Below are 144,179 nucleotides of genomic sequence, written 5' to 3'. Positions count from 1 at the left end.
TTGTCAGGAGAAACGTGTGTCCACACACACAAACGCACACACACTACCCACTGAAGTTACCGTCAGGCTAATTGTTTTACTAAACAGACTTAAGGTGAGCCATTTGATCTGGTTGTTGTGGCAGTTTGTTGGATAAGGTCACTCCAAGACCTTCAGTAAGTGTTGGCTAATCTCCAAGCATAAGACCCCAGATACCCTAATATCTCAATGTGTAATTGTTATGAAAAGTAAAACATGTTGGCCGCCAAAGTGATATTTGAAATATGTTGCAATGTGGATTAGGAGTCATTTTTGGGGATTAGGATTAATTGGGAGTAATTCTACATTGTTTTCATTGATTTTCTGTGAACTTTCACTCACCAAACTGAACTTCGAGAATTGTGTGTTTGTGTGTGTGTGTGTGTGTGTGTGCGGGCATGCGCGCATGTGTGTGTGTCCCTCCTCCTAGCTCCTGTCGATCTGTCTGTCCTGCCATTTGCAGTGTGTTGCTTTGGCAGGAGGAGGAACCGAAGTACTGCTCTGGTAAACGGCTCAAATGTTCTTAGCTGCAAATCTGTCTCCCTGGGCGTAGAACCGCAAGGAAATAGATTATCCCCCAGGCTCTGCAGACTGTGCTATTCCACTGGGCACAGATCCTATAGAAATACATCTGTACCTGGAGAGAGGACAGATAGATTCTATAGAAACATAGCTGAAGAGTGGAGGGAGACACTCTTTCCAAGCCTCACTATACCCAGACCTAATAGTAGTGTTCTCTGCTATGAGTGGTGCCTTTTTGGTACAGTAGCACCTAGTGCATCTCCAGGGGTCCAATTTGTTAGCGAGTCAATTTGTTATGAAATTGTCAAGTCTTGTGAATCCTGTTTCTGGTGTATTCCTGCTATATTTACGCAGCGGCTATCGTATGACACCAGTCATGATAATTAGGAGACATTATTCAAAATTATTGCTCTACTCAGAGTTCTTGTGAGCTCAGTTTGAACGTAAACACATTCATTCAAACAGCCAGTTGCCTCTTTAGCCATACGATGATGCTGTAATTATTTGCTTTATCACATCTGACTGGCTCCAGTTTAAATTTCACACATGTGTAAATAGGGTGATCCCAGCTGGGCAGCTAGTAAGCTGTGTGTGTGTGCGTGTGTGCGTGTGTGCGTGTGTGTGTGCGTATGTGTGCATGTGTGTGTGTGTGCGTGTGTGTGTGTGTGTGTGTGTGTGTGTGCGTGTTTTAACTTGCACTGCGGGTTGAATTTTCACTTGAGTTATACACTTAGTGTAACTGACAGCATTTTTAAATGTACACATAGCTTAGCTATGGTCATTTTCAGTTTTTATAAATTCATAGAATGTTTGGGAATGCCGTATAGTAAGGAATTTGAGAAAAGTCTATAGCAATATAGAGTGGGAAAGCGGACATACGATTGGACAGTTAATAGACACTGCAGTAAATAAAACATCTATCTTGTCCAAGACCACCGCAGCGCAATAGCCAATCAGAGCTATAGAAGGCCTTAATGCAAATAAGCCATTCGCCAACACAGACCTGCAAATCATAAACTTTGAACTCGCAAAAAGCCCAAAAATACATCTGAATGAATTTCCGCAAATACAGTATGCAAATACCACCGGAGTCCTTTTACATTTGGGAACGTTACAGTCCTATTGATCAAACAACCATGAAAAGGTAGGCTCTCTCGCCCTCAGTTCTGCACATCAATAACAACAAGATCAACAACTAATTCTAGCCAGAGTGAGATGAGCTAAAAATCTAACGACGAGAAATCTCTTGGGAGGTAATATGGCTGGCATTTGATTGTAAGGAATTCTAGGTCAGGCGAGCAGAAGGACTTGAGTTGCTGTATGTTGTTATTATTGCTCCTTGAGTCATTAATCATGAAGCATACACCCCCGCCCTTCCTCTTCCCAGAGAGGTGTTCATCTCTGTCGGCACGATGCATGGAGAAGCCCGGTGGTTGAACCGATTCCGACAACTTATCCCGAGAGAGCAGTGGCGTGCCGTGGGCCTGGGGCCTGGGCCTTCAGTGAGGTCCTACACAGTCCCACCCGAATTAATCCACCTCTTATTACCATCATTATGATGCCATGGCTCTGGACACCATACATTTAGACAGAAACGCAGTATAACCAGGCGTTGCGTCGCACCCAAAGCAGTTTCACCGTGATGATAAAGACACATAACTATTCACTGAAAATAAAAGAAAGAAAACAAATCATTTGCAACATAGGCTATTTGCCATTTTATTTTGTTAATATATAGGCTATTTAATATTAACTAAATAAAATGCGAAACATACATACACATTTAATAAAAAATAAAATGCATTGTATGCCTACTCACCAAAGACTGATTATTTGAACAACTCCTTTCTTTCCTCAAGAAGACTTCAATGACTCTGTTGTACAGTCTTTCTGTGCGTTTTAGTTCCACCAATAAGTCCTTTTCTATCGACATGGAGGCTAATGCTGAAAGCAGAGTCTGTCCAGTAGCATTTCTGGAATACGCTTTGATTCGCTTTAAGGCCGAGAATGACCGCTCGACAGAAGCCGTGGACAACAGGGATAGTCACTGTCACACATGTCAATGTGTAAAGTTGCCCCATGTCCTCATTCAGATTTTTCTGCTTAAGGAAATCAAGGAGATCAGAGGGACGTTTCCCTTCAAAATCAGTCATAGCATACATTACAGTCAGTTTTGTTTTTAGCTTGGATAGGTCGAACAGTGTTCCGTGACTCTCTGTTATGCTGGAGAAGGCTGTTTGCGGGATTTTTTTTCCAGTAGGTCTGAAAGTGCTGGGGGTCCAGGAGGGAGAGAAACATTAATTTTTCGTGATCTTGAAATCTGTTTCGTATCTGGCAAACAATGTTGTCCAGAATATTGCTGTGGAGTTGTTGGTAGTATGTGCGAGGGTCTCCTTGTGCTGGGCCTCTGCGTGCGCTGGGTGATCTTGAGATGCGCGCTGTGTCATCGTAGATTTGACTGAACCCGCGCCTCTCTCGCTCAATTGTAATAATAGGCCGTTTGCAGTGCTTCTCGGAGCCTGTGAGCCATTGATAGCGCTCATAGTTGGAACTTTAAAAGTGGCGAACAAACCCCTTTCCCGCCTGTGACAGGCTTTGTAGCGTCGGCGTCGGGCGACCTCTCCTTACAATGTCGAACTTTTCTTGAAAAGTTCATCTTGAGAATGGCGTTATAATTATTTCCTCGACCAAATCGATATCTTCTCCTCCTTCCGCCATTGTGGGTTGAAAAAACAGCTTAGTAGTACGCAAATTAATTTGTTTATCAAATTCAGTTTCCTAGTTCTGAGGTTCTGCATAGACCTGCCCATAGGACCTGCCTCTCAATATTGGTAATCCAATCAAAAGACGAGCACGCACTACGCCTGCTAGCTGGCTCCTGTGTAACACTGGAGCCAGCCAGCAGGCATACAATAGTCAACTCTAAAGCTGATTGGTTGACACTAAATTTTAATTTCCATTCGCTTTAAGCTACAAGCGCCCGCACTGTTGATTCTGTAGGCCTGAGGGCAGATTTTAGACCACTGGCAACACATGATGGCTGAATATGATTGGATAAAAGATCTAACATAAAGACCAGCCCTCCAAATCTCAACCTGGGGCTGGAAGCAGTGCAACCAAGAGGTAAGCTATGAAATGAAGAGTATAACTCTTACTCTGGGGAATAATTTAATACATATTTGTGGGAAAATATATTTAAAAAAAATTATATTCTGATGATGTTTAGGCCAGCAGAGAAGGCCTTGCTGGCCCTGACGGCCCACCACTGTGAGAGAGCCATGTTTCCGTGAAACAGAGGATGTTACAATCTCTGTTGTCTCTCTGGAAGGCAACCCTTGCTTGAATTTCGTCTACCTTGTTGTCTAGAGACTGGACACTGGCAAGTAGTATACTCTGGAGCGGTGGGCAATGTGCACGTCTACGGAGCCTGACCAGGAGGCTGCTCCGTACCCCTTCTGCGGGGCCATTGTTTCGGGTTGACTTCTGGGATTAGATCCATTGTCCTGGGTGGTGGTCCAAACAGAGTATCCACTTCTGGAAAGTCTTATTCCTGGTCATAATGTTGGTAAATTGAGGTTGCTCTTATATCCAATAGTTATTCCCTGCTGTATGTAATAAGACTTAAGATTTCCTGGGGTAACAATGTAAAAAAAAAAAACATAAAAAAGCCAAATACTGCATAGTTTCCTAAGGACTCGAAGCGAGGTTGTGGCGAAATCTGCTCGGAGCCTTCACCGTGCGCTGCCACTTTAAGAGCGCATGAGCAGAAAGGAAGGAGGAAATAAAGAGAGCTTGTTCAGCTCTTTGGGGAGGAACTCTTGGGTGGCGCGACAGTTTGATTGTGTGTGCTGTGCTGCAGAAGTTTTGTTTGTTTTCAGCTTTTGTAGTTTATAAAGTATTTAACTCAATCATCGGTGTGATCGCTTTAGATCGTGGTTGTTTTTGTTTGGGACCGTGCCCGTTATGAAGCTTTAACAAACAAACCAACAAACCATCGGACAGTCAGACACCGGCAGGCCTGAAGACCACAGCTAAGATTTATCTTTTTCTCTCTCTTTCTCATCCCTCTCATTCCAGTGCTTTACCCTGCAACAGACTCTCTATTTTTTAAATGCACTTCCCATTGAAGTTCATTAGAGCTGGACTATTATTTCCCTGCCAGAAGTATTTGGATGGACATTTTAGTAGGTTACTTGCACGTTGTATATTATGTGAACTGTATTGAGGTGGGGTGTACTAATGACATGTGGCCGAGAAGACTGTGGACATTTTTAAGGCCTTTGTTGTGTCGATGAACACCCCCCACATTCATACCCTCTGCACTCATCCACTAGAAAATAATACAGATTATTGCAAATCCTATATTGATGACTGGGTTCGTTCTTGTATGAAGTTGCTGTTGAATTGCTCTGCCATTATTAGTATTAGTATTATTGTATGAGGTATTCTTGTTTGGGTTACCCCTGTGCTGTGATGTGGGTTTTATATGGTGTGTATTCTCTTTTCTCTCCACTGGCTATCTGGTAAACAGGCTACACTCTAGGCAGTCTCTTCTGCTGATGTGTGTGGGTCTGGTAGTGGTACTCTCTCTATTCTACTCTTTTCCTTTCGGCATGGTTAATACCTGCCTGGCGCCCGAACAAAATCTTTCTTTACCCCTCTCTAATAAATACCGCTACAAGGTGACTATATCTGCTGGCGCCATCTTGCTATCCCTAACCTTAGTTAGTGCATCCGTAAATTTCCTACAGTGTGTCAGAGTGCGCTCTGGGTCATTTGTAAATGCAGCGCTCTGAGAGGACACTGCACTATTGACACTGGACTCTCTGTCTGAGGAGTAGGGTTGATCTGAGCGTTCCTCACAATGGTAGTCAATCACCGAAGCTAACTGGCTAAAAATGAGAGAACACCTCACTCGCCCTAGCAGAGCTGGTCAGGCTGTTTACATGTTATCTAGAGCATTAGTGACTAACTTTGCTGCTGGCAGCAATTTAATAACTTTACTGATACCGGTAATATTCAGAGTGTGTTGCGCTTTTGTAAATTTGTCAGTTATTCTGCGCTCTGGCACACTCAGACAAGAGTGCTTTGAAATCGGAGTAGATAGCCAGAGTGAATTTATGAACGCAAAATATATGCTAACTGGAAACTGTCATTCAAGTTCAACATAACTCAATTATGCTTGCTAGGTAACCAAATAACACCTGCATATCTAGCTGTAGCCACTGAAAAATTAGATGAGGGGGAAAAGTCGGTCACTCACCCACTCCTCCAATGACATGACATCCTCCCAGCAGCTAGCTAGCTAATGTTAGGCTCTGTATTTTATTCCTTGCTAAATAAATAGCTACTCTATACTGAACAAAAATATAAATGCAATGCGCAACAAGTAATGCTGTTACTGAGTTACAGTAAATATCAGGAAATCAGTCAATTGAAATAAATTAGGCCCTAAACTATGGATTTCACATGACTGCACAGGGGCACAGGTATGGGTGGGCCTGGGAGGGCACTTGGGAGCCAGGCACACCCACTGAGAGGCCAGGCTCAGCCAATCAGACTGAGCTTTTCTCCACAAAAGGGCTTTATTACAGACAGAAATACTCTTCAGTCTATTCAGCTGTCCGGGTGGCTGGTCTCAGACAATCCCGCAGGTGAAGAAGCTGGATGTGGAGGGCTGGGTTGTGAGGCCATGTGGATGTCCTGCCAAATTCTTTAAAACAATGTTGGGGGAAGTTTATGGTAGAGAAAATTAACATTAAATTCTCTGGCAACAGTTCTGGTGGACATCCCTGCAGTCAGAATGCCAATTGCATGCTCCCTGCTGTTTAATCAACTTCTTGATATGCCACACCTGTCAGGTGGATGGATTATCTTGACGAAGGATGAATGCTCACTAACAGGGATGTAAACAAATTTGTAGCAAAAATGTGAAATAAATAATATTTTTGTGCCTATATATATAGCTGACCATATGACATTCCCCCAATCTTCTTCTGGATCATCCAAATGCTCTCTAGCAAACTTCAGACGGGCCTGGACATGTACTGGCTTAAGCAGGGAAAAATGAGCGAGAAAGATCACATCGCATAAGCAGTGTTTTGCATGCGCAACAGCTTGGAGCAGACATTTTCTCTCTCTCTCCTATTGAAGAAGGTACAGTCCCAGTTGATATATTATCGATTATATGTTGTAAAAACCACCTGAGGATTGATTATAAAAAAACGTTTGACATGTTTCTACGAACATTACGGACACTATTTGGAATTTTCGTCTCCGATGTCGTGACCGCTCGAGCCTGTGGATTTCTGAAATTAACGCATCAACCAAATGGAGGTATTTTGCATTTAAAAATAATCTTTATGGAACAAAATAAACATTTATTGTGTAACTGGGAGTCTCGTGAGTGCAAACATCCAAAGATCATCAAAGGTAAGCGATTTCATTTATTGCTTTTCTGACTTTTGTGACCTATCTACTTGGCTGCTAGCTGTTTGTAATATTTTGTCTACTGAGAGAGATGCCCTTACATAAACGCTTGGTATGCTTTCGCCGAAAAGCTTTATTGAAATCTGACACGCCAGGTGGATTAACAACAAGCTAAACTGTGTTTTGCTATATTGCACTTGTGATATCATGAAAATAAAATATTTTTAGTAATTTAATTAGAATTTGGCGCTCTGCAATTCCGCAGATGTTGATGAAAATTATCCCGCTAAAGGGATGGGTGCGCCAAGAAGTTAATGCAACCGCTGTGTCAGATTTCAAATAAGCTTTACCGAAAAAACACACCATGTAATAATCTGAGTACAGCGTTCAGACAACAAAACAAGCCTTACAGATATCAGCCATGTTGTGGAGTCAACAGAAGTCAGAAATAGCATTATAAATATTCACTTACCTTTGATGATCTTCATCAGAATGCACTCCCAGGAATCCCAGTTCCACAATAAATGTTTGATTTGTTCGATAAAGTCCATAATTTATGTCCAAATACCTTCTTTTTGTTCGCGTTTAGTTCACGAGGCGCGGGCAAGTTCAGGCGAAAGTTCAGACGAAAAGTAATATTACAGTTCGTAGAAACATGTCAAACGAAGTATAGAATCAATCTTTAGGATGTTTTTATCATAAATCTTCAATAATGTTCCAACCGGAGAATTGCTTTGTCTGTAGAAATGCAATGGAACGAAGCTAACTCACGTGAGCGCGTGATCAGCTCATGGCACTCTGGCAGAGCCCTGACTCATTCAGCTCTCATTTCCCCTCCTTCACAGTAGAAGCATCCAAAAAGGTTCTAAAGACTGTTGACATCTAGTGGAAACCTTAGGAAGTGCAATATGACCCCATAAACACTGTATCTTCCATAGGCAACGATTTGAAAAACTACAAACCTCAGATTTCCCACTTCCTGGTTGGATTTTTTTCTCAGGTTTTTGCCTGTCATATGAGTTCTGTTATACTCACAGACATCGTTCAAACTGTTTTAGAAACAGTGTTTTATATAATATGCATATAGTAGCAACTGGGCCTGAGTAGCAGGCAGTTTACTCTGGGCACCTTATTCATCCAAGCTACTCAATACTGCCCCAGCCATAAGAAGTTAAAACGCTGTCAGTTCCACTTTAAACTTCAGTGGATGATGGATGATGGATGAGTGGATGATTCCATGAAACCAAGTGATGTTTGCATGTATTGCTCAACTTAAGATGTTGTTGCGGTTGCTCTGCTTTCAAATGATCTTGAACGCTCCTCCAATCTATTCAGCCCTACTCTCCCTCTGAGATCCCTGTTCCAATACAATGAGACAATTACACTGCCGATAATCTTCTTTGCCACAGAATAGGTGGCCATCAATTACACTTGTTTATTGGCAGTAAGTCGCCCTGGAAAACAATGGTGGGGGTTGTGCCACTTTAGAATGAGTCTGAACGACGTCCCGCGAGACCCATTCTATTCTAACAGGCCCTCTTTTTTTGTCAGGAGCTAAACGAGTGATTACGGAAACGAATTCAAGGGATCTGGATGCACCGTCTCTAAGGATATGCATTGGTCATTCACACTGAGATTTTAAAAGGATAGTAAGGGATTGCATTTATATTGTGCTTCTTGCTAGGGCCTCGATTCATTCAAACCTGCATTGACACATTTCAACAGTTTCATATATACATACCTTATACCATTTTACCTTTTTTAGTTGTTGCAGAATTTTTTGGTGCACATACCCTGGACTGCTAAATTATTATGGCCCAAACACTTGTCACATAGTACTTGGAATTACGTTCCAGAAGTGGGCCTGGTTGCCATACCATCTTCCAGGCAAGGTGGATGTATCCCTCATTTAGTGGACCAGCAACTAGGGGACCACATAGCTCAATAAAGGGCCGGCCCATAAGCAAAGGCCCAACCCTTCAGTTTCGGACCAGATCTGGGTCATATGTTGCGTGGTAAGATCTGACCCACAGTCTGGGTACTAGTAGACTCCCCTCACAGGTAGATGCTTCCTGTATACAAAATAGCTCAAGAAAATCTTGACCCCCAATGAACGGATATGAAAACATTGATTTCATGCCTGTTCCATCCTGACATTTAGAGGTGGAAAACAACCAGGAAATTAGAACATTCATCAGTACTGTTTTTTTCTCTAGATTTCTCTCAGTGCACATTGTCATCTCTCTTTAGTGCATGTGTGTGTGTATCTCTCTCCCTCTCTCTCTCTAGTGTGTGTGTGTGTGTCTGTGTGTCTGTGTGTCTGTGTGTCTGTGTGTCTGTGTGTCTGTGTGTCTGTGTCTCCAGTGGACATTTTTAACTAGACCAGAAGTCCCCACAAGAATGGTAAACAAATATTGCACTTGTGATATTTACTATAATGACCTGTCAGGCAGCTTTACTATGATGACTTGTCAGGCAGCTTTACTATGATGACTTGTCAGGCAGCTTTACTATGATGACTTGTCAGGCAGCTTTACTATGATGACCCGTTAGGCAGCTTTACTATAATGACCTATCAGGCAGCTTCACTATGATGACTTGTCAGGCAGCTTTACTATGACGACCCGCGGCAAGAATCAGTCATGAAAAAAGCCATGCAAGCAGAATAGGCCATGGTGGCAGACTTTTACTGCATCCCAAATAGCACTATTCCCTATTCCCCATAGGGCTCTGGTCAAAAGTAGTGCACTATGTATGGAAAAGGGTATCATTTGGGACACAGCCTATAGCTGCGGGGGATATGAGAGATTACAGCTGTGGTCATGGACACATGGGTAGTGCCGCTATGTTAGTAATGGGAAGCAGGGTGCTTTACTGCCTCTTTGTTGCCCTGCTGTGCTGTAAAGTATTTTATGTGTGTGCTAGCAATGGTCCCATCCTCCCTCATATACAGCCTATTTTCTCTCTCTTTAAATTCCCTTGCCACATCCACATACACTCTCGGACACACAAATGTGTGTGTGTGTGTGTTTGTGTGTGTGCAGACACGAAAGCAAGACCACAGACACGCACACACACACAAAGGTGCATATGGGCACAGACGCAGGCACAACTTCTCACACGCACACATGCATGCGCACGCACGCACGCACGCACGCACACACGCACACACACACACACACACACACAGAGTATAGCCAGCTGTCCTTCGGTCTCACCCTCCATGTATCTTGTCGGTAGATGATGGATTTGAGGAGATTATGTCCGTAAGAATGCAACTTTATTCAAACGCAATAACATTCACAGTTCACATGCTGTAACAGCACTCTGGCGGACATGTTCGCCCCTTTTTTTAGGTCTATTCTCCATTTTTCTCATGTCTCAATAAATTCACTGTGTCGTGTTCGCTTGCTCTTTGAAGAGACATATTAGGCTCCATTGCCCGGGGGGTTGGCGGGTGGTCTATGTACTTTAGCCAAAGCTCTCCCCCTCTGTTTTATCTATCTCTCAATCTGAAGAGAAATTCTGCAGCACAGGGTCCTCCCCCAAACCTTTCATCTCACAAACATTGTTTTCACTCATAAATACTCATCGCCTGGTCTGAATTGACTTCAGAACAGACCCGAACTCCCTTCTTTTGAAGGCGGAGAAAGCTGAATCTCTGTTCAGTGTCAAGGAAAATCTGGCTCACCACTCACCGGTTTGAGTGAGTGAAGGAAACACACCCGCTGTTTTCGGGCTCTTTTTCTTCCGTTGCCTACATAGGAGATGAACTGTTTTATTACAGTAGCCGCCTCAGCTGTGGAAGTATCAGATGACTCCAGACTTTCAGGGGGCAGCGGTGAGCGGCTCCGGAGCTCTGAAGCTTTCCTTCCAGTGGCACTCACCCACTCACAGACACCGGTTGACCTTTCCGTCAGTCAACCAGTCCATGAGGGTGAGTGATTCACCAGGATAGTGGCACGGGGGGGGGTCAATAGCGGATAACGTTGACGTACCTGTCACCTTGGAGAAGGGGACAACTGGTCCATGAGGTCAGGAGGAAGCTGTCATAAACCCCCCGTTGGCAGTCTAGGTCATTCTGGGTGGTCCCTCCATCTATCCAGAAACTTCTTCTCCATGAACCTCCATTACCTATAAACAGGTTTGCAAAAGAGCTGCCACAGTGAGTCATACAGACGGAGACAAAGAGGACTAGGTTGAAGAGCTATAACAACAAATGCAACCCCTAATAGGTGGTACGGTTTAATGTGGATATTCACATTTGATTCCCATCAATCCAGAAGCTACTCCCGTTTAACCCCCCGTTATCTATAAACATTGTTTTAAAAATGGCTGTCACAGTGAGTCGAGAAGACAGATATAAAACAGTTATAGGCTTATAAAAACAAATCTAACTCCTCTAAGGTGGTAATATTTCATGTGGGTATTTCCCGTTTTAGCTTTATGGCGGTTCTATCCGAGCTAAGATACTGTGTATACATCCTTTACCTGTAAGGGCCATGCGATATTCACGTAGAAAGAGCTGGCCCAGGGCAAAAGTCCCACTAAGTTGTAAGATGGTCGTTTTTAAAGATAAATGTCCAACGCTAGCTCCACAAAATCAATTCTATGAATTTGTCTCCTTCGGGTGCAAAAATAGTCCCCATGCTACGCCCACATGTTTCTTGTGATTAGCGACAAAACCGATCAATGGAAAATAAGCGAAGAAGATTTAAAAATAGATTTATAAGAGGGAAGGGTCTGGTTGGAGAATGAATGAGTCTGAGAAAGAAAGCACGTATCTTTTGGGAGTCAAGAAATGTTCTATACGTGGGTGAATGTATGTATGCATGTTGGGGTTGGCAGCAGTGTAATTGCATCAGTATTTCGTACCGGGGAGATTTCATGCTGTGGAAAGCAAACAACACTAATCTTCTTGTCTCCCGGAAATGGAGCAATTCGCTATAGATTTCATTTGAGATTCTTATCGGGTGATACTGTGGGAAACTCTAATAGCACGAACATTTCACTTCCTAGATAGTGCAGACATAATTTAGGTGAAGTAATCTTGATAAAACCTTGCCCTTTAAATCTCGTTTTAGAGTAAACAAATTATTTTTAAAGGCACCTCAGCGCGAATGAAAATATTTTAGGGAACTTTTATTTTGCGGTCAGTGGGATAATGCATCACTGATAGGGTAGCAGATTACTTTGTACTAAAGGTGTTTTGTGATGTCCCAGATAGATTTTTTTACTTTGAATTACTAATAAGAGTTGGGAGAAGATAGATGAGAGGGAGAAAGAGGCAACATGGGAATAGAATAAACGGTCCTAGACCACCAATCCTCACAGAGTACCTCCATTTACGGCAATTCAAATTGCTGTGGGATGTGTTTTTCCACAGTACACTTTCATTGAGTCCCCCATACAAGTCACCAATTGTCACGAAAGCTAGGAGTGGTGGGTGTGGAGTCACGAGCAGAGAGCAAAGCTTCCACTGTAGATGTATTTATTCAGCTGGGTCTAGCCAACATACAGGCACATTGACCAATAAACAGTTTGAGTCCCCCAAAACATGGGAAAATAACGAACAGCAAAAATACGTATAAGCAAAACACAAATCTACCACTGACAGAGAGGAATAAGCCCGCACAAAAGCAGGCGGGCCCTGGAAGTTTAAATAGCCCCGAATTACCAACAAATAAGCTACAGGTGAAAACAATCAATGCAAAACCAACAGAAAAGAGAAAAGGAATCGGTGGCAGCTAGTAGACCGGTGACGACGACCGCCGAGCGCCGCCCGAACAGGGAGAGGAGCCACCTTCGGTGGAAGTCGTGACACCAACACTATTTTGTCACTACTTTGTCTTACTACTCTCTCATTGGCTTGTAGAAATGGTCAACACAACACTTTGCTCCGCTGCTCATTTATTATGTAAACATTCCCAAGGGCTTTTCATGTACAGTCATATGGCATATGGCCATATGGCCTAACATATGACATTGACTATGAACTAACCTCACCTTGACTTCTGGGTCATTGGAGATACGAGCATCTGTGAAATGAATAAATGTATATGCAATTTCCACATAATTGTCTCAGCGTGCACCTGCAACCCCCTGTCGTATACCCTTGGTCCTTTTATGATACGCCATAAGACGACTCTCGTCGGCGAGCTAAGTACGGCCGAGCTATTCTCGCATTAGAAGGACTATAGGCGTATACATGGCCGTGTACATGGCTGAGTCAACATGCGGTGCTATGTTGGTATTTCCTTGTCTTTCCTGGTCCCTCCCTTATCAATTTAAATCTCTAATCTGCAAACCAGACGCACGATACTTCTGAAGGATTAAATTACATTGACTCTCGATGTGAGGGGAAATTTTGTGTGTGTGTGTGTGTTTCACTGACTAGGAACATTCTGAGCTTTGTTTGGAACCCGTTATCCCACTTCCATCACTCTTAAAGATACTGTACACTATGCAAAAATCGCTCCGCCATTTCCTGGTTGCTAAAATTCTAATAGTTTCAATCATTTTAGTTTACGTGACAAAACAAACAAGTAGAGTGTAGAGTCATTGTACCATCTAAACCGCAGTGAAATATATTTTCCATAACCCCAACTATTGTATTTTCAGCTGTTTGAGAAACCGAAAGTCAAAGATGCAAAAACAAAACATAAGCGGGAAGCATAGAAATAGCAAACAGAACAGATCTACCACATCTTAGACTTGCTTTCTATGAGAATGACAGATCAATAACATATATATTTCTATGTTAATTTGGTCAGGTCTCTGTTCTCTGTATACATCAATGATGTCGCTCTTGCTGCTGATGATTCTCTGATCCACCTCTACGCAGACGACACCATTCTGTATACTTCTGGCCCTTCTTTGGACACTGTGTTAACTAACCTCCAGACGAGCTTCAATGCCATTCGACTCTCCTTCCGTGGCCTCTAACTGCTCTTAAATGCAAGTAAAACTAAATGCATGCTTCAACCGATCGCTGCCCGCACATGCCCGCCCATCCAGCATCACTACTCTGGACGGTTCTGACCTAGAATATGTGGACAACTACAAATACCTAGGTGTCTGGTTAGACTCTAAACTCTCCTTCCAGACTCACATTAAACATCTCCAATCCGCGGCCTCCCGGGTGGCGCAGTGGCTGCTTCCTATTTCGCAACAAAGCATCCTTCACTCATGCTGCCAAACATACCCTCGTAAAACTGACCATCCTACCGATCCTCGACTTCGACGATGTCATTTAGAAAATAGCCTCCAACACTCTACTCAACAAATTGGATGCAGTCTATCACAGTGCCATCCGTTTTGTCACTAAAGCCCCATATACTACCCACCACAGCGACCTGTATGCTCTCGTTTCATACTCGTCGCCAAACCCACTGGCTCCAAGTCATCTACAAGTCTTTGCTAGGTAAAGCCCCGCCTTATCTCAGCTCACTGGTCACCATAGCAGCACCCACCCGTAGCACTCGCTCCAGCAGGTATATCTCACTGGTCACGTCCAAAGCCAAATTCCTCCTTTGGCCGCCTTTCCTTCCAGTTCTTTGTTGCCAATGACTGGAACGAACTGCAAAAATCACTGAAGCTGGAGACACATATCTCCCTCACTAGCTTTAAGCACCAGCTATCAGAGCAGCTCACAGATCACTGCACCTGTACATAGCCCATCTGTAAATAGCCCATCCAACTACCTCATCCCCATACTGTATTTATTTATTTATCTTTCTCCTTTGCACCCCAGTATCTCTACTTGCACATTCATTTTCTGCACATCTATCACTCCAGTGTTTAATTGGTATATTGTAATTACTTCGCCACCATGGCCTATTTATTGCCTTACCTCCCTTATCTTACCTCATTTGCACACACTGTATATAGACTTGTTCTACTGTATTATTGACTGTATGTTTGTTTATTCCATGTGTCGAACTGCTTTGCTTTATCTTGGCCAGGTCGCAGTTGTAAATGAGAACATGTTCTTAACTAGCCTACCCGGTTAAATAAAGGTGAATTACAAAAATAAAAAATAAAGGTCTCCCAAAAAGTTACACGTTGCAGCTTTAAAGGAGACATCCTATCAGCAACACTACCTAACTATATCTACTGCTGATAGGACTGCACATTTCAGGTTTTTTCCCCTCAGGTAAAATATAACATTATCAGATGGATCTCTCTGGTGAAACACTATCAATCTACTGCTTATAGCTCTTTGGGAATACACTGTCATGACACGATCTACTGTTGATTTTCAGGTACTGCTGATATCTCCTCAACATGGCATACAGTACTTATATCCCTTGGCCCAAGTTATGCTACACTACTACACTACTGTAAATCTACTGCTAAGTTATATTTGTGAAAACTCTAACAATGTGCTGTTCATGTCTTGCGCTGTATATTTATAGTAGTATAGTAGGATACTCTAGCCTAAATTATGGGATGTCAGTAGTACTGCTCCGATATAGTACTTCTGATATCTCCTCCATACTAGAAATCTACTGCTGAAATCTCCTCAATGGTAGAATTGTACTGATCAATACAGTATGTACTACTGACGTATCATAATTTAGGCTATAGTATCCTACTATACCACTGTAAATGTACAGTTCATTTCTATTGTTGCTATCACTGTTGCCATCTCTGCTGTTAGAAGTGTACTGATATCCACTTTATATGATGCATCTACTGATCGTATCTTCTCTGGTTGTGGTCCTGGGCTCCTTCAATATCTCTTCATTTGCAGCAGACCAACAGTCCAGAGATGATTTGACCCTGACGCTCCTGTGATATTTACAGCTCTATTGAATTTCCCTCCTCCAGGAACGTTCCTCTTCTCTAACGCCAATGACACATCGCTAAACAAGTTCTGTCTTGGTCTTCACTCCAATCCAATATTCTGCTATTGACATTGTCTTTCTTTTTTCTCGGAAGAGAAAGGATGAGGGGTACTGGCGTCTTTCGAGGGAAAACAAGACGACGAGGAGTGGAAACATTGTTGTTGTTATTTGCGGCGGCCTGGGAGATAGAAAACTAAGCGTTGCTCTGTTAAATTGAGAGAAATTGCTTTGGCAATGTAAACATATGTTTCCCATGCCAATACAGCCCATTGAATTGAAGTGAAATACAGAGTGGTCTTCCACAGCAGGGAGTTGACTGTCACAACACCTTGACGTTGGCAGTACTAGCACAGAGCACCATGCAGGTACACACACACACACACACATTAATACAGAGCCCCATACAGAGAAGGCAGCCCTGAAAGTGCAGCACCTCAACAATTATGAAGCTTTACTACACAGAGACAAAACCCGGAGATTGCATTTATTCTCATGGAGTGAAGAGCTTGTTTAGTTCAGAGTGTTGTTGTCCTCTAAGAGCCTCTGCCTGAACACAAGCTCACATTACTCTACTGTGTGTGTGTGTGTGTGTGTGTGTGTGTGTGTGTGTCCTTAACCATGTGCATCCGCTACGTAAGTGGTGCACTACATGCAATCCAGTGAACAGAAATATCTTATAAGATCATACATCTTTAACCTTCTGTTGATGAGCAATCTACCAATCCCAATCCATCTCACTGGATAAAAACCTTCTCCAGAGCCTTTGAGATGAATCCCTCATGCATTCTACATTTGATTTACGTTTAAGTCATTTAGCAGAGCAACTTACAAGAGCAATTGAGGTTAAGTGCTTTGTTCAGATTTTTACCTAGACAGCTCAGGATTTGAACCACCAACCTTCCGGTTACTGGCCCGATGCTCTTAACCACTAGGCTACCTGCCGATTTGCTGCAGATTGATATGCCCTTGCATATAACGCCGCAGTATGAATTATGTGAGCTCTACTGTTCTACCTATCTACTTATGTCCAATCATAGTTTTATCCGTTTCAGCCAGGAATTCTCCTTGGTCAGATATATTAGATCCTTTATGAAAATATTGATTTTAGATATCACTGAGGCGCCCACATGTCAAAGTATGATTTTAGTATGCAGTGCAAACACAAATCATGTTGAGAGGGTTCCTCTCTCTTTCTAATTTTCTCCCTACATCCCTGCAACACTCATCCCTCTCTCTTTTCCCTCTCTCTGTTACCCACATTTATCTCTCTCTCTTCACTTTCTCTCTCTCTCTCTCTCTCTCTCTCTCTCTCTCTCTCTCTCTCTCTCTCTCACCTCTTCCTGTTCTTCCCCTCCCCCACTCACTCTCTCTTTAATACACTCGTACACAGGAAAGCACACAAACATTCTATATAGCCTTATCTAGCTACATGATGGTTTATGGTAATGAGTTACTAAATGAGATTTCATGTCATGCTACAGTTTCTATCAATATACATAGATTGGGCTTTGATTAGATCTTAAAATATATGGGAGTAGATGGGAGCTATAGTGTATGTAGTTGGTCCCAGGTCTTCATCTTCATCTGCCTACAGCCACACCAGCACACACTCAGTTGCACCTCTCTTTTTTCTCTCTCTCTTCGTCTCTCTTTCTCTCTCTCTTTTTCCACATCTGATAGCCCTGTGTTTCTCTTTCTATCTGCCTCCGACTTTTTATTTCTACATCTCTCTCTTTCCTCTCTCTGTGTGTCATACTCCTTGTTCACGCTTTCCCCCTCCACCCCTCTCCTCTCTCTCTCTCTCCCTTCTCTCTCTTGCTTTCTATCCCAACCCCTCAACCCCAATGTCTCTCCGAACAAGTTCCTCTCCAGATGAATCCATCTACCCCCGTGGCAGCTGAGGACCCAGCCATCCAGACAGCAGCCAGGCCAGATAAAGGACCAGTTAGAACTGCTCCACTGTGGGGAGATGAGAGCTGCCTCCCTGATACACAACAGAGTAAATACATATTAACAGTCTGAGCTGAGATTACAAGAGAGCACAGAGGAACAGAGATTCTGTACAGATTGACAGATAGCAAAACAATGTATATGTGAAGGGGGGACCTGGATATGCCTTCTATGACTATTGGACTGAGGAGGGGGAATCGTTCCAGACAGGTTTGGAGATGCCTTTAAATGTAGTTATATACAATAGGTTAAAAATGCCTCTGATATGGTTCCAGGGCTTTGGGGTTAGTTAGAGCATGTTGGTGGCAACACCAGGCTTGTGGGTTGGATTCCCCCATGGCCCACACATATTAAATACACTGTAAGTTATTTAAGTCGCTTTGGATAAAAGTGGTTGCTAAATTAACTTATAGAAATGGCTACAACTGAACATTATCTAATGGGAATATAGTGTTCTAAGTCGACAAACCCATAGCTTTAATTACAGGAGAGAAATAAAGTTTGTTGAGGTTAGAAGTGTATCATTACATAGCATGCCAAATGTTAAACCTATAATCATTGATTTTTCTATGACCCTGCCCTATGAACCATGCCAGGGAGAGATGAGATCCTTGCTTGTGTTCCTAAGTGCACACCGTAACAAACGTTTTGCAGCAGAACATTTGCACAAGTTGAGAGAGTTTTCTCCTGTGTTGTGTCTAATGAACATGGTTTTTCAGATGGCCAGGTTATATTAGTACATCTAGTTCCCGGGTGCAGTCATACACCAGTGGAGGCTGCTGAGGGGAGGACGGCTCATAATAATGGCTGGAACGGAGCGCATGGAATGGCATCATACACCTGGAAACAATGTGTTTGATGTTGTTGATACCTTTCCACCTATCCCGCTCCAGCCATTACCACATGCCCGTCCTCCCCAATTAAGATGCCACCAACCTCCTGTGTCATACACAGAGCTGAAGAGATGAATCCTTAGCCTTCATTCTCCTCACAGTTCAATGGCTTTCGCTGTTACCACGTTCTCCACAGTGACTCAGCTGTGGTGTTTTGTACACAAACCCCAGAGAGGGCTGAGCTGGGGGGCAGTTTGCTTTGCACCAGGCACATTCTCTAGGCCTTCAAAGGGGAGTCGCCCGTTCCCTGATAGAGCTGTGTTTGGACATGTCTCTTTGAGGAAGGATACTGTAGGTGAACCATATGATGGGGTGGGTGCAGTGCAAACACACTCTATCACACACATCCAAACACATCCACACTCACTCACACACAAACACACACACACACACACACACACTAACAGGTTAATTGAGATAGAAAGAGGCACAGAGAGAGAGAGAGAGTGTGATAGAGAGAGACGGGCGAGAGTAAAGAGAGAGTATAGTACATAAAGATGTCCCCACTCGATCTATCTGCGGTGGAAAGGACAGGGGCCAGCTCTCTTATCCTATCAGTAACAGGGAGAGTCTATTGACCTTTCTGAGTGAGAGACGCTACAGCGTAAAGTAAACAGTAGTTTGTTTGCAGTTTCATGGGCAAGTATGTATCGATTTCGGCCGTCAGAAGAAGGTTGCATGCTTGACAGTTCAGGTAATTCTTATTAGGCACATAGAGAAAACACAATTAACTTTCATCCATGAAGAGAGAAGGCAAATAAATGAAAGCTTAATTAGGTTGGCTTATCGCTATTATGCTGTTGTTTATATTGCATTTTACATTTTATAAATTTAACAGCACCTGCTCTTCTCCAGAGAAACTTAAATGGATACTTCGGGATTTTGCCAATGAGGCCCTTTAACTACTTCTCCAGAGTCAGATGAACTCATGGATAGCATGTTTATGTCTCTGTGTCCAGTATGAAGGAAGTTAGAGGTAATTTTGCCATCCAATGCTAACTAGCATTAGCACAAGCTAGCAGATACGCATAGACATCCAGTCATTGCGCTAATGCTAGTTAACAATTGCTCTAGTTAGCAACTTCCTTCAAACTGCACTCAGAGACAAAAATGGCATCCACGATATCATCTGACCTTGGGAAAGTAGATAAAGGGATTCATTACCAAAGTCCTGAAGTATCCAATTAAAGTCTGTGAAGTCAGCTAAGCTGAGTAAAAAAAATGATTTTATTGCAAGTAAAACCTTCAAAATAGCTGCTCTCTGCAGAAATCAGTACCAGAAAAGACAAGAGTGTTTGTTTGTTTCCATGTCATATCTGTATTCATTAGAATTTATACACGGTATTTCAATATGAACTTCTCATTAGCTTTGTTTTCGACACTTTCACTAATTGCATTGAGAGCTGGGCATATGTCATTCAAGGATCCCTCTAGAGGAAGTTGCCACCACTTATTAGATGTAATTCCTCTCCTGGGCTGAGTTTCAAAGTCATGAAAGACTCATTCTTGTCCACTTAACCTCGCCTTATGTCCTTTGTGGAATCTCGCGGCCATATTTTTCGTCGGTCAAAATGTTTAGCCGAGCAAGGGAAGTTTTTAATGGAGTTTGCGAGTGTACAAATATGTTCACTTTGGGGCCTGAAACTCCCCATAACTCAATTTGCGATGATTGTACATCTGCTAAGAAAAGTCCACCAAAACGTAAAATCTCAACATCAATACAGAGTCAACATACAAGTGTAAGTAAAAACAAATGTAAATATATTAGAAATTATGCTATTAATGCAAAAACACGTCTCGTAAAAGTAATGATGTTTTTGTTTGATTAGCTTTTGGAAATTGTAGAAATCAACATTTTACATCAGAAGTAGCTAGGCTGTTACGTGGGGGGGAGCAGGTGAACCCAAGTGCAGACTCAGATGAGGAGACAGGGATAAGGCAACCAAAGTATTTATTGAAAAGCTGGGGGGAGATTGGTAAGCAGGTCCGGAGCGGAATCCAAGGATGGAGTAGAGCGGGGACCAGGGCAAGGAAGCAGTAGAGCGGGGGTCCAGGGCAAGGAAGTAGTAGAGCGGGGGTCCAGGGCAAGGAAGCAGTAGAGCGGGGTCCAGGGCAAGGAAGCAGTAGAGCGGGGGTCCAGGGCAAGGAAGCAGTAGAGCGGGGGTCCAGGGCAAGGAAGCAGTAGAGCGGGGGTCCAGGGCAAGGAAGCAGTAGAGCGGGGGTCCAGGGCAAGGAAGCAGTAGAGCGGGGGTCCAGGGCAAGGAAGCAGTAGAGCGGGGGTCCAGGGCAAGGAAGCAGTACTGACGAGATGAGGGACTGGCAACAGGGATCAGAGTCAGAGTGGACGGAACTGTGGCGGAGAGAAAAGCAGCGTCAGGCTAGGGAAAGCAGGCACCAAAGGATAACAAGATCTATGCAGGAACAACTAGGTTAGGAATGCTGTGTTGCACGTGTAACGCAAAATCTTACGTGGCGTCATTACCTCATGTACCTACGTTATATAGGTATGCACTTCAGCTTTGACATTGGTTTTGTACATCGGCGTTAACCTAGACATCGGGCCGATACCGATGTTGGCATTTTTAGCTAATATCGTCCGATTCCGATATATTGTGCATCCCTACTATTTTGTTAGTCACCATTTCACCGGCGTTAGCCCATCCAACATCTCCCAACAGTCGAAGTGCGTTGCAGACCACAGTAGCATCAGGTTGTAAACAGGAAGTAAGGAGCCCACACACGTTAGATCTAACATATTTGTAGGTAGGTGGTTAACTCAAGCCAGCCCTGTAACTGACACGTAGTCAGAAAGAACTTACAGGTCACCAATTTCCACAAAGTTCCCACTTCAAGCCCAAATATATCATACTTTGACTAAAATTATGACTTATTTACTTAAATCGTTGTGCAACATCATCGGTAAGCTCTGGGCATCGTCTTTCAGCTAAAACAAGTGAATTTTTGCTCGTGTGGGAGTTTAACACTGATGAAGGCAATTTTTAATGGCTGCTGATTTGCAAATAGGAGCCCATAGTCGAGACGCCACATGGGAGACAGGTGTGGGATTAGAGTGTCTCTCTCTCTCCAATCTGTCAGTCCACATGTCAACCGCATAACATTAGCGTCCTGAAAGATTTCAGACAAGAGAGCGATGGACAAGGGAGATGACGGGAAGAGATGGATGGAGGGAGAGAAAGAGCAACAGACAATTAACTCATAAATATGAGATGAGTCCGTCTGTGTTTGTTGTCCCTGACGTCTCCGATGTGAACAACAGATGGAAAAATCACTGAGGTATGCTGTTATGTTGCTAGGTAAGGTAATGTTGCTAGGTAAGGTAAAGTTGCACTTAGGCTTTCTAGAAGCTGATCTAAGGTCAGTTTTTCCTTTTGCCCCTAATGGTTATGGTTAGGATTTGGGAATGGTTAGCTGATCAATGGGAAACTTCTATGCTGAAGTTTGGGTGAAGTTTCCCTTAGGTACAGATCTAGGATCAGCTTAGCCTCCCCTAATCCAAATCTTTACCATTAGTGGGGGAAATACAAAACTGGCCCAAAATCAGTGACTAGGGGCCTATTATGAAATAAATAATTAATCAAACCTGTAGTGTCCTGCTGTCTGATCACATCTGAATGATAATTAGAGTTGTGCTCACACATAATGGACACTGACCCTCACGCTGGGCTTTGATTGGCTCCCTCTGGCCCTCTGGGTTCTGCATATGAATATGTCTTGTCATATGTTTAACCATAAGAACAATTAGAGCAAGTTGGCAATTATGTATGCCTGCTTAGCAGCTTGAGTTGGAGTGGTCCTACTCTAACGGAGGTGTTCAGTGAATCTTGTCTGACATCTGAACATTTGAGTTAGTTCCTTGATATTAACCATTGAATACAATACGGCCTGAAGTCAATCAATTGCATATAAAGGAAAACCACACTGCAGCTTCATGTACATTTTTGTCGCCAAGCACAGGTGTGGTTTTGCATCAATATACAATGACAATGTCTGCAAGGGGAACAGCTTGTGTGTTGATTTGAATTGGGGCCTTATGGTTGAGCTATGTGAGGTAAAACACTTTTGTATATGAATAGATGTATTTATAATTTATCTGAAAGAATTTAAACATATTTTTTTTAGGTAGATGGGTCGATGGTGCGTGCGACAGAACAGTGTGTGTGTGTGTGTGTGTGTGTGTGACAGACAGAGAGGCAGAAAAAAAGACAAGAAAGAGCAGTATGTGTGTGTCTTCTGACTCCCATTCATTTCTCTGTGCATCTCAGTGTACTTCTCTGTCCATCTCAGTGTACTTCTCTGTGCATCTCAGTGTACTTCTCTGTGCATCTCACTGTACTGTGGTCTCCACAGTGTGCTGGCTGCTGGCTGGGAGTGAGGCCCATCTATAATTGATGAATGCCACCGTCTCTATACTGCTCCACTGATTTGTCTCTCTGTCCCCGCTGTGATTTCTAGCTGTGGGCCATATACTGGGACTTGTCCCTTCCACTGCATGCATTTTAAAGTGACTGACTCTCGCGCCGTTGACTGGCATTACTACTGTTAAGGACCACTATTGTAGAGACATCACTGAGTATCCTTATACATACTCTACTGAATGAGGGACAGACTAGGCCCCAAGGAATTTCTAACACACCGGCCCCAATTGGTCCTCAAGGCCCCCACATCGGGCCATTCTTTCCTACGAGGCCAAATAAATAATAATTCTAGCCAAATATATATAATCATTCTGTGAAAAACAACCCAATTTAGACAGGCCCAGTGGGCTGAAGATGGACCAGCTCTTCTGGCATTTGCCCTAACAGTCCGTTTTTGTTGCAGTCTGTTTATTCTTACAATGTGTACAGAAGGGTGCGCAGTTTTATGTTTTCAAAGCTGAATCATTTCCAAGGATTTGGAATCCCAACTGAATCCAAACATTATCCCTTAATCTAGGCTAACCAGTGCTTTGGAAAATACTTTGTAATGCCAATGTGCTGCTTGTCTTTAATCTAGCTGATGAAAAAAGGTGCGATCTAGAACCTTAAAGTGATCTTGGGCTGTCCTTATAGGAGTCCCCTTAAAAATAACCCTTTTTGGTTCTACCTGGAACCAAAAAGGGTTCTCCTATGGGGACAGCCGAATAACTAAGAGTGTAGTACTATCTGGACCTACAGGCATTAAGGACTAAAACACACATGATCTGTATTGTCTCTGCAATGGCCATTCAGAGCCTTTTCTCTCTGAGCCTCAAAGCTGCAGTTTGGGATTAGTGCGTTCTTTATTTATTTGAGAGGGGTTACATTTCCCCAGACCCATCTCTCAGTGATATACAAAAACAAGTGGTGGAGCTACCATTTTCCTGTGTTTCGAATTCCAGACTGTAACTTCTTGAGTGTAGGGGGCAGTAGTTTCGTTTTTGGCTAAAAAACGTACCCATTTGAAACTGCCTATTTCTCAGGCCCAGAAATTAGAATATGCATATAATTGTCAGATTAAAGTTTCCAAAACGGTCAAAATATTGTCTGTGAGTTTAACAGAACTGATATTGCAGGCGAAAACCTGAGGAAAATCCAACAAGGAAGTGCTGTTTTTCCTGAAAGCTCTCTGTTCCATTGGATGCCTTGCCTCCATTTAAAGGTATATCAACCAGATTCCTTTTCCTATGGCTTCCTCAAGATGTGAACAGTCTTTAGACATAGTTTCAGGCTTTTATTTTGAAAAAATTAGCGAGAAGAACCCATCTCGTCAGTGGATGGCTGGGTGCCAGCAGAGTTTTTCATGCGCAACAGCCATTTTCTCTCTCTCTCCTATGGAAGAAGCTACATTCAGGTTGACATATTATCGATTATATATTGTAAAAACAACCTGAGGATTGATTATAAAAAACATTTGACATTTTACTTTCTACGCACTTTACGGATACTATTTGGAATTTTCGTCTGCGCTGTCGTGACCGCTCGAGCCTGTGGATTTCTGAACATAACGCGCCAAACAAATGGAGGTATTCTGGATATAAAAATAATCTTTATGGAACAAAAGGAACATTTATTGTGTAACTGTCTCGTAAGTGCAAACATCCGAAGATCATCAAAGGTAAGCAATTTAATTTATTGCTTTTCTGACTTTCGTGACCAATCTACTTGGCTGCTAACTGCTTGTAATATTTTATCTACTGAGAGAGATGTTCTTTCATAAACGCTTGGTATGCTTTCGCCGAAAAGCTTTATTGAAATTTGACATACCAGGTGGATTAACAAGCTAAATTGTGTTTTGCTATATTGCACTTGTGATTTCTCGAAAATTTAATATTTTTAGTAATTTAATTTGAATTTGGCGCTCTGCAATTCAGCGGATGTTGATGTAAATGATCCCGCTAAGGGGATGTGTGCGTCAAGATTAAGGAACACCAAGCCTCTCCATGTCGAGCTACGAGACGGGAGTCGTCGCCTAGAGCCTCTGAGTATCTTCCCATTCCCAGGAGCGATGTGACATCATGGGCCAGATCTGAGGATTAGAACCAGGCAAGGCCCAGGGGCGTTCTCTTCCCTAAGCTTCCTAAATAACAGACGATACGCTCCTATTAGATAAGCAAATGTGTGCGGAGATACATAATACATGATCGCCCAGAGGAGTACTGTACGTTTGGCTTGTTTTTGTCAAAGAAAAGGAGGAAGGAGGAGTGAAGTGGAAGAGGAGGAGAAGAGAATATCATGTTCTGTTATGCAACATTTGCTGCAATATGTGAAAGGAAACATGTAGGCAGGTTGAGAATCAACTGGATATGTGGAACTATGTATGGTGCTTAAAGGCTCAAAGAATTCACAATCCACTGTATCTCTCTACTCTCACTTCTTAAATCCTGTGATGCAAATTGATGAACACAGAGGAGGTGTCTGTTGTTGACTGTTGAGAGTCGCTCGTCGAGGCGGCAGTGCGGAGCTTCGCTTCTGATGCAGAAAATGTGGACTTGGGAGTCTTCTAGACATTGACATGTGTTTCTGCCTGATATAGAGAGCAAAGCAAATTTTCTCAAACAAAATGATCAGTGACCGCAGAGTCGCGGATGAGTAATGTATATTTGTGAAAAGGAACCGAGCATCCCTTTAATGTGTGTCAGAACAAGATGGAGGCACTTTTTCTACAAACACGAGCGTCTATTACACGGCTTTTCTAATCCAAACATGCAAATCCATGTCCAAAATGTGCATTTTGTGTATAACCCCAACACAATTCCCATGGGATTAGGATTGAAGGGGGAAAATGACTGGTCAAATATATATAAAGGATTGGATTATTGGTTAGGCTGTCTAGTACAAATTTGCCTCTAAAATCTGAATTGCAGTATACTGCCGAAAAAAAAAAAATAGTAGCTGAAGAAAACAGAAATTGAGAGCGTCCAGGTCTCTACTAGCTTCAGAGAGTGACTGCTCCTGGTGAAGGCATCGATTTCTCTGACAGCCGAGTGGTAGGGATGATGGTGATAATGGAGTTGGTTTGCTGGAGTTGTCCTCTCCTCAGATGTTGTTCTCGTAAATCCTCAACTCCCTCTATACAGTGGGGAGAACAAGTATTTGATACACTGCTGATTTTGCAGGTTTTCCTACTTACAAAGCATGTAGAGGTCTGTAATTTTTATCATAGGTACACTTCAACTGTGAGAGACGGAATCTAAAACAAAAATCCAGAAAATCACACGGTATGATTTTTAAGTAATTAATTTGCATTCAATTGGTAAAAGACTAAGTCCATATTATGGCAAGAACAGGTCAGATAAGCAAAGAGAAACTACAGTCCACCATTACTTTAAGACATGAAGGTGAGTCAATACGGAACATTTCAAGAATTTTTTAACTTTCTTCAAACTCCCCTAATAGGAGTAAACTAATAAACAATAACACTTAGACTTCTACTTCCAGCATATACATACTATATACATTTTAAGGACACAATTTATTTTGCAATATTTATAATTTGTTTGTTTTTTGTCCTGGCCTTCCTCTATTTCTGATGTCCATCCAGTTTGATTCATGTTTGCCCTATATTTGTAACTGGGCTATTTCACATTAGTTCTGAACCTATATACATTTTACAGACCCTGTAAGCTTTACGTTTGTTATCTTGTTATTAGTCCCACCCTTCAGCTCCATTCAACCCCTCCCGTCTATCTCATAACGCCATATATTTTTTAACTGTGCTGTAATGCTTCACAAAAGTTCAGAAAATGTATATTCTCATACTTTTTACAGATTGTAAGAAACATTTTTGCTGAAATAATTATTATATTATTGATCGATTGACTATGACTTTTCAAATCACCCAGTATTGTGATGTGCAGCGTTAGCTCTAAGTAAATGTTACAAATCTTCAGCCATTCCTGGGCCTGTGACCAAAAACGAGCTACATATGGACAGTACCAAAATAAATGATCTTATGACTTATGACTCTGCCTCCTCGCAGCAAATGCTGCAGAGCTGGGAAGGTTTTATCTCCCACATACAGTTGAAGTCGGAAGTTTACATATACTTAGGTTGGAGTCATTAAAACTCGTTTTTCAACCACTCCACAAATTTCTTGTTAACAAACTATAGTTTTGGCAAGTCGGTTAGGACATCTACTTTGTGCATGACACATGTAGTTTTTCCACCAATTGTTTACAGACAGATTATTTCACTTATAATTCACTGCATCACAATTCCAGTGGGTCAGAAGTTTACATACACTAAGTTGCCTGTGCCTTTAAGCTTGAAACATTCCAGAAAATTATTTCATGGCTTTAGAAGCTTCTGATAGGCTAATTGACATCATTTGATCAATTAGAGGTGTATCTGTGGGTGGATTTCAAGGTCTACATTCAAACTTAGTGCCTCTTTGCTTGACATCATGGGAAAATCAAAAGAAATCAGCCAAGACCTCAGAAAAAAATTGTAGACCTCCACAAGTCTGATTCATCCTTTGGAGCAATTTCCAAACGCCTGAAGGTACCACGTTCATCTGGACAAACAACAGTATGCAAGTATAAACAGCATGGGACCACGCAGCCATCATACCGCCCAGGAAGGAGACGCGTTCTGTCTCCTAGAGATGAGCGTACTTTGGTGCGAAAAGTGCAACTCAATCCCAGAACAACAGCAAAGGTCCTTGTGAAGATGCTGGAGAAAACAGGTACAAAAGTATCTATATCCACAGTAAAACAAGTCCTTAATCAACATATCCTAAAAGGCCGCTTAGAAAGGAAGAAGCCACTGCTCCAAATCCACCATAAAAAAAACCAGACTATGGTTTGCAACTGCACATGGGGACAAAGATCGTAATTTTTGGAGAAATGTCCTCTGGTCTGATGAAACAAAAATATAACTGTTTGGCCATAATGACCATCGTTATGTTTGGAGGAAAATGGGGGAGGCTTGCAAGCTGAAGAATACCATCTCAACCGTGAAGCAGGGGGTGGCAGCATCATGATGTGGGGGTGCTTTGCTGCAGGAGGGACTGGTGCACTTCACAAACTAGATGGCATAATGAGGTGGGAAAATTATGTGGATATATTGAAGCATCTCAAGACATCAGTAAGGATGTTAAAGCTTGGTCGACCTTCCAAATGGACAATGACTCCAAGCATACTTCCAAAGTTGTGGCAAAATGGTTTAAGGACATCAAAGTCAAGGTATTGGAGTGGCCATCACAAAACCCTGACCTCAATCCCATAGAAAATGTGTGGGCAGAACTGAAAAAGCATGTGCGAGCAAGGAGGCCTACAAACCTGACTGAGTTCCACTGAGTTCCTCCAGCTCTGTCAGGAGGAATGGGCCAAAATCACCCAACTTTTTGTGGTAAGTTTGTGGAAGGCTACCCAAAACATTTGACCCAAGTTAAACATTTTAAAGTCAATGCTACCAAATACTAATTGAGTGTATGTAAACTTCTGAACCCCTGAGAATGTGATGAAACAAATAAAAGCTGAAATAAATCATTCTCTACTATTATTCCGACATTTCACATTCTTTAACATAAAGTGTTGATCCTAACTGACCTTAAACAGGGAATTTGTACTAGGATTAAATGTCAGGAATTGTGAAAAAATGAGTTTAAATGTATTTGGCGAAGGTGTATGTAAACTTCCGACTTCAACTGTACAGTATATAACATTCTATTGGTTGCAAGAATTTTTTATAATAATTTAAATTGAAAAATTCGAAGATTTGAATCCGGCGTCGTTTGCGTATCAATTCATAAACCATGTGCCATGGAATTGTTACATCGAAAATCTCTTCCCAACTATTTTTCAATTCATATGGCACAGCTGTCAATTTTGTTTGTCCTCATCTACCCAATATTGAAAGCAGGGTTGATAATGGTTGCAATGGTGCAGTGGGATAGAGAGGTGCTAGCAATTCCAGGGTTGTGGGTTTGATTCTGGCATGGGCCACATACTGTATATTAAATATGTGTCATATAAACTGCAAGTCACTTTGGATGCTAAAGGACAATACATCATGTTATGTAGTGAGCTAGTTCCTATCTTAGCTCCCATCACTCTCATATTTAAATACATGTACCTGCAGTAGATCCAATGAATTCCATTGACACTCTATTATAATAGCGTGGTTATATCTACCTCCCTCATCCCATTACCTTTCACACCACACCCCTCTCTTTGTCTTTCTGATTCTTTGAGTATTTATAATTAATTGGGCTTACTCACTCTCTCTCTCTCTCTCTCTCTCTCTCTCTCTCTCTCTCTCTCTCTCTCTCTCTCTCTATCCTTTTGTGTGGTTAACTCTTCCTGCCCTCACGCTTGATGGCTCACCTCCACTGACCTCGTTTCTTTCTGCAGAGCCGATGACAATGCACCTCAGAGAATGCCTCAAAAAGACTAGGCACCACGCGGCTAAAGATGAACCATTGATTTGCTAATTAGGATCTATATTGTGGTTTAGAAGGCTGGACTCATTTGGTTTGCAGGTGGATAGTCTGAAATGTTGAGGGTCTGACGGGTCCTGTCAAGTTTGCCAGAGGGGTACGTCACAAAACAAATGTTCAGAGTTTAATGAGGCTGTGCCGGCTTGTTTATGAAGCTAATGGATCCATTCCAATGTTCCATTGTGATCCACCTGGGACAACCAGACTGAACACTGCATTAACCATTGTTTCACAGCATTCAGTCTGGTTCAACCAGTATACATGTTTCTGGCTAGTAGTAGGTCCACTGAATATCAGTGATCTTCAACATACAACAACTTCTGAGTCAAAGGTATTCTAAGATCAGATTTCATTGTATGTTCAATTATTTCTCAGAGCCAACTGAACAGCAATGGCCTTAATCAAATAAAATAAAATCAAATTGTATTTGTCACATACACATGGTTAGCAGATGTTAATGCGAGTGTAGCGAAATGCTTGTGCTTCCAGTTCCGACAATGCAGTGATAACCAACAAGTAATCTAACTAACAATTCCAAAACTACTGTCTTATACACAGTGTAAGGGGATAAAGAATATGTACATAAGGATATATGAATGAGTGATGGTACAGAGCAGCATACAGTAGATGGTATCGAGTACAGTATATACATATGAGATGAGTATGTAGACAAAGTAAACAAAGTGGCATAGTTAAAGTGGCTAGTGATACATGTATTACATAAGGATGCAGTCGATGATGTAGAGTACAGTATATACGTATGCATATGCGATGAATAATGTAGGGTAAGTAACATTATATAAGGTAGCATTGTTTAAAGTGGCTAGTGATATATTTACATCATTTCCCATCAATTCCCATTATTAAAGTGGCTGGAGTTGGGTCAGTGTCAATGACAGTGTGTTGGCAGCAGCCACTCAATGTTAGTGGTGGCTGTTTAACAGTCTGATGGCCTTGAGATAGAAGCTGTTTTTCAGTCTCTCGGCCCCAGCTTTGATGCACCTGTACTGACCTCGCCTTCTGGATGATAGCGGGGTGAACAGGCAGTGGTTCGGGTGGTTGATGTCCTTGATGATCTTTATGGCCTTCCTGTAACATCGGGTGGTGTAGGTGTCCTGGAGGGCAGGTAGTTTGCCCCGGTGATGCGTTGTGCAGACCTCACTACCCTCTGGAGAGCCTTACGGTTGAGGCGGAGCAGTTGCCGTACCAGGCGGTGATACAGCCCGCCAGGATGCTCTCGATTGTGCATCTGTAGAAGTTTGTGAGTGCTTTTGGTGACAAGCCGAATTTCTTCAGCCTCCTGAGGTTGAAGAGGCGCTGCTGCGCCTTCTTCACGACGCTGTCAGTGTGAGTGGACCAATTCAGTTTGTCTGTGATGTGTATGCCGAGGAACTTAAAACTTGCTACCCTCTCCACTACTGTTGCATCGATGTGGATAGGGGGTGTTCCCTCTGCTGTTTCCTGAAGTCCACAATCATCTCCTTAGTTTTGTTGACGTTGAGTGTGAGGTTATTTTCCTGACACCACACTCCGAGGGCCCTCACCTCCTCCCTGTAGGCCGTCTCGTCGTTGTTGGTAATCAAGCCTACCACTGTTGTGTCGTCCGCAAACTTGATGATTGAGTTGGAGGCGTGCGTGGCCACGCAGTCGTGGGTGAACAGGGAGTACAGGAGAGGGCTCAGAACGCACCCTTGTGGGGCCCCCGTGTTGAGGATCAGCGGGGAGGAGATGTTGTTGCCTACCCTCACCACCTGGGGGCGGCCCGTCAGGAAGTCCAGTACCCAGTTGCACAGGGCGGGGTCGAGACCCAGGGTCTCGAGCTTGATGACGAGCTTGGAGGGTACTATGGTGTTGAATGCTGAGCTGTAGTCGATGAACAGCATTCTCACATAGGTATTCCTCTTGTCCGGGTGGGTTAGGGCAGTGTGCAGTGTGGTTGAGATTGCATCGTCTGTGGACCTATTTGGGCGTTAAGCAAATTGGAGTGGGTCTAGGGTGTCAGGTAGGGTGGAGGTGATATGGTCCTTGACTAGTCTCTCAAAGCACTTCATGATGACGGAAGTGAGTGCTACGGGGCGGTAGTCGTTTAGCTCAGTTACCTTAGCTTTCTTGGGAACAGGAACAATGGTGGCCCTCTTGAAGCATGTGGGAACAGCAGACTGGTATAGGGATTGATTGAATATGTCCGTAAACACACCGGCCAGCTGGTCTGCGCATGCTCTGAGGGCGCGGCTGGGGATGCCGTCTGGGCCTGCAGCCTTGCGAGGGTTAACACGTTTAAATGTCTTACTCACCTCGGCTGCAGTGAAGGAGAGACCGCATGTTTTCGTTGCAGGCCGTGTCAGTGGCACTGTATTATCCTCAAAGCGGGCAAAAAAGTAATTTAGTCTGCCTGGGAGCAAGACATCCTGGTCCGTGACTGGGCTGGGTTTCTTCTTGTAGTCCGTGATTGACTGTAGACCCTGCCACATGCCTCTTGTGTCTGAGCCGTTGAATTGAGATTCTACTTTGTCTCTGTACTGACGCTTAGCTTGTTTAATAGCCTTGCGGAGGGAATAGCTGCACTGTTTGTATTCGGTCATGTTGCCAGACACCTTGCCCTGATTAAAAGCAGTGGTTCGCGCTTTCAGTTTCACGCGAATGCTGCCATCAATCCACGGTTTCTGGTTAGGGAATGTTTTTATCGTTGCTATGGGAACGACATCTTCAACGCACGTTCTAATGAACTCGCACACCGAATCAGCGTATTCGTCAATATTTTTATCTGACGCAATACGAAACATGTCCCAGTCCACGTGATGGAAGCAGTCTTGGAGTGTGGAGTCAGCTTGGTCTGACCAGCGTTGGACAGACCTCAGCGTGGGAGCCTCTTGTTTAAGTTTCTGCCTGTAGGCAGGGATCAACAAAATGGAGTCGTGGTCAGCTTTTCCGAAAGGGGGGCGGGGCAGGGCCTTATATGCGTCGCGGAAGTTAGAGTAACAATGATCCAAGATTTTACCACCCCTGGTTGCGCAATCGATATGCTGATAAAATTTAGGGAGTCTTGTTTTCAGATTAGCTTTGTTAAAATCCCCAGCTACAATGAATGCAGCCTCCGGATAAATGGTTTCCAGTTTGCAAAGAGTTAAATAAAGTTCGTTCAGAGCCATCGATGTGTCTGCTTGGGGGGGGGGATATATACGGCTGTGATTATAATCGAAGAGAATTCTCTTTGAAGATAATGTGGTCTACATTTGATTGTGAGGAATTCTAAATCAGGTGAACAGAAGGATTTGTGTTCCTGTATGTTTCCTTCATCACACCATGTCTCGTTAGTCATGAGGCATACGCCCCCGCCACTCTTCTTACCAGAAAGATGTTTGTTTCTGTCGGCGCGATGCGTGGAGAAACCCGTTGGCTGCACCGCATCGGATAGCATCTTCCCAGTAAGCCATGTTTCCGTGAAGCAGAGAACGTTGCATTCTCTGATGTCCCTCTGGAATGCTACCCTTGCTCGGATTTCATCAACCTTGTTGTCAAGAGACTGGACATTGGCAAGAAGAATTCTGGGGAGTGGTGCGCGATGTGCCCTTGTCCGGAGTCTGACCAGAAGACCGCTACGTTTCCCTCTTTTTCGGAGTCGTTTTCTTGGGTCGCTGCATGCGATCCATTCCGTTGTCCTGTTTGTAAGGCAGAACACAGGATCCGCGTCGCGGAAAACATATTCTTGGTCGTACTGATGGTGAGTTGACGCTGATCTTATATTCAGTAGTTCTTCTCGACTGTATGTAATGAAACCTAAGATGACCTGGGGTACTAATGTAAGAAATAACACGTAAAAAAACAAAAAACTGCATAGTTTCCTAGGAACACGAAGCGAGGCGGCCATCTCTGTCGGCGCCGGAACACTACATCAAGCAACAACTTCTGTTCTGAGTCAAAGGGGCAGATCTAAAGGTTATGAGCTATACATTTATTTTCAGAGAGCATGTGTGGATATTTATAAGACGGACAGACATAGAAGAAGTCTGGAGGAAAAAAGTGCATTATTCCAGACACTGCCATGGCAAACACATATGTGTTTGCTTAAAGGCCCAAAGCGGTCAAAATGTGGTTTTCCTGTGTTTTATATCATATTGTACAACAGTTTATGAAATCAACACTTTAAAAGTGTGCAAAAATTAGATCAGTGTTATTTCCTGATTGTTGCTGGTTGAAAATACTATCTATTCAGGACCTTCTAATCAGCAGGTTTGCATGGGCGGCAGTTTCGGCTTTTCATGGTGACATCACCATGCGGTAAATTTGTTAATAGAACAATAACAAAGAGAGTTCCAAACCTCTTTGCCTATAACAGCTAGTTTTCCCCTTCCCACTCAGACCACTCCCAGACAGTCTTAGCAAAATGTTTGCTTGAGAATTTGTTTTTTGCAAAAAAAAACATTTTTTCCCATTTTAATGGAAATGTATTACAGTAGGGTAATAATGGAATTATTTGATATTGATATAAAAACGGCTGTATTGGGCCTTTAAAGCAAGCAAGCTGCGATCCCCATAAAAAATGACCCTATGGACAGTGTTGTGTCTGACGCAGATATAAAATAATGCATAATGTATACCCTGACTGTCAATTTTCATAGCAGTTTGTTTAAAATGTTGAGAGCGCGGTTCTGTACTATCATTTTTGGTGGGTAATTACAAGTAGAGCTCCAACCATGAGGATTTGTTACGAAAGTCTTCTTGCCTCACTCAAGGGAGAAGAGGGAATTTGTATTTGGCGCACAGCAGTCGTTCACACTAAGCTGCAGGAGGAAAAACTTTGCACTTTTATTATTCCCCATAAACGCTTATGAAATTGCCTGAAATCCCCACCAAGTACAACTAGTTTAACACTTAACACATTTGCATTGTGATGGGGGTGCAAAATGCACAGTGTGACATTGTGAGAATGTTTGGAATAGTTTGTGATTCAAAAACAAGATATCAGCCTTGGGGTAAGCATTGCTGGGACAATGGGGGCAATTTGTTATACTTTTAGCGAATATAACTCAATCACCCCTCCTACTGGTATTGAACCTTTGGGTTCAGATTCCATTGTTTTATAGGAGTCAAGGTCTATGTCCCAATGGTACCCTTTTCCCCATAAAGTGCTCTACTTTTGGTCAGAAGTAGAGCACTTTGTATGGAATAGGGTTGCATTTGGGACATAGTTGGGAAAAATGCTGTCAGAGGGGATGGCTACCGTTTTATGGGCTCCTAACCAATTTTGCTATTTTGTGTGTTTTTTCGCATTGTCTATTTTGTACGTAATGTTGATGTTACCGTCTATTATGACCGAAAGAGCTTCTGGATATCAGAACAGCGATTACTCACCTCGAACTGGACGAAAAATGTATCTTTAATGAGTCTGACGCGAAGGATATAATGCTGCTCCCAGACAAGGCCCAAATCCCTGTCATTAGCATGAAGAAAATAAGGAAATACAGGGGGCGGAGATCAGGGTAACTTGTGAGAATTGGTTGGCGAGTGAGTAACCCGCCTCTACCATCTGTTCTATTGGCCAACACTCAATCACTGGAGAATAAACTGGAAGAGCTCCGTTCAAGACTAGCATACCAATGGGACATTAAAAACAGTTATATCTTATGCTTCACAGAGTTGTGGCTGAACGACAACACGGATAATGTACAGTTGGCTCGGTTTTCCGTGCATCAGCAGGACAGAACAGCTACGTCCGGTAAGACGAGGGGTGGGGTTTTGTCTATTTGTCAATAACAGCTGGTGCATGATGTCTAATATTAAGGTAGTCTCGAGGTATTGCTCGCCTGAGATGGTGTGGTCTACCAATTATCATAAGGTTCTCTATCTACCAATGTATATTTTTCATAGCCATCTATATACCACCACAAACCAACGCTGGCACTCAGACCGCACTCAACAAGCTGTATAAGGCCATAAGCAAACAAGAAAATGCTCATCCAGAAGTGGCGCTCCTAGTGACGGGGACTTTAATGCAGGCAAACTTAAATTCATTTTACCTCATTTCTACCAGCATGTCACGTTCAACCAGAGGGAAAAAAAACTCTAGACCATCTTTACTCCACACGAGAGATGCATACAAAAGCTCTCCCTCGCCCTCCATTTGGAAATTCTGACCATAATTCTATCATCCTGATTCCTGCTTACAAGCAAAACCTAAAGCAGGATGTACCAGTGACTCACTCAATACGGAAGTGGTCAGATGACGTGAATGCTACGCTACAGGACTGTTTTGCTAGCACAGACGGGATTCATCCAATGACATTGAAGAGTTTACCAGCTCAGTCACCGGCTTCATCAATAAGTGCATCGACGACGTCATCCTCAGTGACCGTATGTACATATTCCAACCAGCCATGGATAACAGGCAACATCTGCACCGAGCTAAAGGCTAGAGCTGCCGCTTTCAAGGAGTGGGACACTAATGGATGCTTATAAGAAGACCCGCTATGCTGTCAGACAAACCATCAAACAGGCAAAGCGTCTATACAGGACGAAGATTGAATCCTACTACACCGGCTCTGACGCTTGTCGGATGTGTAGGGATTTAGTGTTACGGATTTAGTGTTGTACCTGGTAGGTTCCTTGATAATTTGTTTGAGGGCATCTAGCTTAGATTGTAGGACGGCCAGGGTGTTAAGCAGGTCCCAGTTTAGGTCACCTAACAGTACGAACACTGAAATATGGATGGAGGGCGATCAATTCACATATGGTGTCCAGGGCACAGCGGGGGGCTGAAAGGGGTCTATAACAAGGGGCAACGGTGAGAGACTTGTTTCTGGAAAGGTGGATTTTTAGAAGTAGAAGCTTGAATTGTTTGGGCACAGACCTGGATAGTATGACAGAACTTTGCAGGCTATCTCTGCTATCAGATTGCATTAGTAGAATAACAGTGCGGCAAAAGGCTAAAAGAACTGGTCGTCTAGTGCGTTCGGAACAGAAAGTAAAAGGAGCAGGTTTCTGGGTGCGGAATAATAGATTCAAGGCTTAATGTACAGACAAGGGTATGGTAGGATGTGAGTACAGTGGAGGTAAGCCAAGGCATTGAGTGACGATGAGAGAGGTTTTGTCTCTAGAGGTACCATTTAAGCCAGGTGCGGTCACCGCAAGTGTGGGGGGTGGTAAAAAGGGTTAGCTTATCTATATTGAGCAGGGCTGGAGGCTCTACAGTGAAATAACTCAAAAGTTACTAACCAAAACAACAACAGACAAGGCATATTGACATTAGGGAGAGGCATGTGTAGCCGAGTGATCATAGCATCCAGTGAGTAGCTAGGCCAGCTGAAGGCACGGCGATTGAGACAGCTATCAGGCCAGGGTTAGCAGGCTAGCAGATGGGCCTCAGGGGGACGTCGCAACGGTAGAGCCGGTTGAAACCCCCTCGGATGGTTATGTCGGCAGACCAGTCGTGATGGATCGGCGAGGCTCCGTGTTGGCAGCAAAGGGTCCAGGCCAAATGGCTAAAGAGGTATTGAAGCCCAGGAATTATCTGATGGATCTCTTCGGCTAGCCGGGAGACGGGCCTAGCTCGTGGATAGCTCCAGGCTAACTGGTGCCTGCTTCGGGACAGTTAGCTGGCTAGCTCCTGAAGGGTGTTCCGGTTCTAAAGTATAAAAAATAGCAGATCCATACCACATTGGGCGAGGCAGGTTGCAGGAGAGTATGTGGAAATAGATGGAAATTGATGGATATCCATAGATGGAAATTGAGATTAACAATATAAAAAATATATATGAAATGTATACGAAGAAAAACGATATATAGAAGGGACGGGACAAGAAAATCTAAACAGACATCCCACTGCTATGCCATCTTGGAAGTCTATCATGGTTCAAACACACCAAGAAAGTCATGAAGAGGGCACGGCAATGCCTTTTCCCCCTCAGGAGATTGAAAAGATTTGTCAGATCTTCAAAACCTTCTACAGCTGTACCATCGAGAGCATCCTTGGGGCGGCAGGGTAGCCTAGTGGTTAGAGTGTTGGACCAGTAACCAAAAGGTTGCAAGTTCAAATCCCCGAACTGACAAGGTACAAATCTGTCGTTCTGCCCCTAAACAGGCAGTTAACTGTTCCTAGGCCGTCATTGAAAATAAGAATTTGTTCTCAACTGACCTGCCTGGTCTGACAACTGCTCAGCTTCTGACCGTAAGGCACTACAGAGGTAAGTCTGGAGAGCCCAGCACATCACTGGGGCCAAGCTTCCTGCCATCCAGGACCTATGTATACAGTGTCAGAGAAATGCTCAAAATATTGTCAAAGACTCCAGAGGAAGGCCCAAAATATTGACAAAGACTCCAGTCACCCAAGTCATATACTGTTCTGTCTGCTACCGCACGGCAAGTGGTACCGGAGCGCCAAGTCTAATTCCAAAAGGCTCCATAACAGCTTCTACCCCCAAGCCATAATAGGACTGCTGAACAATTACACTGGTGCTACTCGCTGTTTATTATCTATGCATAGTCACTTTACCCCTTCCTACATGTACACATTACACCCTGGCCTGAACAAATAATTAAAGAAAACCCAAAATACTAAGACCAAGGCGTGACACCTTTTGAATTTTTAACTCTATTTTCCTAAAACTGCATTGTTGGTTAGGGGCTTGTAAGTAGGCATTTCACAGTATGGTCTACACCTGTGGCATTCGGTGCATTTTACAAATAAAATTTGAAAGTATTTTTTAAATTTTTAGCAAGGAGACACAAATCACAGGGAAGAAGTACATTGCTGAAGGCATAGTAAGAGCTATCTTGTCATTGACATGGCCGTCGAAAGAAGTGGACCAAAGTGCAGCGTGGTGAGCGTACATTCTCCCTTTCATTTAAAAATGTCGCCAACAAAACAACAAACGAAGAACCAACCGTGAAGCTTACAGGGCTATAGTGCCACTAACAAAAGTCACTACCCTCTCTGAAAGGAGGGAAAAAGGGCTACCTAAGTATGATTCCCAATCAGAGACAACGATAGACAGCTGTCCCTGATTGAGAACCATACCCGGCCAAAACAAAGAAATACCAAAACATAGAAAATAGATTTAAGTTGTAGTACCTACACGGACCATGACTGTCACGCCCTGACCTTAGAGAGCTTTTTATGTCTCTATTTTGGTTTGGTCAGGGTGTGATTTGGGTGGGCATTCTATGCCCATAAGTTAAAGTGGGGTTTGAGCACCCTAACCACAACTCTTCTCGAGTCCTTGTTTGAATCCCTGTGATATGTCTGTCAATAGCCAACTGTCAATCATCCTTTTCACGAAAGAATGTAGATGGACCCCAATGGAGATAACAAACATTACCCCCACAAGCTGATCTTCACTCCTCCATTTAATAGTCATGGTTGGGATTGAATAATCTCTCACACACACAGAGAGAGAGAGAGAGAGAGAGAGAGAGAGAGAGAGAGAGAGAGAGAGAGAGAGAGAGAGAGAGAGAGAGAGAGAGAGAGAGAGAGAGAGAGAGAGAGAGAGAGAGAGAGAGAGAGAGAGAGAGAGAGAGAGAGAGAGAGAGAGAGAGAGAGATGCAATCAGAGCAACAAGATTTGTGGCTGTTGCCATGTGAAAAGGGCAACCAGTGGAGCACAAACAGCATTGTAAATACCACCAATATTATCTTCCCCTTACTATTCATACTACAACTATTTTCACATTGCTAAAACACTGTACATAGCTGATAATACAGGGCGAACACTTGAAATATTTACTGTTAAATTATAATATACGGACATAGGACAGGGATCAGCATGCACCGGATGACTGGTTCGCATCACACTCAAACGTGCACTTGGGGGTGTGTTAGTTTGTGGCCGACCTGCACACAGCATGGGGTTAACTTCTGGTATGTGGCTGTGACTGCACTGTGGAATAGTAGTCTGTGTTTGTGTTTTCCACTTTCATGCATGTTGACCCTATATATAAAGGGTATATAACATATTTTCCATATATTGCATTTTACAGTCATTTCATGAGTTCATGGAGACATTTGCAGCCTAATGTAACCATATAACATAAATGATAGCCTACACAACCTTAGTTTATGTTCAACAGGGAAAGTCATTGTTATGGTCCTGTAGCAAAGCAATTGAGCATTACCAACGAGTGAATCCTTTTGGCTATTTTATTCTTTCAGACTCCTAGTCGCTTTGCTTTCTAGTTGAACTTGTATGGGAATCAGCAAGGAAAGCAACGAAGGCGTATGAGCCTCGTTACGTCACTGCTTCCTAAAACCGAGGCATCCCGGTAGAAACAGTAGGCTACACTGCTGTTAAACCGAGGTTGCAGCCGAAGTGCACGCAGATGAACGATTGTGGACTCCAAAGTGCCATACACGCTTGATGAAAATGTTGCTTTTACGGATTTCGGAGGAGTTGAAAATGTAAATAATGTGGAATAACCGGTGTCGGATTGATTCCTGTGTGTCACTTTATCGTTTTCTGCGACATGCTCGCAAACAAAATTTGTCAACATTTTCTGGGATTTATTTGAACAGAACTTTGGAGAGGTAGCGTCATCCAGCTCGTCTGGTAAGTAATCTAGGAAATAGCATTGCTTTACACTGATAGAGTAACGATAATGCATTGCATAAAACAATTGAAAATAGCAAGAGTCTTTCATAATGATCATCATCAACATTATTGACATGATAAACTTCCGAGGAGGCTTTAATAGTACATTTTACTGGTAGCCTATGCTTCACAATCTCCAAGATTCCACTCTCACTACACACACACACACACACACACATACACACACACACATATACACACACACACACACACACACACACACACACACACACACACACACACACACACACACACACACACACACTATAAAGTTATGGGTGAGCAGCAGCATGTGCCGTCCAGAGCGCAGTGCTTTGGAGAGAAAATAGCCTGAACAATAGTGAGAGAGCGCCATCAATCGCATATCGGTCACACTCCCATGCGCACAATTTCGAGAATAAGATATTATTGCACATTTATTACTACGAATATTCCAACGTGAATATAATTTTTGAATACCATGCGTGTAAATGTGCACTGCCTCTTGTTGCACACGTCGAAATTAAATTTGAGGTTGTAATTAGGAAAACACTTTTTCCCCCACATAGGCTCATAATAATACGTTGTAGGATATTTGAACCTCACTACTGTATAGGCCATTGTTTAGATTAATAGGGATACCATTCACACAAACGGTATTTAGAAAAAAATCTAACCTACACCCAAAAAACTATTTCAATTTGCTTGGATTACCTCAAACAATATTGGCACCGTGCGTAAATGTGCCAAAACATTGTAAGCCTACATTGGGGGAATAATTTGTAATGTTCACTTTATGGATGCATGTAATATGCAATCATATAGGATAATAGTGCATAGGTATTGGCATGATTTTTCCCTATGAAATCATATTTTAAATGATTTGCCTATTAATATATCCAGCCTGCATCACATCCGGCAGTGATTGGGAGTCCCATAGGGTGGCGCACAATTGGCCCAGCGTCGTCCGGGTTTGACAGGGGTAGGCCGTCACTGTAAATAATAAATTGTACTTAAACTGACTTGCCTAGTTAAATAAAGGTTACATAAAAATACATAATAATAGTAATTATAGCATAGGAAGGAATAAATCATTGAAATTAGATTAGGAAATAGAGCCGATCAAAATTAACCGTTATCTCGGTTCTTAAAGCGGTGGAGCGAGCTGGTTGTTTTATCTTCATGCCAGCAAAGTAGATCCGGGCGTGCGCAACGCGGAGAGATACTGGGTGAATTCAGTGTTGAAGAAAGGGAGCAACGAGAAGAAGTGGAAAGAGTCGCGGAGAGGGAAGTCCACGTAGTTACCATGCAGACATTCGTACCTTACAAACTACATGAAAAACCGCCAAATCCACGCCGTTAATGAGGCAATAGGTATGTAATGTGATGTGTTTGTTGTAGCGCTTTCCCTGTGAATGAGCAAGTTGTTTTTGTGATTTGTGAATCGGAGTTAATAAAAGTTGAGATAGTCCGACCGGACTAGTTCTCTGTCAGTGGCGCTCGAGCAGTGGACAGAAATCACAGAGCCCTTTCCTTCCTCCAGTGAAGTTTAACGTTTTAAAGTGTTTGGGAAAGGTATTAAATCGGCTACTATCGAAATGAGAGGCTTTGGAAGTTGGTCACTGTTTTACGCTTTTTGTTTATGTATGGGAATTGTTTTACACATTGTGTTGTATTGGCGGTTCGGGCATTGTTGCCATTTCTTTAAACAATCTATACATCTGGCTCCCGCACGGCTGCGGTGTCTACGTGAAATGAATTGGAATGGGGACCGCTGGTGGATGTGTTGGACAATTAAACAACAGACAGCAAGCAATGATTTTCACGAAGCTGTTTAGTTTTTGTCTTTTGCCATCATCCAAGAATATGAATTCAGTAAAAAAAAGTTCATTATTCTATATAACATGGGAAAACATGTAAATATTTTTTATTTTATTTTTGCCATTCTTTGATTTGCCAGGAATAGCCTAGTTCAGCAGTCGAAAAATCCTGGATGTGTATACAGACTTAATTTTAAAAAACGAACATTGTACATGTATTTATTTTACTTACGATTGCTTACTAACCTGATATTACCGTGCCATAAAGCCCTACACTCAAGACATGAATAGTTATCCTAATCCTCAGGGGGGGAAAAATATATCCTCAAGGCATACTTTTTGTTGTTGTTGAAAGTTCTCATGCATGCATTATGCTACTAGCCCCATAGAATGTATAGATGTAGTCTATTGCCCACATACATTCAGCATGATCTAAGGCAGCTGGACAGCAGTGTCCGTCATTAGGCTGGGATGTGCTTTTCCGGATGGCAACCCTCTAAAAGCCCAAAGAGCAGCGCTGTGTTTATTATAGCACAGCCTACTAGACAGAAAGTAGAACAGCTCAGGAACTAAGGCCCCAGAGTCAGTGTAGAAGCAGCTTTTCGGGCTAGAATTCAGTTGTTTTGATCATACACTATTTCCAGGCATAATAATGTACTTGTAATATGAGCACAAACCTGTATGCCTGAATGTCACTTCCTTTCGTGTTAGACCGTCTATTTTGAGTCAGTTTGCATATCTGGTTATGCGGGGACAGTGCCACTTTTCCACCATTTCCAACCCTTTCTTCATGTAATGTATCTGCTTGAGCTATTTTTTTTTATAATGACATGTAGATCAAAGCATTTCAAAGATTTGCAATTAAAGGCTGGTAGAAGGAATAGTGAAATCTGCTTATCATAGCTTTGAAGTCCGTTTTCGCTTGACCTGTAAAGGAATAAGTGAGACTTGAATGCCTTACAGCTATTTGGTCATTACCAATGACCCCCGTCATCATTTCTACATAGAGGGTTGAATTAAATTAGTATATGTTCTGAAGTGAAGAGACTGGTCTCTGAATTGTGCTTTGAAACAGTAAAACATATTGACGTAGTGTGTCTTTTCTGTTAAACCTGTTGCTGAAATATTAAGAGGAATGCCGGCTAAGATAAATAAGTTATTTGGCCTATATCTTTTCTCCCTCTTCCCCTCTAACATAACACCCGTTCATCAGCCTGACCATCATTTGTCATGCCATTTAAAGGAGTCCATTGAGGCTCACAGGAAAGAGAGGGATAAGGTTAGAGACCTTTGTCGAGCAGATATTAACGGCAGCCGTTCACCGTGCCACTGTAAAACCACAGTTCTCTTAGGAAGGTTCAACATTAAGCCCTTTTGCTTGTTAGCATAAATACATATTTTATTGTGCTCTTAAATTAAAGCACTGATCCAGCCCTATTGAGATTTTCTGAAAAATGAATTAAATGTTTAATTTTATGTTTATTTATTTTTAGCTTGATTCTAACCTTCTGTTTTGTGTGTCTCCAGGTGGTTTGGTAGAGAACACGGTACGAAAATGGGGAAATACTTGACTTCACTGCTCGTGCTGCTCCTGCAGCTCCTCTGCGGCTGCACAGGGAACCAAAGGACGGAGAAGGCATCGGTCCCGCAGTTCACTCACTCTGTTTACAATGCCACCATATACGAGAACTCTGCTGCTAAGACCTACTTAGAGAGTCATGCCAAGATGGGCATCTACATCACAGACCCCACCTGGGAGATACGGTACAAAATAGTGTCAGGAGACAATGAGAACCTTTTCAAAGCAGAGGACTACATCCTGGGAGACTTTAGTTTCCTGAGGATAAGGACCAAAGGAGGCAGCACTGCCATTCTGAACCGGGAGGTCAAAGACCACTACTTGCTCACTGTCAAAGCCGTGGAGAGGGGCACCAACGTGGAGGCTCGCACCCGAGTCAAGGTCCAGGTCCAGGACACCAACGATCTGAGGCCTCTGTTCTCTCCCACCTCCTACAGCGTCTCGCTGCTCGAGAACACGGCCCTACGGACCAGTGTGGCCAAGGTCACAGCCACGGACGCCGACATTGGGACGAACGGGGAGTACTACTACAGCTTCCGGGAGTGGACAGATATGTTCGCCGTCCACCCCACAAGCGGGGTGGTGACGCTGACGGGCAAGCTGGATCACGCTGAGACCAAGCTGTATGACCTGGAGATCCTGGCCGTGGACCGAGGCATGAAGCTCTACGGCAGCAGCGGCTTCAGTAGCATGGCCAAGCTGACGGTGAGGGTGGAGCAGGCCAACGAGCACGCGCCTGTCATCACCGCCGTCACCCTGGCGCCCTCGGGCACTGACCGCGACCCTACCTATGCCATAGTGACCGTTGAGGACAACGACCAGGGACCAAATGGGGAGATTGCGTCGTTGAGCGTGGTGGCGGGCGACCCCCTCCAGCAGTTTAAGGCCCTGAGAACTAGTCCCGGGAGCAAGGAGTACAAAATCAAAGCGGTCAAGGATGTAGACTGGGACACCCAGACTTTCGGATACAACCTCACGTTACAGGCCAAGGACAAAGGAAGTCCCCCACAGTTTTCTTCAGCGAAAGTGGTACATGTAACATCCCCACAGTTTAAAGTGGGCCCCCCTAAATTCGAACGTGCTGTTTATAGGGTCAATCTCAGTGAGTTTGCCCCTCTCCATACACCTGTTGCCATGGTAACTGCCTTGCCAAAGTATCCACAGTTGAAGTATGCTTTCAGATATAAGGCAGAGAAGAATCGTTTTGCTATTAATCCAGACACTGGCTTAATCACCACAACTGGCCCCATCTATGCGGATTATGCCACACAATTTGAACTACAAGTTATTACCATTGACAAAAAGGCAGCGACTAAGGTTATCATTGACATTATAGATGTTAACAATAATGCCCCTGAGTTCCAACGGACCTCGTACAAGGCCACTGTGGATGAGAATGTACCCGTAGGGACCAATGTGTTAGCAGTGAAAGCCACTGATCTGGACAGTGGCGAGAACGGATATGTGACGTACAGCATTGCCAACGTGAGCCCGCAGCCGTTTGTCATCGACTACTTCTCTGGTGTCATCAGCACCTCAGAGGAGCTGGATTATGAGCTGATGCCAAGGATTTACAATCTCAAAATTAGGGCTTCAGACTGGGGTACCCCTTTCCGACGGGAGGTGGAGGCATCAGTTACTGTCACACTGAATAACCTGAATGACAATAAGCCTCTATTCGAAAACGTCGACTGTGAAGTCACGGTGCCTAGAGACCATGGCGTGGGAGAGCAGATAACGACGGTGTCTGCTATTGACGCAGACGAATTGCAGCTAGTGCGGTACGACATAAAAGCTGGGAATGATCTTGATCTCTTTGAGTTGAACTCCAACTCGGGTGTGCTTTCTTTGAAACGAACACTGAGCGAGGGGGAGGCAGCTAAAGTGTCCTTCCATAGCTTACACATAAGAGCCAGTGATGGAGAGCATGAGACTGAACCGATGACTATGAACATCACTGTCATCACAGCTCGCAAGCCTGTCCAACTGAAGTGCGTCGACACTGGGGTTGCTACCATGTTGGCAGAAAAGCTGCTTCATGGCACTAAGATCCAAGCCCCAACTGAGCCCGACGATAACTTCATGGACATCCATTCGGTTAACCGCTACTCCCCTCAGTTTGCAGAGTCCTTCCCCAGTGTCATTGAGGTCAAAGAGGACCTTCCGATTGGGGCTAGGGTAGTCCATCTAAGCGCCTCAGACACAGACAGTGGTTTTAACGGAAAACTGGTGTACGTTATTTCAGGAGGAGATACAGAGAGTCGTTTCATTGTAGATATGAACACCGGTTGGCTTTTGGTTCACACTCCACTGGACAGGGAAACGACGGACCACTACACACTGAACGTCACAGTCTACGATCTAGGAATACCCCAGAAGTCCTCCTCCCGTCTTTTAGACGTTAAGATCTTGGATGCTAACGATAACAGTCCGCAGTTCTTGCAAGACTCATATTCGTTGGAAATAAGTGAAAACACACCAGTGGGGACTGAAATCGTCCAGGTGGATTCCACCGATAAGGACCAGGGAGATAACGGAGTAATCAGGTATTCAATTGTGGCCAACACTGACCAGTTTGCCATTGACGAGCTGACTGGAGTAGTGACTGTGAAAAAGCCGCTGGATCGCGAGGTGCACCCGGTTTACATTCTGAAGATTGCTGCACGTGACCAGGCCGTTAATGAACCTCAACTCGTGTCTACAGTGTTGCTAAAGGTCATTCTCGAGGACGTCAATGACAATCCTCCCAAATTCATCCCGTCAAATTACGGCGTGAAGGTGAGGGAGGACCTCCCGATCGGCACTGTGATTATGTGGCTGGAGGCTCACGACCCGGATGTCGGGCTGTTCAGTCAGGTACGGTACAGCCTCATCGATAACGGGGATGGCAACTTCGATGTGGACAAAGTCAGCGGCGCGGTACGCATCCTGCAGAATCTGGATTACGAGAAAAAGCAGGTGTACAACCTCACGGTGAAAGCCAAGGACAAAGGGAAGCCCATTTCCTTATCGTCAACATGCTTTATTGAGGTGGATGTAGTGGACGTAAATGAGAATCTGTATCGCCCGTGGTTCCCCTCGTTTGTGGATAAGGGATTTATAAAAGAGGACGTCCTCATTGGGACATCCGTAATGAAAGTAACGGCTCAGGACGAAGACAAAGGAAGAGACGGAGAAATACACTACTCCATACGGGACGGTTCTGGCCTAGGGATATTCACCATTGATGAAGAGACTGGTGAGTTTCTCACTTTCTTTTCCTCTGTCATTACCATATTGGCCCTATGTGGAGGCCCATTTTGTTTATAATTGATTATTTAAGGCACCAAATGGGCATGCATGAATTGTAAATGACTGGGATGCAAAATGGGGTACAATCCCCTGTATCTGTGCAGACTGTGCTCTTCTGCCCCCCTCCCCGAAATATCAGCGGTGGGGGTAAATGGTGAATAGAGGTGAGGTTCGCTTCCTGGAGAACTGCTAAGCTTCCTGATTCCTTTCATTTTTCTGTCTGAGCAAAGAGAATTGATGTCAGGAACAGCTGGAGCAGCTGTCTCCTAGACCTGTAGTAGACATTCCAAACTAGTTGCCGTGGAATTAAGAGGGTTGCTTAGTGATTTTACCCACTGACTCCCACTTTCCCACACGAGCACTGTTGTGCTGAACACTGCATTTTGTTTCAATGTTGAAAAAACGAGTCATATGCAAATTTAATAATGCTTCATGCTGGCTCATCCCACATGAGATGGAAATTGTTTGCACAATGAAAGAGTTATTTTTCTGTGATTGTCATATCTGCTTTAGTATTTCAAATCTAAATGGTTGTGTTGCTGGCGATATGCACTTGCTGGCCTCTTTGTGGTCTTAAAAGGAAAGTAGTAATACTTTTTTTCAGCTGCTCACGGACGTTAAAACACCTGTGCCAAGGGTTTAAAAATAAACAGTCTGGAATTCAAACGGTTTTGCCACAAAAAGCTACTGGTCACCCCGTTTTGGGTGCGTCAGACCTGATTTGCTGCCCTTCGTTTTAAACATAGGTACCATTCTCTGGGTGTCTTAGTGCCAGTTTTTCCCTTTTTAAAATGTATTTCTGCATAGGAATATACATATTTAATGTACTAATGAAACTTGATGCATCAAACATTAGGTTTTTAGCATATATGTAGTCTATCCCCTAAGTCTGGAAGTTCAATGCAAAGTCTCTGGAAATGTAATTCACAGATTTTAAAGTAGCTAAATGAGAAATTGACGAGAGAATGTTAATTTAGATTCAGGTGGAGGCATACACTTTATTAAGTGGAGTAAATTAGTTGGGCCTTCCATGAACCTGTGGGGAAATCACACTTTCTTTGCTGGTAAATTTAGCATGACGGGATGAGCTGGCATGAAGCATTGCTCCTTAAGGACCATCTGTCGGCTATTGTGCCTGTCCAGTCTTAGTGTGATTGTTCTCTCTGGGGTAGTTGTCAGATTGTTGCTTGTAGATATTTCTACCTCTTTTGTTAAAAGATACAGAGGGAAAATGTAAATAGAGCGAACTGGAGCGAGCCTTTGATTCTTGAAATGCAATTTGAAACTCATCTGAGATTGGTTTAAAAATGGCTTCGGTCCCACTCATCAAAGTTTTAGAAACTTTCTCACACACAATGCACTCTTTAGGGAATTGACATTTGAAACAAAGTTTTTATATTTAGGCAACAGAGATTTCTGCTCTGTGGTTTGTTAGTTGAGAATCGGCCCTTGGCTTGGGGCTGTGGATCTTGGGACGAATCTCTGAAGTGTTCTTGTTTCCGTAAGGGACACCCACTTCTTGTTTGATATCCCACTCCTGAATGTATTGGATGCAGGTCACCGGGAGCTCCTGACCTGCTCTTCCTCCCCTGCCCTCGACCTCCATGGCCTTCAGAGTGATTTATCAGGAGTGGCAATGATAGGATTGCCCTGCTATTCAGTTCCGTTGTTAGGGATCACAGCCAGAGCTGGTAGCAAACCAAATATGCCCAAGGCAACGGTGTGCCTCCTAGGAATTCATGCATTGACTGAAGGTGGTTTGTGGGGTTGGTCTGGTTCTGAGCAGGGGAAAGGGGGTGCAAGGTTACCACATGAGGATTATGCTCTACAAGAAATCGATGTCAAACACACCCAGCATCACTTTCAACGAGTCATGCAGCCACAGCTAGTGCTCTCCGACAAGTAGAAAAACAAGGGTTGAGAAGAGAAGAAAACAAATGGGAAAAGTGCTAAAACGAAAGGGTACATGCCAGAAACCACACACACACCTTAAGCTCTGGAAAGTTTTTTCTGAGGTGGCTAGTATGGGAAGGCTGGCTAACATCTGTGGCTGGTTAAGTTAAATGCCGTTTGGAATCTCATGTTCTCCGTATATGCATGCTTTATTCATCCCCTGTATCCTCTTGAAACCCCGGGTTTGAGAATGGAGGGGTAGTGATGAGGAATGTGCAAATGACAAGGTCTTCAGTGCCAATTTGACTCCCATACCTCTTGTCTTACCGCCAAGAAGATACCATTTTGGCTCTGTTTATCCCCTTAAGCCTAAATCTTGAACTTTATAGTTAGTTACCAGCTTAATTTTGTTCAGTGAACAGAGGCGGAAATTCATTTATGTAACTTCAGCTTTCAATATATATTTTTTTAACCCGTTTCAGGGTTTTGTCTTTGCTAACAGCAGTAATTCAGCCATTTTTAGGCCAAGATAAGATTAGCAAAACCCAGAAAGTTGTTACTTCTAAGATAGGAATCAACATGTTTTCCCCCTATCCAGTTCCGACTGTAGACGGCTATATCTGCCAAACGTCTGGCCCGGGCCCATCTGGATCTCTGGCCCTTGTATTTACGTCTGCACATCACACAAACATGTTTAGAGCTGGGGGCTATGTGGAGCCCTGGTGAGATGTTGTGTGCAGTCCAAGTTAATTCTGGCCTCGTGTGCTCAGACACTGCTGTTGGGGTTATCGAGCTAACGGGGGCCTGACACACTTAAGGCCAGCTAGGTATGCCGCTCTCCTGATTGATGTTTCCAGGGCCAGGCATGGAATCTAGTTCCTTGATTTAATGAACATTCAGTTAGAAAAAGGAACAAACAGCTGGAGCTTGAGGTCATGATACAGAGATAAGAACAACAAGATGGACTCCTCTCACAAAGTAGGCTAGTTCAGGCTTCAAGTGAGAGGGTGGCTGTTGTGGTTGGGCGTAGAATTTTAGGGCTGGGAATTGCCAGGGACCTCAAAATAAGATATTATCACAATACTTAGGTGCCAATAAAGTGTTTATTGTATTTCTCATGATTCTACTGAATATATATTGCGAATCTATACTGTGATTTTATTGCGATTCGATGTTCCAAACATATTGCTCACAATATGTCTGCTGCAGAGGGGCAAGAGAGAGAGCGATGAAGAAACAAGTTTTGATCAGTCATAGTGCTAAAAGTGCTAAAAACAAAATGGCTCCCTATTTAAAAAGATGGAGAACAAGCTCTGAAGGAAAAATACTGGTGCAGGTATTTTGGTGCAGGTACAGCCACCTAGCTATATTGCGATATCGTTGATATATATATATATATAATACACCCCCCCTCATCACGAGTAGAAGTTGTTGTTGTGGGGTTGCTGAGGTGGTGAGTGGCATTCATTTTGGGACAAAGCCACTGGACATTCCATTCTCTCTGTGCATCTAAATTGAGATCGACTCTTAATGGTCTTCACTCTGCAAGTGCACTATAAATGCTTTTCCCCGACGTTACTATTATTATTATTTTTTTAAAGACAGTAATGCAGCTGTTGTTGCTGAGGGAAGGGTGGATGATGTTTGTGCTGTGCTTGATTAGTGGTGAGGTAAGCTATGGACCTAGACCCTATATGTCCACTACTGGTACGTTGTTGTCGACGCAGACAGTTCTCCAAGTAGATGAATTAGACTTGGTGCTTGCCACCAAAGGATTGACTGCCGTTTTATGAGGTCAGGGTCGGGGTCCTCTGTGATCAATTAAGCGCGTCTTTCTGTTAGAACTCCTAATACCTTGTATTTCAGCCTTTGACGTAAAGAGCTCGTTCGACCAGACTCTCTCTCGTTGTGTTTCTTCTCCAGGGGCTGCTTGTTTTGATGCTGTTTTGACAGCACTATAGAATGACTGTCTTTTTTAGTTCGTTAGCCTACTTTGTGAACTGTGGTGAAAATTCTATTTGCACTGATTCACTTAACTGGAGGAAGAAGAGCATTGGAAAAAAGAGTTGAAAATGCATATTGATAAGTCTCCAGGCTTAAAATGTACTAGTAGTAAAGGTGAACAAATGTGTAGGCCTTCATGCGGTGTGTTTGCATTTATGTAGGAAAAAAGGGAAGGAGTCTCAAACAGCCCCAGTGAATCACCTCTTCCGTCCAGATGCTCGTTGGATAATGTATGCATTGCCCTTTGCTCATTGGATAATGTATGCGTTGCCCTTTCGCTTCAAGTTGGAGGCAGCCGGTGTGCTGAAAGAGCTCTTTGTGGAGGCAAATTAAATAGTTTGATGTTTAATGGCAAATCTCTGTGAGCTTGTGTTTTCCCCTCTTCAAATCGGGCCTTCTTCCCCAAATTGTCCCCCCCTCCCCCCCATTGCCCTTCCTGTCGAGAGTAAGGTAGGGCCGACTCTCAGTGATGCCAGATAAGGGAAGTATGTGCCGAATGGTTTTGTCTTTTCATGTTTGGCTGCCTTCACTATCCCAGGGTGAGTGGGGTGGGGCGATAGTGGGAGGCGATAGCCGTGTCTGCACAACCAAAGCTTCATGGGAGATTGATTGAACCCAAGCACCCGTGCCCGGTCCCTTCTATTTTTTGTTGATTCTATACGCAGAAGCTCAAGCCAGAAGTGTGACTTCTTCAGCACACTGAAAAGAGCCACATGACTTGTAATGGTCTTTGCTTGAGCGCTGTTGCTGGGGCGACGGGACCAGGAATGTGCAGCGGGCCGAAGTTGATTGTAGGATGCCAAATGAAAAGCACACTTTCCCCAGTTAAAGTTTGTTGCTTCTCTCAGCCAGTTAAGTTTTTTGGGGGGTTGAAAACCTGTAAAGGTGCCGCGTGCAGATGGCGTGCTCGATTGCGAATGAACTCTTGTCATGCTAATCTAGTCAATTGAGACCAACGGCTAATAATGGTTGGTGACATTTTCTTTTCTTTTTACGTAAACTACTGTACATGTAAAGTAATGGATGCACAGACATTCTGCAGACACATACAATACTGCACTAACTCCATGTTTTGTCACACATTTGATAGGAAAGAAAAGCATCAAATTCAATTTTAGTCAAGTTTACTGGGATAATTAGAATGCTGAAACTTGGGCCAAGAAACCATTTTTGATGTTCAGTTCTCTATCTTGGCGTTGTGTTCCCATGTTACTTTGAAAAGAACTGCAGTTCCCTGTGGCGTGTTCAGCTGAATGTGAAGTCGTTGTTTTCCGATCATTGCCCCAATCAAAATGGAGTTTACCGCAGTGAAAGGGGGGTAACCGACAGAGGCTTAGCTGGCTGTTTATTTTCTCTAGATTATGCATTGGCTATCAAAGCGTAACTGACTGAATGTCAAAGTGAAATGGTACTTGGCGTACCGAGTCTTGAGGTTTCATATGTTGAAAGACAGCCACTTAAAATCAAACAGCGAGAGATGATGCTCCTTTCGAAATCCCCCCCGTCCGTCATGTTCGCTGTTAAGCTGCCAATGTAGAGACCAAAGACAGGAAACATCAGAATTACGGTAGCATGACCAGAGACAGCAGCTTAATGGCACTGGGTTCAAGTCCCGTGTTATACAGGTGGAGACAGTGACGTATTTGGGCCTAGGTGCCATGGTTGCCTCTTAGGTTTGGAAATCTTGGGATAGAAAATGCTGCCCAAACATGCATTTAAACTCCAACATTCCTGTCATACCTCTCAACAACTGTAATGCCTCTTTATTTATTTATTTATTTATTTATTTATTTATATATATATTAGAGGTCGACCGATTATGATTTTTCAATACCGATACCGATTATTGGAGGACCAAAAAAGCCGGCCGATTTGAAGAAGAAAATAAATATATATATATTGTATTTGTAATAATGACAATTACAACAATACTGAATTAACACTTATTTTAACTTAATATAATACATCAATAAAATCAATTTAGCCTCAAGTAGATAATGAAACATGTTCAATTTGGTTCAAATTTGGTTTAAATTGGAGAAGAAAGTAAAAGTGCAATATGTGCTATGTAAGAAAAGCTAACGTTACAGTTCCTTGCTCAGAACATGAGAACATATGAAAGCTGGTGGTTCCTTTTAACATGAGTCTTCAATATTCCCAGGTAAGAAGTTTTAGGTTGTAGTTATTATAGGACTATTTCCCTCTATACCATTTGTATTTCATTAACCTTTGACTATTGGAAGTTCTTATAGGCACTTTAGTATTGCCAGTGTAACAGTATAGCTTCCGTCCCTCTCCTCGCTCCTCCCTGGGCTTGAACCAGCAACACAACGACAACAGCCACCACATCGAAGCAGCGTTACCCATGCAGAGCAAGGGAAACAACCACCCCAAGGCTCAGAGCGAGTGAAGTTTGAAACACTATTAGCGCGCGCTAACTAGCCAGCCATTTCACTTCGGTCACACCAGCCTCATCTCGGCAGTTGATAGGTTTGAAGTCATGCTGGCAAAACGCACGAAAGTGATGTTTGAATGAATGTTTACGCGCCTGCTTCTGCCTACCACCGCTCAGTCAGATACTAAGATACTTGTATGCTTTTATGCTCAGTCAGATTATATGCAACACAGGACACGCTAGATAATATCTAGTAATATCATCAACCATGTGTAGTTAACTAGTGATTATGATTGATTGTTTTTTATAAGATAAGTTTAATGCTAGCTAGCAACTTACCTTGGCTTACTGCATTTGCGTAACAGGCAGTCTCCTTGTGGAGTGCAACAAGAGAGAGGCAGGTCGTTATTGCGTTGGACTAGTTGTAAGGTTGGATTTTTTTTTTACCTTTTATTTAACAAGGCAAGTCAGTTAAGAACAAATTCTTATTTACAATGACGGCCTAGGAACAGTGCGTTAACAGGGCAGAACAACAGATTTTTACCTTGTCAGCTCGGGGATTCGATCTAGCAACCTTTCGGTTACTGGCCCAACGCTCTAACCACGAGGCTACCTGTCGCCCCAAATAGGCAGTATATAGGGGGCGGCAGGTAGCCTGGTGGTTAGAGCGTTGGGTCAGTAATCGAAAGGTTGCAAGATCAAATACCACTCTAATCTCCAAAGACAATAATAATTGAATGAAAAAAAATAATCAACCTTTGTAAATGTCAGGATTGCAGCGTCTTGGAAAATGAGAAATGGCCTATATTTCAAAGCGCCTTATCTGTCTTAAAAAAAGACCTTTCCACAGGAACCATTTACCGCAGCGCATTGAGTACAGTTGGTGTCAGGAGGGCTTCATAAACATTTTGCAATAAGGGGAAGACAGACGGTGCATCGCGCCCGCTATTGTCAGAGGAACGAGGCTTGGCACCGGAGGGCCGGGAGGTAACAGGCCTTAAATTTATAACGTGATATTAAACCAGGTGCCCAGCTCACAGGCCCGCTCTGAGGCTTTCAAAATAACACTGCACTCTGTGACAATGGAAACTGCCTGGGCATGTCCCAATAGGCTTCCTCAACTGGAATTAATGGGCTAAATTCTGCCTGGGAAAAAAATGAGAAAAATCCCATCAGGCATGTTCTCATTGCATCACTCCCCTTTTGTTCATTAAAGACTCTTTCTCTTCCACTGTCTATCTTGCTACGTTCTCCCCTATCCCCCTCACTCCAGATGAATGCAGCCATTCTTTCATTTTTTCCCTTGGGCCAGAGAATCTAGAATAGGATTCTTATTTTATTGCACAGTGTCATGAAGCTATAGTTTTAAATATCCATGCCACTGTAAAACATGAATGTGCCACTGGTCTGTTAGTGCAGTTTTAGTAAATGGTAGTTGTTTAGTGCTTTTGGTTAGTACCCTGTCCTGTTAAGACTATACGACTAGGTCAGTATGTAGAGTGAAGCACACTGCTCCACATTGTTAAGTTGTCTGAAATTATTTGGTCTGTCTAAAGTTATAAGGTAGCGTTTCCCTTAAGCCCAGCTGTTGATAGTGCTGGTTTTTGCCTCTGGTGGCGATAATCTTTTTTTTTGTAACACAATAATGAGGCTTTACACAAGGAGTACCGGTACCGAGTCAGTGTGCTGGGGTATGAAGTAGTTCAGGTGATTGAGGTAATCATGTAGGTAGGGGTGAAAGTGACTAGGCAATCAGGTTAGATAATAAACAGAGGAGCAGCAGTGTGTGTTGGTGTGAAAGTGTGGCGTCAATATGCAGATGTGGTGTTTTGTGTTTGTAAGCGTGTGTGTGTCGGAGTCGGTGTAGTATGCATGAGTGTGTGTGTAGTCCAGTGAGTGTGCATAGAGTCAGTGCAAAAAAATGTAAAGGTCGGTGCTAATATTGCGGGTAGCCATTTGATTAATAACTATTCAGCAGTCTTATGGTTTGGTGGTAGAAGCTGTTGGTTTGGTGCTCCGGCACCTCTTGCCGTGCGGTAATCACACGGCAAGCAGAGAGACATGCGCTTTTTGTGTTGAGAGACTCCGTGTGAACTCCATCATGCATCTGTTTGGATGATTTGTTTTCCCGGATCTATACCGATGTACTGAATACCCCCTGAATGCTGGTCACTCTTCAAAGCGCCACCATATTTGGTCAATGACCCCGATATGGTCTTTGACACTTCAATAGCCTGCTAAGTCCTCCTTTGCATGGTGATTCTAAGCCTTTTGCCGATGTGTTACCTTGTGTAACTCAAGCTGTCTGCAGTATTCAGAAATATCCACCATTCTATAAGGTAATAAAGACGATGAGTGCGACCGCGAGCCCTGTAGGCTATGTGGTCATCCCATGAGGTGGAGTTTTTTCCTCCTTTGGCTGTACTTCATAGCCTTGTGAATTTTTCAAAAGTTTCAGGAATGAATACTTACAGTATGGACTGAAAAATGTTGGAAGTGCAGGGCTTAGCTTCTGAGAACTCTTGGAACCAAAGAGATGATTTGATTTAAGTTGCGGGGGCATGGGAAGCTTAGCTCAGGACTCTTTTTCTAATACACCCAGGGCTCTACGTGCTGGAGGAATTTGAAGCATTTCGCCAGGGCCGGTGGAAAGAGGGGAGGGGGGGGGACTGAGAAAGTTTATGTAGACATGTGAGGTAGGAGTCCTAAGAAGGCTGAGGAATGCGAGGGGAAAGGAGAGCAGAATTACCAAGAGGTAGTTCAAAGCAGACGTCTGACATTTTCAAGTGCAGACCAAGGGAGTGCTGGCGTAAGCCGAACGAGCTGATCTCTCGGTCTTGAGAAGACACGTTTTTGTTCTCTCGTGGTCTCCGAAGCGCGTAAATTATTCCTGTACGGCCTCTTGTTGTGAAGGTCATCGGAAGACCATCTCGACTCCTTTAGATATCTTTGTCGACAATAGAAAAACTGCGAAACTAGTTTTTCTCTGGGCTGTGTAAAGTTGACTGCAGCCTAATTCCTCATTACACGGTTTTCAATGCCAGAAAAATGTGATATTGACTCGGTTTCTGAAGTAGACGGCGTGTTACCATATGAAAATAAGCACGGGGGATAAACAGGGTTTTGCAAATCCTAATCCTTTTTTGACAACTGGTAATCTTTTTGGCGCTCTAATTTGTTTCAATTGCCAGCTTTTGATATCCATGACATGTGCAATCCCCTCCATTTGTGGCGGCGCCATTGTAGTTACAAGGCCTTCTGGGGAAAAGAGTTTGTCTCTCCCCAATTTAGCCCCCCGCCCACTAATTACCCCCTTTCATGACAGGGACCGTGGTCCTATACATGCCAGAAATACTGAGTACATCTCATCCTCTGAACTAAATAGGGAGCATCATAGTATAGTTCTGCAGTTACTACCCCCACTGTGTGGTACATTTTTGTTTTTTCCCAAGGATCAGCTGGCTTTATCCAATCTACTGACATTTTTTTCTGTCCTCAGACCTCCAGACCTCCTCTGCCATTTTCCTCGGCGCCTCGAAGCGCAACCATGTTATCTCACCATTTTGTCAAAAACAACACTCAGCGGCTATGTGTTGTGCAGAGGACTTCTTCCAGCCTCCCCGCTGTAACTATCTATTGAGTAAATGTCACGGTGGACCTGTTCCGGTAGACTGATTTTGAAATGAACACACTTTGCAGTTCTCACGCCTATATGAGATGGCAGAATTGTTGGAACAGCGTTAGCCGTTAGCTCTTTTTATTGTGTAGCCTAACTGCTGTGCTAGGTGACTGTGGAAGGTGTTGCCGTAGGGTATGCAAGGAAGAGGGAAAGAAAGGAGAGGGAGAAAGTCTGGCTGGGTAGGTAGGTTGCCTTGGTTTTGTCAACTGTTTTTATTGCCTCAAGGGCACATTTTTCAACTTCCTCATTTGACTAGCCTAGAGTTATAGGTGCGATGGCTAAACACCTCAGATTCATCATTTATGCGGTCCACTATGGTTTCGATAGACGCTTTGTCTTCTAGTAGATTTATTTAAAGCCAGTCACACATTCATGTTTGAATAAAAAGTAGATGTCAACTGAAATGGTCATTGTTTTCAGCAATAGCTTAATTGAAATAGTTTTCTCTTTGAATTGAACTTCATATTCTTGGTGTCAGAGCCTCATCAAACTATAAAAAAAGATTCAAGCCAGTCAACCAGTACACTGCTATTGTATGTGTTGGAATTACCTACCACAGTTTTTAAGGGTCAAGGTCCTCTCTGACTATGTATTCTTGCTGTTAGTCACAACTAGAATGAATGAATGATGTTTTCTTTTCCTGTCAAATCGTTTGGCAACCCATCCTTTCCGGGATTAATTGAAACCTAAACAAACATTACAATGATTCACTGTGATAACTCTTTCGGTGTTCTGTGCTTTACAATAATTCACTGATAATTGCTGTAGCAGTGCAGAACTTCAGTAATATAAAGCCATCTTCTCTTTGCTGATGGCTTAAGGACTGGTAGTGGGCTGCTAAAAGCCTGACGCTCATGAGCGAATGGAATGGAATGAAATGGTATGGGTGTGATGGCTAAATCCTTCTGATTCATCATTTATACACTGTAATTGTCCAGCCAACTATTGATTTGACATGTTTCGATAGACGCTTTGTCTCCTGGTAGGTTTATTTAAAGCCAGTCACGCTTTCATGTTTGAATAAAAAGTAAATGTCAACTGAAATTGTCATTGTGTTCAGTTAGAGGTTCAACGAAATGGGTTCTCTTTAAATTGAACTATTCTAGGCGTCAGAGCCTCATCAAACTATACATTTCTTTTGTTGGACTTTCTTAATTCTGCCGGTCGACCATTACAATGCTATTGTACAAATTGTCCTTATCTACCACAGTTTGTTTACGTTTCCTGTGAGGGGTGAGTTTGGGTCAAGGTCCTCTATGACGATGTAGTCTTGTTAGCCATCTGTTGCAGTGCAGAACTGCACTAATATAAAGTATTCTTCCCCATGCCAATAGCTTTAGGGTTGGCAGCGGGCTGCTTAAAAGCCCGACACTCCTGAGCGAGTGGAATGGTTCTGTTATGCCAGTGTCTCCCAGTCAAACGGATGAGCACTCAAGCATGGGCATCGTCTTGGCACGGGCACAACAAATGTCTCATCCCTGTTCTCTTTCAACTTCTATCACACATTCTCATCCTTACACGGAAAAGTACAACACACACACACACACACACACACACTCCCCTCTATCTTAGTCTCTCACTCCATTTTCTTTCACCCACTCAACCGCTCTCTCCATCTCATCCTCACTCCTTTTCCCAGTCTCCACCCTCTCTCTCTCTCTCTCTCTCCGCCTCTCACACACTCACTCATACTCTTTCCCGGTGCTCTCGCAGGACGCTAGCAGTCAGATTAGCACTCACGTTTCTTATTCGTGCTTCACATTTGCAAATCCCTGCACATCTGTTCTTCCCAGAAGCTATCTCAACGAGTGCAGTGTGTAGTCGACAGTGCTTCCGTGAGAAAAAAACTCCCACTTGCACATTTTGACTACTTTTCTGTTTGGCAATATATATATTTTTGTAATCTGTTTACTTCGTTATATAATCACTTTTTTTTCTCTTCTCGATTTCCACCTCACGATCGCCCCTTTGGGTGCATTTCACATTCGGTGCCAGCCGGCAAGCCTTGACAACCCTGTATGCCCATATGACATGGACCATATTACTTCCCTGCATGCCTTCAGAAAGTATTCATACCCCCTTTACTTAATTCATACCCCTTTTACTTAATTAATTGTTGTGTTACAGCCTGAATTCAAAATGGATTAAAATATATATTTTTCTCACCCATCTACACACAATACCCCATAATGACAAAGTGGAAACAGGTTTTTAGAAATGTTTGCAAATGTAGTAAAATAAAGTACAGACATATCTAATTTAAGTCCTCTGAGTCAATACTTTGTAGAAGCACCTTTTGGCAGCGATTACAGCTGTGACTCAGCTTTTGAACACGTGGATTGCGCAACATTTGTCCATTTATTCTTTAAACAATTCTTCAAGCTCTGTCAAGTTGGTTGTTGATCATTGCTAGACAACCATTTTCAGGTCTTGCCATAAATGTTTAAGTAGATTCAAGTCAAAACTGTAACTTGGCCACTCAGGGACATTCACTGTCTTCTTGGTAAGTAACTCCAGTGTAGATTTGGCCTTGTGTTTTAGGTTATTGTCCTGTTGAAAGCAGAATGAACCAGGTTTTCCTCAAGGATTTTGTCTGTGCTTAGCTCCACTCTGTACATTTTTTATCGTGTGAAAACGGTTACAAGCATATCCATTAGGTTTGGGCGGTATCCATATTACTGGCTTAGTACACAAGGGGCGCCAAAAAACAGAAAAAAGCCCATTAGGCATCTTTTACCAGAATGCTAACAAAGTTATCCAGCTAATAAAGTTATAGATATGTAGGTAAGACCTACCCGAATGTCATTTTTGGTGAGTTTGGACATTTACAAGCGAATGTGAACGAGAGATATAATGCAAATGAACAAATGTTTGACGCATGCTTGTCCTGAATGCAGAGTCTGGGAGTCGCTAGGGCAACGGGCCTGCCTGCTCTGCTTGGATAAGATGGGGCAGGAGTAGATGGTCTAGAACGGAGAGGAGAAAAAACGCAAGGAAATCAAGCTGCAGTGGTAGCTGTACAGATAACTCATTCAAAGGCTTTTGGCTTCTCAAACACGGCAGAAATCTAACACAATATGATGCCCCGTAACCTTATTAATTCAGCCACTTACTTAGATAACTAGCAAGTTAGGGATCGACCTGTCTCAGAATTGTTTTGTTTTTCGCACCATTTTTTTTTTAAAAGCATAAGAAATATATTGCTGTTTTTGTAAATGCAGATCTAAAATGCTTCTTATTGTAATTTTTGCTCAGCATCAAACAAATGTGCTTCAGTTGCACTTTTCCACTAGGAAGAGAATTCACGAATGAGCATTCCATCAAACGACAGCGCTCTGATACTTTTCTCAGTGTAGCCAGCCTACTCTTCTTCGGTAAAATGCAATATTAACTTTAAGCAAAACATTAGGAAATGTAGCTGGTTAATTTTTTTTCTATAATAGACATTAGAAATATGATGGCCGTGCATTGTTTTTTTTTTTTTGCAAAAAAAAGACTGCTTTTTCATTGTTGCACTTTTGTTGTCATTTGATGAAAATTAAGCTTTTTTTCTGCTAAATGTGTTACACTAATGTATTTTCTGTGGAGGAAAACTATAGCTGCACGTCGGTGATCAGTCTTTTGAAGCAAAAAAAGACTGGTTACTTTCAATATAAAACGTGATCAAATCAAATCAAATGTATTTATATAGCCCTTCGTACATCAGCTGATATCTCAAAGTGCTGTACAGAAACCCAGCCTAAAACCCCAAACAGCAAGCAATGCAGGTGTAGAAGCACGGTGGCTAGGAAAAACTCCCTAGAAAGGCCAAAACCTAGGAAGAAACCTAGAGAGGAACCAGGCTATGTGGGGTGGCCAGTCCTCTTCTGGCTGTGCCGGGTGGAGATTATAACAGAACATGGCCAAGATGTTCAAATGTTCATAAATGACCAGCATGGTCGAATAATAATAAGGCAGAACAGTTGAAACTGGAGCAGCAGCACAGTCAGGTGGACTGGGGACAGCAAGGAGTCATCATGTCAGGTAGTCCTGGGGCACGGTCCTAGGGCTCAGGTCCTCCAAGAGAGAGAAAGAAAGAGAGAATTAGAGAGAGCATATGTGGGGTGGCCAGTCCTCTTCTGGCTGTGCCGGGTGGAGATTATAACAGAACATGGCCAAGATGTTCAAATGTTCATAAATGACCAGCATGGTCGAATAATGGTAAGGCAGAACAGTTGAAACTGGAGCAGCAGCATGGCCAGGTGGACTGGGGACAGCAAGGAGTCATCATGTCAGGTAGTCCTGGGGCATGGTCCTAGGGCTCAGGTCCTCCGAGAGAGAGAAGGAAAGAGAGAAGGAGAGAATTAGAGAACACACACTTAGATTCACACAGGACACCGAATAGGACAGGAGGAGTACTCCAGATATAACAAACTGACCCTAGCCCCCCGACACATAAACTACTGCAGCATAAATACTGGAGGCTGAGACAGGAGGGGTCAGGAGACACTGTGGCCCCATCCGAGGACACCCCCGGACAGGGCCAAACAGGAAGGATATAACCCCACCCACTTTGCCAAAGCACAGCCCCCACACCACTAGAGAGATATCTTCAACCACCAACTTACCATCCTGAGACAAGGCTGAGTATAGCCCACAAAGATCCCTGTCAATACACAGCTGGTCTCAGCTGCTCCCTCTTTCTCCCATTGTGCTGTTTACAAACAAACACGCGACTGGTTCAACTGCTCTGGGGAACAACGGTAAGCTTCATAATGAAACATAATGTGACAGATGAAATGGAGAACGCGATCTGCTTTATCTCCTAACCTATTGCACAAGTTGACTGCAGGTATTTACTTAAAAAGTAACTACAAATAATAAAATGTACGGTATACGTCCAAGCCTAATACCATAACATGATGCAGCTACCACTGTGCTTGAAAATATGGAGAGTGCAGTATTTTGTATTACTTTAGTGCCTTCTTGCAAACAGGATGCATGTTTTTCCTTATTTTCCCCTTGACAATTCGGTTAGTATATTGGAGTAACTGCATTTTAGTATTTTGGTCATTTTGCACATGCTCTTATCCAGAGCGACTTACTGTAGTGATTCCATAAATGTTTCTACAACATTGTTGTAACTACAGTTTTGTAACTACAATGTTGATCCATCCTCAGGTTTCTCCTATCACAGCCATTCAACTCTGTAACTGTGTTAAAGTCACCATTGGCCTCATGGTGAAATCCATGAGCGGTTTCCTTCCTCTCCGGCAACTGAGTTAGGAAGGATGTCTGTATATTTGTAGTGACTGGGACTATTGTTACACCATCCAAGTGTAATAAATAACTTCACAATGTTCAAAGGGATATTCAGCAATTGCCTTTTTTATCTTTACCCATCTACCAATAGGTGCCTTCTTTTCGAGGAATTGGAAAACTTACTTACTAACTCACTACATTTCAGCTTTAAATTTTGTAGAAATGTCAAAATACATAATTCCACTTTGACATGATGTGGTATTGTGTGTAGGTGACAATTTAAAAAAAATGTAATCCATTTTAAATTCAGGCTGTATCACAACAAAATGTGGAATAAGTCGAGGCGTGTGAGTATTTCCTGGGTCCGGTTATACCCCCACATGGCTGTAGGAAGTGTTATGGAGTGTTACAGTGCTATCCATTTCCCTCTTTGCCGCACTGCCTCCCTGCCTTATTACACGCCTCAAGCTAACCGCTATCCCTGGCTAGCAGTAATGATGAGTAATGACAAAAAGCACCTCAGACTCAGACATAAGATACAGTAAATCTGAGGTGAATAAAAACTCTGAAATCCCTGAAAAGTGAAATGTCAGTGACAGGTGTTTTGGAGTTCTCTCTTTTTTTCCCTGGAATCTTTCTATTCCCCCCTGAGGCGAAATGTAGGCCTCTCTCTCGGTTACAGTCCTGCAGTGCAAGTGATTGTGTTACAGGGAGCAACAAAGGTTTTTGAAAGACAGGCCGTAGGAAAAGTAGGAGAGGTGCCATGGAGCAGTGTCTTATCATTCTTCGGTATATGGCACACTAGGACAGTGTTATAGACTCTCTGCCATATCTAGTGCACAGCAGTATGCGATTACCGCTTGCCTATACACAGGAACCAGGCCCACGCCCTGGCTTTATTATAACTTATTATCGTCGGCGGTGGGCCGGTCCAATGATCTCACTTTTTTACTGCTTTCGATAGCAGGTCATTGTGACCTTTTTTTTAATGTTAATGTTTACTTAAATCGTGTGGAAAGAGATTTTCTAGAGATTGTCTGCTTAACAACTGAGTCATTTCCTATTGCTTTAGCCCTGACATGACACAACACAAGCCTGCCTCATGATCAGATATATTTTTAAAGCCCCAAATAAAATGTGCATGAGAAACCACATCATAAACGTTGGGTAATCCTTCGAGGGAAACAATTGTGCACCCATCCAGAGAAGGATTGCTGACTAGCCTGCTTTCTAGTGTGCCGTTTTGATGGTTCCACCACTGATCTCCTTTCAGTCATCGGGGGTGGGGGGGGTATTGTTGTGAAATGTTAGTCCTAACAGGTCTTTTGAAAGCTCCTCTGTTTGCTCAGCTGAAAGCTATAGGCCCCTCATGGCATATGGCCTGCTGTAAAACACCAGGCCTGTCATGTAGAAACAGACAGCAGGGGCTGATGTCAATACCAACCTTCTACCCTACCATATTCCCCACACTGCTGTGCACCGACACCTACCTATGATTAAAAATAGGGAGAAAGAGAAACTCATTCAGTGCCATCTTTCCTTTCTCTTTTTTTCTTTGTTCTCTTTCAAGTGCTATCTACATACTGAAAAATACATTTTTCCTAAGCGTTTGTGTTTGATCCCCATAGCAGAATGCTGAATGCTCTATGAACTACATTTTGAGTGCTGGCCTTATTGTTTTTATATGTATGGACTAAGACAATTTCCATCTAAAAAGCTGGGAGTGAAATGGTTTTCCATATAGAAAAATTATATTAATTTCTCTTTCATAAATCTTGTTAAGGTTCCGTCAATGGGACAGTTGTAAATCATGCAGAGCGTTATTTTAGAGAAACAACAGGTCGGTACATATACGGTGGGGCAAAAAAGTATTTAGTCAGCCACCAATTGTGCAAGTTCTCCCACTTAAAAAGATGAGAGAGGCTTGTAATTTTCATCATAGGTACACTTCAACTATGACAGGCAAAATGAGAGAAAATCATCCAGAAAATCACATTGTAGGATTTTTAATGAATTTATTTGCAAATTATGGTGGAAAGTAAAACTTTTGTTATTGACCAAATACTATCTCAATACTTTGTTATATACCCTTTGTTGGCAATGACAGAGGTAAGTTTCGGTAAGTCTTCACAAGGTTTTCACACACTGTTGCTGGTATTTTGGCCCATTCCTCCATGCAGATCTCCTCTAGAGCAGTGATGTTTTGGGGATGTTGCTGGGCAACACGGACTTTCAACTCCCTCCAAAGATTTTCTATGGGGTTGATCTGGAGACTGGCTAGGCCACTCCAGGACCTTGAAATGCTTCTTACGAAGCCACTCCTTCGTTACCCGGGCGGTGTTTTTGGGATCATTGTCATGCTGAAAGACCCAGCCACGTTTCATCTTTAATGCCCTTGCTGATGGAAGGAGGTTTTCCCTCACGATACATGGCCCCATTCATTCTTTCCTTTCGACGGATCAGTCGTCCTGGTCCCTTTGCAGAAAAACAGCCCCAAAGCATGATGTTTCCACCCCCATGCTTCACAGTAGGTATGGTGTTCTTTGGATGCAACTCAGCATTCTTTGTCCCCCAAACACGACGAGTTGAGTTTTTACCAAAAAGTTATATTTTGGTTTCATCTGACCATATGACATTCTCCCAATCTTCTTCATCCAAAAGCTCTCTAGCAAACTTCACACGGGCCTAGACATGTACTGGGTTAAGCAGGGGGACGCGTCTGGCACTGCAGGATTTGTGTCCCTGGCGGCGTAGTGTGTTACTGATGGTAGGCTTTATTACTTTGGTCCCAGCTCTCTGCAGGTCATTTTGACCCCACGGGGTGAGATCTTGCGTGGAGCCCCAGATCGAGGGAGATTATCATTGGTCTTGTATGTCTTCCATTTCCTAATAATTGCTCCCACAGTTGATTTCTTCAAACCAAGCTGCTTACCTATTGCAGATTCAGTCTTCTCAGCCTGGTGCATGTCTATAATTTTGTTTCTGGTGTCCTTTGACAGCTCTTTGGTCTTGGCCATAGTGGAGTTTGGAGTGTGACTGTTTGGGGTTGTGGACAGGTGTATTTTATATTGATAACAAGTTCAAACAGGTTCCATTAATATAGGTAATGGGTGGAGGACAGAGGAGCCTCTTAAAGAAGAAGTTACAGGTCTGTGAGAGCCAGAAATCTTGCTTGTTTGTAGGTGACCAAATACTTATTTTCCACCATAATTTGCAAATAAATTCATTAAAAATCCGACAATGTGATTTTCTGGATTTTCTTTTCTCATTTTGTCTGTCATAGTTGAAGTGTACCTATGATGAAAATTACAGGCCTCTCATCTTTTTAAGTGGGAGAACTTGCACAATTGGTGGCTGACTAAATACTTTTTTGCCCCACTGTAAGTGCCTTATATCGGCTGAAAACTTAAATTCTTGTTAAAATAACTGCACTGGCCAATTTATAGTAGCTATTACTGCGGAAAAAAATGCCATGCTATTGTTTGAGGAGAGCTCCTAACAACAAAACACTTTTTTCAACGCGATAGGTTTGATAAATTCACCTCTGAAGGTGAAATGTGTACTTACATTTTGAAATCTTTCTCTGATTTATCATCCAAAGGGTCCCAGAGATAACATGAAGTGTCGTTTTGTTAAATAAAATTATTTTTCATACCCTAAAAAGGTCCATATAGCACGCAATCGATTTTGTATTTCCACTCGTTCAATTTGCAAAGAAAGGAATCTGTGAAAATCTCACCCTAAATGTTGTTTGAACAAGTCAAATCACATTAGTATCTATTCCTCAGAGGTCCTAGAAGGTAACGACTTCACTGTTTCATTAGGGGTGTAGTTTATCCTATAGGACACCATATTTGGTCAGAGAGCTACGCCTTCATGGCACGCCGACGACTCGGGCGGCCATCACTTGAATGGCTGTATCTTTCTCAAATAAGCACCAATCGGGGTCAATCAAAGCTAGCTAGATAGCCAATGAGCTGGGCTTTACGGGAGTATCCGGAAACCATGTATATGTCGTAAAATCTAGGTACTAACCTTGTACGACAGCATGCCTTTTCATTTTGGACAAAAATTATAAGGATATTCAGAGTTATGAAGTTATGAAAACTGGTTGTTTTGCAAATGTTCAACCTATAATATGGCTACTAATACTTGGAAAGCTGAATCAAAGTCCAAGTATACAGATTTGACGGTATTCTTGCAGAAAAATGGAATATGAATGTGAATGTTTCCTTCACGATTTGACCAAATGACTCTGGGGACTTCACACTAAAAGTCTTGTAGGTCAGTCATTCTTCAAGTTATCCATTTGAAATTTTGCACATACACCGCTTCCATCTTGTGGACCCTATCAGAATTATAACCAGAGTGACAGCTATAACAGTGACCTTTCTCTTGCATTTCAAAGATGGTGGTAAATAAACACTGGTTGGTTTTCTCTTTGTATTTTATTCTACCAGATCTATTGTGTTAGATTCTCCTACATTCAATTCACATTTCCACAAACTTCAAAGTGTTTATTTTCAAATGGTACCAAGAATATGCATATCCTTGCTTCAGGGCCTGAGCTACAGGCAGTTCGATTTGGGTATGTCATTTAGGCGAAAATTGAAAAAAAGGAGGCTATCCCTTTTGGTTTTCCATATAAAAAAAATATTTATTCATAATAAAAGAGCCCTAAGAACTAATGATTCTCTCTTTCTCCCAGGGGTCATCAGAACCCAGGAACTCCTGGACCACGAGACCACCCCGCACTACTGGCTGACTGTGTACGCCACGGACGGCGGCGTGGTGCCCCTCTCGGCCTTCGTGGAGGTCTACGTGGAGGTCCAGGACGTCAACGACAATGCGCCGCAGACCTCTGAGCCCGTCTACTACCCGTCGGTTGCGGAGAACTCGCCCAAGGACGTGTCCATCATCCAGATCGAGGCGGTGGACCCAGACGCCCGGGCCGGCGACAAGCTCTCCTACAAGATCACCAGTGGCAACCCGCAGGGATTTTTCGCCATCAACTCCAAGATGGGTAAGACGAAGGCAAAGGCCGCCACTTTGAATTTAAATGTATTGATTCCCAAGGTGGAATTGAATTCTCGCAGGCAAACATGTGTAGTGCTACTATGCTTTAAATGAAGTGCATTGACAGAATAATAAAGGTAGACAGAAAACAGCCAGTTAAGTTCATGCGTGTTATTAGTGTTATCCATTTGTGGTACAATGAAATGTATTGGAAATGGCCTTGTCTTTTGCTTCACATTTGAGAAGTGTGTTCTGTAATATGAAACACGAAGCATGTACAGCGCCTTGGATTTATCCTCCCACGTATAATGTGTGGCCAGCAATCAATTAATCATTGCCTAACAGATTGTAGGCAATAGGCTACATACCAACTGAGAGTCGAGTGTATGTAATGTCATGTCCAATTTAATCACTTGAAAGAATCCAACTCCTCTCACAAGGTCGTGAATATCGCTTCTCCATAAAGAATAGATGTTCAATTGCCCTTTGAGACTTTGAGGGTACGCAGGGCCAGTTGTAGGTTATCTAGGTGATATCAATATTTTTGTTTTTGTTTTATAAGAAGCCTTCGGTATCTCCAGTATGCCCACGTGATTTTAGCATGGTCGATAGGAGTGCTGTCTACAGGGGTTTTCCCCACTAACCACAGAGCACAGTGTGTTCACATATGGTGTTCTAAAAATGGACGAACGTTGAATATTTCATCGTTATTCTTGAGGGGGTAAAGCCCACTGGTGCAGACACTGATTTGACTTCAACATGAGCGGAAATAGTAGGAAAACGAGTACACGTTGCAAACTGAAGCTTTTGAAATGAAAGCTGAAGTTTTTGAATGTGGATGTTGTAGTTTTTTTTTCTTCAGAGGACTGTGCGTTATTTTTTTGGTGGGGTTTTTAGGAATTTTTCACACTTTATATTCAGTTGGACAGATACCATGTTATTATATATATATATATATATATATATGAATATATATATATATGAATGTGATTTATTAGTATAATATCATAGAGCTTGACTTTGTTCAGTTGGCTTTCATTACAATTCAGTCTGGACTTCAAATGCGTTATCTGCAGTCCCCATGCCCAGTTATGGATTTACAGTAGTTACCATAGCAGCTGCTCAATATGAAAAGTCTGCTAGACTGATTCAAGTCAATCAGCAAAATTAGATTTGTATGTCCCCTTTTAATAATTAACACCGCATTGTTATTACAAACAAGCTTGTTTACTTTGATTGCATTGTGCAACCTTGTATGTCTTTTCAGTAGCTGCTAATTAACAAACTCCATTTAAATCCTTCCTCTGAGTTTTGCGTACGCGTCTCTTGTTGCTTTATTTGCAAGTACTCATTTAAACTGACATGAGGAATGGGCGGTAGAGCAGTCGTCTCTCCAATTTCCCCCATTGACTTGTGTGGTCCCATAATCCAAAGGCGGTCCTCCCATCAACAAACTGTGGTTATTTTTGTAATAGCAGGGGCCAATGTAAATGTTCTTGACCAAATAAGGGTTCGTCATATAGCATGCTCTCTCTAGCTTTCCCGACTGATGGCAACTCTCCAAGGAGAGACAGAAAAGAAAGGGGAGAAAGAAAGAGAACGCCCCCCCCCCCCGTTTTTTTTCTTTCTAAGGCGCATTTGGCTGCATTTAGATCATTTAGGCATAGGTTTGATCATGAAGGTGGCAGTTGTGTGGGAGGTGGAAGGTTTGTGTGAGTGTGTGTGTGTGTGTGTGTGTGTGTGTGTGTGACTGTAAGATTCCACTTAGACAGATAAGACATCCTGAACACAGTGGGCAAAGTGTATTTATTGCAACGGAGCAGGCATTCTTGAAGTGGAGCAGGCATTCTTGAAGTGATTTACAGTATAGACTAGTAGAGATGAGTTCGCCAGACTCATGCTGTCGAGATAAGAGCCGTTGTTGGATTTTAGGAGTTGGCCTCGATTTGAGTTTCTCCTATTTGTAGTTAGTATATAGGGCAGACCAGCCTAGACATGGATGCACACCGGTGATTAATCACATAAGATCTGATCAGCCGAAGAGGTTTAATTTCACCCAACGTTTTAACAGGATTGTCTGATTCTATTATACTGTGTTCCCTTAAGAGCTCCATTGGTGCCCTCTGATCAATGGGCAGATCCATATTTGACCCCGGCCATTGATTTGGGCTGACATCCAATGATTTTCTTTTGACCTCTTGAGATGGAAAGGACGTCTCCGCTGTTGAAAACCCAAAGGCGTGTCTGAGAAAGTGAATTTGACGTGTCGGTTTGTCTATTTTCCGGTTAGCTGCTCAAGATCGGCCCCATAGTCGCTTCCACCGTAGTGTATTGTATTTGGGTGTTTTGGATTGAAACTCCACGTTCTTTCTTCCTCACGTATCCGATATGAGTCACGTTCTTTCTTCCTCACGTATCCGATATGAGTCACGTTCTTTCTTCCTAACGTATCCGATATGAGTCACGTTCTTTCTTCCTCACGTATCCGATATGAGTCACGTTCTTTCGACGCATTGTTCTTGGAAGTTCCAAAAACGACCCTATTTAGCTACCACAGAGCAGATTTCAAATTGCCCTTTGAACCGAATGCTTCTACTTAGCCTACATATTACCAGCAAATATGTCCCCCCCCTTCCGGATTACGGGGTATTTATGAAACTCAAAGCTTTACGGGGCTACTGAGTCTACCTGTTTATGTTCCAAACATGCACCGCTGCTCCGGTTGCTTTGTCGGTCTTCTCAAATGGTTCACACGAAGGACGGTGGTGAGCGAGGGATGAAACCCATTCATGCATATCAAAGTGTTTTACTTATTTTTTTCCTATCAGTGGAACACCAGGGCTCCTAGCGTCAGGTTCGACAAAGAGGTGGCTTGTACAAAGAGAAACTTTAACCAAATCGCTGCCCCCGTATGTGTTTGTGTAATTTCTCTGAAGGAGAAAGTGAGAGTGTGGGGTGGGGTGGGGGGTTGAGTGCATCTCAACTGTTGCTGAATACATTAAATGTAATATTCAGAAGTGAATGGGACACAATTGTTCAAAGATAAACTTAACTGAATCACTTCTATATGCATTTATATATATATATAGAGAGAGAGAGAGAGACCCTGTTTTGGCATATCTACAAAGCTCTAGAAAGGGGTGGGGGGAAAAAAATTGTGTGGGTTTTGGCAAACGTTGCATACACAGGCGTAGCTAGCTAGCTTATTAGCTTTGAAGCTAACATTTCTTCCCTTCAGCCGTCTGCTTTAAAGTCTGACAGCTTCAAATGCAGAGAGATGAAGGCTTCTTCTCATGCCACTTTTGGGTCACCCTTTTCCCTATTTTGGTGAGCATTGCAGACACGTGTAGCTTAGCTAGCTATCATTGACGCTAGCATTTTCCTCCTGTAGCTTATTGCCCGACAGTCCGAGGGCTTCAAACACAGATGAAGGCTTCATCTCCTGGCTGCTTTTGTGTCACCTTGCCCTTTTCCCTGTGCAGTCCCCGTATCGGCTGGCTAAATCCCTGGACAAAGGCTTACTTTATTTCTGCAGAGTAAACAAGTCCGGCTGTTTAGTTCCCTGTAACTCTGAGGGTTTCATTTAAGTGCAAGGCCAGCTCTCTCCTTCTCTCTCGCAAGACACCATGGCATTCCCATTCGGAGAAAGCTGACAATGGGAATTCATGGGTTTTGGTGTTTCGCTTGGTCTGGAATAAAAAGAGTTCCTCCCCGCTGTTTGAATGTTTTCTTTTCCCCAGTCTTTCGAAGACACCAAGGAGAATTGGGTCACTTGAATACTGTCTGCTTTGTGAGATTGACTCCTTGACCATCAATGTATGTATGCAGTCTGTGTTTGTAGCGTTGTATGTGCCTCCTCACATAACTCAGTGGTCTGTATCCAGAGCTGGTGTGAACGACTCTCCCCCTTTCTCCTTCACCTGATCTAGTGCTAACCCACCCACTCGCTGTGTTGAAGCGGATCAGGTTTATCATGATACACATACCACAGGATTCCCACCCTGCCTCCTCTCTCATTCGTCCCTCCCCCTCTCTCTCTCTGTGGGTTCAGCGTCCTTTTCAAACACAGCTCCGGTCGGAAAACACATTTCTGTTTTTCCCACCCTCGCTCGGCTTGACCCCCAGCGAGCTCTTATAGAAGTAGAGTTATCGAGTTACCCACCTCCTGCTCTGTACAAGCCTCCACTCTCACGTGCACTCTCCACTCTTTAAATCGCTACAAAGCTTTGGCCTCTCGTTAAAAAGCGACCGGGGGGTAGTTCTCGGACGGTCGTCAGGGAGAGGTGGACGTGAGCTGCCTACCTGCATAGAGGGAGACTAGGAAGACTGTTACTGTTAATGATACCTGGCGAAAGAGGGATTGAAATGACGAAGGCAGCCTGCTGCGACGGTTTGGACTGGGCTTTAAACAATGTCGGGAACTGGAGGTTGTGCTCAAACAGCCGTGACTTCTCGTCGGATGTACACTTGCACTCAGGAAACAGGGAGGGAGTGGGAGAGGTCAGCCAAAGGTCACAAGAATATCGAGTCTGCGATAGGCTAATTCTAACTCGCTGGCAATCCTATGTAGTCCAAAGTTGATAGATCATGTGCTGATGATTATGATAAAGGTGATAGATCATGTGCTGATGATTATGATAAAGTTGATAGATCATGTGCTGATGATTATGATAAAGGTGATAGATCATGTGCTGATGATTATGATAAAGTTGATAGATCATGTGCTGATGATTATGATAAAGGTGATAGATCATGTGCTGATGATTATGATAAAGTTGATAGATCATGTGCTGATGATTATGATAAAGGTGATAGATCATGTGCTGATGATTATGATAAAGTTGATAGATCATGTGCTGATGATTATGATAAAGGTGATAGATCATGTGCTGATGATTATGATAAAGTTGATAGATCATGTGCTGATGATTATGATAAAGGTGATGATCATTGTGATCTGTAAAGAGCAAGAGCACCAATAGTCTCTGGTTCAGTATTTCAGTGTTTAACTACGATCCCTCTAGGACTCTCTTTTAGGACGATAGGTTCAAGGTTCCCGAGGAGCGAGATCAAACACTGTCCTTGCCCAAGAGACTATTGTATAGTCTGTTGTATGAAAGTTAGCCTTGGAGCGCAAACACACAAAACCTCCCCTTTCACAATGAGGCACTCAATGTTCTTCACTTGACAACAGTACAGCATAGCCCATTCACTTAGTTCTGCCTCCTCTTTTACTCCTGACAATGGCATGTCCTGTGTGGGACAGAGTTGTGTGTATACCACATTGTTTCCCCCGCATTTGGCGGCAGCAGTTGACCCAACGTATTGAAATTAATGGGAAAGATAAACCCAGGTGATTATTATTATTATTTAAAAAATATGTTTTGGCCACCATTGAAAATGAGTGCTTAACGCCTCCTCCTAGCGAGTCCTCCTCAGAGAGCCAGTCATTGTAGTAAATTGAAAAGGAATATCTCGGTATTGCGTTGGCAAGCATGGTTTCCTCTGACAGCTTTTATATGCATTTCTAATGCCGGTAGTTGTATGAAAAGCCGTTGGAACAGGAAAAACGTTAAAAAAAATAGCCGGTGGGGTCCGGGCTTCAAATCATCCACTCCGTGATATACTCATATCGGCTTTCAGCGGCGCCTTCTCTATTTGAAAAGGGGAGAGAAAAAACATCTGACAATGCGCGAGGGGAAGCCAGATAGGAAATGGATAATACCACCAACAACTTCCCGCCGTTTCCTGCTATTCGGGGGCCGAACAACTAGCACGAGACACCAAATGTTGTTAAAGGAGCGAGAAAGGAAAGGGATGGAGTATACTTTTCTCAGGGAAAACTAATCCACCGCTTCACACCTGAACCTAATCCACACACCTGAACCTTTTGTAGGGTGTTTTTCTGTGTGTGTGTGTGTGTGTCCGTCTGTCTCTCTGTTTGAGAGTGTGAGGGAGGCCTATAGCACTAGGCTTCGAGGTTCATTAAGTATGGACTTAGGACACCTGTTCCTCCCGGCTCGCCCCTTCCTAAGCTCCTAAGCACCTCCCTCACCTCTCTCTGGGAACAGCTGAATCTACATCCTGGCACACCGGCCAGACTGTCTGTCTTCAGCGCGTGACTGAGAACGGGAATGTACACAGGAGCCCATGTAAAAAAAAAAACATGTCTGTCGTCTGTCTGGGATTGGTGTTTTCTCACTCACACACAAGGTGTTTCCGGTCTTTCACTGTCTATTTTGCTCTACCTTTCTCTTCTTACCTCCCTCTCTCTGTTTCTCTCTTTCTCCCTCCCTCTCTCCCTCTAAATTGAAGCCAGACACATTACATTCAGGCATAATATAAGCAGTATAGCCAGTATGTAGACCCCAGCTGGTAATCAGCTCCACAGTATCCAATTACTCATCCTCGTCACCAACCCATACATCAATCACACTCTCAAGCAGGCATCTGGAGAGAACCCCCCCCCCCCAGTAAAAAAACAGATAGGGGCTGCATTCCTATAGGGACACCGTTAGCACAATGTTTTGCAACGGGAGATGAAAATGTGTGCCTCTCCTTGGAGAAGTCCCTCACTGTTTTAGCCAGTTGTCTTCCGTTTGGTGCCCTGTGAATGCGCCCCCCCGTCATATTTAACAATGGTAATCAGAATCAGTAACACCCAGGTGGCTCTGATACGCTTTCAATGTACCACGACCACAGATGACATTGACCTTGTAAAAATTGGTCCGCGAAATTGCGTTCCTTCAGTGTCAATATTTATTTCTGTTCGTGGTCGTAAGCAACTGTGCTTCCTTGCGCTTCCGCTTATCGTCAGTCCTGCACATCCTGTCGGGGGAAAATTCCCAAGCTTCCAATAGTCCTCAGCTTCCATCATATGAATATTAGTTTTGGAGATTATATATTTTCCCAGATCTCCTGTATTCGTCCTACTCGAGAACTGTCTACAGAGAGACAGTGAGCTCATAGTAGGGGTCCCTCTTTATGTGTCCCTAATGGGAACCTATTCCCTACTTACTGCATTACTTTTGACCAGGGCCCACTGTCAAAAGAAGTGCACTATGTAGGGAATAGGTTTCCATTAGGGACGCATGCATTGTTTGTTTATATGCCTATTAGCTACCTGGTAGGAGGGTAATGAGGTAGGAAGCATCCCTATCCCTCCTTGGGGTGTGTATGCATTTAGGGGAGCGAGGCAGGCATTTTAGTTTTGGAGTGATATAGCTGTCTCTCTCTCTCCTTCGCTAAATGCTAGCCATTTTCACAAAGACCCCCTCTTAGCAGCAGGTGTGGGAGGGTCACGGGAGGGTATTGTCTGAGTCCACTTACACTGTGTCTGTGCCTGTCAGTATGTCCCTGTCCGAGTGTGTGGCAGGTTTCTATCTTGTTCTATGAATCTGTGTCCCTGTCTGCATCCCTGTTTGTACGTGTGAAGTGGGCTCTTACGGGGACGCAGGGGCCTTTTTGTAAGCTGTGTGAAGTGCAGCATTTCTCCCCTAGCTAAATGATACATCTGCGGAGGCCCATCAAGGGTCCCCAGTCAATGGCTCTGTGGCAGCTCACCTTTTTAAAGGAACACCCAAACAACCCCTTCTCTACTCTTAACTGTTTATCCTGCCTTATCTTAGAACCCCTCACACAAGTTGGCCATGCTTTGGGCTACTTCTTTTGGGATACTTTGCCGTGCGACACACACTTTGGGATAATGACGGTTTTCTTGGGCTGTGTGATGGAGCAACAAGTGCAGGAAACAAATTGCTGTTTTTTACCTACATTTTGGGTTCTGCTTGTGTCTCCCCGGAGACTAGCTTGGAGCTAGTTGGTAGATTCTACAATGAAACACGAAGATGTTGAAATTATTGTCTTCGGCACTCGAAGCTAGGAGAGGTTAAATGTTTTCTCCTTATGAGAAAAACGAGTTGCCCTAGGCCGTTATATATTTTTTTACCCTCAACACAACAGAAAAACAGCAATCCCGACCTAGATCAAATAATGAAATCTCGGGGAGATTTTTGCTAGTTTTTCAACAATTACTGTAAATATCTCAAGGCGCTCATATAGCTCGTTCATAACCGGGGAGGGTTTAAACCACCCACTGCAGACACCAACAAGATTCCCACACGTCTGCAGTCGACAGCTAAATATGTGTCACCCTGCTAGACTGCTAATCACTGCAGTAATACCTGGGTTGTGTCGTCCCAGCCCGGCATCGTCCCGACCAGCTCCCCCGGCCTCCATTTTGGAGACGCGGTTGTGCTGAAGGACATGCTGAGGAGCGACCTCTCTTCTGCAACTGTTGTTTTTCCCCTCTTCTCAAAACAGCCTGGCTGTAATTACTGTCGGCCCCGGCTCAGCCCACTCCTGGGGAGGTTTGTGTGTGTTTGGACCGCTATATTGTGGATTATAACGGCAACCTTCTCTCTGCTGTCTAGTGTGTGTGTGTGTTTTGAGAGCTGGTTTTTGGGTTTGGAACGGCAAGCTTCTCCCTGATGGCAGGCCTATATGTAGCCTGCTGTACAGCTCCTCTAATCTTAACACAACTTAGTCATGTTGACTTCTGTCTGTACTCTGTATCTAGGACTAGTCCCTATAGCTATACACCGACTGTAAAAAAAACTTTCCATGACATAGACTGACCAGGTGAATCCAGGTGAAAGTTACGATCCCTTATTGAAGTCACCTGTTAAATCCACTTCAATCAGTGTAGATAGGTTAACGAATGATTTTTAAGCCCTGAGACAATTGAGACATGGATTGGGCAAGACAAAAGATGTAAGTGCCTTTGAACAAGGTATGGTAGTAAGTCGCAAGGCACACCAGTTTGTGTCAAGAACTGCTGGGGTTTTTCATGCTCAACATTTTCCTGTAGGTATCAAGAATGGTCCACCACCCAAAGGACATCCAGACAACTTGACACAACTGTGGGAAGCAACTCAATATTAGGAAGGTGTCCTTAATGTTTGGTAAACTGTGTATAGTACTTACTGGCGGCAGTGTATTTCCAATCCATAGGCAGAATTGATCTTCAGAGGCTGGAAGCCTGGAGCCGTGGCTCAGATAAAGATTGGAACGTACGCTAAGCTAAGAGTACCACTTCATAGTTGTTGACGCTTCTAACCCCACATCAAAGGACCGCTCCCGAGAGCTAGGAGACAGCTAAGATACTTTAAGAAAAAAAGAAAGATAGCTCCAGCCATCCGGATCAATTTAGAGCAACCTTTCCTAAGAGTTGTACCTCAGTTAAATTTAGCTTCTCGCTAGGATGGATGTGCAGAGGAGTCAACCCCCGTCCCTTCAATTAAAGCTGTGGAGGATTTTCAGCCTGGCACACTTGGCAGCTTGACAAAGGGGAACGTGTGTTTGTGTGTGTGAGAGCGCAACCCCCTCTCTTTGCCAGTCTTTGGGAAATGTGGGTAATATTATTGTGTGTGTGTGTGTATATAAATATATATATATGTGTGTATGTGTGTGAGAGCCACTCTCTCTTTCATTCTTTGGGAAATGGGGGTATAATACGATCACTTTGTTTATGTCCATTGAGATGCCCTGCAAATTGTCCCGGTTTTCAGGACAGCCCCACCGATATGCCTTACCTTCTTTTACAAAGAGCCTTGTTTGCCAGTTAGCTGCTAGTCTCAACCCATAACACTACCCATGACCAAACTACCAAGCGTTATTACAACAGTACAGTGTAGCCCATTGACTTAGCTCTTGCATTTGTCCTGACAGTGGCATGTTGTCAAGCGTCCTTCCTTTCTTAATTGTTCCCAATTTCCCGGACAAGCTTTTCCAACTTGTAACGCCTTCATTAGCTTTGTTCAATGTATTGCAAACAAAACAAAAACTAGCTTAGCACACAAGGGAAACATTGTCTTTCTCTAATGCTGATAGCGCTTTGTTTTTTATTTATTTCAAATTCCTAATGAACATTGTTACTTTTTAGGGTAAGGTATGACGCCCGGGGGGAGCTCTGGCTCAGTTGAGTCCTTAATTTGCTGTGCAGGCCTATTTTGAGAGGTGCTGTAAGTTGTGGGCTTGCTATTCTGGTTTGTACCATATGTGCCATTGATGGGCTCGGGTTTCGGAAATCCTTTTTTTTTTTTTGCTATGATAATCAGGTCGACCAGCCGGCTCTGGTGCGGTCTGCTCTGGCACGTCTACTCTGCACTCATGTCTACTGCAAGGTTACAATTACGCCGGGAGTGAGAATACGCTGCTTATTATTTGAGGAGAAGAGACTGCTCGTATAATGTAGCCATATATTTAAAACAAAATTATCTCTCTTCTCCCTGTCCTTTGGTTGAATCTGATTCAAATCTCGAAAATCCTTAACCAAACCGTGGGGATCTCATTCGAAACCCCTACACAGACGAGTTGAGACTCTGACGCTCGGGCTTGGGGCTGTAGTTGACTGTGTCTGCCTCTTGACTGCCCGCCTCTGTATTTGTTCAGCTTGCGCTATAAGCCTCAGTTAGAGTTTTAGAGGCCACCGCTTGTTACAGAGCCCGTCAGCGGACCTCCGCGATATTTCACTTGTGGCGGACTGTAAATCAGCTATTTACCCTGGCCCTTTCATGCTTTGGTGTTAGTTTAGCTTTAGGAAGCACGTCATGCGTCTTGTAATGAAGTTTGTCTGCCATTACAAATATGCCTTTTTTTCTCAGTATTAGCTGCCTTTTTCTCTATGGTTTTGTGATTTCATTTTCATGATTGCATCAAGTCAAGAAAATGGAATATCACATTGTCCTGTAGCAAGAAGATGTAACATTGATGCAACATTAATACATTGATCGGGGCCATAGTACTAACAAACCTCTCTTTTCTCTCAACAGGTCTTGTTACAACTACCTCGAGGAAGCTGGATCGAGAACAGCAGGATGAGCACATTCTTGAGGTAAGCACCTTGTTTTGTCTGGTCTACCACTAACAGAAAGGGGGGAGGGAGAAAGAAGAGGGGGGATGAAAAAAACGGTCTACTTCCTTGTCTGTCCGTCTGTGTGAGCCCTCGTGTTTGTTTGGAGAAGCATTCGCAGCATTGCTAATCATCAGAAAGGCCCTCAAGGACGACCTCTTCAGCCGAAACGGCCTTTAGGCTTGACTGTCTTCAACCTCCAACCAACGTACTTTGGCCGAGCGCCAAGTGTTGCCAACCAAAACAAGCTGGGGCACAGAGTCGCAGCGCATAGTTCCACACTAACCGGCGGAAGGGGGTTTGGGTTTTGGATCATGATTCCACTGTTTGAGATTTCCAGGGGGGAATCAGGGTGACTGTGCCTTTGTTCTTCTCCAGTGTACCGTCACGGGATCGAGGGGGGCAAGCCGGGGCAGGAAGCGAACCTTCAACGCCGGGTTGATGTTTAAACTTGTGGATACTCACTTTTTCTCTCTCTATCGCTGTCTCTCTCTCTCTCTCTCTCTCTCTCTTTCTGTCTCTCCCTCTCTTTCACACCCCCACCCCCCACTTCATTCCATTCCCTCTGCCCAACCTAACCAAACGTTTAACGCCAGCACATTTAATTTTGTGCCAAGATCGATTAACCAGATTGGGCGCTGCTTAATTATCGTTATAGGAGTTAATGCAATTTGCGGTTCATTGGATGCCAATTAATGCAGATGTGTGCCCGCATGCCAGCCACTCCCTGTGTTTTCATACTCAATTTACACAGTGGGACGCACTCATTTTATTCTGGGACTGGAGAGTAAAGATAGTGGGGGAGAGGAGGGGAGAAATCTGTTCTCCCGAGGGAGACATTTTACTGCCTCCCGCTTCTCCTTCTCTTCCTCCTCTCTCTTTCTCTCTCTCTCTTTCCCTCCCCCCTCTCTCTCTCATTCTCTCCAACCACATCTATGACAAATTAAATGGCCTACTCTTAGATTTGAGTGCCGAGTTGCAGAGGCCTCAAGAGAGAGGAAAACTAAATTGAAGCTTTTGACACCAAAAGCCCTTTTTTAATTTGTTAAAGTGACCAGGCCAGGAGCCCTCTGTGCGAACGACTGAGCAGATTCCCAGGGCAGTCAGAGTCCAAAGCCACCCTTGAGGGTTAATCTCAGGGGCATTGGTTGGTGTGTGACAGTAGAATTAAAGATGAAGAGAGCTGATAGCCGCTGTGTTTTTCCAACAGGCTCCTGTTTTTACGAATACATAGCCAGAGCCCGTTTGTTATTACTACGCTGTTCATTTGTCCCGTTTGAAGAAATGCTCCAGCAGACGTTAAATAACCACATTAAATGTTAACAAGCTCAAAGCGCTCCTCCAGTTCTTTCATGTTGGGGCCAAATTAAAATGCACAGTGACATTCGTAAACTTCTTTATACATACATACATACATACATACTTACATACATACGTACATACACACATACACACATACACACACACACACACACACACACATACACACATACACACATACATACATACATACATAACCAGTCAAACGTTTGGACACACCTACTCATTCAAGGGTTTTTCTTTATTTTTTAAAATTATTTTCTACATTGTAGAATAATATTGAAGACATCAAAACTATGAAATAACACATATGGAATCATGTAGTAACTTAAAAAGTGTTAAACAAAGCTAAATATATTTTAGTTTCTTCAATGTAGCCACCCTTTGCTTTGATGAAAGCTTTGCACTCTTGGAATTCTCTCAACCAGCTTCACCTGGAATACTTTTTCAACAGTCCTGAAGGAGTTCCCACATATGCTGAGCACTTGCTGGCTGCTTTTCCTTCACTCTGCGTTCCAACTCATCCCAGACCTACGGCTCCCGAGTGGCTCAGTGGTCTGAGACACTGCCTCTCAGTGCAAGAGGCGTCACTGCAGTACCTTGTTCAAATCCAGGCTGCATCACATCCGGTCGTAATTGGGAGTCCCATAGGGCGACGCACAAGTTGTCCAAGTTTGGCTGGGGTAGGCTGTCATTGTAAATAAGAATTTGTTCTTAACTGACTTGCCTAGTTAAATAAAGGTTATATTAAAAAAAATATCTCAATTAAGTTGAGGTCAGGTGATTGTGGAGACCAGGTCATCTGATGCAGCACCCCATCACTCTCCTTCTTGATCAAATAGCTCTTACACAGCCTGGAGGTGTATTGGGTCATTGTGCTGTTGAAAAACAAATGATAGTCACACAAAGTGCAAACCAGATGGGATGGAGTATCACTGCAGAATGCTGTGGTATCCATGCTGGTTAAGTGTGCCTTGACTTCTAAATAAATCACAGACCGTATCACCAGGAAAACACCACAGCACCTCCTCCTCCATGCTTCACGGTTGGAACTACACATGCAGAGCTCATACGTTCACCTACTCTGCGTCTCACAAAGACACGGCGGTTGGAACCAAACATCTCCAATTTGGACTCATCAGACCAAAGGACAGATTTCCACTGGTTTAATGTCCATTGCTCATGTATCTTGGCCCAAGCAATGCTTTTCTTCTTATTGGCGTCCTTTAGTAGTGGTTTCTTTTGCAGCAATTCAACCATGAAGGCCTGATTCACGCAGTCTCCTCTGAACAGTTGATGTTGAGATGTGTTTGTTACTTGAACTCTGTGAAGCATTTATTTGGGTTGCAATTTCTAACTCTAATGGGTCTTCCTTTCCTGTGGCGGTCCTCATGAGAACCAGTTTCATTATAGCGCTTGATGGGTTTTTGCGACTGCACTCGAAGAAACTTTCGAAGTTCTTGACATTTTCCGGATTGACTGACCTTCATGTCTGGACTGTCATTTCTCTTTGCTTATTTGAGCTGTTCTTGCCATAATATGGACTTTGTATTTTACCAAATAGGGCTATCTTCTGTATACCACCCCTACCTTGTCACAACACAACTGATTGGCTCAAACACATTAAGACGGAAAGAAATTCCACAAATGAACTTTTAAGAAGGCACACCTATTAATTGAAATGCATTCCAGGTGACTACCTCATGAGCTCATTGAGAGGATGCCAAGAGTTTATAAAGCTGTCATCAGGGCAAAGGGTGGCTACTTTGAAGAATCTCAAATCTCAAATATATTTAGATTTGTTTAACACTTTTTTGGTAACAACATGTTTCCATCTGTGTTATTTCATAGTTTTGATGTCTTCACTGTAAAATGTAGAAAATAGTACAAATAAACACCCTTGAATGAGTTGGTGTGTCCAAACTTTTGACTGGTGGTGTGTGTGTGTGTGTGTGTGTGTGTGTGTGTGTGTGTGTGTATTCAGATGGTTGTGGAGAAAGGGGTTCAGACCAGGGTTTGAGGTCTTCCCACCTTCCCTCCGCCACCTTTGTCTTATAAGCTGATCTTAGGTCAGTTTTGCTTAGCCTGGCATTTGCTCACTCAGAGACCTCCCCCACTCCCACTGCCAGTGGCGCTCACACGCATACGCGCTGGCATCTGCACACATGCACAGATGCAAGCATGTACACATACACACACCACCACCTACCAACCCCTCCCCATCATAAACTCCATTCCTTTCCCCATCCACCCAGCCACCCCCCCTCCCGGCTGACCCAAATTTAAGGAAAACTTTGACTATGTACAGACGCAGTGAGCATAGCCTTGCTATTGTTACAACACTGTATATAGACATAATATGACATTTGCAATGTCTTTATTCTTTTGGAACGTCTGTGAGTGTAATCTTTTGTTTATTATCTACTTCACTTGCTTTGGCAATGTTAACATATGTTTCCCATGCCAATAAAGCCCTTGAATTGAGAGTGAGGGGGAGAGAGGGAGAGAGAGAAAGGGAAGGAGAGAGAGAGAGAGAGAGGGAGGGAGGGAGAGAGAGGAAACAACAAGGAGACATGTTAGGACATGCTCGCCCAGTTCTGAAAGAGAGGCAAGTTTAATGTTCTGCTCATAGGCATATCTCTGCACCAACTTCCCAAGTGTCTATAGTCTCGGCCACTTTCTTGATTAATGCCATCTGAAGTGTCTAGGCACTAATGTTTCACGACGACAGACTTGACAGTTGGCCGCCATTTGACCAGGGGTTTGTTGCAGACGCGCAACAATACGCACCAAGTGTAAACATTTAATTCCAAAAAGCCTGAGAACCACTGTGACACGGTCTTCACGTTGCTGTGACTGTCTGTCGGACATGGTGAGAGACTGGCCTCTGGTAAAGGCTTTGTTTTGAAAGAGTAGGATGTGCTGATGAGCAACTGTCTAGCACGGCTCGGAAGCGCACTCATGTACACACTCACTCACTCACTCACTCACTCACTCACTCACTCTGTCTGACTAGGTAAAAATCTGCCGTTCTTCCCCTGAGAAAGGCAGTTAACCCACTTGTTCCCCGTACAGTATTACAGAGTTCAGTTCGTTTTTGTAATTGATGCTCCTATCTTGTCTCTTCGGTCGCTCTGCAATAATTACCATTTATGTTGCATCCCAAATGGCACCCTATTCCGTGTTTAATGCACTTGAGGCCTGTGGGCCCTGGTCGAAAGAAGTGCACTATATCGTGAATCGGATATAATTTGGGATGCACACACACACAGCCGAGTTCAGCTGTTCACATTAGCCCGGGTCCTCATCTTCAGCTTTTTTCCATCCACTGCTTTGATTTCACAGACGGAACTGTGGACAAAGCGTGTGTACCAATGACACTCTACTCCCTATATAGTGCACTGCTTTTGAACAGGACACCTAGGGCTCTGGTCAAAAGTAGTGCACCATGTCGATGTAGGGTGCCATTTGGGATGCATGAATATAATCTGAAAACGGGGCCAAATGAACTCATCTGCCCGTAATGGCAATGTTCATTACAGAATATGAGAATACGGGCCAACGCACCGGCAACACTGCTCCCGAGAGGCGCACGCCGCCCCAAACTCGAATGGTCCTCGTCGTCCCATTTAATTAATTTTGTTCGGGCAAATAACTCGGGCGGCCTTGGACCGACTAGGCGCGGGAAAACAAAAACACATTATGCCGCTAATTGTCGCTGCTAGTGCCAAATGGCGTGTGACCACAACCCCAAAGTGTTTTTGCTAAAGCGCTGAGCAGATGGTTTTAAATGACTATTGTTCAGCTCTTTATTTTTTATTTCTGACGCTTTAAGCTCAGAATTGCTCACATCTCTCCCGGCTGTGAGATAGACGATCCCCAGTTCAGTTTCCCAGTTACTCATGAGATTTAAGTGTTGTGTTTGTTTGGGTCATCTAAGCTTATTGCTGGCTGCGTACATTAAGCTGGCTGTGCATTTAATTTGAAAGACACCATTCAGCCATTAAGCCAGGCCTAATTAACAAAGTGTTAAAGCAGCTGTGTTCAAACTACCAAGTGTTAAAACTAATGTTAAAACCAACTTAAGTCTCTCAAGCAAACTATGGGCTGTAGGGTTTCATCATTATTTTTGAACTATTTTTAATCAAACCTCTCCAAATGGGTTAACACATCATGCCATTGGTGTTTTAATTTTTTAAAACCCTGTTCCCAGATCAGTTTGTGCTATGTGTCAATGACCATGGGAATTGTCAAGCACAAACTGATCTTGAAAATCAGAATTTGATCTTAACTGACTTGCCTAGTCAAATAAAGGTAAACCCATTTAACGGAATATATTGTTTTTGGAGCACTAAGAAGACATTGGGGAAGGGGGATACCTCTGAATCAGAGAGGTGCTGGGGGGCTGCCTTCATTGACATCCACGTCTTGGGCGCCCCGGGGAACAGTGGGTTAACTGCCTTGCTCAGGGGCACATTGCACACAAAAGAAACGGGACCTGCTACATCCCCAACATAACGACGAGTCTCATTCGCCTGTGGCAGGAAAGCAAAGCAGCAAAGCGAGTGCGGTCTTTGGACCGTCTTGTTGCGCTCGTCTCAGAAAAAAACGCCAAACTATGACTTGCCTCTCACATTCATTGAATCCATTCACCATTAAAAAAAAAGAATGAGTGAAAGGGAAAGAAAGAAAGAAGGAAAGGGAACAATTCAACTTCAATAAGCGAGCGAGTGAATAACAAGCCTGTTCCCTTCGCATATTGGTTCCCGGAAGCACAGCGTGGGTCTTTGAATGAAATGACTTGACAGCTCGCTAATCTCGGGAAGGAATTGCTTCAATTTTGGCAGCCAATTGACTAACTGAGAAACATTTGTGAGCACAGCAATGACATGGAGAGAGGGAGGAAGAGGTAGGGGGGAGAAAGCGAGGGAAAGGGGAGAGAAGAAAGCGAGTTTGCTTTTTTACCTCTGCTCTCTTTGGTTAGTTCAAGGGCTTCGAATAAGGAACGTCCTCAAACGTTGGAGCTCCGGTCATTACATATTTACGAGATGCAGAGTTGACTGCTTACACATGTGCTCCATTATTGCAGTATATGCATTGTTTCGCTAAACTGGTTTTAAAACGTGCCTTTAATTGGAAATGTTTACGTGACAACACTCTTTCCAAGGTTGCATGGGAATATGGAACACAATGTCCGTTCAAAATGTGAAATGTGATGACAGTTAATTCACATAGATCCTTTGAGGCGTTTCATTCAACGTTTCCCTCTTTTCCCTCTCACAGTCTCAAACAGGATTCCAATTGTAATTCCATGTTTTCCTCACAAATTCTCTCACGGAATTCTAATTCCATATTTCCTGCTCTTTTTAGTTGTTGTTCAGAATAGTCACAGGCATTATAATGTCCATACTCCCATTTAAATTCCATGTTTTTCCAAACTTTTCCCAAATAGATCACCGTCACCGACCACGGGGTTCCCGCCAAATCCACCACGGTCCGTGTCATCGTCAAAGTCCTGGACGAGAACGACAATCGGCCACAGTTCCTGGAGAAGATCTACAAGATCAAGCTTCCAGAACGGGAAAAAACGGAAAAGGACCGGGCTCTGAAGCGGGATCCCGTGTACCGGGTGATCGCCTCGGACCGCGATGAGGGTGCCAACTCGGAGATCTCGTATTCCATCGAGGAGGGAGATGAGCACGGGAAGTTCTTCATCGAGCCAAAGACAGGTCTGGTGTCATCCAAGAAGTTCTCCTCCGCCGGGGAGTATGACATCCTCACCGTGAGTAGCCTAGTGGATTTTGATTCATCGTTTTTGTACTCTGAATTTTTCGCTAGGAAATTCCTCCGCATCTTATACTTAACAAAAATATAAATGCAACATGCAGCAATTAGATTTTTTTAAAACGGAGAAAGTTCATATAAGGAAATCAGTCAATTGAAATACATTCATTACGACCTAATCTATGGATTTCACATTACTGGGCAGGGGCGCAGCCATGGGGGGAGGGGTCTGGGAGGGCATAGGCCCACCCACTTGGGAGCCAGGCCCAGCCAATCAGAATGAGTTTTTCCACACAAAACGGCTTCATTACAGACAGTTTCATCAGCTGTCCGTGTGGCTGTTCTCAGATGATCCCGCAGGTGAAGAAGCCAGATGTGGAGGTCCTGGGCTGGTCTGTGGTTGTGAGGCCGATTTGGACGTACTGCTAAATTCTCTAAAACAACTTTGGAGGCGACTTATGGTAGAGAAATTAACATTACATGATCTGGTAGTAGCTCTGGTGGACGTTCCTGCAGTCAGCATGCCAATTGCACGCTCCCTCAAATGTAGATATCTGTGGCATTATGTTGTGACAAAACTGGACATTCAAGTGGCCTTTTATTGTCCCCAGCACAAGGTGTACCCGTGTAATGATCATGCTGTTTAATCAGTTTCTTCATATGCCACACCTGTCAGGTGGATGGATTATCTTGGCAAAGGAGAAATGCTCACTAACAGGGATTTAAACAAATTTGTGCACAACATTTGAGAGAAAAAGCTTTTTGTGAGTATGGAACATTTCTGGGATCTTTTCTTTCAGCTCATGAAACATGGGACCAACACTTGACAGGTTGTGTTTATATTTTTGTACATATCGGACTGGGGGCTTTGATTTATTCACGTTGATTTACTTTTACATTTCCAATGTACATGCCATATTGCATTTGTTGATAGCATTTTGAGGTTTAGGATAGTCACAGTACTTTTATGTCATAGTACTTTTGGGCCAGTGTTACCTGTGATAGATTTATCTCACTTGACGGAATTAGACACTTAACACAGTAATCTCCCCGGACATCTGTTTAACGGGGGACGCCATGGTAACAGGTGTTCTGCTCGGTGGTTGTTTTTTTCCATGTGGGCTGGCTGGCCGTTCTTTGACCCCTTGGCCTATCTGTCTCTGTCTCTCACTCTATTTCTCTCTCTCTCTCTCTCTCTCTCTCTTGCTCTCTCTCTCTCTTTCCTCTCCCCCGTCTCTCTCCCTGTGTTTTAATTCAAGTATTTTAATTCATGCTTTTTAAGTGCTATCCGCTGGGAATCCAGTGTGTTTTGTTGTATAATTTAGTTACCCAAATCAAATCAATTCATTCCCTCTCTCTTTCAGATCAAAGCGGTGGACAACGGGCGACCCCAGAAGTCGTCCACCTGCCGGCTGCACATCGAGTGGATCCCCAAGCCGGAGGTGGCGGCCAGCGCCCCCCCACTGGCCTTTGAGGAGCCCCCCTTTTTCTTCTCAGTGATGGAGAGCGACCCCGTGGCGCACATGGTGGGGGTCATCACCACGGAGACGTCGGACACGCCAGTCTGGTTCGAGATCACAGGTGAAACCTTGACGAGTGGCTGCAGGGTTCCGTTTCAGGTTGCGTGTGGGTCTGTGCATACGCGCATGCGTGTGTATGTGGGTCAGTTGAATGCGCTCTAGAAGGAGATGAATCTAGTTGTATAGACAAGGGAAGACATCCCCGGCATAGATTCTTGTAGCATTCTTCTTAGCACTAACCCAAGCAAAGCGAATATGAGTGCGAACCCAACAATCCCAAAAACAAAACCAACGTACAACCTATTTTCTCCTTGCTCCCTGTAATAATTGAGTCTCTAATAGTGACTTCTTTGCATGGTGAATGTTAACATCTCTACTGCATACATTTCCTGAAAATACTTCTCCCTCCTCCCTTCTAACCAACGTTTGACTGACGCCTTGCCTCTCTCTTTTTTTCTCTATGTTTTCTTCTTCTCTGCTTCTCTTCTCTTCTCCTTTGGGAATGTCTCTCTTGTACTGGATTTGGTTTGTCCAGAAGGAGACACGGGGGAAGTGTTTTACGTCGTTCAGATGGCTTGCGACCTCAACTGTACAGCGGAAGGTAGATCTGCTGTAATGGGATCTCTCTGCTGCCCTTGGCTGTATTAAGTGATCTCTCTAGTACCGTTGGAGATTGTTGACTGTGATGTTTGTCATGCAGATCTGGGTTCAAAAACGATTTGAAATCATTTCAACTGCTCTAGGTGTGCTTGACTGAGCTTGCCTGGCTTCATAGACCAATAGGAGTGCAAACCCCGCCCAAGAGTTCAAATGGCGTTTGAACCCAGTCGTGCTGTCACGTGGCTGAGCTTGTGCATTTGTTTCTGTCGTTCTTGTGATCGTGTGACAACAGATTTACGTCAACACATATACCGCACGTGAACATGAACATATGGCTCCATTTTGTCTATGTACCGTATGTGTATTTCATTCACGGTGTCTCGTGGAATCTATTGACACATGCAACTAACTGTACGTGATTGATGTATACACATCATACCACTTGCACATATGGTTCCATAATGAGCCTGGAAAGTTAACATAAGTACAGGGAAATGTTTTACATCGGTGATACACAGTGCAGTATATGTGTGCTTCTGTATGTATCAACAATAGGGATAATGTTGCTGATCATATTGATGTAGGCAACAGTATGGATCATATACATGTATTATTATACATGGATTACATACAATGTATGTATAAGTTCCTAATGCTACGGCCAAACAGAACCGTATGTCACTGTTAGCTTACCTAGCTCCAGTACTGCGTTATAATTTAAACAGGTGATGATGGCCCCACTCATTTCCTGTCCATTTTAATTTGTGCGCCCGCCTAACCCTTCCTTCCGTCGTTTCCACCAGGTGGGAACTACGACAGCCGCTTTGACGTGGGCAAGGCCAGCGGGACCCTGATTGTGGCGAGGCCCCTCGACGCCGAGCAGAAATCCAATTACAACCTGACAGTGGCGGCAACGGACGGGACGCGATTTGTCAGCACCCAGGTAATTGGAACGTTAATGTTTGTTGACGGCGGTAGAGTTTGTCACGGATCCTATGAGGTAGGATGAACCATGAACCATGGTTTGCACAAGAGTCCGCATTCTGTGTCCATCCGTTTTCAATGCTTTTAGTTGTGATTTTCAGCACTCTTGCCAAATTTAAATGAACTTGTGACTCCCTTTGTCTGACAGACAGACCAGGGGTTAAGCAAGGAGGTGGATCTAGAGTGAGGTCAGAAATTCCGTGCGCCCATCCATTGCCTGTTTTTGATTAGACTCGTGCGTGGGTTAACACCACACCGGGCATACTCCAGGTGCTCGCTTTTCCAAACTTGATCCCTAACGTCATAACATGTGCTTGGCGGACATTCCTTCTTCTCTCTGTCCACATCTACCGGCGTCAGAAGAGGTCTACATCCCAAATGGAACCCTGTTCACTCTATCTTGCACTTTATAGGGAACAAGGTGCGATTTGGGATACAGGCAAGGAGCGTTCAGAACCGATTTCTTGGCAGACAAGCTCCGGGATTCTTCCATTGTCTCATTTCTGATGGGCCTAGGAGCGAGGGAGGAAGAAGGAGAGGAGGGCGGAAGAACGGTGCCTGTCTAGCCAGGCGCTTTTTAAAAAGTGTGCATTCCACAGCCCGTGTTTGCAGCTTCGCCCCTCCTTCCCCCTCACTGAACCTGCATGTCTTTTCTTCTCTCTCTCTCTCTCTCTCTCTCTCTCTCTCTCTCTCTCTCTCTCTCTCTCTCTCTCTCTCTCTCTCTCTCTCTTTATTTATATTATATATATATATATATATATATATATATATATATATATATATATATATATATATGAAAATGCATTGAGGACTCCCGAAAAGACTGGGGCTAAAGAAAAGTGCAGGTCCACTCCACATTCTTTAATCCCGAGATGAACAATCTCTTGAGGTTTAGAGGCGTGCAGAGCTGTAAAGGTTTTTATGAAAATCCACAACTAGTCACCTCCAACTCATGGCAGATGCATAATGATATAGCCATTATGCGAAATTGTTAACTTATTGGCCTCTCCGTTTCCAATCCACAGTCCAGACCGGCGTTCAAATAGCATTTGTTTACATTCAAAGTGTTTCATTGTGCATGTCTAGTGACAGGTTTGTTCTTTTAGGACTATCCTATTCATTCCATTGTGCCTGGCAAGCTCAATCAAAGTATTTGAAATAAAACACACACTATTTCAACTAGAGGTTGACCGATTTATTCGGCATGGCCAATTAATTAGGGACGATTTTCAAGTTTTCATAACAATCGGTAATCAGCATTTCTGGACGCCGATTATGGCTGATTGCAGGCCAAGGTAAGTTGCTAGCTAGCATTAAACTTATCAACTTATTAAACTTATAAAAACAATCCATCTTCACATAATTACTAGTTACCTACACATGGTTGACGATATTACTAGGTAAACTAGCTTGTCCTGCGTTGCATATAATCAATCGAATCACAGCCTACTTCGCCAAACGTGTGATGATTCAACAAAAGCGCATTTGTGAAAAAAGCACAATCTTTGCACGAATGTACCTAACCATAAACATCAATGCCTTTCTTAAAATCAGTACACAGAAGCATATCGTTTTAAACCTGCATATTTAGTTAAAAGAAATTCATGTTAGCAGGCAATATTAACTAGGGAAATTGTGTCACTTCTCTTGCATTCATTGCACGCAGAGTCAGGGTATATGCTACAGTTTGGGCTGTTCTTTCTTCCTCCCTCGCTCCTATGACATAACATTGAAGGTTGTGCAATGTAACAGCAATATTTAGACTTGGGTTTGCTACCCGTTTGATAAAATACAGAACTGTTCCTTATTTCACTGAAAGAATAAGCGTTTTGTTTTCGAAATAATAGTTTCCGGATTTGACCATATTAATGACCAAAGGCTCGTATTTCTGTGTTTATTATAATTACGATAAATTGGTATCGGCTTTTTTTGGTCCTCCAATAATCGGTATCGGCCATGAAAAAAATCATAATCGGTTCGACCTCGAACCTCAACCCAGATTCCTATCCATAGTCACAGTCTCGGGCCTATCGAGTCTGGAAATTCCAATGAATTCCAATGAAATTCCAATTCCAATGGTTCTGTGCCTCTTCTCAAAAGCATTCCGAGATCTGTTTTGGAGGGAAAAAAACTCTACTTGTTGTCTCTGCCTGTAAATAGAGCCTTTTATCATGTGGCCCTGTGCGCCGCCGAGCCCCTCTCAGCCTGCTGGGTTGGGGCGGCCAAGCTGGCGGCTGTGTTTTCCACAGCCCGCTGAAAGAAGCGTCGCTAAATGGAGGCTTCAGATCCATCACAGAGCGCCCTATTGTCATGTGGAGAGAGACAGAGACACACACACAGGCAAAATGCACACACACACACACATACATGCATGCTTGCATATGTAAGCACACACACACACATACATACAGTACCAGTCAAACGTTTGGACACACTTACTCATTCCAGGGTTTTTCTTTATTTTTACTAATACTGCTACATTGTAGAATAATAGTGAAGACATCAACACTATGAAATAACACATATGGAAGCATGTAGTAATAGAAAAAGTGTTAAACAAAATACACTGCTCAAAAAAATAAAGGGAACACTAAAATAACACATCCTAGATCTGAATGAATGAAATTAAATACTAAATGAAATAATGAATGAAATTAAATAGTTTTTTCTTTACATAGTTGAATGTTCTGACAACAAAATCACACAAAAAGTATCAATGGAAATCAAATTCATCAACCCATGGAGGTCTGGATTTGGAGTCACACTCAAAATTAAAGTGGAAAACCACACTACAGGCTGTAATGTCCTTAAAATAAGTCTAAATGAGGCTCAGTAGTGTGTGTGGCCTCCACGTGCCTGTATGACCTCCCTACAACGACTGGGCATGCTCCTGATGAGGTAGCGGATGGTGTCCTGAGGGATCTCCTCCCAGACCTGGACTAAAGCATCCGCCAACTCCTGGACAGTCTGTGGTGCAACGTGGCGTTGGTGGATGGAGCGAGACATGATGTCCCAGATGTGCTCAATTGGATTCAGGTCTGGGGAACGGGCAGAACAGTCCATAGCATCAATGCCTTCCTCTTGCAGGAACTGCTGACACACTCTAGCCACATGAGGTCTAGCATTGTCTTGCATTAGGAGGAACCCAGGGCCAACCGCACCAGCATATGGTCTCACAAGGGGTCTGAGGATCTCATCTCGGTACCTAATGGCAGTCAGGCTACCTCTGGCGAGAACATGGAGGGCTGTGCGGCCCCCCAAAGAAATGCCACCCCACACCATGACTGACCAAACCGGTCATGCTGGAGGATGTTGCAGGCATCAGAACGTTCTCCACGGCGTCTCCAGACTGTCACGTCTGTCACATGTGCTCAGTGTGAACCTGCTTTCATCTGTGAAGAGCACAGGGCGCCTGTTGCGAATTTGCCAATCTTGATGTTCTCTGGCAAATGAAAAACTTCCTGCACGGTGTTGGGCTGTAAGCACAACCCCCACCTGTGGACGTCGGGCCCTCATACCACCCTCATGGAGTCTGTTTCTGACCGTTTGAGCAGACACATGCACATTTGTGGCCTGCTGGAGGTCATTTCGCAGGGCTCTGGCAGTGCTCCTCCTGCTCCTCCTTGCACAAAGGCGGAGGTAGCGGTCCTGCTGCTGGGTTGGTGCCCTCCTACGGCCTCCTCCACATCTCCTGATGTAATGGCCTGTCTCCTGGTAGCGCCTCCATGCTCTGGACACTACGCTGACAGACACAGCAAACCTTCTTGCCACAGCTCGCATTGATGTGCCATCCTGGATGAGCTGCACTACCTGAGCCACTTGTGTGGGTTGTAGACTCCGTCTCATGCTACCAGTAGAGTGAATGCACCGCCAGCATTCAAAAGTGACCAAAACATCAGCCAGGAAGCATAGGAACTGAGAAGTGGTCTGTGGTCCCCACCTGCAGAACCACTCCTTTATTGGGGGTGTCTTGCTAATTTGCCTATCATTTCCACCAGTATTCTATTACATTTGCACAACAGCATGTGAAATGTATTGTCAATCAGTGTTGCTTCCTAAGTGGACAGTTTGATTTCACAGAAGTGTGATTGACTTGGAGTTACATTGTGTTGTTTAAGTGTTCACTTTATTTTTTTGAGCAGTGTATATTTCCCTTGATGATTTACACACTCCTGGCATCCTCTCAACCAGCTTTAGCTGGAATTATTTTCCAACAGTCTTGAAGGAGTCCCCACATATCTTGAGCACTTGTTGGCTGCTTTTCTTTCACTCTGTGGTCCAACTCATCCCAAACCATCTCAATTAGGTTGAGGTCGGGTGATTGTGGAGGCCAGGTCATCTGATGCAGCACTCCATCACCCTCCTTCTTGATCATATAGCCCTTTCACATTCTGGAGGTGTTTTGGGTCATTGTCCTGTTGAAAAACAAATTATATTCCCACTAAGCCCAAACCAGATGGGACGGCGTATCCCTGCAGAATGCTGTGGTAGCCATGCTGGTTAGGTGTGCCTTGAATTCTAAATTCTTCATCAACAGTGTCACCAGCAAAGCACCCCCACACCGTGACACATCCTCCTTCATGCTTAACGGTGGGAATCACACATGAAGAGTTCATCCATTCACCTACTCTGTGTCTCACAAAGACAAGTCGGTACTATAGTTTGGGCTGAGATCCCGCTAACTGGATCGATATGACAACAGCCAGTGAAAGTGCAGGGCACCAAATTCAAAACAATCCCATAATTAAAATTCCTCAAACATACAAGTATTTTACACCATTTTAAAGATACACTTCTTGTTAATCGCACCACAGTGTCCGCTTTACAGCGAAAGCAAACCAAACGATTATGTTAGGTCAGAGCCAAGTCACAGAAAAACACAGCCATTTTTCCAGCCAAAGAGAGGAGTCAGAAAAAGCAGAAATATAGATCAAATTAATCACTAACCTTTTATGATCTCCATCAGATGACACTCATAGGACTTCATGTTAAACAATACATGTATGTTTTGTTCGATAAAGTTCATATTTATATTTTAAAAAATGTTTACATTGGCGCATTATGTTCAGTAGTTCCAAAACATCCAGTGATTTTGCAGAGAGCCACATCAATTTTCAGAAATACTCATAATAATCATTGATAAAAGATACAACTATTATGCATGGAATTATAGATACACTTCTCACTAATGCAACCGCGGTGTCAGATTTCAAAACAACTTTACGGAAAAAGCACACCATGCTATAATCTGAGTACGGCACTCAGAGACCAAAACAACCCAAACAGATATCCGCCATGTTGTGTAGTCAACAGAAGTCAGAAATAGCATTATAAATATTCACTTACCTTTGATCTTCATCAGAATGCACTCCCAGGAATCCCAGTTCCACAATAAATGTTTGTTTTGTTTGATAATGTCCATCATTTATGTCCAAATACCTCCTCTTTGTTAGCGCGTTCAGTTCACATATCCAAATTAATGCCGCGCGATCACTAGGCGCAGACAAAGTCAAAAAGATCCGTTACAGTCAATAGAAACATGTCAAACGATGTATAGAATCAATCTGTAGGATGTTTTTAACATAAATCTTCAATAATGTTCCAACCAGTGAATTCCTTTGTCTGTAGAAATGCAATGGAACAGAGCTCGCTCTCACGTGAACGAGCATGGCCAGCTCGTGGCTCTCTGGCAGACCTCTGACTCATTCCCCTGTCATTCGCCCCCATTTCACAGTAGAAGCATCCAACAAGGTTCTAAAGACTGTTGACATCTAGTGGAAGCCTTAGGAGGTGCGATATGACCAATATCCCACTGTATCTTTGAAAGGCAATGAGTTGAAAACCTACAAACCTCAGATTTCCCACTTCCTGGTTGGATTTTTTTCTCAGGTTTTTGCCTGCCATATGAGTTCTGTTATACTCACAGATATCATTCAAACAGTTTTAGAAACTTCAGAGTGTTTTCTATCCAAATATACTAATATCATGCATATCTTAGCTTCTGGGATTGAGTAGCAGGTAGTTTACTCTGGGCACCTTATTCATCCAAGCTACTCAATACTGCCCCCTAGCCATAAGAAGTTAACAAGAAATTTGTGGAGTGGTTGAAAAATAAGTTTTAATGTCTCAAACCTAAGTGTATGTGAACTTCTGACTTCAATTGTATCTTTCGGTCTTCCTTTCCTTTGGTGGTCAACATGAGAGCCACTTTCATCATGGCACTTGATGGTTTTTGCAACTGCACTTGACATTTTCCAGATTGACTGACCTTCATGTCTTAATGTAATGATGGACTATCATTTCTCTTTGCTTATTTGAGCTGTTCTTGCCATAATATGGACGTTGTCTTTTACCAAATAAGTCCATCTTCTGTTTTCCACTCCTACCTTGTCACAACACAACTGATTGGCACAAACGCATTAAGGAAAGAAATTTTCTCAAATTAACTTTTAACAAGGCACACCTGTTAATTGAAATGCATTCCATGTGACTTCCTCGTGAAGCTGGTTAAGAGAATACCAAGAGTGTGCAAAGGTGTCATCAAGGCAAAGGGTGGCTACTTTGAAGAATCTCAAATATAAAATATATTTAGATTTGTTTAACACTTTTTTGGTTACTACACGATTCTATATGTGTTATTTCATATGTTTGATGTCTTCACTAGTATTTTACAATGTAGAAAATAGTAAAAAATAAATGAAAACCCTTAAATGAGTAGGTGTTTCCAAACATTTAACTGGTACTGTAAACGCTTGCATATACACACACACACGCGATCTTCGAGGACAATTCACTTCAGCTGACCCCTCCTTCATTCTCTTCTATCCCAGTCGATACATTGACTTATTAGTCAGATTTGGCCAAGTTCAGAATAAATAAATATCGGGTAATATCGCTGATTCCCCTGATCAGTTCTTTCCTCAGACAGCGAGGACGTTGTCCATAAGGCTCTGGTAAAAATGAGTGTATTTTATAGGAAATACGGTTCCAGTTGGGGGACGCATTCATGTTTTGACCAGTGGGATGGCGTGACAAAGGGGAGAAGTTACATAACACAATTAGTCATGGCGCTGACAGTGGTCAAAAGGCTCGGCACCCCATTTTTCAAGTCGCCTCTCGTTACTGTGAGGGGTGTGTGAAGGCCTTTGTGGAGCCGAACCCTCTTAGTTAGACATCAGAGAAAATCAGTTGCAGGCCGCGGATTAGCACACATACAGGGAATTTGGGGAGTGGCGTGGGGGTGGTCTGGCCCGTTTTAGGGGTGCCTGTGTGTCGGGGGAGAGAGAGCGAGAGAGAATACAAAATGTGTCAGTTTGACGATCTGTTGATTTAAATTTTGTAAAATATTCAGTGTTACCCTTTTTGTTCAATATTTTTTAGAAGGGATTTTAAAATACTTCAATATATATATATATAGATTGTCCCCCTGGATTTGTCTGCTTTTATAAAGTTCAATATTCTGTTTCAGCTTTTTAAGGTTTGGAGTTGAGTCAGTGGAGATAACAGAGTAATTGACTTTGTGGATGACACCCAAGTAAGACCCATTTTTGTGACGTTGCGTGTAAACCAAGGGGAAGATAAAAAAAAACTACAGAACATGCCAAACAACGGATTCAAGATACAAAGGGATGTTTTGGGTACTTTGTTTTCTGTGACGGAGGTGTGCCGTGTACCCTGTGGCCGGGAGTATGCCATTCGTTTAGTCGAAACGGAACACGCACACAGTTTCACTTACCTTCTCCTTCAATTCAAAGTCATGTGGTGTCTTCCTCTGCCAGACTTGATGGCCTATTTTCTTTTTTTTCTCTCTCCAAGGAATGCGTTTGGTTGTTTTCTTGTCTTCTCCATCTCTCTTTATTTCTCTCTTTCTGTTTCTATCAGTCTCTCGCGCCGTTTCTATCGGTCTCCATCTCTCTCTTTCCCTCTTTCAATTCCCTTTCTCTCTTTCTCTCCCTCCCTCTCTGTTCCCTTCCAAATTTGAGGTTCTCCCTCCCTCCCTCCCTCTCAGTCCCACCATGCACAGATCATTATTTTTCTTTATTCTGTTAAGGGAGAATAAGGCCTAAACAAGAAACACTGGACCTCTGTTGGTCGTGTTCTATTTCAATCCTATTTCGAGAAGCATGTAGCTACAGGTTGGACCGTGCCAACATCCCGGACCCAAAAACCTGCCACTTGGCGGGGGTGGGGAAGGGGCATCATTGCCCGCCTTACCAGGACATGGCGCCCGCTGAGGGAGGTGGCGTTTTTCTGCCTCACGTGTACCATGTTGGATGCCGCGCACGGGTCTGCTTTGGAGGTCTGTGTGGGGGAGGTGTGAACTCTCTCTCTCTCTCTCGCTCTGGCTTCATTTTCCCTTTCTGTCCCTCTCGGAAGTTGCTGGCTGGCTCTCGCTCGCGCTGTTGTTTGTTGTTCGGTTGTGGTTGGACCTAGGCTTATATGCCTGTTCCAGCTGCCTTGCTGACCTGTTCCTAGCTCTCTGACTGGCTAAGTGACACCATAGTGAAGTAAAGTGTTTCTGTGTGGTGTTCTGTTATGTGGGAGTTTGTCTGTCTTTCTGTCCATCTTTCTCTCTCTCTCTCTCTCTCTGTCTCTCTCGCTCTCTCTTTCCTGTCTTTCTGCCTGCCTATACCTACCTACCAAATGAACAGTCTGTCTCTCTGTTTGTCTGCCTCTTGTTCCAGAGCGGCGCCTCTCTCTCTCTCTCTCTCTCTCGCTCTCTCTTTCCTGTCTTTCTGCCTGCCTATACCTACCTACCAAACGAACAGTCTGTCTCTCTGTCTGCCTCTTGCTCCAGAGCGGCGCCTCTCTCTCTCTGTCTGTCTCTGTCTCTGTCTCTGTGTGTGTGTGTGTGTGGGTCAGCTGATCCGAAGCAGGGGCGGAGAGAAACATTCCATCCTGGGCACCTCATCGGCAGGCTGCCCCCGTCCATTCCTTTCTTACCATCCTCCTGACCATCCTCCTGCTCTGCAGTCGTGCTTCAGGCTGTTGTGTCCACAATCTGCCTCAGCTCCCATTTATCGGTTTTCTTTTTTCCATCTTTCTCTCTCTTTCACTTTCCATATTTGTCTTGTGTGCTTTTCTCCATCCGTCTTGTTCCTCACTCTCCTTTTCGCATAGATGCTGTCCGTTTTCACCTCCTTTATCTAACTGTTTTTATTCTCTTGGAGCCGTCTGTTCCCCTCTTTCTTCATATTGCATGTATTATGTCTTTATCTTTTCTCTCCCTCACTGTCTCCTCTCTGAATTTCACCTTCTATTTCTCTTTTCTTTCTGTCTCTCCCGCTCTTTTTCTTCTCTTACTCATTGTGAATCGTGCTCTCCTCTCAGCCGTTTTCTCCCTTTCAGTATCTCTCACCTTAAAAAAAAAGAAATCTTTCTCTGCATCCTTTAATCTCTTCATCTGTCATATGTTTCCGTTCACTGTCTCAGTCCCAATCGTGTTGCGTTGACCCGAGTCCCTCAGGAAGGTATTAAGAGTGAGGAAACTTCTCTCCTTTGCCGTCTTTTCAACCGCCAGTCACACTGCATCATTCAGATTCGGGGGTAATGCCCCTTTGAAAGTCTCTTGAAGAGGCTATATGCTTTCCTCCCCGAATGTGTGTTTTTTTCCTCGAAAAATAGACCGATGGATAGATGATAGTGGACATAAGTATTTTTCTTGGTCTCGTCCCCCCCCCCCCCCCCCCCCCTTCCCCGCCCCTTTCCTTACTGATGGTATGTAGACTCACTTGGTGGATGGTTGAGCGGATAGGAGCGGACACTCGCCTGGGATTTCTTTTTCTATTGCTTTTTTTCTCTTTCTCTCAGGCCCAGCCGCTTGTGAAGGGCCCTCCTTTTGCTCACAGCGCTATCTGCCACCGTCCAGATTGAAACGCATTGTGTAGGGGCTCAACTCGCGGTGGCGGGTTGAGAGTGTTTGTATGTGTGTGCAAACTGGATCGCAGAGGCCCCGGGGACCTCAGAGAGTGTGACGTCTGGCGTGACATGAAACGAGGCGCCTGGACTAGAGAGAGAGAGACTGGTGGGCTGCCAAGAGGGTCCTATCCATAACACCACAGACACCCCACTGGGGACCCCTTTATGGTCACACTGAGTACAGTTTCAAGAAGGATCTAAACAGGACCGTGCACAGGCGTTTTGGTGCTCAGAAATAACTTTCAGAGCTCAAAAATCACAACATACCAAATGTCTCTCTAGCCAAAATGTCCAAATGTATAGACCTATTTATTTTCTAAATCAACAGCCAACATCACACATTGTGAGCAAGCTTAATGCCAGACGACCAGAGGTGATTGGCATTGGGAAAAGAGGGCCTTATCAGCTGATCGGAGCGAAAGATGACGTAAATGTGAGCTTCTTTGGGCTGGGCAGGGCGGGACATTTCTGAGTGCTTATGACATTTGCTCGTTTGATGAGCACTTTTTACCTTTTAGATGAAAACCAAAAATGAAAAGAGAATCTAAATTGAAACGAAAAGTAATTCATAGGAGGGCAAAAGGGCAGGTGCTCGGGCACAGGTTGAGCCCCATCTGTGGACGTGCCTATATCCAGATAACAGCCAGTTCCCTACAAAACTGTATGAGATAGAAAGCGAGAGGGATAGACTAGAGATGCAACTGTACAGTTGCAATATACGGTACACAGTGGTATGCAATTCTACTTGGACTGAGAAGAATATCTTCCAGAAGCTTAACTTTCATCCAATCCGCTAGCAGACTGATACAACTCTTGACTGTTAGCATGCCGCTACCATTTGAGACTGCCAGCTCTGAAGCCAAAGCACTGCCTAACTAGTATGTAACCTAGCCAATAGCTGTACTCCCCGCTGCTTGACACGGGCATCTGTGAACCCAGCCAGCCCTGCCAACCTCACAGCACACGACAGATTTTTAATGTTATCGCACCCGTCAGATTAGGCTATATTTGTCTCCTGCGCTCTGCTGGCAGTGCTCTCCATCCTCTCGTTGCTGTCAAGAGGCACCAACGGACATTTTTTGACAGCGTAGCAGAGCAGAGGTGTGGGCAGTGAGTGAGCTGCCTATTTCTGTCCTCTTGACCACGATTCCTACCTTAGCCCTGAATGCAAACATTGCTGGTCCTAATATTTCTCTTATTTCTTAATTCCATTCGTTTACTTTTACATTTGTGTGTATTGTTAGATATCACTGCACCGTTGGAGCTAGGAACACAAGCATTTAGTTAGATACTACTGCACTGTTGGAGCTAGGAACACAAGCATTTAGTTAGATACTACTGCACCGTTGGAGCTAGGAACACAAGCATTTAGTTAGATACTACTGCACCGTTGGAGCTAGGAACACAAGCATTTAGTTAGATACTACTGCACCGTTGGAGCTAGGAACACAAGCATTTCGCTACACCCGCAATAACGTCTGCTGAATATGTGTATGGGCCCTTTGATTTGATTTGAACCGTGCCGCGCCGGCTCAAATAGTTTGTTTTCACGTTGTCTTTTACAGCACGCTTCTAGCAACTATGGCGGATGTGCAACCAGGCCAGCCCAGTATGGCTCAGCTCGGCTTGGCTCAGCTGGGTTCCAGCTGGATGTGTTATTCCCATGTGGAACATTGGACACCTGGATGCCAGCCACCAGGGGGCAATCTGTGTTTTCCCTTTTGTTTCCGCCGTGGAAAAGCCCCGCCGGGCCAGCCTCAAGCATTCCATGGGCTCGCCCTAATCCCTCGTCGGAAGTCCAGTAGACGAGTGGCTGACGTTGATTAAAAACAAGCCTGGCTGGATTTTTAGTTTAGGGACCAGGGATGTGATGCTTTGTATGAAATGAGGGGGGGGACTTCCACATTGCCAACTGTGGTATTGTGACAAAAAGGTCTGTCTCCGTGTGGAAAAAATATTTTGCAATATATGTGTTTTGTTGCAATATATGTTTTGGAGTATGATGCTGTGTTATGGTATTACACAATGGCACTTTTTTTTATCAGAGATGGTGTGCATAAATATATCTGTCAATGTATTATTATACGCTCCTACTAAAGTGTGCCTCGGTGTATGAGCAGATATATATTTTTTTCCTAATCAATTTTCATCCTTGAACTCTGAAACCCACGTTGTCCGTGTGACAAATAGCCGGTGAACCTTTTTGAATCTGCAATATACTTCTATATGCATTTCACGTTTCACAACTGCTGGCTTACTTTGATGTCGTTTATCAAGCGAGCACCTGTAACTTTATCACAGTCTCTTTAACGCTCCTCAATGCTCCCTCAATGTGTCTTCACCTGAATTCATTAGGGCATTCAGGTGAAGACACATTGAGGGAGCATTGAGGAAGCGTTGGGCTATCCCCACATTGATTTCTTGTTTTCCTTGTCGCCAGTGCCAAGTGGCTATCCGGTGGAAAATATTTCACAACACTGCTCATCACTTGAAAGATGGATGGAAAGGGATGTAGAGAGGGGAAGAGGGAGTCGGGAAGGGAGAAAGTGGGAGGGAGAGATTGGAAGTAGAGGATGAAAATAGCACTCTAGGGAATGGAGAAAGGGAGAGCGTGAGTGAAGAATGGAGACAGAGAAACAATTACTGAGAGACAGTGAAAAGTCAACAACATCATGCATTACTCTCAGATTGACCCTGACTCAAATATTCACTACACTGACATCTACCATCCCTCTCCCCTCCTTCCACCAGGTGCTGATCCGTGTCATCGATACCAACAACCACCGGCCCCAGTTCTCCCAGCCACGCTATGAGGTGGTTGTGGCCGAGGACACGCCGCCAGAGACCGAGGTGCTCCGGATCGGTGCCACGGACGAAGACGATAAGAACAAGTTGACCTTTACCCTCTTGAGCAGCACCGACCCCTTAAGTCTGAAGAAGTTCCGTCTGGACCCGGGAACCGGTGCCCTCTACACGGCCGAGCGGCTTGACCACGAGACCATGCGGCGCCACACTCTCACCGTTATGGTACGGATTTCATGGATTTTCTCGAATCTACCTATTTAATAATGTGTGTTATTATTCTGGTATCAGTGCTGAGTGTGCTGGAAAAACGTGCTAGAGCGTTGGTCAATGTGGTGTGGTGCTCAGACAATTAACACATGCACTCTACACCCTGAACGAACCCACTCAGCCCAGCCAATCGGAATATGACGTTTATATCATCATCATTATTACCATAGAAACGGAACAGATAAAAGGAATGTCGGTGTTCTATTAGCATATTATGAAAGGTTTGATTCTGAGCCACTTTCTCCATTGAGAGAGTAACATAGGTTTCAGACCACTCTCTCCTATTCAGCCACTGTGTGTGTCTCTCTCAATCAGCCACTCTCCAATTCCAACAGATGGGCAGTCTGTATTGATTAATTGTTTTTTTTGCTGGTATTTGCCATTTGGAACTAACCATGCAGCACCCATCCAAAGTGATTCCTCCCCCCCATTCATTGTTTACTTGTTTGGATCACTGGGAATTAAGAAAAAGAGTTACTTTGACGTGTTTTTTTTTTTTTAAACGATTTGATGAGTTGCCATGTTAATGAAGTTACTGTTGAGGGAAAGAAAAGTTTTCTTCAGATTGTATTCCAACTCACCCATTCTCTCTTTTTCTGTCATCCCTATCTGTCTCCTCCACTGTCCTATTCCTTTCTCTGCATCTCTCTCTCTCTCTTTTTCTTTCTTTCTCGCTCTCCCCCCCAGGTACGTGACCAGGACATCCCTGTCAAGAGGAACCTGGTGCGCGTCATCGTGGACGTGGCGGACACCAACGACAACGCGCCGTGGTTCGCGGGCTCGCCCTACTCCGGGCGCGTCTTCGAGTCGGCCGCCTTGGGCTCGGCAGTCCTCCAGGTCACAGCCCTGGACAAAGACAAGGGACAGAATGCAGAGGTCATCTACAGCATCGAGTCAGGTTGGCTAACAGCACCACAGGCGCCCTCGACTACATTCTTAGGAGTAGCATAAGGTTGCCCCTAGATGCGGATCTTGGGTCAGTTTTGCATTTTCCACACTAATGGTTAAGTTTAGGATTTGATGAGGGGAAGCTGATCCTAGATCGGTACCTAGAGGAAACTTCACCCCGGAGCCGCATTCTTAACATGTCAGTCATACTGGCATTCTCTAGCCTCTGGCCAGTCGTGATAGAGGTATGCATAGCAGCCCAGTTAGCGATACCAACGCATGGGCCTGGGGAAAATGTATGCAGGGCATCCAGAGGTCCCCTGCCCACTGACCCTCGGTCGTGAATGGAATACTTCACGAAAAGTAGGAGGACTTTGTCAGAGGATCTCCAAGCATGTGGGAGTTGGGCCGATGCCCCCTCTGAATTTCACACCATTGTTTTCCCTGTAAAATAAGCTGTGTTTTGGGAGAGGGTCGGGCATGTAGTCATTGGCTGGGTTCTTTGTTTAGGATGTACATTTTTCAGATAGTTGAGATGACTCAAGCTCATTGAAATGTATCTTGCCGGAGAATGAGTCAGGTTTTCAAGCAGAGGTGGACTGGTGTAGGCAATCTTCACGAATGCCTTTCGAGAGCTATGGCCATTTGGGGGGTGAGGGAATGAAGGGGGTCATGTCAATTTAACTAAATCTAGACATCAAAAGTAGATTTGTTTTTGCATTTTAGCTAACCCTAACCCCTTTCCTAACCTTAACCTAATTATCCTAACCTGCTACTTTAATTATCCTAACCTGCTGTGTAAGTTCTCCTAGGCTGTATTTGAAAAGTAAAAAAAATATATATATATATATATTCTTACGGCTATTAGTCCAAACAAAAACATTGAATAACAGATTCACTACATGGAACAACAGATACACCCCCCCCAACAAACAAAAAAATCTGAAAGAAGTTTTTTCTTAAGTGTCTGTTCTATATCTGAAAGATATAGGACATGTATCTAACCCATTATTTTTTACTCTAACCAGTCTCCATATATACTTCCATTAAAAAACTTATACCGCGAAACCTTCAGACGAGTCTTGTGAGGCCTGTGGGCATCCTAGAGAAAAACATGATGTTCGTGATAGTCTCACCTTCCCAAAGAGGGAAGTTGTCAGATCGGCTGTACTGACCTCAGACGTGTCACAAGACGCTTGTGGGGGTCGTGGAGCAAAACACAGAACACAATTGTTCGTGAGAGTCTCATTCTTCCATAGAGGGGTCATAATAGTTTGGACGCTACCGACGATTTTGTGAGAAGACAAATTTTCAGAATGTCTTATGGTCTGACGCTCTAGCTCTGTCACCTGTCACAGCAGATGTGGAATAGCGCCATCGGCGGATGCAGTGGAATGAGATACATCCTCTGCAAAAAAAATACACATCTCTAGCTTAAATTGACAGATTTTTATGGGGATTTTTTATTATGCTAATTCGATTTCCTCGAGGGCGCTGGCATTGACTCTAGCCAATTCAATTTACGGTAATCAAGAAGCCTAAAATTGCACCCTGGCTTTAATGTTTAAGAAATGCACACATTTCCGGCTGGAATGAAAATCAATGCCATAGTAACCACATTAATAAATCTTCTTGTGTTCTTTTTTTTGGAACAGGAAATGTTGCAAACTCATTTGCCATTGATCCGGTGCTGGGCACTGTTACCGTGGCTAAGGAGCTGGACCGAAGCAGCAATAACCAGTTTGAACTAGCTGTGAAGGCAACCGACAAAGGAACCCCTTCGCTGACTGCAACCGCCACCGTCCACATCGCTGTCACCGTGTCGGACAATGCCACTCCCAGATTTACTGCCAAGGAGTTCTCTGCAGAGGTCAGCGAATTGGCCCTCCCCGGAAGTTTTGTAACCATGATCACAGCAACCAGCCAGTCCTCTGTGTTCTACCAAATCAAAGGTGGAAACACTGATGGCGCATTTGATGTAAACCCAAACTCCGGTGTGGTTGTAACTTCAAGGTCTTTGGACTATGAAATGACCCCTGAGTACAGACTGACCATCCAGGGAACCAACATGGCGGGTCTTGCTAGCAACACCACTCTGCTGATTCACCTGAAGGACGAGAACGATAATGCCCCCATCTTCCTCCAGCCAGAGTTCACAGGCATGATTAGCGAATTGGCTCCCATCAACAGTGTGGTCTTGACCAGAGAAAACACCCCGCTGGTCATCCGCGCTTCGGATGCTGACCGCGATGCCAACGCCATGCTGGTCTATCAGATCGTCGAGCCATTCGCTCACAACTACTTTGCCATCGATTCCAGTACGGGAGCCATTAGAATGACAACCACTCTGGATTACGAACAAAGGAGTGTATTCCGCTTCACCATTCAGGTCCATGACCTCGGAATTCCGCGTCTGTTCGCCGAGACAGCCGCCAACGTGACCGTCGAAGTCATCGATGTCAACGACTGCTCGCCGCAGTTCAGCCAGGAGCTCTACGAGACATCAGTGATCGTGCCGACTTACAAAGGTGTCGAGGTAATCAAAGTCAGCGCATCAGACGCCGACTCCGGACCAAACTCTAAACTCTTCTTCTCCATCTCAGAGGGGAACATCGGGGAGAAATTCAAGATGGATTCCAACACAGGCATCATCACTATCCAGAACGTCACCCAGCTAAGAAGCAGGTACGAGCTCAGGGTGAGGGTCTCGGATGGCAGGTTCGCCAACACAGCATCAATAAAGATAGACATCCGTGAGAACAAGGAGAGCAGCCTGAAGTTCACTAGGGACTCCTACAAGGCTTACGTCACAGAGAACTCCTCTGAGAAGAAAACATTAGCGGTCATTGCCGCTGTGGGGAACCACATCAACGAACCCCTCTTCTACACCGTCCTGAACCCAGACAAGAGGTTCCAAATCAGCCACACTTCCGGAGTGCTCTCCACCACAGGGATACCTTTCGATCGTGAGGCGCAGGACACGTTCGACCTCGTCGTGGAGGTGACCAGGGAGGACGCTTCTGCCGAAGTGGCCCACGTTCTGGTGACGGTGATCGTAGAAGATGTGAACGACAACCAGCCCATGTTTGTCAACCTGCCCTATCAAGCCTTGGTCCAGGTGGACGCAGAGGAGGGTCAGGCCATCCGTCAGGTGACAGCAGTTGACGGGGACATGGGTCAAAATGCTGAAATCCATTACCACCTGAAAGAACACCACAAGCACTTCCAGATAAGCCCCTCGGGAGAAATCTCCCTCAAACAACAGTTAGACAAAGACTCCCTCAACAGTGAGTTTGTCATCAACGTTGTGGCCAAAGATGCAGGAGAACCAGCCCTCTCGGCAGAAGTGGAAGTGCCCATAACTATAGTAAACAAAGCCATGCCCGTGTTTGAGAAGGCATTCTACAGCATCGAAATCCCTGAAAATATCCAGTTACACACACCTGTAGTTCACGTCCAGGCTACTGACTCTGAAGGCCCCAAGATAGTATACACCATCTCTGAGGGAGATGCCTTCAGTCAGTTTTCCATCAATTTCAACACAGGTGTCGTACATGTAATTCAACCTCTAGATTTCGAGGCCCACCCCGCTTATAAATTGAGTGTCCGAGCCACAGACTCACTGACTGGGGCCCACGCTGATGTCTTTGTCGATATCATTCTGGAAGACGTCAACGATAATCCCCCTGTCTTCCAACTAAAGTCCTACAACGCAAATGTTTCTGAAGCTTCCTTCATCGGCACTGCAGTTTTGCAAGTTGCTGCCACTGACTCCGACACTGGCAACAACAAAATGCTCTTCTACCAGTTAGTTGAGGACAAGGAAAAGAGCTCGGACTACTTCAGCATTGACCGTGACTTGGGAATCATCTGGACTGCTCGCATGCTCGACCAGGAGGAAAAGCAGCAACACAAACTGACTGTCCGCGCAGTGGACGGAGGAGTGCCTGCCCTCTCCAGTGATGTCACTGTGACCATAGATGTCACTGACCTGAATGACAATGCTCCGGTGTTCACTGAGCGCTCTTACAAAGCCACAGTCAGCGAATTGGCCCCTCACGATTACTTCGTCACCCATGTCCAGGCGTCCGACGCCGACAGCTCAGACGCCGGCAGGCTTGAGTTTTCCATCTTGTCTGGCAATAAGGACCAGAACTTTGCCATGGATAAAAACACTGGGGCCATCGTCATCTCCAACCACCGCAAACTACAGATGGAGCCACTGTACAACCTCAATGTGTCTGTGTCAGATGGTGTATTCAGGACCTCGGCCATGGTCAAAGTCATAGTCAACGGTGCCAACTTCCACAACCCCACTTTCCCCCAGCTCGATTACGTAGTTGAACTCACTGAGAACTCGCCGGTCGGAACGTTAGTTGCTGAGGCCAAAGCCACAGATAAAGACGCTGGCACATACGGGAGCCTAACTTACCACATCATCAACGATTTTGCCAAAGACAAGTTTTCTGTCAATGAAAATGGAGAGATTTTCACCCTGGAGATCCTAGACCGCGAGAACGCCATTGAGAAGGTCATCCCCATATCGCTCATGGCAAAGGACGGTGGCGGCAAAGTAGGCTTCTGCATTATTAATGTGATTTTGACAGATATCAATGACAATGCCCCACAATTCAGGGCAGTGGAGTACAAAGCCAATGTAGCATCGGACGTCCCCAGGGGAACCACCGTGGTGAAAATCGCTGCGTCAGACATGGATGAGGGAAGCAACGCCGACATCGCTTACACTATCGAAGCCGATGTGGAAAACGTGGAGGAGAACTTCGAAATCCACCCCTTCAGTGGAGTCATTGTCACCAAAGAGAGCCTCATCGGACTCGAAAACAACCTCTACGCTTTCTACGTTAGGGCAAAGGATGCTGGGAGTCCTTCCAAGCAATCCGTCGTCCGCGTTTATATCAGGATAGTGGCCCCTGAGGTACCGGTCCCCAAGTTTGCAGAGCCACACTACCGGTTCACCATCGCCGAAGACATGCCCATCGGCACGGATATTGACGTCATCCAGGCGGAGAGCGAACAACCGGTGTTCTACAGCCTAGTGAAAGGCAACACCCCGGAGAGTAACCAGAATGAGGTCTTTGTGGTGGATCGGGACACTGGGGCCCTGAAGCTGGAGAAGAGTATGGACCACGAGACCACAAAGTGGTACCAGCTCACGCTGCAAGCCCAGAGCCAACAGGAGGGCTACGAAACGGTGGCGTTTGTCAACATCAACATCCAAGTCAAGGACCTCAATGACAACAAGCCTGTGTTTGAGTCGGACCCGTATGAGGCGGTGGTGGTGGAGAACCTTCCAGATGGCACGCCGGTGATCCAGGTCAAAGCCACTGACCAGGACTCGGGCACCAACGGTCAAGTCATCTACAGCCTGGACCCCAAACAAACTTTGGCTGAGATCTCTGAGCTGTTTGCCGTCAACAGTGAGACAGGCTGGGTGACGACATTGAAAGAGCTCGACCGCGAGAAGACCAGCAAGTACTCCATTGTCGTGCTGGCCACAGACCGCGGAGACAAGGTGCAGCTGGTGACCAGCGCCACTGTGAAGGTTACTGTGGCCGACGTCAACGATAACCCGCCGCGCTTCACTGCCGAGATCTACAAGGGCACGGTGAGCGAAGACGACCGTCCGCCCAGTGGAGTCATTGCCATCCTGAGCACGACGGACGCCGACACGGAGGAGATCAACAAACAAGTCAGCTACTTTATCACAGGTGGGTTTTTATCTCTAACAATACCAGTATTTTCTCTGCTCACAGCTCATGGCTTGATAGCCTTCCCTGTTTGTGTTAAAAACAGCTTTAATAAACACTGCTCAAAAGAGGATTAGACATTTACACCCGCTTAAATACGAAGATCACATCTCCTCTCTGAACATATAATGCACATTCTTTATCTGTAAACACTTTGAATTGACTAATTTGCGAAAGATCAAGGCAAATATGTCGGTCATCAGTAAAAAAGAAAGAAAAAGATCATGTTTAATTATTTCGATGACACTTTGAAATTGATGGTGGGAAATGCACTTCCTCTGGTGCTCATTAGCGGATGGAATGACTGTGCCACATTTAATAACCAGACATTTTAGAAATGAGCTCTCATATTAGCTTGGATACACATTTCCTACTACACAAAAAAACAGCCTCCTTATTATGCTTTCCTGTGTACCAAACATTCTTCATGAACGTTGGTTTGCAAGTTGAAGTGGTTATGATAAATGAATAATAGGACCATTACCTGAGTAGATTTGCTTAGGCACTATAAAAGATCCCGGGGTTTGAGCACGACTCTGACCAGCGGACAGCTTTTGAAATAGGAAGCGACAACTGGTAGACATGGATGCAGTTCCTCTTTGCGCTTCGAGACCACTCGCAGGACAAGATCTTCTCTGATTCCAAGAACAACCCGCCATTGATGTATGATTCAGTACAGAACACAAACTCGCAAACCCTTGAGATACACATACACACACACACACACACACACAAAACCACTAGTCCTCTCGAAACCAGAAGCAGGGGCCATATTGTGACGCGTTGCTCATTAGTTTGAATGCCATTCTCCCCATTTGACTCTCCCTATTGACTCGCTCCCCACTGACCCTCCCCATTGACTCTCTCACCATTTAACTCTTCCCAATGACTCTCTACCCATACAGGAGGCGACCCTCTAGGACAGTTTGCGATCGAGCACCTCCAGAATGAGTGGAAAGTGTCTGTCAGGAAGCCACTGGACCGCGAGGAGCGCGACAGTTACCTCTTAAATATCACCGCCACCGACGGCACCTTTTCTGCCAAGGCCGTGGTCGAGGTCAAAGTCCTGGACGCCAACGACAACAGCCCGGTTTGCGAGAAGGTAAAGAGAGAAGGCAGGCCACTAAAAATGTCATGTTATCTGCTTGTGGGGGTACACGCTATGCGTGACAAGTATCTGGGGGAAGGGGAAGGAGGGAGCGAGGGAGGAAAATAAGAGGTTTGGAAAGGCTTCTCGTTGAAGAAAGGCAAGGGAAAATTAAGGGGTAATTTTCTAGCATTGAGGGCTATTTTTACCAGCTAATGCATTTCCATTGCTGATTGTATTATGGTTTAAGTGCATACTGCTGTCGATTGTAATGACTTTTCATTCTACCCCTCTATCCATTTCCTCCCTTGTTAATATACCTATTGAATGATTCTTATTCTTGCATATTCTACCTTACCTTCTCTCTGTCCCCCCCCCCCCCCACCATCAATCTTTTTCCTACCTTCTGATGTCTTTTCCCCTCTTCCCTCCCACACACTCTCTCATCCTCCCTTTCTCACTCTCTCCCCTCTCTCCGCTCCCCCAGTCCCTCTACACAGAGAGGGTCCCCGAGGACGTCCCAGCCGGCAGGCTCATCCTGCAGGTCTCGGCCACGGACGCAGACATCCGCTCCAACGCCCACATCTCCTACGAGCTCCAGGGACCGGGAGCCGAGCTCTTCACCATCGACCCCGACACAGGTGTGTGTGTGTCTGTCTGTTTTCCTGTCTGTCTGTGTTTACACCTCAACACACTTGATGTGTTGACTAGTCTGCCCATGCTACCATACAGCTAATCCAAACTCAAAATAACCACAGGTTTCATGTCTGCCGCAATGTAGAGTCGTTTCGAGTCATTTCAAATGGCTGCACTGCACTCGCATTCATCCAGTTTACATTCACGGCACGTCCAAGGTTATTCTGACTATTATGACTATCAAATGTCCATGGGTGCGTGATGGCAGCATGACGTGTAACACTAACACACACACACACACACCAGTTTTACAATGCAATGATTTGATGTTTGAGCCTTGCATCCCTACACTCACGGACCCTGTCTTTTGTCTCCCTCTGTACCGTCACAAACAGACACAGTAATAACCTCCCAGTGTGGACACCAGTCATGCACACTGCACACTTTCTGATTGAATCATAATCCATCCACCCGTGTGTGTGTGTGTGTGTCTAATGGCAAGGTGGATTTTGTTTACGTCGCATCCTTTTTGATGATTATTTTTAATGTATTTTGCCCCCCCCCCCCGAGAACATTTCCCCCGGAGGATTAGCGAGCGATCGCGCTAAGAACCCGAGTTTCATCGCACATACAAGCGACGTTGTTCTCACCTGAAGGTTTCGAGTCTCCTCTGCAGAAATACCAGTTAGCTCCCGTTAACCCCCACACAAAATAAATAAATGGCACATTGGTTTATTTCTGAAGGGAGAGAGAGAGAGAGAGAGAGGGGGTTGTGAAGAAACAAGGCAGCAGCAGTGTAGAGTAGGCTAGAGACCGAGAGAGCAGCCCCATACTTTTACAGCACCACAACAGCCCCTTTTATTGTGGTTCAAGTTCAGACGTACTTTGTTACCTCTGTATGAGCCAGCGGCGAGCGAGGAGGGAGAGAAGAAGAGCAAAGAATCCGGCCATTTCAATTTGGTTTGGGCCAAATTTGAAGGAGAAGGATTTAGTCAAGGGTATCGAGAGGGGGTCCTTTTTTCCGTGGCGAGAAGGAGGATCACAAGCATTTCGCCACACCCGCAATAACATCTGCTAAATATGTGTACGTGACCAATAAAATTTGATTTGATTATTGCATGCGAGGAACACTAAGAGGCTTTGTTAGTAACGGCAGTTTGTGTGCTTGTGCGGGCGCCATGTCCAGCGAGACCCCGGTAATGTTGGCATGCACCATATCCCAGGACACCTCCTAGCTGCTCTTAGCTGCCAACTACTCCTGTGTCCCCCCTCCTCCCTGTCAATTATTTATTTATATCTCTCCATCCTCTTCTGAAAACCATTAGTTGTTTGGATGTGGGTTGGATGCCTGGATCAGGGGAAGGGGTTTGTGGCATACAAGAGGACATGAGGTCTCAGAACACGCACAAATGCAGGCACACGTTGTCTGACTCAGTGATCTGTAAGAAGTGTTACTTCTGAAAGCACCGAAGCGGCTAATGACAACTTAAAAATAGAGGTGTGTGTGTGTGTGTGGAGGTGAGCATGACAAGGTTGTTAGGTTTTCGGGAACTAAATGTTGAAGTGAAGTTTCCCCCCCTAGTTACAGATCAGCTTCCCTCAACCTGAAACCTTTTGTTTTGGCGACTGTGAACACGATGGACAGAGTGAATTATCTTAACGGGACCATAGAAATGTAGTTCCGTTATCATTTGTACCCGGTAGCGATTTGTTTTCAGTTATTCTTTTTACTCAAACCAGCCGGTGGGCCGCGTTGAATTGGTCGAGGGGCACTCTACACGGAACTAAACGGCGCAGAGACCATTTAGCTTGACTTGCAACCTGCAAGCGCCGTAGCGTGTAGAAGTGTGTGTGGATTGCAAGAACTTTTAACGCGCCTGTGTGTGTGTGTGCCGTCGCTTTTAATGAGTGCGCGTGATTGACATGTTTATGTGTGTTTGGCTGCGGGTTTGTGTTGTGTGTCAGCGCTTTTAACAAGTGTGTGTGTGTGTGTGTGTGCCTGCCCCGTTGATTGACACGTGCCTTTCTCCGTCTTCCATTTCCCAGGTGAACTGAAGACCCAGCAGCCCCTGGACCGCGAGGAGGAGGAGGAGTACCGCCTGACGGTGCGGGCACTAGACGGCGGCGGGCGCTACTGCGAGGTGGCCGTGCACCTGACAGTGGAGGACGTGAACGACAACGCGCCACAGTTCACCTCGGGCCCTTACGCCATCACCGTCTTCGAGAACACGGAGGTCGGCACCTTCGTGGCGCGGCTGCTCGCCACCGACCTCGACACCGGTACGTTTGTTTGTTTATTTACAAACGAGTTGATCCGTTTTGTTTCTTCTTCTTATCTGACCAGTCTTTGACCAGGCAATGCTGAGCTCTCTGGTCTCGTGCTGTACCCCCGGTGCTCTCGACGTTGCGCACAATGCGCAGTATGTTGCCTCTTTCCATCGTCCGTCAGTTGAACTTAGTCGAATTTGAACCGCGCCATCTTTATTTGTGAACAGGCGAGTCACTTCATAATTCATCTTTCCGCTGAGAAATACAGACGGAGTTGTTTGAGAAGTATGGCTGCTTTGCTTTTCCCCTGCAATGCTGACTCCACAGGATCACAGTAATCCCCACCTCCATTTTACACCAGTCTCTTATGGCGTAAAAAAACGATGATAGGGATGAAATTCTCTTCTCCTTCGAGCACTCGATTCTAAAAAGGCCTAATGGCCATTTTCTACTTGCCATTTTGCCAGTGGGTAAGTCACAACCCACACGTTTGTGTTTGTGTCCCTGTGCGGCTGGTAGAGAATGGAGCCAGCTTCAGGATCACAGGTTCAGTTCCCGCTGGGGCCACCCATACGAAAATGTCTGCGTGCACTACTGTTAGTGGCTCTGGATGAAATAGTCTGCCACATGGCATATATTTACACCGTCTTTCAGGAAACCCGCCTGACCAGGAGCAGCTGCGTTGAGACGAAACCGATTGGACCCCAGAACTCCCTCAAATGGAGGACAGCTGAACGCGCTAGTGTGGCGGCCGTATTTAAACTCAAGAGCTCTGATACTAGCGAGCTTCCCTAAAAATGGGACACGATTGGCACTTTTAGCGGCACTACCAATTTGACTAGATAGGTTCTGTTTTTTTTACTGGCATTTGATAATGACTCCTCTGACAGGGCAAGGTGTTCTAGACTAGGGGAGCGTGTCAGCCTGTTCCCTTCAAAAGTCTCTCTCTCTCTCTCTCTCTCTCTCTCTCTCTGGTAAACTGACAGTTTTGACAGATTGAATGGGATGTAAGAACGAACTGGTTCGCTCAGGAAGTAAAAAACGGGGGCCTGCTTTTTGGACAGCTCTTCCACCCGGGGTTGGCACACTAGCACGGAATTCCTAAAGTCCGCCCTTACCTCCGTCCCAACATATAGGATATCTGAACGGAGGAATTAGGTTCTCACCCTCCCCCAATTTTAGCTGTAGGTGCATTTCGGATCATTTGGAGCTGGAGGGAGGGAGACCAAATCGAGACAGCATGCAGAATTCTGCAAAAATATCCTCTGTGTACAACGTAAAACGCCAAATAATGCATGCAGAGCAGAATTTGGCCGATATCCGCTAATTATCAACATCCAGAAAAGAACCACCTAAAAGGAAGCGATTCCCAAACCTTCCATAACAAAGCCATCACCTACAGAGAGATGAACCTGGAGAAGAGTCCCCTTAGCAAGCTGGTCCTGGGGCGCTGTTCACAAACACAAACACACCCCACAGAGCCCCAGGACAGCAACACAATTAGACCCAATCAAATCATGAGAAAACTAAAAGATAATTGCTTGACACGTTGGAAAGAATTAACAGAAAAACTGAGCAAACTAGAATGCTATTTGGCCCTGAACAGAGAGTACACAATGGCAGAATACCTGACCACTTTGACTGACCCAAACTTAAGGAAAGCTTTGACTATGTACAGACTTAGTGAGCATAACCTTGCTATTTTGAGAGGCCACCATAAGCAGACCTGGCTCTCAAGAGAAGACAGGCTATGTGCACACTGACCACAAAATGAGGTGGAAACTGAGCTGCACTTCCTAACCTCCTAATGTATGACCATATTAGAGACCCATACAAAAAATCTGAAAGGAAATCCAATTTTCATAAGCTCCCATATCTACTGGGTGAAATACCACAGTGTGCCGTCACAGCAGCAAGATTTGTGACCTGTTGCCACAAGAAAAGGGCAACCAGTGAAGAACAAACACCATTGTAAATACAACCCATATTTATGTTTATTTATTTTCCATTTTGCACTTTAACTATTTGCACATCGTTACAACACTGGATCTATCACACTCTGCTAACCCTGATGTCCTTGCCGTGTCTGAATTTCCAGGTCCATACCCAAACAGTTCGAACTACTAATTTTGAAAATTACTCTCTCCAGAAATAAGTCTCTCACTGTTACCGCCTGCTACCGACCCCCCCCCCCCCCCCCTCAGCTCCCAGCTGTGCCCTGGACACCATTTGTGAATTGATCGCCCCCCATCTAGCTTCAGAGTTTGTTCTGTTAGGTGACCTAAACTGGGATATGCTTAACACCCCGGCAGTCCTACAATCTAAGCTAGATGCCCTCAATCTCACACAAATCATCAAGGAACCCACCAGGTACAACCCTAAATCTGTAAACAAGGGCACCCTCATAGATGTCATCCTGACCAACTGGCCCTCCAAATACACCTCCGCTGTCTTCAACCAGTATCTCAGCGATCACTGCCTCATTGCCTGTATCCGCTACGGAACCGCAGTCAAACGACCACCCCTCATCACTGTCAAACGCTCCCTAAAACACTTCTGTGAGCAGGCCTTTTTAATCGACCTGGCCCGGGTATCCTGGAAGGACATTGACCTCATCCCGTCAGTTGAGGATGCCTGGTCATTCTTTAAAAGTAACTTCCTCACCATTTTAGATAAGCATGCTCCGTTCAAAAAATGCAGAACTAAGAACAGATATAGCCCTTGGTTTACTCCAGACCTGACTGCCCTCGACCAGCACAAAAACATCCTGTGGCGGACTGCAATAGCATCGAATAGTCCCCGCGATATGCAACTGTTCAGGGAAGTCAGGAACCAATACACGCAGTCAGTCAGGAAAGCTAAGGCCAGCTTCTTCAGGCAGAAATTTGCATCCTGTAGCTCCAACTCCAAAAAGTTCTGGGACACTGTGAAGTCCATGGAGAACAAGAGCACCTCCTCCCAGCTGCCCACTGCACTGAGGCTAGGTAACACGGTCACCACCGATAAATCCATGATTATCGAAAACTTCAACAAGCATTTCTCAACGGCTGGCCATGCCTTCCGCCTGGCTACTCCAACTTCGGCCAACAGCTCCACCCCCCCCGCAGCTCCTCGCCCAAGCCTCTCCAGGTTCTCCTTTACCCAAATCCAGATAGCAGATGTTCTGAAAGAGCTGCAAAACCTGGACCCGTACAAATCAGCTGGGCTTGACAATCTGGACCCTCTATTTCTAAAACCGCCACCATTGTCGCAACCCCTTTTACCAGCCTGTTCAACCTCTCTTTCATATCATCTGAGATCCCCAAGGATTGGAAAGCTGCCACAGTCATCCCCCTCTTCAAAGGGGGAGACACCCTGGACCCAAACTGTTACAGACCTATATCCATCCTGCCCTGCCTATCTAAGGTCTTCGAAAGCCAAGTCAACAAACAGGTCACTGACCATCTCGAATCCCACCGTACCTTCTCCGCTGTGCAATCTGGTTTCCGAGCCGGTCACGGGTGCACCTCAGCCACGCTCAAGGTACTAAACGATATCATAACCGCCATCGATAAAAGACAGTACTGTGCAGCCGTCTTCATCGACCTTGCCAAGGCTTTCGACTCTGTCAATCACCATATTCTTATCGGCAGACTCAGTAGCCTCGTTTTTCTGATGACTGCCTTGCCTGGTTCACCAACTACTTTGCAGACAGAGTTCAGTGTGTCAAATCGGAGGGCATGCTGTCCGGTCCTCTGGCAGTCTTTATGGGGGTGCCACAGGGTTCAATTCTCGGGCCTACTCTTTTCTCTGTATATATCAATGATGTTGCTCTTGCTGCGGGCGATTCCCTGATACACCTCTACACAGACGACACCATTCTATATACTTCCGTCCCGTCCTTGGACACTGTGCTATCTAATATCCAAACGAGCTTCAATGCCATACAACACTCCTTCCGTGGCCTCCAACTGCTCTTAAACGCTAGTAAAACCAAATGCATGCTTTTCAACCGTTCGCTGCCTGCACCCGCACGCCTGACTAGCATCACCACCCTGGATGGTTCCGACCTTGAATATGTGGACATCTATAAGTACCTACGTGTCTGGCTAGACTGTAAACTCTCCTTCCAGACTCATATCAAACATCTCCAATCGAAAATCAAATCTAGAGTCGGCTTTCTATTCCGCAACAAAGCCTCCTTCACTCACGCCGCCAAACTTACCCTAGTAAAACTGACTATCCTACCGATCCTCGACTTCGGCGATGTCATCTACAAAATTGCTTCCAACACTACTCAGCAAACTGGATGCAGTTTTTCACAGTGCCATCTGTTTTGTCACTAAAGCACCTTATACCACCCACCACTGCGACCTGTATGCTCTAGTCGGCTGGCCCTCGCTACATATTCGTCGCCAGACCCACTGGCTCCAGGTCATCTACAAGTCCATGCTAGGTTAAGCTCCGCCTTATCTCAGTTCACTGGTCACGATGGCAACACCCACCCGTAGCACGCGCTCCAGCAGGTGTATCTCACTGATCATCCCTAAAGCCAACACCTCATTTGGCCGCCTTTCGTTCCAGTTCTCTGCTGCCTGTGACTGGAACGAATTGCAAAAATCGCTTAAGTTGGAGACTTTTATCTCCCTCACCAACTTCAAACATCTGCTAACCGATCGCTGCAGCTGTACATACAGTGCCTTGCGAAAGTATTCGGCCCCCTTGAACTTTGTGACCTTTTGCCACATTTCAGGCTTCAAACATAAAGATATAAAACTGTATTTTTTTGTGAAGAATCAACAACAAGTGGGACACAATCATGAAGTGGAACGACATTTATTGGATATTTCAAACTTTTTTAACAAATCAAAAACTGAAAAATTGGGCGTGCAAAATTATTTGTAATTGTAATTATTCGCCTACCTCCTCATGCCTTTTGCACACAATGTATATAGACTCCCTTTTTTTCTACTGTGTTATTGACTTGTTAATTGTTTACTCCATGTGTAACTCTGTGTTGTCTGTTCACACTGCTATGCTTTATCTTGGCCAGGTCGCAGTTGCAAATGAGAACTTGTTCTCAACTAGCCTACCTGGTTAAATAAAGGTGAAATAAAAAAATAAATAAAAAGGTCTTTATTCTTTTGGAACTTTTGTGAGAGTTATGTTTACTGTTATTGTTTTAAATATTGTTTATTTCACTTTTGTTTATGATCTATTTCACTTACATTGGCAATGTAAACATGTGTTTCCCGAGCCAATAAAGCCCTTTGAATGAGATTCATTTGCATTCCTTTCACACGTGTTGGTATCACATATATCACACACACGGACCTGTAGAGTTCTAGTTTGTGTCTTTATCGCCAGCCCTGTAAAATGTGTATTGGCTGATGTATGTCCGTATTGTCAGGAGAACCGAAGAGTCCCACGCACAGGGAAATAACAAAGTCAATGCCCATCTATGACGACTCTGACGAGACAAAATACCAATTTTTGCCACAGTCCAGGTCACACAGTCCTCGCTCACTCAGCCAGCGGCCATTGGACTGAGTGTGTGCGTGTGCACCGGCGTGCGTGTCCGACCTCCATTGTCAGATAGATAGAGGATTCATTCACTATTCGGGCGGATATCATCGACATTTGAGACTCAGAGTATTTCTTTGCTCCAAATGTTGACACATTTTGAGCACTGCCAGTTCCCGACACCAGTTGTGCTATCTAGACCGGCTCATTTGGGTTGAAGATATTTGGCAGTTTCATACTTACTCGCGTCCTTGTCCCTGCTGTGTGCCCACTGCCATGGCGGTGCTTCTCAAAGTGGTTTCTTATCGGTCTGGGGGAAAAAAGCTAACAAACTATGAAGCTGGTTGGTGACCTTTGTTTGCGTTTAAGGGAGAAGTTATGCTGACACATTCCTTTCTCATTTTCTCTCTTTCTCTTTCCTCTCTATCCCCCTATTTCTTACCATCTCTGTCCTCTCTATCCCCCTATCTCTTTCCTCTCTATCCCCCCTATCTCTTTCCTCTCTATCCCCCTATCTCTTTCCTCTCTATCCCCCTATCTCTTTCCTCTCTAGCCCCCCCTATCTCTTTCCTCTCTAGCCCCCCTATCTCTTTCCTCTCTAGCCCCCCTATCTCTTTCCTCTCTAGCCTCCCTATCTCTTTCCTCTCTAGCCCCCCTATCTCTTTCCTCTCTAGCCCCCTATCTCTTTCCTCTCTAGCCCCCCTATCTCTTTCCTCTCTAGCCCCCCTATCTCTTTCCTCTCTAGCCCCCCTATCTCTTTCCTCTCTATCCCCCTATCTCTTTCCTCTCTATCCCCAGTTATCTTCTGAAGTGTTTTTTTCTTTCTATTCCTTGTCTGTGCTGTCCCTCGTTCTATTGGGTAAACAGCATTTATGTGGCTCATACTAGATATGCACACAAGCTTTCTTGCCACTTTGGGCTGAGGAGGAGCATCTTTGTTACCGCTGTCGATAAAGTTTCAACTAATGCTGTCTTCCGAAGGCACAGTTTAATCAAACCCACGGTGCCGAATTTGGAGATTAGCATGTAGACATTTTGTCTGCCTGTGGTTAAGTAAAATGGCAGACTGGTTTTGGATACCAGATAGGGATGCAAGATAAAAGTAGGAACATAGTTTTATAAGGTACTGCATAAACATGACAAAATCAGGCCACAGTGTTGGAGGAAACGTCCAGAAGACTGGATATGAAGTATAATCGCCTGGTGTCGGGAGTCGAGATTGCTTAACGATTTGGCGCGATCCACTTAGACGTCATCAAGCAATTTCCGTCGGCCGAGTAATTTGGTCTGATAAAAGCGACGGTGACTGGAACCAACAGGTGGCAATAAGCCGGGCTCCTGCCGACAAGAACTGCATCCCAAATGGCACCCTGTTCCCATTGCAGTGCTCTACTTTTGACCAGGGCCCGTTTGGTCAAAAGTAGTGCACTATCGAATAGAGTGCCATTTGGGACACAGACAGAGTCTCTTTAGTCGTAATGAGATGCGCTGAGGAGGGGAATGTGTGTGTGTGTGTGAGAGATGTGGGCCACCTGCAAAAAGGCATTATGGTTATTGTCCACATCCGTCTCCGTCTTGTTTTTGGACCGCCCAGTCGGGAAGCGGCAAGGTGTTATTACGAGGGCGATGTGACTTGCATGTTTGCGTTGTGAATGCTTTTGGTCGGCGAAAAGGGTATATGGTGTTGAACGGCTGATATGACAAAGTATTGTTACTCAGGAGTGTGTGACTGTATTGCTGAGAAAGTACACAGAGATTTATATTGTTGGCCGTTTGGATTGTTCATGGTTTTGCTTTCCAACAAAGGCAAAACGATAATGAACTGTCACTCAGAGTAATGTTAGTCTAATGCTCTTATGTCAGAATATCAGATTCTACACATTTAGTTTTATTTTAGTCCATGTGTTTTTAACACGATCTCCATCTCTCTCTGTCTCCTCCCCAGGCTTGAACGGCGACATCCTCTACTCCCTCGCCGACTCGGCCGACGGCCACTTCTCCGTGGATGAGCGTACCGGCGTCATTGCCTTAAAAAAGCCCCTGGACCGCGAGGCGCGGGCTGTGTACGAGCTCAAAGCGCGCGCCTCCGACCGGGGCTCCCCGCGCCGCCTCTCGTCCCTCTCCCGCGTCACGGTCTCCGTGCTGGACATCAACGACAACCCGCCCGTGTTCGAGCACCGCGAGTATGTGGCGGGCGTTTCGGAGGACGTGGCGGTGGGCACGCAGTTGCTGCGGGTGCACGCCGCTAGCCGGGACATTGAAGCCAACGGGGAGATCGCCTATGCCATCGTGAGCGGGAACGAACACGGCATGTTCAGTGTCGACCCTCAGACTGGTATGTATCTCTCTCTGTATGTCTCTCTCGCTGTATCTCGCTGTATCTCTCTCTCTGTATCTCTCTGTATCTATCTGTATCTCTATCTCTCTCTCTCTGTATCTCTCTCTCGCTGTATCTCTCTGTATCTCTCTGTATCTCTATCTCTCTCTCTCTGTATCTCTCTGTATCTCTATCTCTCTCTCTCTGTATCTCTCTCTCTCTCTGTATCTCTCTGTATCTCTCTCTCTGTCTCTCTCTCTCTCTGTCTCTCTCTCTCTCTGTCTCTCTCTCTCTGTCTCTGTCTCTGTCTCTCTCTCTCTGTCTCTGTCTCTGTCTCTCTCTCTCTCTCTCTCTCTCTGTCTCTCTCTCTCTCTGTCTCTCTCTCTCTCTGTCTCTCTCTCTCTCTGTCTCTCTGTCTCTCTCTCTGTCTCTCTGTCTGTATCTCTCTCTGTATCTCTCTGTATTTCTATCTCTCTCTCTGTATCTCTCTCTGTATCTCTCGCTCTCTGTATCTCTCTATCTCTCGCTCTCTGTATATCTCTCTCTCTCTCTCTGTATCTCTCTCTCTCTCTGTATCTCTCTCTCTGTATCTCTCTCTCTCTGTATCTCTCTCTCTCTGTATCTCTCGCTCTCTGTATCTCTCTGTATCTCTCGCTCTCTGTATATCTCTCTCTCTCTCTGTATCTCTCTCTCTCTCTCTGTATCTCTCTCTCTCTCTGTATCTCTCTGTCTCTCTCTCTCTCTCTCTCTCTCTCTGTATCTCTCTGTATCTCTCGCTCTCTGTATCTCTCTGTATCTCTCTGTATCTCTCTCTCTGTATCTCTCTCTCTCTCTGTATCTCTCTCTCTCTCTGTATCTCTCTCTCTCTCTCTCTCTCTCTCTCTGTGTATCTCTCTGTATCTCTCTGTATCTCTCTGTATCTCTCTTCTCTCTCTCTCTCTCTCTCTCTCTCTCTCTCTCTCTCTGCCCCTCTTGTCTCCACCTCTCTTCTTCCTTTATGTCTCGCCAGGGGCACCATATTATGACTACTACCTTTGTGTGTATGTGTGGCATACACATATCTTGTTCTGGAGGCAGCCTAATGCCTGACATTAAATTAGCCAATTTCGACTTTGCAGCTGGCCTATCTAAGGGGCGATCACTCAGTAAACGTCAACCTGCGTTTCAAAGGGGACGTAGCAGATGACATGTCTGTTGTGTACATTGGGACAGTGGAGGAACCTTCTTCTAATCCATCCGTCCTATCCTCCCTCTCCCTCTTTCGTCTCCCCTCCAGGTGACATCTTCGTCATCGAGCCGTTGGACTTCGAGGCGTCCCACGAGTACTACCTGACGGTGGAGGCCACGGACGGGGGCACGCCGCCGCTCAGCGACATGGCCACGGTCAACATCAACCTGACGGACGTCAACGACAACAGCCCCGCCTTCGGCCAGGCCACCTACGCCGCCGTGGTGGCCGAGGACGCCGAACCCGGCAAGACAGTGGTGGCGGTGAGTTGACCGATGAGTGACCGTTCTGATCATTTGGTCTGGTGTTTCTAGAAAACTAGAACAAAAAAGCATATCAAATCGCTAAAGGAATATATTAGAGTTTGTTTGCGTTGTGTTGGAACCTACAACATGTTTTTGTTTTGCGGGGATTCCCCTACCATTGTATAGGCAGTGCGCTTATGTCGCGTCTGTCATTCTTCTTCTGTTTCCCTCCCGCTCATAAAATACCTTTTCAATCACCGCACGCACACCTCATCCCATTATTTCACCCCTTTGTTAACTAGTCTTTCAGTCAGTACCCTCTCTCTTTATCTCTCTCTCTCTGTCACGTATCAGTTGCTGTGTTAGATCACCTTCTGGTGGTGCAGAGTTAACCTCTTGCGACGAGCAATCCCGTATCCGGGAGCGTAATCATAGCCTCAAATGCATTAGAATAACGCAGTGGACATAAATACCCCTAGAAACTTTTCCTATTCATTAAAATCGCAAATTAAATGAAATAAATATATTCAAACACAAGCTTAGCCTTTTGTTAACAACACTGTCATCTCAGATTTTCAAAATATGCCTTACAGCCAACGCTAGACAAGCATTTGTGTAAGTTTATCATGGCATAATGCTATGCTAGCTCTGCTGGCAGCAGGCAACATTTTCACGAAAATAAGAAAAGCAACCAAATTAAATAATTTACCTTTGAAGAACTTCGGATGCTTTCACTCAGGAGACTCCCAGTTAGATAGCAAATGTTCCTTTTTTCCAAAAAGATTATTTTTGTAGGCGAAATAGCTCCCGTTTCTTCATAATGCTTGGCTGAGAAATCGACCGGAAAATGCTACAACTATAACGCCAAACTTTTTTCAAAATTTGCTCCATAATATCGACAAACACGGCAAACGTTGTTTAGGATCCATCCTCAAGGTGTTTTTAACATATATATTCGATAATATATCCGGCAATTGGTTTCTCATAAGAAGCGATTGGAAAAATGGCTACCTCAGTATTTTACGCAAGATTTTCTGCGGGAGACACCATGTGACCATATGCTATATATGGTCCCTTACGGCTATTCTTCAATGGAAATGCCTAAAAGGACGTGCTGTAGACACTTTGCTGTAGACACCTTGGGGAATACGTAGAAAACGGAAGCTCATTCGTAGCTCATTCACAGCCATATAAGGAGTCATTGGCATGAGGCGGTTTCAAAAAAATGCGGCACATCCTGGTTGGATTTTTATCTGGGTTTCGCCTGTAACATCAGTTCTGTGGCACTCACAGATAATATCTTTGCAGTTTTGGAATCGTCAGAGTGTTTCCTTTCCAAAGCTGTCAATTATATGCATAGTCGAGCATCTTTTTATTGTTTTATTTTATTGTTTAAAACGGGAACGTTTTTCATCCAAAATGTTCAATAGCGCCCCCTAATGCATAACTGGTTAAACGAGGACCTCCCTCCGCTCTTCATACTGTAACACACAAACACACATACTAATGAATTAAAGATAGGTGACTCACGTCCCTTTCTCACCCTCTCCCCTTCCCCCTTTTCTATTTGTTTTATTTTTTACCTTTATCTAACTAGGCAAGTCAGTTAAGAACAAATTCTTATTGTCAATGACGGCCTAGGAACAGTGGGTTAACTGCCTGTTCAGGGCAGAACGACAGATTTGTACCTTGTCAGCTCAGGGATTTGAACTTGCAAACTTTCGGTTTACAAGTCCAACGCACAAACCACTAGGCTACCCTGCCGCCCCGATATACATTTTCTAACACCTCTTCCCTTGGCCCCTCACCCCTCCTCTCCCTCTTTCTTCCCCTGTGTCCATGTGTTAACTGTGTCTAATCAACCCGATATAAATGATTTGTCGTTAACTTCGTACGGCTGAAATCCTGTTAACGGGATTGATTTGACAACAGCCAGTGAAAGTGTAGGGCGCCAAATTCAAACAACAGAAATCAGATAATTTAAATTCCTCAAACATACAAGTATTATACTCCATTTTAAAGATAAACTTGTCGCTCTGGATAAGAGCGTCTGCTAAATGACTTAAATGTAATGTAATGTAATGTTGTTAATCCCACCACAGTGTCCAATTTCAAAAAGGCTTTACGACGAAAGAATACCATGCGATTATGTTAGGTCAGAGCCAAGCCACAGAAAATCACAGCCATTTTTCCATCATCCAAAGAGAGGAGTCACAAAAAGCAGAAATAGAGATAAAATGAATCAATTACCTTTGATGATCTTCATCAGATGACACTCATAGGACTTCATGGTACACAATGCATGTATGTTTTGTTCGATAAAGTTCATATTTATTCCCAAAAATCTCAGTTTACATTGGCGCGTTATGTTTTGCTTCCAAAACATCCGGTGATTTTGCAGAGAGCCACATCAATTTACAGAAATACTCATCATAAATGTTGATGAAAATACAAGTGTTATGCATGGAATTAAAGATAAACTTCTCCTTAATGCAACCGATGTGTCAGATTTCAAAAAAGCTTTACAGCGAAAGCACACCATGGAATAATCTGAGTACATGGCTCAGAGACCAAAACAAGCCATACAGATACCCGCCATGTTGTGGAGTCAACAGAAGTCAGAAATAGCATTATAAATATCCACTTACCTTTGAAGATCTTCATCAGAATGCACTCCCGGGAATATCAGTTTCACAATAAATGTTTGTTTTGTTCGATAAAGTCCATCAAGTATGTCCAAAAACCTCCTTTTTATTTGCATGTTTAGTTCACAAATCCAAATTCACAAGGCGCAGGCACTTAGTTCAGATGACAGTTCCTTTACAGTTCGTAGAAACATGTCAAACGATGTATAGAATCAATCTTTAGGATGTTTTTATCATAAATCTTCAGTAATATTCCAACCGGACAATTCCTTTGTCTTTAGAAATGAAAAGGAACAGAGCTCTTGCTCACGGCCGCGGACCTGACTTAGCTCATGGCATTCTGCCAGACACCTGGTTCAAACAGCTCTTATTCGCTCCCCCTTCATAGTAGAAGCCTGAAACAAGGTTCTAAAGACTGTTGACATCCAGTGGAAGCCTTAGGAAGTGCAATCAGACCAAATTGTACACTGTATATTGGATAGGCAAATAAATGAAAATCTACAAACCTCAGATTTCCCACTTCCTGGTTGGATTTTTTTTCCAGTTTTTTTCCTGCCATATGAGTTCTGTTATACTCACAGACATCATTCAAACATTTTTAGAAACTTCAGAGTGTGTTCTATCCACATCGACTAATATTATGCATATATTAGCAACTGGGCCTGAGTAGCAGGCAGTTTACTCTGGGCACCTTATTCATCCAAGCTACTCAATACTGCTCCCCAGCCATAAGAAGTTAAACAGGATTGTTATGTTTGCCCGTGTCACACACGTGTGAATCCTGTCCGTCCCCTGATTTCCCCTAGGATCCAATACTGGCCAGGTGTGTGTGAATATATCTGTTCCACGGTCTCGTGTCAGAGCAGGTGTGTGTGTGTAAGTCTACATCTGTGTGTGTCGTCCTCGGCGGCTGGTCGTGACTCTTCCTCTCTCCTGTCGTCTCGGGTCATAGGTGATGGCGGAGGATGCAGACGGGCCAGCCTATAACCACGTGCGTTACTCCATCGTGGCAGGGAACCAGGGCAGTCCCTTCACCATTGACCCAATCAGAGGAGAGGTCAAAGTGGCACGCCAGCTAGACAGAGAGACGGTATGGTGAAACATTCAAACGTTATAATGGATGGGCATTGATGTAAATTCCTTCAAATGCATATCTGTGAAATGTCTTTGAAGTTTGTGTGTGTGTGTGTGTGTGTGTGTGTGTGTGTGTGTGTGTGTGTGTGTGTGTGTGTGTGGGGGATATCTAATTCTGTCTTCGGTGACACCTTAATTGCACTGTAGACTGCAATCAAACTGAAACGCTGAGCCAGTTTACCAGTCAGCTTTGCATAATCGCTTACAAAAGCAGTAGAGAGTGAGAGGTATTAATTCTGTCTTCCTCTCTCCCTCCTCTCTTTCTATCTCCATTTCTTTCTCGCCACCCCACCCACCCCTCTTCCCTCCCTTCCCCATCAGACATCGGGGTACACCCTGACGGTGCTGGCGTCGGACAACGGCGTTCCGGCCCGCTCCAGCAGCGCCACGGTCAACGTCGACGTGTCTGACATCAACGACAACCCGCCCCTCTTCTCCCCTGCCAACTACAGCCTCATCATCCAGGTGAGGAGGAAGGGAGGGATGGATGGAAGGAGAGAGTGGGAGGGGAGGAGGGTGGGGAAGGTGGGAAAGAGAGGCCAACGGGGAGAGAAGAGTTGAGGAGAGAAGAGAATAGAGAAGAAGGGAGGGATGAGGGGTTGGAAGTGAAGAAAGAAGTGGTGAGATGACAGAAGGTGTAAGGATTCGAAAGATGATACAAAAAAATGCATCTTTCCTCCCTTTTTACTATCAGGAAGGGAGGGAGAGATTGGGCAAATAGGGATGCACCGTCAGGTATCTCTGTCTTTACTTTTGAGGAGCCACAGTGAAAACCAGAAATCTGATATAGGGATTTGGTGTCTGTGCACAAACGCACACATATATACGCACACTGAAAAAAATGGCTTAGCCTTCCAGGAAGAGAAAGATTGATTCACAAGATTGATTCCCACATCAAATCCCATCTTACTGCTCTCTCACACAGCAGTCGGTACTGCCCACAGTATCCCCGAATACTAAGTCTAAACCACTTCCTTTTCTCGCAGGAGAATCGTCCAATGGGGACCAGCGTTGTCCAGCTCATGGTGACCGACCGGGACGCCACGCACAATGGGCCGCCGTTCGCCTTCGCCATCGTCGACGGCAATGAGGGGGGGGTGTTCGAGGTGAACCAACAGGGGGTGCTGCTGGTGGTGGAAGAGCTGAAGAGGAAGACCAATGAGAACTACCTGCTGCATGTCCAGGTACTATAGGAGCATATATGGAGTGTTGGTTGGTCACTCTCTCTCCTTCTATTACTGTATTTCCTTCACTTTATTTTTCTTTCTCTTTCTGTGTGTCTCTCTTTCTCTTTCTGTGTGTCTCTCTCTCTCTCTCTCTCTGTATCAATCTGTATCTCACTCTCTCTGTATCTCTCGCTCTCTCTGGATCTCTTTCTCTTTGTAACTCTCTCTCTGTATCTCTCTCTCTGTATCTCTCTGTATCTCTCTGTGTGTGTCTCTCTCTGTGTCTCTCTCTGTGTCTCTCTCTGTGTCTCTCTCTGTCTGTATCTCTCTCTGTGTCTCTCTCTCTCTCTCTCTGTATCTCTCTCTCTGTGTCTGTCTGTATCTCTCTCTCTCTGTATCTCTCTCTGTGTCTCTCTCTGTGTGTGTCTCTCTCTCTCTGTGTCTCTCTCTCTCTGTGTCTCTCTCTGTGTGTGTCTCTCTCTCTGTGTCTCTCTCTCTCTGTGTGTCTCTTTCTCTGTGTCTCTCTTTCTCTGTGTCTCTCTCTGTGTCTCTCTCTCTTTCTCTTTCTGTATCTCTCTCTGTATCTCTCTCTCTCTCTGTATTTCTCTTTCTGTATCTCTCTGTATTTCTCTTTCTGTATCTCTCTGTATTTCTCTTTCTGTATCTCTCTGTATTTCCGTTTCTGTATCTTTCTCTCTCTTTCTGTATCTCTCTCTTTCTGTATCTCTCTCTTTCTGTATCTCTCTTTCTGTATCTCTCTCTTTCTCTTTCTGTATCTCTCTCTCTGTATCTCTTTCTCTAACTCTCTTTGTATCTCTCTTCTCTTTCTGTATCTATCTCTTTCTGTATCTCTCTCTTTCTGTATCTCTCTCTTTCTGTATCTCTCTCTTTCTGTATCTCTCTCTTTCTGTATCTCTCTCTGTATCTCTTTCTCTAACTCTCTCTGTATCTCTCTCTCTCTCTGTATTTCTCTTTCTGTATCTGTATCTCTCTCTCTTTCTGTATCTCTCTTTCTGTATCTCTCTCTCTCTGTATTTCTCTTTCTGTATCTCTCTCTCTCTTTCTGTATCTCTCTCCACCCCCTCTACTCCCCCATCATACTTATACATATGCTTACCTCTCTTCTATTCTCTCCCTTCTCTCTCTTTCTGTGGAAAATAGCCTGCTCTGCCGCTGCCCACTGTGATAAACCTCTCTTAGAAACATCAAAATGATAACAAGATCTATAGCGTCAAATCTAAATAATCACCATGTATAAATAAATGTAAAATCCTGCTGCCCTCTCTCACACCGAGTGAATCAGAGTGCAAGGCGGAACATCTCACATGAGAGGCATAGTGGTGAGCGCCGTAGCCAGCTCGCGTGTTGCGAGTCGGTGAACTACTGTTCTCGCTCTCTCTCTCTCCTCGGAGAAAAGGAGTAGGCGGATGTGAAAGAAGTGCGATTTCTCGACTCAGACTAACGTTCTGAATGTTGCAGATAGAAATATATTGAGCAGAGCCGAGATGGTTTCCCTCTTCTCTCTGACCGACAATTCCATCTGTTCTACTCTGTGTATTTCTCTCTTAACGTTTGGTAATCCTCCCCGAACTCTCCAGAGGTTGCTGTAGCGTCTCTGGCTGTGTAAATGCCTTCCAAACGCAGGTGGACGTTTTTATTTTGTCTGAGCACGTAGGCCCTTAGTCTTTCTGCAGGTGGTCCATGTTGACTTGTGTATTGATGAGTGTGGAAGGTTCAGCATTAGGAGAATGGAAGAGCATAAGCTCCCTCTACAGTGGGGAAGTGGAGCTGCATAGAGCAAAATGAATGGCAAAGATGGAGTACTTCCAACACGTGTCTTGTTTGGTTTTTTCTGCTGTACCCTGTATGTCATTTGGTTAGCCTTCTGAGCGCTCTTGGACGATAAGTGATTTGGCGATACTAGAGTATAATAAACAAGCAAACTAACACGCAACTGACGCAGTGATAGTCCATCCTAGGTCGAGCACAGTTATGTTATTACCCGTTATTACCCGTGTAGGGGTGATATGGGGGATCGCTGAGTGATAGTCTGCTTTAACATGGTTGCCGACATGGTGGCAGTTATTTGGGCTTATACGTTGTCAGAAATAGTACTTTTTGTTGAATGAAAGCAGTAAAATAAGTGAATCGTGTCAAAGTTTTGGAGACATTTTATAACTAGGCCTAAGTCCTAGTATGAGTTTTTGATAATTAATATGCAAGCTTTAGTTGGGTCACCTCTCTCTCTCTCTCTCTCTCTCTCTCTCTCTCTCTCTCTCTCTCTCTCTCAACAGACACAACATGTGACTTATCCCTCTCTCTCTCTCTCAACAGACACAACATGTGACTTATCCCTCTCTCTCTCAACAGACACAACATGTGACTTATCCCTCTCTCTCTCAACAGACACAACGTGTGACTTATCCCTCTCTCTCTCTCTCAACAGACACAACGTGTGACTTATCCCTCTCTCTCTCTCTCAACAGACACAACGTGTGACTTATCCCTCTCTCTCTCTCTCTCAACAGACACAACATGTGACTTATTCCTCTCTCTCTCAACAGACACAACATGTGACTTATCCCTCTCTCTCTCTCTCAACAGACACAACGTGTGACTTATCCCTCTCTCTCTCAACAGACACAACATGTGACTTATCCCTCTCTCCTCTCCCTTTTCTCCCTCTAGGTGGCTGACAACGGCAAGCCCCAGCTCCTCTCCACGGCCTACATCAGCATCCGGGTCATCGACGAGAGTGTCTACCCGCCCGCCGTCTTCCCGCTGGACATCTACATTTCTGTCGCCGGCGAGGAGTACCCCGGCGGCGTGCTCGGTAAAATCCACGCCACCGACCAGGACATTTACGACACGCTAACTTACAGTCTCGCACCTCCATCATCCCAGGATAACGCCGAAGACGCTCTGTTCACCGTCTCCGCCGCGGACGGGAAAGTCATCGCCCAGCGCCCGCTCGACGTGGGCCACTACCCGCTCAACATCACCGTCACGGACGGGCGCTTTTCGGCGACGGCCGACGTGAACGTGCACGTGCGCCAAGTGACTCGGCAGGCGCTGGACAACTCCATCGCCGTGCGTTTCGCCGGCATCGCGCCCGAAGAGTTCGTCGGGGACTACTGGCGCACGTTCCAGCGGGCGTTGAGGAATGTAGCAGGGGTGAGACGCAGCGAGGCCCAGCTGGTTAGTCTGCAGCCCTCCGAGCAGGGGACAGGAGACCTGGATGTTCTACTGGTTCTGGAGAAGTCCGGGAGTCCCTACCAACCACAGGAGGTAAGAACCATGACCACGGCTCAGAGTAGGAGTGCTGATCTCGGATCAGGTCCTCCCCCTGTCCATCTCATCCTATCAATTGTGATCTGAAAGGCAAGACTGATTCTAGATCAGCACTTACTTTGTTTACTAGCCAATGAGGTTATGATACCGATAATAATACCAATAGCATATGTAATAATTTAACGCAATATAATGCTTGTAATAATGATGATAGGGATATTAACTTTAGCATAACATATAATATGGCACACTATGTATGAATAGCTTTTAAAATGCTGGTCTGTCTTCCACTAACATAAAAGTACGAATAGAAGACGGGCAACCATAGAAATTGACCGAATGTATTTACAGTTGTGAAATAGAATCAAAACTCTAGGATTCATCATGAAGAATAGTCAAGTGCCGAATTCGCTGCAATATGTCACATGTCCGTTTAAGGACTTCCAGGTTGATCTTTCAGTCTTTTTAACGTCTTCACCGTTGCTCCTCCAGGTGGTCTTCCGCAAGCTCAACTCGTCTGCGGCGGTCATCGAGGAAATGACGGGCGTGCGCCTCGTGCGCGTGGTCAAGAAGCTGTGCGCCGGCCTGGACTGCCCGCTGCGCTTCTGCGACGAGGTCATCAGCCTGGACAGGACCGCCATGTCCACCTATAGCACGGCCCGTCTCAGCTTCGTCACGCCACGACACCAGCGCACGGCTACCTGTCAATGTGAAGGTACTGACAGGCACACACCGAGACGTACATGGGCCTACACACACACACACACACACACACACATAGGCATAGATGTGCATAAATAGACACACACACACACACACACACACACCTTTACCCCTCCCACCCCATCACACACACATAGACCTAAACCCCTGACCCCATTCTGGCTTCATCATGCTCTTAACCCGTGTACGTTGTTGTTCCAGGTGGCAAATGTCCCACGGTGAACAAGCTGTGTGATGCCAACCACTGCCCAGAGGGCATGGAGTGTGTGGCAGACCGGAAGGAGGCCAAGTATAGCTGTGTGTGTACAGATGGTGCCAAGCAGGGCAAGTGCTCCGGTAAGAGCAGACACACCTCTCATCCTATCTGACTCTCTCTCTCCCCCTCTGCATATCTCTCTCTCTCTCTCTACTTACCCCTCTCTCCCTCTCGCTCACTGATATGAAGCTGTCAAATGAGTATATATGAACCTACTGTTTGTTTTGTCTCTGTATTCACTGTCTAGTTATCGGTCTCTCCCTCTTCTTATCTCTCCCCCCCATACTTATCTTTGCCCCCTCCCCAGACGGCCAGTCCCTGACGTTCAGCGGGACGGGCTATGTCAAGTACCGTCTGATGGAGAATGAGAACAAGGAGGAGATGAAGCTGTCCCTCAGGCTGAGGACCTTCTCCAGCCACGCCACCGTCATGTACGCCAAGGGCACCGACTACAGCATCCTGGAGGTGGGTCAAAGGTCAAACACTGTGTGCGCGTGTCCATGTGAGAAGATGCCGGATTCTAGCTACTAGCCACAGACTATAAGAACATAAATCTCCTTCCCACACCATTTCAAGTCCACCGTAGTATTTTTCCCAGCTTGGGCATGAAATCACAGTAAACAAACTACTTTCTTGTCTGTGCTGTGGGTACTGTCCTATTTATTCTGAGTCTGCTGCTCCAGCTCCCAGTCCCATGCCCAATCCCCGTATTAGCCCATGTTATCCTGTGAAGGCAACGGCCTGATAATCGCTAGCTGCCAGGACCTCCCCTTGGGGGGGGGCACCATGCTGTGTGCTGGTTGTCTTTTATGATCCTCGCGTGAAAGGGCTCTGGGAATGCGGTGGTGGGACTGCATGTCGAACAACACACACAGCCGTGCTATTTTCAGGGAATGCTGAGAGGGAAGCGGAAAGCACTTTCTCACACATTCCTCACCGGTGTACGGTCTAGGTGCCAGAGGATCAGCTAGCTATTCACTACGTAGTGCACTACTTTTGAGCAGGGCCCATAGGGCTCTGGTCAAAAGTAGTGCACTATAGAAGAAATAGGGTGCCATTTGGGACACTAGTGCTCCAAGGGATTTAGCTTACTGGTTTGAAAATTACATGATATTACAAGACAATACATTATATACACAAAAGTATGTGGACAGCCCTTCAAATTAGTGGATTCAACTAATTTCAATCACACACGTTGCTGGTGTATAAGGTGTATAAAATCGAGCACACCGCCATGGAATCTCCATAGACAAAAATTGGCAGTAGAATGGCCTTACTGAAAAGCTCAGTGACTATCAGCGTGGCACCGTCATAGGATGCCACCATCCCAACAGGTCAGTTCGTCAAATGTCTGCCCTGCTAGAACATTTATTTGTTGCTCTGGTTACATTTGTAACCAGTTAAGAACAGCCCTTAGCAGTGGTATATTGGCCATATACCACACCCCCGCCCGTTCCTTATTGGTTAATTATGGTAGCCCCGCCTTGGCACGGTGACCGTTTTGCCATATTGCTGCTACTTATCCAGGCTGGTTAGAGCTGCAGAAGTTCCTATGGTGGGTAGGGACTAGCGGTTCTATCTGGACGGGGCCTAACTCCTCTCTCTCCTTTTCTCCTTCCGTCAGATTGTGAATGGCCGCCTGCAGTACAAGTTTGACTGTGGCAGTGGCCCTGGAATCGTCTCTGTACACAGCACCCAGGTCAACGACGGTGACTGGCACGCGGTCACCCTCGAGGTGGATGGCAACTACGCCAAGCTGGTCCTGGACCGCGTGCACGCCGCCTCGGGCACAGCGCCGGGTACTCTGCGCACACTCAACCTGGACAACAGCGTCTACTTCGGCGGGCATGTGCGCCAGCACCCCTCTTCCACAGCCGGGCGCCACGGTCGCAGTTTGCCCCTCACCAATGGGCTCCGAGGCTGCGTGGAAGCCATCGTGCTCAACGGCCAAGAGCTGCCGCTCAACACCAAGGCGCGTGGCGCCCACGCCATGCTGGAGGACGCGGTGGACGTGGCGCCCGGGTGCGTGCTGGCGCCCGCCACCGAGGGCTGCTCCAGCAACCCCTGTACCAACGGGGGCAGCTGCTCCTCACTGGCCAACGGAGGTACGAAACTCCCGTTGTGGTTTTTGTCGCCTGGTGTCGTGTCTACTCGAGTTGCGTAGTTATGCTCCTCAACCTAGTCTGCTTATAATGCCCAACGTTTTGATTATCTGAAGATGATTACTGTGTCATCCGAATGTGCGTTTCTGAGCCCAAAGTTAAAGTATACAGCTGTAATCCTCATTCCTCAATCCAAACCTGTTTCCCCCACGGCCCTGTGAACACCAAATTACAATGGCATGTCCAACCTTTCTCTTATGCTTTCTCTGCTGTTTCACCAGGTTACTTCTGTAAGTGCAAGGCTTCGTTCATGGGTACTCATTGTGAGATTGGCATCAGCCCATGTGCCTCCAACCCCTGCCTGTACGGGGGAACCTGCGTGCCACGCGGCGATGACCTCCACTGCCAGTGCAGAGGGCAGTACTCGGGACAACGGTAGGAATCTGTCTCTTTCGCATAGATATGATGCTTTTATGAACATAGTGTACTGCTTAAGGGTGAAAATGGAATTGTAGATTTGGGAGCTCAGACGAACCATTTTTCCTGGCTTTTGCTGACGGATATAAGGATGTATTACTTGTTATAAGCGTGGTATTAAAAATTATGCCCTCTTACCAATTTCAATGATTGGATGACATTTTCAAAAAAAATAAAAATCTGTTTTGGCATGTGTTGTATAAATATTTTGACAGAGGAAACAATCATCTTATCTGCGTTTTTGTTGTTGCTCCTATCCAGGGCCTCAGTATTCTCCATAACATCTGTTAGCACTCCTCCATTCACTTAATCTGAAATGAAAATCGAGCCTGAGCCTCGTGTTGATAACAAAAAACGGAAGCGTTGCACTGTAGGAAATGGCATTGAGCGTTTCCGCAGAGCTGGAATCGCATGCACGCGTCTCGATAATTCTCTGAGATACTCGGATGCCGCATTGGATCAGTGACTGTCAGGAAGTAATACGGTTATTTCGCATTACTCTTTGGTCTAGGCTGCTGTATTGAATACGTATCTTTTCGCTACAGGTGCCAGGTGGGGCCGTACTGCACAGACAACCCCTGTAAAAACAGTGGGAAGTGCATTGACAGCCTGGATGGTCCTGTGTGTGAGTGTGAACAGGGATTCCAGGGTGACAGGTATGTGTGCAAAAAGGGCGGCCGTCTTACTTCTCAATGCCACCGTTTTTCCCGTAGTCCATTTGCCAACGACTCTCTTTTACTGTCAACGTGTTGCTGTCTCTTGATCCTCCCTGTCCTTTCGTCGCGGTGCAGGTGCCTTGGTGATGTGGACGAGTGCCTGAAGAACCCGTGCTCCAACGGCGGCCAATGCCAGAACACCTACGGCTCGTACACCTGCAACTGCTCCCTGGGCTACATCGGGTGGCTATGCGAACTCCGCTCCGAGGTCCGCAACGAGTTCATCTCCACCTCCTGGAACATCGGCCTTGAGGAAGTCATCGGTATTGTGGTCTTTGTGGCCGCCATTTTCCTCCTGGTCGTCCTCTTCGTGGTCATCCGCAAGAGGGCGTGCCGAAGAAAGTCCAAGTCTGACGACAACAAGCGCAGCCAGGGAGGCCTAGGAGCGCCGCACCCCTTCCTCCAGGGGCCCTACTTTGACGCAAAGCTCTGTAAGAACATTTACTCTGACATTCCGCCGCAGGTGCCTGTTCGGCCCAGCTCGTACACACCCAGCATCCCCAGCGATTCGCGCAACAACCTGGACCGCAACTCGTTTGAGGGCTCGGCCATCCCCGAGCACCCCGAGTTCAGCACGTTCAACCCGGACACGATGCACGGACACCGCAAGACGGTTGCTGTGTGCAGCGTGGCGCCCAACCTGCCTCCGCCGCCGCCCTCAAACTCGGTCTCCGACAGCGACTCCATCCAGAAGCCCAGCTGGGACTACGAGTACGACGGTAAAGCTCCTTTACTCCAGTCCATATCTTTATTGTTGATTCATATTTGTAGATTCCCTATTATAGATTGTTTTAGGCTCATTGGTGGGAATTACCTTCACATCATTCACGGTGTGTCCAATGGGGTTGGGACGATTTATATGATTAAATCGACTCTCGTGATATTTGATATTGACGATAAGTCGGGAAATGCAAGAGTTATACTCTTTTTGAACTTTACAAATCAAAACTGTGCAGTTTTATCAGTTAGACTGAATGAATATGTCGAAATGAATTAACATATAATTTTTTCACCATACTAAGATTGTCATTAAATAATATGACAATATTATAAATATGGACATCAATTGTACAGTCTGGAATGATCTATCTAGTCATTAAAGGGGCAAATATCTCTCAACCCTCGTGTCCAATACTAAAGCCAAAGTACAAAAACCCCTCAAACTTGATCACAGTAGAAATGTAGCAAATCCCTGCGTGTCGTCTCTTCCCGGACATACTACTTCACCCACCTACATCTCTGTGTGTCTGTGCTTCTGTACTCCAGCTAAGGTAGTAGACTTGGATCACTGTTTGACCAAGAAGCCAGTGGAGGACAGTGCCTGTCACTACAACACCAGGGGCAGTATGTCTGAGGTCCAGTCCCTCAGCTCCTTCCAGTCCGAGTCCTGTGACGATAACGGTATGCATCTGAACAGAAATGGTCAACCTCTTTTCATTGATAAATGTCCTAATGTATTGACTAGATTGATTTATACCCAAAGTGAACCAAGTTAGGTCGTCTACAGACCCATATTTGTTCTTAATGTAGATCTAAATATGTTATTTTACTTTGGTTGTATAATTCTGAATTCCCGAAGCAGTACATCAGACTCTTGCATGTTTGCAGTGGAAAGCACACGTGGGGATGCTTGTGGAAAACTCTTCTGGTTCTTGTTTGACTGCAGTTCTTTGTAGAGTGGCCCCTTGGCCGTAGTTGACTTGTGAACATGCTACATGCTAATCATCGCTCTTTGCATGCCGTGATTGGCTGCGGCGGTGGCTCTGTGGGGTCATGTGTTCTTCTCTCTCCCTTTTTGCTGCGGGGCTTCAGTTCCCATTTGGATCAAATCGGTCCACAGACCCAGAACACGGTTTTAACTAGGGGTCAGCTTGTAAGTCCTCAATCACCTCGGTACAGAAGGAAGCGATCAAAGAGAAAAAAAACATTTAGCAAGATTCTCCAGGAATAAAAAGGCCTTTCTGTTGTCGGTCTCTTTGTTTTTTCTCTCTCTCGCCCTCTACTCAGCCCGAGCCGCAAAACAGGCGTGCTTGTACAGGCTTCCCCACTGCAGTGACAAGAGGGGAAATTAGCATTAGCCAAGGAAGTTTGCAAATTAGCATCATAACATGATTTTAAGTTATTTTCTCTTATTTTACTTGTATGTCCCTTTTTATTTTTGTCTCTCTTTTCGCATGTGTTTCTTTTAAAACAAAATCTAGCCACGGATGGATGTTTGAAGAAGACAGCGAGGAGAATTAAGCAAGGGTATAAAGTACATATGATGGTTCTTCTCCCATATCTGCCCTCATTTCACATTGGGTTGTGGGGAATGTGTTGGCCATCAATCACCACAACCTTCATCTGTACTTATCCTTATAACCTGACCGTGAAAACCTGCTGGATTTCTGATACATCGATCTAATGTATTTATCATAGATATCTTTACAGTATATCTATATAGAAAATATTTCAACTTCTTTGTTAACTATTATTTAGTTGTTTTTTTAGACTGTATTTGGACAAAAATATAGTCTTAGCTATTTTAGGGCTGGAAAGGCGTTTTTATCCTTGAGAATTTCTCTGATCCTTCCTTCCATACTATCAATGGCACCCCTAGCATCTCTGTATGTTGTTGCTGTGTGTTCTCTTGTACAAAGACCAAACTCCCTACTCCACCGTGTCCCGTTCCACCTCTGTGTTGTGACCAACCATCGAAACCCAAACATCCAATGTAGACATCCTTCAACATCATGCAGTCAGTCTTACCCTCCCGTCTTCGTCCTCCCCCCCCCCCCACCAACCAAAAACTACATACGTTTCAGAGCAACACGGGGGGGGGGAAGTGTTTTTGTAGGGAAACGTTTCTCGAACGTCAGTTTGACGTTTCCCGACGCAAACGTGCTCTTCCATTTTTGTTTGGTTTCTTTTTCCAAATCATTTGTACTAAACATATTCCTCATCTGCTCCTTTCCCTTACCTTTCACAAGCCTCCATAGTGACGGTTATCCACCTTGTCAACTCTGTTATTGACTCGGTGGAAGGAGAAGGTACTTTTTTACTACTATCACCTCAATACTTGTTAGTCGGTGTTTCTGTGTGGTTTCTGTGTGGTTGCGTTCCGTAGTTTCCAAACCTGGGTTCAAATACTATTTGAAATGTTTCAAGTACTTTGAGTGTTTGCTTCCACCTGCCTGGAGTAGTAGCAGGTGGGCAGAGTTTGCATTTTAAAAACACATTTCTATTGGTTCCATTGCAACAGGCAAGCACAGTTTAAAATGATTTTGAATACTATTTAAACCCAGGTCTGGTAATTTCATGCTCCGTCCTCAGTGTCAGGATGATGAGTTAGGCCTCGGAGATGCCATTTCCTTATCCAATGATATGCCCCATCTCATTGACATCCAAATTATTGTAATTTGAATCGCGCTGCCTAATTTGAGTCTCAAAATTGAAATGTCTCACACGATTGGCCAATTAACAGAGCAGCGAAAATGTCATTTGGAAGGGGCTAGGTTCATTTCCCTCGCCCCTCAATTGACCGTTTAAGAAAATGGCACTTGTTTGTATTGTAAGCGTGTATCTTTACTCAAGAGCAGTAGGTGTTTTTTTTTTCATTCTTGTTCTGGGCTTCTCTCTCTCGGGTTCTTAACTTGACTTGTTTTCCCTCTCTCCCACCTCGCCTCGTCTAAAGAGTCTTTTTTGGCTCATGATCTCAAGAACCCAAGAGGTGACTGTTTTGTCATTTTTTTGCCTGAAGCCCAGTGGTGTTCCCCCCCCTTACTGTCAACCAACAAAACAATCCTTTGCATGACGTAGATGCTGTGAGGAAATAAGACTGGAAATGTGTAAGCATTATTTGGTCGAAACAATATCATATGGATAGTTATAAACTAAACATGGAAACTCATTTTGTCACAGTACTTCAATTCAAATCCCTCACATAGACCCTAAAATGTGTTTTGTGTCCCCGCTTTCCCCCAGTAACTATAACAGTCCCACGTTGAATGAAGTTAGATTCCTTTGATGTCTAACACAAAAAAAAAAATTGGCCAATTTTAAAGCAAATGTTTGAAACGTTGCTTTGAAAATCACTAATCGTATTCACCCCCATTTAGAAATGATCTCAGCATAAACCACTCCAGAAAAGCAGTAAATGTAGTAAAAGTGTCTGTTTCAAGTGTATTACATCTTAATCAGTATTTGTTTATACTATGTATGTGTACGTGTATTTGCAAAGAATGTATTTTTGTGTTTATTTTTTAACACATCCAACTGAATGTGTTGGTGTGTCATGAAAATTGCATGGTGTGGGTTTTTAACACTAACATGCTGCTGGTGTGTGTGTATGTGCTTTGAGGCGTAAGGTGGTGGGACCTGTGGTGTCTAATTCTTTGCATCCTGTCCAACAGGCTATCACTGGGACACCTCTGATTGGATGCCAAGTGTTCAACTTCCTGGAATCCAGGAGTTCCCGCAGTATGAGGTCGTGGAGTCCCCGGCGCCCCTGTACAGTGACCCAAACGCCATCGATACTGACTACTACCCCGGCGGCTACGACATCGAGAGCGACTTCCCGCTGCCGCTAGAGGACTTCCCTGCCCACGAGGACCTGCCCCTGCCGCCCCTACCCGAGTATGGCGACCGCTACGCCACCCTAGAACCACCCCGGAGGGACCTGGCGCCTCCTGGCAGCCCAGGTTCGAGTTCGGCCTCGGGGGTGCGCCACCGCCCACCGCTGCCCCAGCTCTATAGCCTTAACCAGTACCTACCGCACCACCACTACCCCAGCGACGCTGAGGGCAGCCTGGGCCGGGGCAGCTCCACGGCCGCCACCAACTCCACCCCGACGTCCACCATGGGCGGCGCCAGCAGCTACCGGGGCGGCTACCCCATGGGGTACGGCCGGGGGGACTTTGAGGCGCCGGCGCTGGACAACATGTCCATGTCCCTGTACACATCCACGGCCTCCTGCTCGGACATGTCGGCGTGCTGCGAGGAGTCAGAGGTCATGATGAGCGACTATGAGAGCGGTGACGAGGGACACTTTGAGCAGCTGGCCATCCCCGCACTGGACTCCCAACAGCACACTGAAGTCTGACACTGGATCCAAACAAAAGTGCCTGAACCCCCACCCCCCACCCCTCCATCTCTACCTTATGTTAACCCCCTCTACCCGTGTATGTACACACTACAACTACACACAACACAAAGAGACACTACACTGACACAGACACACTTATACATACAGTGCCTTGCAAAAGTATTTACCCCTCCCCCCCCTTGCCATTTTTTCCTATTTTGTTGCATTACAACCTGAAATTTAAATAGATTTTTATTTGTATTTCATGTGATGGACATGCACAAAATTGGTGAAGTGAAATGAAAACAATTACTTGTTTCAAAAAAATTCAAAAAAATGACAACCAGAAAAGTGGTGCATGCATATGTATTCACCCCCTAAATAAGATCTGGTGCAACCAATTACCTTCAGAAGTCACATAATTAATTAAATAAAGTCCACCTGTGTGAAAGGTGTCACATGATCTGTCACATGATCTCAGTGTATATACACACCTGTTCTGAAAGGCCCCAGAGTCTACAACACCACTAAGCAATGGGAACCACCGAGCAAGCGGCACCATGAAGACCAAGGAGCTCTCCAAACAGGTCAGGGAGTGGAGAAGTACAGATCAGGGTTGGGTTAAAAAAAATATCCAAAACCTTGAACATCCTATAGAGCACCATTTAAAACCATTATTAAAAAATGGAAAGAATATGGCACCACAACAAACCTGCCAAGAGAGGGCCGCCCACCAAAACTCACGGAGCAGGCAAGGAGGGCATTCATCAGAGAGGCAACAAAGAGAACAAAGATAACCCTGAAGGAGCTGCAATCAAATGATACAAACCACCAACATCTATTTTAATTCCAGGTTGTAAGGCAACAAAATAGGAAAAATGCGAAGGGGGGTGACTACTTTCGTAAGACACTGTACACACAGAGAGCAATGAATTTGTTCACCTTAACAGGAGTAATCGGGACTGGTCTTACTCTGAAGGCTGCTTGGCTGAGCGGCAGTGTCTTCAAGGAGATACCATTTAGCACTGGACCCCGTAGCCTCCTCTATCTACTCAGTCCAAATCCTGCAGTACTGGAAAAATACCCGTGTTTGAGTTGGCTGTGCCATTGCTTTAAGTAAATGTCAATTATGCACAAGAAATGTCTGACGGAAAAGTACATTGATGTACAACTACAAAGGAAAAAAGAAAACCATTGACACCATTAACAATTATGATAAATAAAACACCGAATTCAAGGTGATATCTGTATTTGTAGAGGTAAAACAGTGCAAACGGATTTTTGATACAAATCCTCGTTCATTTTCAATGTAAATTTAAATGTACAGTTTTGATTTCAAGGTTTACTAGGTTTTGTAGATATTTCATGCTTTTGTTCCCCCCCCCCCAAAAAAAAAAACACAAGTTAAATGGTGTGTTACATTATCAGCCTTACTGTTCCTTCATTCACAAGAATAAAAAAACTAAAATTGTTTAACAAAAGAGAAGAGCTTTGCTTTTCCAAAACACAATGTATCCGTTGAAAGTTGATCGTCTCCTGCTCATTTCAGAAAGGGTCTTTCGATGAGCGACTGCATATTCTTGTGTTGTTAAATTTTTTTATTTGTTTGTTTGTACATGGTGACTTTGGAACCTCTTTATTTTTCCACCACGAAAATGGGACCCAATATATTTATAGTGCAAAGTTATCCATAGACACTTGACTTTTTCAGATGTCTATGTGGGTGTGAGCAGTGCTATGGTCTTGTTAAGGTTTTTATTGAATACTGCCATTAGCTCACGCTTTCCTACTGGCAATAAATTATTCCTAAAAAAAAACATTTGGGTGCCTTGTGTATTTTATTTGTTGCTGGTGTTTCAAGTATTTCATTTAATTCAATTCGACACAACTTTATTCATCCAACTTTATTTAGGGGCAATTAAGTAAAGCAAGTCAGGGTAAACGTCAACTGTAGAAATATCATGTTATGACGTAGCTGAAGTTTACATACACTTAGGTTTAAGTCATTAAAACTCGATTTTCAACCACTCTACAAATTTCTTGTTAACAAACTATAGTTTTGGCAAGTCGGTTAGGACATCTACTTTGTGCATGACACAAGTCATTTTTCCAGCAATTGTTTACAGACAGATTATTTCACTTATAATTCACTGTGTCACGATTCCTGTGGGTCTGAAGTTTACATACGCTAAGTTGACTGTGCCTTTAAACAGCTTGGAAAATTCCAGAAAATTATGGCTTTAGAAGCTTCTGATAGGCTAATTGACATTTGAGTCAATTGGAGGTGTACCTGTGGATGTTTTCCAGGCATACCTTCAAACTCAGTGCCTCTTTGCTTGACATCATGGGAAAATCAAAAGCCAAGACCTCAGAACACATTGTAGACCTCCACAAGTCTGGTTCATCCTTGGGAGCAATTTCCAAACGCCTGAAGGTACCACGTTCATCTGTACAAACAATAGTACGCAAGTATAAACACCATGGGACCACGCAGCTGTCATACCGCTCAGGAAGGAGACGTGTTCTGTCTCCTAGAGATGAACTTACTTTGGTGTGAAAAGTGCAAATCAATCCCAGAACAACAGCAAAGGACCTTGTGAAGATGCTGGAGGAAACAGGTACAAATGTATCTATATCCACAGTAAAACAAGTCCTAAATCGACAACTTGGAAGGCCGCTCAGCAAAGAAGAAGCCACTGCTCCAAAACCACCATAAAAAAGCCAGACTACGGTTTGCAACTGCACATGGGGACAAAGATTGTACTTTTTGGAGAAATATCCTTTGGTCTGATAAAACAAAAATAAAACTGTTTGGCCATAATGACCATAATTATGTTTGGAGGAAAAGGGTGAGGCTTGCAAGCTAAAGAGTACCATCCCAACCGTGAAGCACGGGGGTGGCAGCATCATGTTGTGGGGGTGCTTTGCTGCGGGAGGGACTGGTGCACTTCACAAAATAGATGGCTTCATGATGGGTCTTCCAAATGGACAATGACCCCAAGTATACTTGGCTTCACTGTGCATGTATGTGTTAATTTTGAATCCTGCTTAATCCAGAAATGATATCACATTTCGATTTCAGATCTGTCTAATAAGGTCGATGTGTATGACAAAGGTATTTGGCTGATTTGTGCTGAACTGGAAGGTGATGTATAATAAAAATATGATAAATTCTCGTCAAATCTCTACAGACAACTCTTACAACGATCCTGTCTCGATTACGCTCAGCGCCACCTATTGTTCTGGAATGGCCTCGAGTCACATAATCAGGAAATTGTCTAGCCTGCATAGGTGAACTCAGACAGCGTGCTAGGCCGATACAGTAACGCATATTCCCTGTTATCATGTTAACATCGAAACTGAGTCGCATTACATCTTGGTTACCAGCCACAAACGAGGTTCATTTATCAAAACTCACCATGTTTGAGTTATTGAGATCCCTCGTTAATCATGTTATTGCAGTTTAGCTTGAACTTGGCATCATGCTACATTGCTGCTTCAGGTCATGGACTTCAAACATGGGTCTTAACAGACTTAACTGTTTATTTCATATACAGATGATCTGGAGCATTCACACTCACCACATGCACCACTATATAAAAACAGTGAAACTACAACTCTAATAGGTATTACATTTAAGATCCAATTGAAATTCAAGTGTATTATAAAAGTTGAATGCACATACTTCAACATGACTGCATACTGATGAATGTATTCTTGCAATGTTCAGTTATTCATCAACTTTAACATTATGAACACGTTAATCATAGATATAGCTTATTTAGTACAGTTGATTACTATTGCATTTTATTTAGAAAATTAGGTCGGAATTATTCAGGAAAACAAGAGGTGCCAAATAAAAACAGGTGATTTGTAATTAGACTCAAGATTCAAATTCATGTTTCCTTGAAAAAGTACATTTGTCTGATTAAAAGATGCATGTCAACGATGATTCAACGGGTAAATACTTTTTTATATAAAGATTTCCTTCATTGTTGTTCATCATCATGGTATAAAAATGCTCTACATTTCATCGTGGGCTTTGGTTTTTAGGGTTGACTTTCCCAGGCTACCGTACGTGCTACTTCATTGTTGTTCAACAGCATGAATCGAGCCTGGGAACCTGGAGAAATGGCCATGCTGAACTCATAAAAATAGACATCATATGCAGGTATCTCTTTCGTAAAGGAGGTCTCTTTTGTAAAATACACTGCCCCACTGGTAGGTTTGCTACTCGTTGTTGTGGACGCTGTCTGCAGAGTAGTGCCTTACCCACAAGTAATTAAACACCTCCTTCCAGTCAGCGAAGGACGTCTTCAGAAACAGGTGAGCGCAGGCGTAGCCATTTTTTTATGTAGAGCTGCAGGCTAGTGTCGTAGCCTTTCACAACAATGGGAATCAACCCATCTACATCGTCAAATTCAGCACCACGCCAGACTTTTATGTCAGTCATGTCCCAGAGAGATTATGCAGCCTGACCTGAAGACCAGGGTTCAGGGCCACGGAAACGTCCGAGGTTCTGGATGTGCTGTTGCCGACAAGGGGACTCAGCTAGTTTGGTCGGACTAGCATCATCCTTGAAAAGTCCCACCACCATGTAACGGTCCATGATTTTAGGTTGCTCCAACTAATTTTCAGGTGGCTGTTCTCAGCTGGTTTGACTTGAAGTTTGATCAGGTAACAATCATCCTCTATCTTGATTTCCACCAACTGAAGCCTTTCGGAATCGGACCGACTTTGCGGAACAGACTTGAAATTCGGGTGTCGGGCACGTTTGATATCCGGATTGCATCAGAAATGCCTCCAAACCGGCCAATGTGTTGTTCCTCCCTCTGACCATCTGTAACATGTGAATGTCTCGTAAGAGGTCGAAGCCAATGCTATTTGTGTGATTTGGATCAAAGGACTTTGCTTAGTTGTCATTGAGCGGATACACTTGAGTGACAAAGACCTCGTCCAACCTGAACTGATTTGACCCATTGGCCCGGACAACCCTGACAATCATCCTGTCCCCGTTTCTGTTCCCTGACTTCAGTGAGTTGTAGTAGCTTTGAGTGATATACTCCGGCAAGGTCCAAGAGTCAGCCTTACTGATATCCCCCACTGTGTAGTCAGCTTGCCTCTTTGGATCGGTCAGAGCTGGGAGGAAACTGTCGTTATTATTGAAGTAACCAAAGCAATAGTCACCTCTGGCTGGATCGAAATGGGTTTGGATGATGTCATGGTTGTTGTCGATCTCTGATTGGTCAACAGACCCCTAAAGCAGATGGAGACCATGTCGTAGAAAGACATTGCTGTACCATATGCTTCTCCGATCCCTGATTTGTATCAATGGTTGGAAATGTAGAGGCAGTGGACAGGAAGAGGAGCAGGGAGGGACCAAGGAAAATGTACTTTTAGAAAGTGTATCATAAAGACATCAACATGATGTGTACCGTGTACTGTAGTAAGGATATAGTACAGAAATTAGCATCTTACCTGCTCTTGAAGCTGTCTTTTTGAAG

General features: G+C 44.5%; 1 protein-coding gene across 3 annotated transcripts; it reads left to right on the top strand.

The window, feature by feature from the left end:
* Positions 1–41,393: 41,393 nt before the first annotated feature.
* Positions 41,394–140,078, top strand: LOC115145866 (protocadherin Fat 1-like). Of its 3 annotated transcripts, XM_029687454.2 has the most exons (30): positions 41,394–41,510; positions 43,484–46,773; positions 66,747–67,061; positions 77,887–77,948; positions 84,739–85,068; positions 86,435–86,651; positions 87,994–88,133; positions 100,844–101,119; positions 101,852–102,062; positions 103,708–107,781; positions 108,726–108,922; positions 109,395–109,548; positions 111,590–111,823; positions 119,259–119,648; positions 120,907–121,121; positions 124,701–124,838; positions 125,204–125,347; positions 125,869–126,066; positions 128,737–129,336; positions 129,832–130,054; positions 130,264–130,398; positions 130,626–130,783; positions 131,943–132,423; positions 132,702–132,855; positions 133,443–133,553; positions 133,689–134,332; positions 134,880–135,014; positions 136,583–136,642; positions 137,287–137,322; positions 138,005–140,078. In XM_029687454.2, the coding sequence occupies exons 2-30, from the start codon at positions 43,512–43,514 to the stop codon at positions 138,691–138,693; spliced, it is 13,983 nt and encodes a 4,660-aa protein (XP_029543314.2). In that variant the 5' UTR covers positions 41,394–41,510; positions 43,484–43,511; the 3' UTR covers positions 138,694–140,078. The 3 variants fall into 3 exon arrangements, with proteins under 3 accessions (XP_029543314.2, XP_064860121.1, XP_029543316.2); XM_065004049.1 differs by lacking the exon at positions 136,583–136,642; XM_029687456.2 differs by lacking the exons at positions 136,583–136,642; positions 137,287–137,322.
* The last annotated feature ends 4,101 nt before the right edge of the window (positions 140,079–144,179 follow it).

This window comes from Oncorhynchus nerka, linkage group LG18 (assembly GCF_034236695.1).
Source record: "Oncorhynchus nerka isolate Pitt River linkage group LG18, Oner_Uvic_2.0, whole genome shotgun sequence".
In the NCBI taxonomy this organism is placed as follows: domain Eukaryota; kingdom Metazoa; phylum Chordata; class Actinopteri; order Salmoniformes; family Salmonidae; genus Oncorhynchus; species Oncorhynchus nerka.
The sequence above is the reverse complement of the archived record's forward strand: the minus strand, read 5'-3'. Positions and strand labels throughout refer to the sequence as shown.

What these genes read in the sequence shown, in the direction of transcription:
- LOC115145866 (XM_029687454.2), top strand. Translation starts at nt 43,512, where the DNA reads ATGGGGAAATACTTGACTTCACTGCTCGTGCTGCTCCTGCAGCTCCTC. An exon ending in CGCCACCGACCTCGACACCG is followed by an intron (nt 111,824 to 119,258) that starts GTACGTTTGTTT and finishes TCTCCTCCCCAG; the next exon opens with GCTTGAACGGCGACATCCTC. An exon ending in TGACTCGGTGGAAGGAGAAG is followed by an intron (nt 136,643 to 137,286) that starts GTACTTTTTTAC and finishes CCTCGTCTAAAG; the next exon opens with AGTCTTTTTTGGCTCATGAT.